The 132916-nt window shown below is 40.0% G+C and overlaps 2 protein-coding genes across 4 annotated transcripts in view; both read left to right on the plus strand.

Moving 5' to 3' along the window:
- The first annotated feature begins 58189 nt into the window (after window positions 1-58189).
- Window positions 58190-102848, plus strand: TFAP2D (transcription factor AP-2 delta). Its single transcript, XM_070956599.1, has 8 exons — window positions 58190-58228; window positions 59225-59722; window positions 62982-63042; window positions 80810-80975; window positions 81228-81346; window positions 89986-90127; window positions 95361-95474; window positions 102629-102848. Exons 1-8 carry the CDS (start codon window positions 58190-58192, stop codon window positions 102846-102848), a joined length of 1359 nt encoding a protein of 452 aa, XP_070812700.1.
- A 24727-nt stretch (window positions 102849-127575) lies between these two features.
- The window catches only part of TFAP2B (transcription factor AP-2 beta), a 51653-nt gene continuing 46312 nt past the window's right edge, over window positions 127576-132916 (plus strand). The window contains exons 1-2 of one of the 3 annotated variants that reach the window (XM_070956607.1): window positions 127576-127656; window positions 132049-132507. In XM_070956607.1, coding sequence (XP_070812708.1) covers window positions 127576-127656; window positions 132049-132507 — 540 coding nt within the window. Of the gene's footprint in view, window positions 127657-130790; window positions 130818-132048; window positions 132508-132916 lie in introns of those variants that run through there. The other 2 variants (XM_070956608.1, XM_070956609.1) reach the window with 2 other exon arrangements.

Raw genomic sequence — 132916 nt, forward strand, 5'->3', positions numbered from 1 at the left:
ATTCTTAAAAGGAAATAAGCAACTTACAATGTTTTTCTTTTTCTTCTCCATTTCTGTATCAAGGACATAAGATACTGGTTCAAACTCATACCCTTTTATAATTGCAATTTTAAACTACTCAGAAAGACTTACTTCTGTAAATCTTTCTTCCTGCTAAATTAATTAAGGATAACAAATCTACCTTGATCCTACTTGATTTTATTATCCTATTTGTTTCAGTAAATGATGTTGACCTCATGACCTATCCAGACCTAATATGCTCTGAATATGCCAGTCTAGGGCATCTAGAAGTCCATTTAGAGATTCTGGGGATCAGTAGTCCAGCAGATTTGAAAGGTGCCAGGGCTATGTTAAATCAGCACTGTAGACAAGACTTTGGTAGGCATTAGCTGGAACTAACACAGCCAGTAGCAAAAGAGTATGGGCAGCAGGGGTGGGTTCTACTTACCTTTACTACCGGTTCACAACGGGAGCGCACACGCAGATCGTCCTATATGGCAAATGGGCGGGTAGGCAGAGCCTCCCGCCGCTTTTACTACCGGTTCACAAGAACCAGGCAGAACCGGGAGCAGCCCACCACTGATGGGCAGTATACTGTTGTCCAAAATTATTGGCACGTATCACCTTCATACACATAGAATAATGTGTTATATTACTCTCCCATGCCTAAACAATTTTCCAGAGGAGTAGATAGATAGATAGATAGATTTCTGAATTAGAAAAAAGTCAGCCTCTCCAATCATTTTGGTTTGCTTAATATTTTTTAACTTAAAATGTTTCTGAAGGCAATGGTAGTTAACCAATCAGCCAAGGCAAAATCATTTAAATTCTCATTTCAATAAGCAATAATGAACAATATTTCTTCTTAGATTTCCAAAAAAAAATTTTTTCTTAGAAATATCCCTTAGGTTTTTTTTTTTAAATCATTCAATGTTCAGCTCTTTGATGTGTGTATAGTTTTATGCCTGTTCAGTTGCTGATGGACCTATTTGCTATTGATGTCTAAAAGTTATTCATATTGAGGTAGTTTTTAAACAAAAAAATTAAGTAATATTAAAAACGAAGTGTCGATATTTAAATTTTATTGTGAATAAATATACTACTCAGTCTTTAACTCAGTTGTGAACAACTTTTTTATTTGTCAGCATTAAGGACCTTCAACTCCTATTATAAATTAAAATATAGTACTTGGAAGTTTAGGATTAATTCATAAATACAGATACCATATTTCATTCCCCTGAGCCTATTTATTAATGGCTGACAGCTGTAATTGCAAATATTCCATAATTGTGTGCAAGAAAATTCAACGTGATAATCAAAATTCCAGTTACAGTGGACATAATTGAGAAAACTTGAGCATCAAGTTCTTGTATGAGTTAACAGGTTACCAACTGTGAATAGCCATCCATGAATTGGCTCTTTAAAATGACAAAAAAAAAAAATAAACCTGAAATTGAAAATTCTAATATTTAAATGAAATGTTTTGTTTCCTCTGAAATAAAGATTGAAAATAGTACATTTCAAACCAAAAAAAGAAAAGTCCAGTTGCCATGACTCAGTTTACAAACAACTCTACCTGGATGTCAGCATATTGATTCAAGTAGTTAATGAAACATCCTTATTGACTAAATTTTTTTAGCAACTGAACTAAGGTTTACTGAGACTAAGTAATCTAAGTAAAATTTAGCCTGTGTCCCTGTGCTTTTATTTATTATTTATGATGCATTTCACTTTATGTTACACTAACATAACTTTTCTTTCTTTATGGAAAGAAAAAATAGATATACATTCAACATAAATAAATCACATTATTCAAATCAAGCAGAAAAATGTTCAAGAATAATCATGAACAAAGGGACAAAAGATAGCTTCCAAAGTAAAAGAGTTGAATTAGTCATAATCAAGAGTGTCTTCTATATTGTATAGGAACATTGGTTTTAGTTTTTAATCATGGAAAATGCATTTTGCATTTTGCATCCATTTGCTGTATTATCACAGAATAATAGTTTTGTGAATGTGCTTTGCAAATAAGATTATTATTTTCATTTTCTTCCAACTTAAGTGTTTGCAGTCTCCTATTTAACCATGGGTGGAATCCAAGTTATATCTATAACACATCCTTTGAACCTCCAAATTCAGCTTTGACCTCATGTAAGTCTATCTGATGCCAAATAGGAATACTGCTACAGTCCTGCATCAGAAACGTAATCTGAATGGTCAACAGTCATGCTACATTTTCTTCAGGAAACACAATCTTCTCTTGAACAAAAACATTTATTTTCTTATATTCGTTCTACGGAATTTATGGCAAATGAATAAGTGGAAACAATTCTCTAGCGAGGAATTGTCAATTGAAAGAAATGAACTGCTCGGATTGATTGCTCTTTTATCTGAAGTTGTAAAGAAGTTTATATTCTTTTATAACTAGGGAGAAATCAGGGAGGTTTAATTTTGTTCTTCTCTTGAATGTCCTTTTTCATGTCTAATTATTTTTGCGCATTACCATGTGGTGGTAAAAAAACATACATTCAGTATACTTCCAATGGAGGGGGAGGCAGGAATTGGGGAGATAAGCATGGAATACATGGAAAAGAGAGAGGGGGGAAGTGCAAATATCTTATTTGGCCCTGAGAGTGTAGTGTCTTGTGTTTTGGAATACCCAACAGTCATATAGTTGTGATGACATGATTGACAATTCTTTACTACAAACTGTTGTGGGCTGGTGAGGAGTAAATAAGCTATCAATACAGAGCTGCATGGCAGGCTGGCATTCCAGTGGAACACGTCTTCTTGCAGTAGGTTCCACCTGATGACAGCTACAATCACGAGTGGCTCCAGGCTGCTGCTTTGCTGCAGGCCACATTCAATTATGTTGGACTGCATTATTCCCTGGTGAAGCTGTCACCTTCCAGCCTGTGAAGTGATAGCATGAAGAGGATCCTGAAATCTTGGCAGTTCTTGCTTGCAGTTATGGGAAACAGGGGAAGCAATGTCACAAAGCAGCAACCGCCAGGCCTCAGCTTCTTCACATGCTGTTGGGCCTGTGGAGGAGAAATATTAGAAGGCAAAACAATTCAATGAACTGAGGCAGACTTCAGAAAAAGTAAAGGATCCTCATATGGGTATTTCAGCTAAACCCATGTTAAGAAAAAGAAGATGTGGGAAGATGCCCCTTTCTTTTCAGTGTTTGTATAGATGTTCCTCACCAGCCTTTTGGGGAGAGGACTTTACATGCAACCATTGTCTACACATATGAAACTGAAACTGAAGATGGTGCAGCATGATGGTTGTTTTCCCAAGATAGTTACAGTGAACATTTTCAAAGGTAGTTAAGCCCTGGAGGTATGTCAGATTGAGGATAGCTTATTGGTGGGTATGATGTGATTTGGTATGAATCCCACTCTGTGTCTTGACTGTATATCCTTTGGGGTTGAGGCTAGATGACAACCCTGGGGGCTTAGTAACAGGACACAGGCTTTTGGTGCAAAAAAGCCTGGATTGGCTTGTATCTGTCCTAGGGCTGTAGCAGCTGAAATATGGCTGTTCAATGACCTGTGTAAAATCTGCCTGAAAGCTGCCTTTACTCCTCCGTGATAGAATCTTAGGTGCATACAATGGAACAAGGGAGTTCTTAGTTGAGAGAGCTCTCCTAAAGAAGCAGAAAGATCTGTCTCCTAATGCCATCTTCTCCACTTCCTGAGGTTGGGAATTTTTTTTCTTTTAATTTGATTTATATGCCGCCCTTCTCCGGAGACTCAGGGCGGTTTACAGTATGCTCAGCAATAGCCTTCATCCTTTTGTATATTTATACAAAGTCAGCTTATTGCCCCCACAACTGGGTCCTCAATTTACCTACCTTAGAAAGGATGGAAGGCTGAGTCAACCTTGAGCCTTGGCGAGATTCGAACCTGCAGTAATTGCAGGCAGCTGGTCTTAATAACCAGCTTAATAACAGGGTGCCTTAGACCACTGTACTACCAAGGCTCTTGATGGACACAACCTAGGCATACAGTAGAGGCTGTGCTGACCATGTCCGTAATCAGTTATTATGGGCTGGGAAGAAACCTGGGGTGTGTGAGAGAGAATAAAACATTTTCACAGACATTTCCATGAGTTAAATAGAGCATACTGAAGTAACCGATGTTTTCTTTCCAGAAAAGAAAACTCATATATTTGGAGCATATGTTTTGAAATTAAATATACTTTTTAATGGGCAATAGGTTCCAATATAATTTATCTCTCAATAGCTTATTCCAAACAAATACATACGTATACACCTCTACAAGCTGAGTTTTGTTAAAACATAACTCAAGATAGCAAAATGTGATTGTGTTTAGGTTGATTCTTGTGTATTTAATAACTTCCCTTCTTCACAATTTGTTAGCACCATTTGTTGACTTGAGGGGTTATGTTTAAGACTTTCTGGGGCTGCCTGGTTGTTGAGGGCTCAGGTTGTGCTCCTCTGGTTAGTACATTTGCTCTGAAGACTTTTCAGTCAGCTGTTTTTCCAAGCTGTACCCTCTGAAAGTATTTGGTGCTTGTTGAAGCAGAGAGAGAGAGAGCGAGACAGAGAGAGAGAGAAAGAAAGAAAGAAAGAAAGAGAGAGAGAGAGAGAGAGAGAGAGGAAGGAAGGAAGGAAGGAAGGAAGGAAGGAAGGAAGGAAGGAAGGAAGGAAGGAAGGAAGGAAGGAAAGCTTCATCTTTATCTTAGCAAAGCTAGTAATTATCCTACCCTTGTGTTAATTAACTGCTAGTGCACAAATTACCACACTTTTCATTTATGTCTTCTTTGTACCTTACACGTGAACTATGTAAGTCTAAGCAAAACTGAAGGTCTGCTTGTTTATTTTCAAGGGAACGATAGAGGTATCTATGTCCATCTTAATTGCTTCTGCTACAGCCTTCAGTTAGCTGTATGCTAACTACATCTAGCTAGTGCTTCCTGTTCTCTGTAAGACTCTTAGAAGTTGTAGATTGTTAGGCTTTTCCATCCTACCCACCAGCAGGTCGTTGTTGTTTTTTACCTTTTCCATCTTTCCTTTTTCCATGTTTTTGATGCTATATCTTACCAAATGACCAGGCATGGTGAATTTGAAAACTTGCCCTTAACATTGAGATCTGGTTGTTCCTAATAAAAGGCATTTCTGTTGAATTTGGTACTATTGCTACTACACTGAGTTGGATACCCAGACATAGATGGAAGAAATCCATTAAAATCCAGGGTTAAATAAGTTATAAATAATTTAAGTTTCACTGAATGAATTGTGCTGTTCTATGTTTTGCTAAATCTGTATTCAACATCATTTTTTATATGATGGGCATTATATCATATTATTAAGGGCATTATCTTTATCTATACTGATACAGTCATCAGTGCAGCAAAAAGTAGCATACAGTCTTCTGATTGGCATACACATAATGCAATCTACTGAGCCATCATCATGAACAGTTAACTGTATCAATTCTAGAATCTGAGGCAGGATTCCCTAAATAATATGTGTTTGAAAGTTAATGACCCTCATGCCTGGCATGACTGCTTTAAAAAAATATCCAGTTGGCCATTTCTATAACATGTGGTGCTTTTCTTCTTCTTCTTTTTAAAACCCTGTTGTTCCTTAATTCAGGGGAGAGTCAGGGCAACTGAATGGAGCTGAACATTTACTGGCCAGATGCCCTTCCTGATGCCTATGTGGAGTTCACAGCAGATAGTTATTCTTTGTGCCCTGAGAGAGAAACAACTGCCACTACCTAGAATTAAAGTCTCAGCCTTCCGAGTGGGAGCAAGCATCTTCACCACTAGGCCACCATGATGCACCAGTGTTGAACTAGATGAATCTTTGGCCTGATCAGCAGGGCTATTTTATATCTTTAGTTTATTTCTCACATGTTCTGTTCTTCTAGTCAGTAGAATGCAACTTTACGTAGATTCAGAGCTTCAGATGCCTTTGAGATATTCTCTTACTCCTATAGGAAAGTTTACAGTAGCACATTTAAGTGATTCAAATACTTAGAAGTGTTTCCAATGGAATTTGCACTGGCTAGGTACTGCTAAGTAACTTTTTGAATAACTAGAATTTCTAAATAATCTTCCATCAAGTAAAGCAACAGTTAATCAGTGGGACTGTGAATTACAGGCAGTTTATTTTGTAATGAAATATTTATGGTGATGTACTATTTTAAGAGAACACGAGGAGAAGTATATATTAAATGTGGGTTTTTTTCCATTAATGAATTTAGTTATTTAAATGTTTCTAATGTTTTAGGATATCACATTCCCTTTAAGAGTGTCAACAAAAGCACATATAGGGGACATATATGAGGACCCGGTTTGTGTGGGCAATAAGTATAAAATAGAACACCGCTTAGGGGGGACCAAAAAAGCCCTACTAAGCAGGTATATACAAAAGTATGAGGGCTATTGTTTAATGCATTGTAAGCCACCCTGAGTCTCCGGAGAAGGGTAGCATATAAATCAAACTAATAAATAAATAAATAAATAAATAAATAAATAAATAAATAAATAAATAAATAAATGCTGAGGCTTTTGTAATATGCAAAATTATGTAGGTATAGTTGTTTAATTGATGAATGAGCTGGCTAAATAATTTTTTAAAGTCAGTTGGAATAATGGTATTATGTATATGGAGCAACCTAGACCTGGGTAGCAAAAATGAGTATGTTCTATGAGAACCTTTAGAATAAACTTTTGTTAGTAATAATAACAACTTACTTTTACAGTTAATAGTTGTGCTTAAGATAAACACAACTGGTGCATAACATTAAAACAGATGTTAAAAATGTGAAAGGTGCAATATTTCAGGATAACGATCAGATAGTATAAATTTAAAAATATGTAGCCATATTTTAAATGTACATATGAATATTTATTTCCTTTATGTATTTTTATGTAATCAAAGCACTTCTATTGTCTGTCTTTCTTTTTTCTCTTTCTTTCTCTCCCTCTCTCTCTCTCTTTCTTTTTCTCTTTCTTCTGTAGCCTCAAAGTAGCAACACTACTACAAACTTTACTGTAGTAACAAACAGCAATAAAACTATACTATAATTATGATGGGACTATTTGATGAAAATGGCTTTTTTCCATGGAAACCGCATTTTTTAAAACCAGAATGAAAAGCTCCATTTTTGCCTCTTGTTTAACCAGTGGTCCCTCTAGTGGTATATTAGCAGCAATACTGGGGAGAAAAAAAAAATGTTAAAAACTTAAATTCTGACAGATGCTTTCTTCTAATACTAATCTTCACAATATTTTTCACAGCAAAATTTCTTCTTTAAAATACACTGAACAATATCTATAGAAATAGACAAAATGATAAAATGGCCATTCAAAACAGTGCTCAGAGTTATAGAACAAGTAATGGAAAGAATGGCAGATGGGAAATTACCTTAAATTCATAACTTTTTATTTGCAAATGTTGCATTTGCTCACAACAGATTTTCAACAGAAGATTCTCAACAGAAGATTTCTAAAGAATGTATTCCTACAGCTGAAAATGTTTCATAGTCTCTTGTCCCTGAACACTCGCTTCTGGTTCATTTCCCTAATCTGTAGTGTTGATTTTACGGTGTCCTCCAACTTTTCCTCTTGCTCCATCCTTGCCAGCCACACAAATAAATCTAGTTGTTTCTTTCTTTTAAATTTTAATTTATTGTTCCATACTTACCATTTTCAGGCTATTTCCAAAAGAGTTCTATGTTGCCACATCATTGATTGATTTATTTTTTTACTTCTTTTGTTTGGCTTAATTGTGTTTGTGCTTGCAGAGAATATGGGGTAGGAATCTAACTCCAGAATAGCCATTCAGGATTCTAGCATCCCCCCTCCCACCCTTTTAGAGAAGTTTTATTTGAGTAGATGGAGCTTGTTCTACAGGGATCTCTGTCAACTTCTCTTTTTATGCATTTAATGCTCTTCCCTAGTTATAGCCTAAGGGTGCTTTTGCTAAACAATTAATGTAAGGCATCTCCTGGGAATCTAATGGGTTAGCAATAAGTTCACTTCCACTGAATTGGATAATATGATCTTTTAACAATGGATACGTTTTTTTAAAGTTGAATAGTTTTACCTTATCACCATCTTCATTTCTCTACCTTCCTTCCAACACAATATTATAGAATGAAACGGAATTTAAAAAGGGACAGAATAACATTTCATGTCTTCCCAAAATACTAACCACTTCCATAATAAAATGCGGAAATTCCACTCAATTAGAAAGTAAATTCTATTATCACATTTGATTTGAACGTCCCTAGGAAAGAAAATTATAGAACTGCTACTGATATTTGTATAAAGCTAATGTTTAATGCTATTAACATATGAAATTGTCATCAAGCAATAGAAAAGAAAAAATCAAATGCAATGGCTCATGGAAAAGTAAAATAATAAAGCTTTTGTTACTTAATTTTTTTCCTTTTTCCCTTTCTGTCCTTCTCTGTTGTATTTCATGGTTTCATCTTTACAATTTGTAAAATGTTAATCATTTAGTAGTATAAATCACATGAATGCAAATTTTCCTATGTTCACATGAAGAAACTGTCTTTAACTGAAGTCTTATTATGTTTGTTTGCTTAACTTGCTTGCTTTTGACAGTATTGTGAAAAGCAGTATCCTTTTCATTGGACTGTATATTTATTCATTTGTTTGGTTTAAGATTACTTAATCATGAAATTAAATAATTAGTTACCAGAAATACTTCCATGTAGTTGCATCATGCTCTTTCCAGAATGGCATTTTTTCAGATGTACAGTAATACTGTATATTATTTTCAACTTGCTTCTAATTTTGTTTACTCGGAAATGATGCTTGTTTATTTCAATTGAATTGTGCCTAAATAAGAGGGTTTAAGATCTTCACCTTTGTCTTCTTTATGTCTTTGGTGATGGAATGGGTATATTTGTACTAATTTGCATTTTTAATGAAAATTAGTACAAATATATATTTGTTTGCAAATGAAGGAAAAGTAATGTATTTATATATCTTATGAATGCAATATATTGAACTTGCTATGCAAATTCCACTGTGCTTTGCAAAGAAAATTAGAGAGTCAGCATAGATAAATTCTAAGAAACATTTCAGTAAAGATTCTCCCAAGTTTTCTTCTTTAGTGTCTTTGATAATATGTATAGCTAAGGAGCAAATAATATCCTCTTCCATAAGAAATCTTAGCAAGGAGCTTTAGTGAAAGACAGCACACAAACAAGTTTTCCCCTCTAATTATGGAACAAGATGGTAGAATTAGAAAATGCTTCTGTTTTTAAAAACAGCTTCCCATGTATCCTTAATTGTGTAAAAGGAGAAAAGTTGTTCAGCAAAAGGTCTGGAAAGATCCTCTTTGTATATACCCTTTTAGAAGCCTTCCCCAAAAGGGCAGCTTCTTTTATGCATTCTGGATATAGATGGAAGGGAAAGTCAGAAAATGCCTTTTTGTTTTGGAGCTTTTCTTTCGGAAGACAGTAGCAGTCCAGATGAAAGAAACAAACAGCATTTAAGAAACAATCTTATCAAGATATTTGGAACTAAATCCCATCCAATTAAATTCAGTGAGACAGCTATTAATATTCCAGGGCTTTCATTTGGACTTATTCCCAAGTATTCCTAGAATTGTGTTCTGATGAGAACACAGAAGGGTTTTATATAGTAGAGTGTGCTAATTTCAGAAAGATAAAAGTGTACCAAAAGATTATTTAAATAACAGTTTTCAGTTTATAGGCTAATAAATGGGGTGCTGCCAGTCTAAATACATTGTTTATATGTTTGTCCATTTCAGTGAGAAGGATTGAAATATCTATAAGAAAATGTGAAAACTAAACTTGCTTAATTTTAATATTTTGCTATCTATCCTAAATTCACATCTGGCCGCCTTACTGCTATTTCAATCATGGAGTATTTTCACAAAATAATATCATTTTGATTAAACAAAATGGGACAATACACATAGAAATCTATGCGGTGCTACAAGATAATACCAGTAGCTGCAGAAATCTAGATAAATTTAATGGTTAAAGGCAGGAAGCCAGCCTGGTCTGGTGGCTAAGGCATCAGGTATGTCGGCTATTGCTATAATGCATTGCTATAATTATATAGGCTATGTAGGCTATGTGGGCTATTGCTATAGCAATGCTATAATGCATTGTAAGCATTACAATGAGTCCCTGAGTCTACGGAGAAGGGCGGCATATAAATTGGACTAATAAATAATAAATAAATAAATTAGGCTAGAAATCAGGAGATTGTGAGTTTTAGTCTGGTGTTAGGCACGAAGCCATCTTTATGCCAGTCATTTTCTCTGACTCCTAGGAAGGGGGCAATGGCAAACCACTTCTGAAAAAATTTGCCAAGAAAACTGCAGAGACTTGTCTATGAGGTCTCAAAGAATTGGATATGACTGAAAGAAAATGGTTGAAGGCATAAAACAGAAACTAAACATCTGTGGAAATTAAATTATAACAAGATCTCAAATTGCAGCCTTCTACAAAATGAAGTAAAATTTTACCCTTCCTTTTGACTCTTAGCTCTTTGTCCATCTGCACAGATACAAACCTAGATTTGTCACTCAAAATACATCTAATGGGAGCTGCAGCAGTGCTGAAATCCAAATTTGTTTACTACTGGCTCTGTGGACGTGGCTTGGTGGGTGTGGTGTGGTGTGGTGTGGCTTGGTGGGCGTGGCTTGGTGGGTGTGGTGTGGTGTGGTGTGGCTTGGTGGGCGTGGCTTGGTGGGTGTGGCAGGGGAAGGATACTTCAAAATCCATAACCCTAGCCCACCCCACTCTGGGGCCAGCCAGAGGTTGTATTTGCCGGTTCTCCAAACTACTCAAAATTTCCGCTACCGGTTCTCCAGAACCTGTCAGAACCTGCTGGATTTCACCCCTGAGCTGCAGCTATTCACATTTATGCACATTTATTTCACTAATATCTGCTACATCTGTATTTTTATATTTGACTGTGTTTAAAAAACAAGTAGACTTTTAAAGATTTCATGTTGTGAAGAAACCTTAAGATTGTTAGTTTTCCGTGATTCGCTTTAGAGGCTGTGGTGGCACAGAGATTAGAATGCAGTACTGCAGGCTACTTCTGCTGACTGCCGACTGCCAGCAGTTTGGCAGTTCGATTCTCACCAGCTCAAGTTAACTCAGCCTTCCAGCCTTCTGAAGTCATGAAGTCAAAATGAGGACCCAGATTGTTGGGGCAATATGCCAATCTGTAAACCACTTAGAGAGGGCTGTAAAGCACTGTGAAGTGGTATATACGTCTAAGTACTATTCCTATTTAGACAAGCAGTTCTTGATTGGGAAGCCACATTTATACAAATTTTTCATTTTCTGGTGTCAATAAAGCATGCACAGCATAGATATGTATAGTGAATATTAGTATGATGGCCATTGGTTCCTATGTGATATTTGTAACAGTAACAGAGTTGGAAGGGACCTTGGAGGTCATTTAGTCCAACCCCCTGCTCACGCAGAAGACCTGTACTAGGGATTTGAACCGCTGAACTGCTGACCTTTCTGAGTGACAAGCTCAGTGTCTTAGCCTCTGAGCCACTTAGTCAGGCTCGACTTGTGTTCAATAGAAGATTATGTTCAATATTCAGCAGAAATAGATAAGTGAAAGTAGAAGCATATATTTTGTTCTAAGGGCCAGTGCAACTTCAAGCGTAAATACACATTCCAAGCTATATTTAGTTTAACAAATTTGTACATAAATCACACTTAGGACATCTATATGTGTTACTTATAAAATAACTACTAGGGCAAAAAGGAATTGGATCATACACAATACAAGTGTGGGAGTCACATTTAACTTTTTAACCTCTGCATGCCCACAAACTTGTATTAAATGTGACCACCCTGCCACTACTGGTAGTGGTGCAAAAAAAGTATCAAAATATCTTTCTTTTCTGCACTAAAGCTAATAGTAATTGAATGGCACCCTTATCAATTTCTGTATTCGGGGTTGACTGAGATAATTAGTTACAGCACAGACTTTTGTGAAAAGCCTGTTTTTTGAGATGATATTGATGGCCAATTGAGCAATAATAGAAGAATCTTGACAAATCCCATCAAGGATGCATAATAACTCACCTTCTTATCTACTCTGTGATAGTGATTGCATTTTTCCACCACCATATTGTTGCAACAACAGGCAGCATTCCAAACAGTTAGTGGCATATCATTCTAGTCTAGAGCAAGAAGACGTGTCACTCCCAGATGTTATACTGTACTCAAGCTGCATTGGCCCTCTGCATAAAACTCCTTGTCTCCCCAAATCTTAGTCACATCTACACCAAAGTCTGACCATATAGAGATAGATAAACAGCACAGAATTGACAGGTCTCCTGCTTCTTTTGGTTGTCTGTTCATCTGTTGGGGAAGCTTTTCAGTTGGTGCTACCCAGTGGTGGTATTGACTTACTTTTGCTACCGGCTCGCAAATGTGAGGGCACACGGGTGCTTGTTTTGCTTGTGCACGACACCTCTGCACATGCGCAGAGTGTCAAAAATGGGACATGATGATGTCTGGGTAGGTGGGCGGAGCCTCCCGCAGCCACCGCTACCGTTTCACCCGAACCGGATAGAACCGGCTGAATACCACCACTGGTGCTACCCCAGAAAGTAAAAACCCTCACAGGAGAGATGTTGCTTTTTAAGGTATTCTGCTATTAGCAGGAAGCAGGCAGAAAAGAAGGTAAGTTAATGGGGTGATATTTTGAGTAAAAGAATGGTATAGAGCAGGGGTCAGCAACCTGTGGCTCCGGAGCTGCATACGGCTCTTTGGGCCTCTGCTGTGGCTCCGTCAGATGATCCCACCACTGGCTGGCCCCGCCCCTCGCCCTCCCCTCCCAGTCACTCCTCGACTGGTCTGAGAAGGTAAGGGCAATGGCAGGGGATGGAGAAGCGGCCAGGGCAAAGACAGAGAGATACAGAGAGAGGGGGAGAGAAAGGGGGGGAGAGAGAGAGGGAGGGAGGGGAGAGAGAGATATGTCAAAAGGACTTTGTGATTCCCATTGTTTTTTAACAACTGGTTCTCTGCCCTAATGACCGGCTGGGTAAGTGTGGCTAGGGGGGATATTGTGACTGGTGGAAGTGAGTGACATTGAGTTGGCCATGCCCACTCAGGTTTTGTGGCTCCCGGTGTTTTCTTTTCTGTGGGAAATGGGTCCAAATGTCTCTTTGAGTATTTAAGGTTGCAGACCCCTGGTATAGAGGGAGAAATGAACAACTTTCTCTTAGTGCAAAGACTGCATTTAAGCCTTAAAAAGAACACAAAATTGGCTTTCTCCTTCAAATTATAATGTGAGGCTATAAAAAGTATGTGTTAGAATGGGTATGTTGACACTGAAAATTTCTTCTTAAGTGCTGTCCTAACACACCATTGATGGAACTGATTTAGAGAGTAAATTTCTGAATGATCTCTCAGATTATTTTTTTCTTTCCCACTACCACCACCATCATCATCACATTCCAGATTCCTGCAAATATATGGAGCCTTTGCCACTATAATAAAAACTTTGCCTCCAACTTAGCAAGTGGTCTTTTTCATTCCACTACTGCTTTCTTCAATATGCTTTGTGAGTTTTATTTCTGTTTTTATGAGTGCTAGAAAATAAGAGGCTCCCTAACTCCCTAACTGTGGTTGTATATAATCCAGAGTGCCTAGATTTTACAGTTTTTAAACTGTGAAAAGATGGATATACTAACTTCCTGGGATGGAGTCTCTATGGACTTGGATTGGTTGAAGTTTTTTAATGAATAGTTTACTGGGCAATTGTCATGAAAATATGAAGGCAGCTGCAGGATTTACTATGTTTATGGGCCATCAAAGTTGTTTTGGGAGTAAGAAGGAGAAGAAAATCTGTCAAGCATTCACTTGTATATAACAGAAAAATGCTCACAGCAGTTGTGTACATGTGTATGCCTAAAATCAAACACACAGAAAGCTAAAAAAAAAAAAAAAAAGCCTCCACAAAGACAACACAAGGACGTTCCATTGGTATACATTATGTACAGACTATAATTCCTGTGGAAAAAATTGATTCTCTTTGGACTCTGGAAAACACTATTGCCCTGATTTATATTGCCATTCCTTTGAAAGATTAACTTTTAGAATCAAAATTCACCGCAAGGAATAGATTTAATTCAAGAGCTAATAGGACTGAGCATATTGTTTTTGGAAGCTTGTAACTACTTTGTCAATATCCGTGCTATCCATCTCTCAAAATGAAACTATCAGCCATTTTTTTCCTTGTTGTTTAATGCCCAGTTATCATATTCTTTCAGTTTGTGATGTCAAGAAGTTTAAAAAAAAATACTGAGAAGGATTGTGGCAAGTCATTTACCTCAGTATACCTTAACACATAGTGCTGTGACATTTCTGTCTTGGAGTGAAGATACCACAGAACCCTAGATATTAACGAGAAGTTGCTTGGCTTCCACACTTAGACAGGACTGAAGAAAAGGAATAAAGGTACAATGATTTTACAGTTATCATTGTGACAGAAAAGGAGGATACTTCAGTCTTCAAAATATTGTTCTATTCTATATGAAATGAAACTTTTCAGATTTAGGTTGGTTTTTTTTTTTTTTTAAATCTAACTTGAAAGCCCATTCTGTCTAAGTGTGAAGTATTATCCAATTTCTGCTGTATAATTTAATAGCTCAATAATGATGTAATTAATATACTAAATATTTCACAGAAGCCGACCAATAAGTAAAAAAAAAAAGTGCGTTCAGTTACTTTTGTAGTAAAGTAATTAAACAATTTAATCAATTAAATATTCTATTCTCTGTTAGGAGCCTATCTCAGGAAAAAAGTAAAGTGACATTTTAAAATTAATACATGAGGGCTTTCCCAATTTATATGAATCCTTATCAAATTTAGATGTTTATGATATATTTGAAAACATTTGTTTTCTTGTCAATATAAGATAAAAACAACTAATGAGCCCTTTTGTAATTATAATTTAAATTAATTTGAGTGGTAATTTTGTTCTACTATGGCCTGAGAAGGTAAGAACAACTAATAAGCCCTTTTGTAATTATTATTTGTTGATCTAAGAATGTTTTAAACTATAGCCTTTCAAAGCAATGCTGATATGAGAAACATGGCAGAAATTATAGGATGATTTCATCAGAACAATTGTCCATCAACTGCTTCTAAATAATTAATTTATTCTATGTAAGAGCGTTGTCTTATATAGAAGTCTTATTTACAGTAGACAAAAAGAGTTGTTTCAAATCTCTCCCTATTTTATGAATTAAAGGGTCAAGATGTAAATTGGATTGGAAGAAAATCCAATGAATTGGAACCATTGCTGACAAGCACATACAGAATTATACAATCAGACAGTGAGTGTTGACTTTTGTTTCAATAAATAATAATCTGTAGTTGTCCTATGGGAATGGTAGATTTATTTGAAATGACTAATTTTGATATTAGCCTAGGATATTGGGAAAGTAGTCTTCTTTTGAAGCTAGTTTCTGTATCATTTGCAATTACAGTAGAGGAGCTATGAGATACCTCCCAAACGATAACTAAAATATGTAGATTTTGGTGTCATGATCCTACTTTGTAGAATTTTGATTTTGAAAGCTGTTACGAAGTACCATGTGTAGACTGAGCACTGCAGGATAAAAATAAGCACCTCTGTGCATTAAGAAAGTAGTCCTTAAAAGGTAAACATTCCCCTCACACATATGTGCTAGTCGTTCCTGACTTTAGGGGATGGTACTCATCTCTGTTTCAAAGCCAAAGACGTCTCCGTGGTCATGTGGCTGGCATGACTAAATGCCAGAGGCGCACGGAACGCTGTTACTTTCCTACCAAAGGTGATCCCTATTTTTCTACTTGTATTTTTTTTGTGCTTTCGAACTGCTAGGTTGGCAGAAGTTGGGACAAGTAACGGGAGCTTACCCCATTACGCGGCACTAGGGATTCGAATCGCTGAACTGCTGATCTTTCGATCAACAAGCTCAGGATCTTAATCACTGAGCCACCGCATCCCTTTAAACTACACAATTGAGATTAGTGATTAGTCATGATATGATTTGTTGTGGCTATTAATGTGAAAGCAGCATTGTTTATTATTTGAAGCCAAACAATGTCATGAGAAATAATATAGAATGGAGCAAAACAGTGAATCTGAAGCTAATTATTTGTGTTGATTTCTTTTATGTTTTACTCTCAAAAATCCAGTAGATGTGAGGAATACTTCATTCTTATCTAAGTGGGTGGTTCCAATCAGTGGTCTGGGAGGAAAGGGAGAGAAGCCCCTGAGTCCACGGGAACTACAATGCGGGGTTCCACAGAACTCAAAGCTCTTCCAACATGGAGTTCCTAGTTGCTACTAACCTTAGCTTCCAGTAATTATTTGTGTTGGGATTGTGCTCCCCTTAAAAGCAATAGTTCATGGCATGAACAACCTTCTGCACTTTTAACTCCTACTGGTTTCCATTTGCAATCTTATCTGCAATCTGCATCTGCAATCTATCTCAGATGTTTATTTTTATTTATTTATTATTTATTATTTAAATTTTTATACCACCCTTCTCCCGAGGGACTCAGGGCGGTGCACAGCCACAATAAAATACATAAATCCATAAAATTTAAAAACAATTTAAAACATATTAAATAATTTAGCCCTATATTTAAAAACTAAAACACCCATTAAAATTCGTTATTAAGCCAGCCCAGCCTGTTGAAACAGTAAAGTCTTAAGGGCACGGTGAAAGGTACGTAGGTCAGGGATCATACGAATCTCTGCGGGCAATTCATTCCAGAGGGCAGGTGCCCCCACAGAGAAGGCTCTCCCTCTGGGGGTCGCCAGTCAACATTGTTTGACTGACGGCACCCTGAGGAGTCCCTCTCTGTGGGAGTGTATTGGCCGGTGGGAGGCTATTGGTGGCAGAAGGCAATCTCGTAAGTACCCAGGGTGTCCTAGGGTGTCCTAATATCATACCCTGATAACCACTCAGCCAGACTACTGCAATATGCTATACAAGGGACAGCCTTTTGAAGTGACCAGGAAGTTGCACCTGGTACTGTACAACATATAGTGACTAGATAACTAGTAGAACAACCCATCCATAAGGATAACGTATGTGTTAAGGTCATTGAAATAGTTATGGATTCAGTTGAAATTGTTGGTCATTGCCTTTAAAACCCTACATATCATAGCACTAGATATATTGTACCAGGCAATGCCTTGATGAAAGTGAATATGGCTGCCCAATTCAATTACCCAGAAAAGTCAGTTGAGAGTGCTCCTTTTCTCTAGGTACATGGGATATTGACAAGACCACACAACTTTTCTGTGGCAGTTGCCATTTGGTGGAACATTGTGGTCCAGAATTGTTGACATTCTGCAAGGAAGTTAAATCTATATTGTTTTAATGAAATTTCACCCCAGATGACTGATGGATGGCATTATCTTTTTTTTAATTGAGGTTCTTTTGTTATGGAAAGTTTTATTTGCTTTGCTATTGTATTCCCAAATCCTTCAGGATTGAGGCAGATTACAAGCACTGTTAAGAAATGAATAAATTATTGGAAGAAAACAAGAATGGAATATGTTTATGTTTATGTTTATGTTTATGTTTATGTTTATTAGATTTCTATATCGCCCTTCTCCCGGAGGACGCAGGGCGGTGTACAGCCATATTAAAACACATATAAATTTACAAAATTTAAAACAATTTAAAATCGAATATATAAAAAATTTGGCCCATAGATTAAAACAAATATACACCCATTCTAAAATTCGTATTATGCCAGGCCGGCTTGTTGAAACAAAAGGGTCTTCAAGGCGCGGCGAAAGGTACGCAGGTCGGGGATGAGACGAATCTCAAGGGGCAGCTTATTTCAGAGGGCTGGTGCCCCCCCAGAGAAGGCTCTCCCCCTGGGTGTCGCCAGTCGGCATTGTTTGGCCGATGGCACCCTGAGAAGCCCCTCTCTGTGGGAGCGTATTGGCCGGTGGGAGGCTGTTGCTGGCAGAAGGCGGTCTTGTATATACCCCGGTCCTAAGCCATGGAGCACTTTAAAGGTGGTGACCAACACCTTGAATCGCACTCAGAAGACCACCGGGAGCCAGTGCAGCTCGCGCAGGAGGGGTGTTACGTGGGTGCACCAAGTCGCCCCCATAACCACCTGCACGGCCGCATTCTGGACCAGTTGGAGCCTCTGAGCACTCTTCAAGGGGAGCCCCATGTAGAGAGTGTTACAGTAGTCCAGACGGGATGTGACGAAGGCATGAGTGACCGTGCACAGGGCATCCCGGTCCAGAAAGGGACGCAACTGGTGTATCAGGCGAACCTGATAAAAAGCTCCCCTGGCCACGGCCATCATATGATCTTCCAAGGACAGCCGTGCATCCAGGAGAACACCCAAGTTGTGAACCCCCTCTGAGGGGGACAAGATCTCGCCCCCAATAGTCAGTATATACCATACTTTTCGCTCCATAAGACACACTTTCCCCCCCCAAAAAATGGGTGGAAATGTCTGTGTGTCTTATAGAGCGGCACTGCCGGGCCGCAGCGGTGGGGTCCTTATACAGTGCTGAACCCTGCCGGTGTGCAGGAGTCAATAGGCAGAGCTGACATATGAGAGGACACCTATCTGTGGTCCTCTCAGGCTCCGCCTCCTGCCCTCACTACACTTCTGCTCCATATTCGGCGCTCCATATGCACAGTGAGACAGCACTCTAGATTCATAATTTTTTTCTTTGTTTCCTCCTCGAAACCTAGATGCATCTTATGGAGATGTGTGTCTTATGGAGTGAAAAATACGGTAATTAATTAGTGCACAATTAAACATTTCACAGATTCTAGGTGTTGCATACTATCTTGCATGGATGCATGACTTAATTCACTTATAAAAGAATAAATCAAGACCTTTCCTGGTTTTGTTTTGTTTTTTGTTTTTGGAAGAAAGGCACCATAGGATAAGATGTGATTTTTTCTCTCATTTTACTTCTTTAGAGGATGTACTTCAGCTCTCCACATACATTCTGAAGAAATATTTTTGTTTTACTGGTTGGCACTAATTAGATCTGCTAGTCCCTCCATCATACTGCAACTCCCTAGATGCTCACACACTTTATCTGAATACAGCACTCAGAGTGCATCCACATATAAGGCTTTACAATCAAAGTAAAGCGTTCAATTTTTCCATCTAGATTTTTTTGTTTGTAGACAGAAAAAAGAGGGAAGAAATATAGTAGTAGAAAACCCCAAAAGGATAATAAATGATATATATATATATATATTTGGACCACTATCGTGTAAATTTCTTTGCATGGGATAAAATAAACCCTGGAATACCTCATAATAGCAAATTTGAAGACTAGTATCCCATAACAACAAATAAAAATGAGGCTCATGGTAAGTTCTGTGTAGTCTCCTGGGCAGTATATTCCCCCTAAAAATTAATTTTTTAAAGCTTCAGCCCATGTATGGCATCCATCCAGGGATATACAGTACATCAGCACTTATGTGGGATGGCTGGCAGAAAAGTCTAGCCTCAATGCAGGAAAATCTTACCTACCCCCAGAACCACAAGGCATCCCACATAACCCTGCAACTGTGCTATTTATTCATAGTCATTCCCTTCAGAGTGCTAAGCAGCATCCTTTGTAGCCAAGACTTTCCAGGCACTGGAAAAAAGGGTTGCTATTCCAATAGGATCTTGGAGATTATTGGAAAAAGATTGATGCACTCTCCTGATCATGGCACTTTGAAATAGTCCAGACAGAACACCAAATCATGACTACTAGTGCTACCTCCTTCACTGTAAGGTTACAGGAGTAACAAGGTTCTTGCAAGTCTGAAAGCACTTTCTCTCCCCTGATTTTATGCTCAAGCAAACTAGAGAAGGTCAATTCTGAGATGCTTTCACCCCATCTGGCTCTTCCTCCAGTCTCCCAAGGTTAATCTTATAGCCCATGATACTTTTTGGCTTAGAAACTCCTAATAAAAGGGTAAGACTGGGTAGCAGAGTCATTGGGGGAGGGAAGGGGCAAACGATGAGACGCATAATAGTGTGATGTACATAACTGTGTGCTGTATTTCAAAATGCAAGTGCATAATTTACATGATTCACAAAAGTTCAGATCAAGGGCTTTAAGGGGTAGAAGCTTGTCTACACTGTTCCAAACAAAATTAAGCAAAAACTCTAAGAAGGAATGATGAAGTCATATATTTATAGCACTTCTAATTGCCTAAGTTGCCACATAAGTGTTAAAATAGTGAGATGATGGGGATGATCAGATTTCCAATGAGGATATGATCTGTTCTCAACAACAGCATGGAACTCTCCATCCATAGTTCTGAGAAATTTACTCATCATGAGTTAAATATCTAGGTATATATTCTGCTACTCCTTTGTCTTTGCATTTCTTTTCCAACTTTAACAAGGTTGTTTGCATGCCAGGTGCTTGACTTAACAATTTACATGGCATGTGCTAGAAGTTGGTAGGGAAATGGAGCAGAAGGGATGTGAAATTTAACAGCTTGTAAAGTTTTAAAAGTGAAATGTTTAGGGGTGGGGGAGAGAGCACATTTTGTTTATTAAGAATGAATGAAGAATGCAGTGTCACTTTGTAAAGAATTTATAAGGCTAGGTGTTGCCTTGAAATTTGGCTAAAGACAAATGTAAAATAAAGTACAAGGTCAGCCAATTATGAGTGAGAAATTTTCTAAATGGTCAAAAATTCCAGTTTCAACTTTAGTCTCAGCATAAGAAATCAAAATATGCATATTATATACAGCTTAATACCCTTGTTTCCTTAAAGGGAACCTGGGTTTTTTAATATTGTGAAAATTAAAATTCAGATTATCCTCAGATTGCAAAATTCTTGGGAGAAGCAAAAAAGCTTTAAAAGACAAGTTAAATCTTGTATTATAATTGTGTCCTGTGAGCATTTCAAAATTATACAATATTCACACGAATGTACAACTCAATCTTCATCTGCTCCTTTTCAGTTTGCATACAATGAATCACCAATCCCCTCTATCATTTTTATTTGCATCATTCTTCTTTTTTTTTAAAAAAAAAAAAACAAGATAATTGTCACCGAATCTGTCTATAACATTTCTTAATAAATGCATTTTATGTGCATCTTTCCCTGAATATAAATATTTTTATCTGCAGCTTATTATATGCAACCAACTCTATAGTGTTCCAGCTTGCATTGGTTATCTAGGGTATTTAGATCATCTTCCTTTCAGAAGCCAATTTTTCAGTGAAATCAATCCACATACTGAGCTGGCAATCATTGAGCATAGAGAAATTTGGTGATATGTGTATATGTACGCTCATGGGTACATGTAGAAACCAATCTGTGAGGAAATGAATAATATAAATAACATAAGAATAAATAGGTGAAACCACCACAGAATAAATACAGGTAATATGTGTCCAAAACCAAATGTCCTTTTTATTTGATAAAAAGTATCCTTTCGTTAGTCTTCTTTCTGATAGATAATTACCATAAAATACTAAATGATTAGGTATAAAAACTACATTGTTTGTTTGTTTGAAGTTAGATGCCACCCTACTACAAAACAATGTCTAAGTTTTCATTAATTCTAAATAGAATCATGTTTAAAGCTGGACTGGTTCTAAAGATTCCAAATAAAGCTACAGGTAATTGGATAGACTGTCTGGGTGCCTATGTGAGCAAGCATGTCTCTGATTTTAATATGCGGGAAATAAAAGCCACCATTCATCATGCTGTGATATTTTTAAAGACACCTCTCCCGGCATGAAGACACTCTGAAACAAAGGTGAAAATGATTGCACACCACCACACTGAAATATTCACACTTCTGTGTGGAGCCAAATGGGGACAGTAATCTGTAAATGATTGAGCCACTGTGGAACACCATCTGTAAGAGAATTCTGAACAGTAACAAATGACATTTACAGTCTGACAGGTTTTTTTAAAGGTTTTTTGGGAACTGGGATTAAGGGAGAGCTGCTACAATTTGAGTAACAAAGAAGTGTCTACTAGTGTTTATATACAGTACCAAAGAGTATTATTAAAGGCAGATAACAGAAAGTCTTTATGAGACTTTGGATTTCCTCCTCATTTAATCTGAATTTTGCAGGATCAGACAAGATCAAATATTATATGTATGAATTCTTGACAATGCTTGTATCTTTTTAAAACACTTTTTAAAACATCTTTTTAAAGTTTACTTCATTGTAAAGTTTACTTCATTGTTAGGCTGATTGTTACGATTTTATTTTAAGGATTAAGAGGACTCTTAATAGGCTGACTTTTGGAAAGCATATGGAGGGATTAATTTCTGAAAAAATAGAATTAGTGAAAGAATTGCTCTGAAATGACCAGAACAAGTTATCTCAGGTGTGTACAATAGAAAGAAAATAGTGTTTTTCTAAAATGTTTCCCGGCACATCACTCTGTTGGAAATGTAAAGCGCATAAAGGGACATACTATCATATATGGTGGTCATGTCCCAAAGCTAAAAAATTCTGGAACAATATAAAAATGCAACTGGAACAAATAATATCTCAAAAGGTGCCATTAAAGCCAGAAACTTATTTATTAGGAATACCTACAAGCAAATATGAAAAAGAAATAATATATTTAATAACACACATTTTGACTGCAGCAAGAATTATATACGCACAAAATTGGAAACAAGAAGAGGTCCCGACTCAAGAGAAATTAATATCCAAAATTATGGAATGCGCTGAGATGGATAAACTTACCAAGGAGATCCAAGGAAAAGAAGAATCTGATTATTATCTGGTCTGGCAAAAATGGTATAAATGGTTAGAGGGAAATGGAAAAAAAAGAGAAGAAGAAAGAAAGAAAAATTAAATAAAAGAAAAGATATCAATAGAGTAAAATAAATTTTTACATCAAATGAAATTTAAGAAAGAGACACGAGATATCAATAAAATAATATCATTATATAAGGTGAGAGAAATATTGTATATTGAAAAATATAGGATATTGATATTGTAACAATTCAGATATTATAGGTAGATGTAGATATAGGTAGATGTTATAAAGATGATGTTTGTTGTAAATTGTTTTACTTGCATTTATAAATGTATTATGTGGTTTCTTAAATTAATAAAAATTTTAAAAATTAAAAAAAAAAGAAAGAAAGAAAATAGTGTTCTAATGTAAGTTCCATCTTTCATGGTCTTGTTCTGACAACATTACATGCTAGATGAATAGTTTGGAATGTGTAAAGTAGGAGAAAATATTTGTAATAGAGACACTGTGGGAAGGAGAACAGTTAGAGAAGACTGTTTAAGGGACCTTCCATTGTTCATAATAAGAACAAGGCATCTGAAAAGCTGATGGCCTGCCTTCTTCTTTTCTTCCAGAGTCTTGCTGACTTCACATTCACTAAACAGATCCTGATTAAGAGTAAATCTTTTTTTTTTAATGAAACATTAAAAATAACACCATCAAAGAACAAGGAAACCAGAGGAAATAATGGGAGGCAAGAACAAAAACTCTTGAGGGAGGTTTCTGGAGATATTAATGGTAAATGGCTACTGATAGTATTCACGGTTTTTATTCTTGGAGAAATATATAATCCTCACTGGTAATGGAAGGGATATGTTTTTGGCATACTCTTAAATGTTACCAAGGTAACATGGAACTCACTTCCAAAGTAAAACAAGATCAGCCTTGGATTTGGCTTAGCTGGTTTCCCCTCCCCCTCCAAATAGTATATTTTTTTAAAAAAGAGATCACAGTAATACAGACAGACAAGAGTTTTTTTTCTAATGTTCTGATTTTCTAATTAGAAAATTTCTTATTTTCTTTTTTAGAGGTAGATCATCTTAAATTCAAAGTGTATTTGTTGTGTTATAATTCAGCTTGAGATATGTATCATGTGCTCGGTGTAAATGATTAAACTATGATAGAGGGTGATTACATCAGAAATGGGGTATAATCAATGGTGAAATCCAATTTTTTTTACTACTGATTCTGTGGGCGTGGCTTGGTGGGCGTGGCTTGGCTTGGTGGGTGTGGCAGGGGAAGGATACTGCAAAATCCCCATTCCCTTCCCATTCCTGGGGGAAGGATACTGCAAAATCCCCATTCCCTTCCCATTCCTGGGGGAAGGATATTGCAAAATCTCCATTCCCACCACACTCTGGGGCCAGCCAGAGGTGATATTTGCTGGTTCTCCGAACTACTCAAAATTTCCGCTACCAGTTCTCCAGAACCTGTCAGAACCTGCTGGATTTCACCCATGAAATGTGTGATAATTGTGATAATTGTGATAATTCATGAATCAATGTGCTCCACTCTGAGGATTGCTCTAAATTTTTGATGGATACAATTGGATCTTCTTTGAGTTGGGCTTGAGCTGGACAGATCTTTCTGAGTGTATTGACCAGAGTCATCTTCTGTTAGCTGTGGAGAATTTGAGCCTATAAATCTCTAAAGCAATGTCCCTGAGGCTGGGGATCTACTGTATTTTTTAGGTACATGACTTTCCTGCTGGTCAAGGCCCTCTGGGATAAGGTGTGTGGTTGGGTCCAAGAAATAATGAATTCATCTTTGAGTGAAGAAATGATCTTGCTTGTCTTGGATAAAGTGATGTTAGATCTCCTCCTCAACCCAACAATGCTAGTCTCCAACTTCTCTTTTTAGGGAAGATTGAAAAAAAAAAATCTAATAGTCACTCAAGTGAAATGGATGGTATAGAAATTTAATAAATAATAAAAAATAAATCCTGGTAAATTTGGAAGGCTCTGGATCACATCAATTCCATGCTATTTTATATGATTTAAGAGTTATGTTTTCTTGGTTGCTGTGCCTGCCCTATAGAGCTCCTTTTGGTCCTACTCTAGTGACCTTCAGGAAGGAACTCGTAACCTGGCTTTTCCTACAAGTTTTAATTTAATTTAATTTAATTTTTATTTTCCATTTTTCCAATTTACATAGCAATAAGCATTTTTAACAGTACTGTGTCATGTGTCTCTTACAGTTATTTACATTTATTTCTATACATTTTTGTTTCTCTGTTCTAACCACTTATACTACTTATCCCAAACCTCGTAAAATTCTGTTTCTTCCTTGCCTTTTATTTCTAATGTGAGCTTATACATCTCGGCACATTCTAATATTTTATGAATAATCCTCTCATTGGCTGGTATATTTTCCAGTTTCCAACATTGGGCATAAACAATTCATGCTGCTGTTACTATATGTAAAATGATATGTTGGAGTTGCTTCTTTATCTTTTGATTAATTATTCCTAATAAAAATAATTCAGGTTTAAATTCAATTTGTTCTCCTATTATCTCCCGTAAACATTTCCTTATCTGTTCCCAATATTTCTTTGCTTTGGGGCATTGCCACCACATGTGACAAGTCTTAATTTTAGGTGTGATCCTAAATTAGGTGTGATCTTATTAAGCATTACTAATGGTTGTAATACATCTGATACATTCCTCCCTAGCATGGTTGTTTGTTAAAGCTTAGTTTTATTGCTTTAAACCACTTTTTAGTTTTATTGCTGTAAGCCACTGTCAGTTGTTGACAAGGTATTGAAGAATGCAGCTAGTAAAATGAAATATTATTAAAATACTCTATGTATTACAATTAATACATTTAATAAGAATTGATTTAGCAAGTCTCATATGCAATATCTATTCCCGCATATGCTATAATGGATTTTTGAAAATACCATTGATAATAGTAAGGGAAGAAGAAAAAGGAGAAGGAGAAGGAGGGGAGGGGGAGATGGAAGCAAATATGGTTCACACAATACCCTGATAATTTCTTTTGATTGATCAGAAATTGAAATGAAAAATCATAGGTTGCAATCCTATTATTTTGCAATCATAAATGCAAGCCATTCCAAGTTCATACAATATACTAAATATTAGATAAGCTGTAAACAATTCCAAAAATATTGAGTGGGATATGGGTAAGATGACTGCATAATATTAAACCTTGGGATGGTTTAATATTACACAAATTTGGGGATTCAGATGAAAGAAAAGATGGATTTCAGCACCATCAATTTACTGTAGCAAACAACCAAAATTCAAATCCTTAAAAAATAATGTTTATACTTTGTATAAATATACAAAAGTATGAAGGCTATTGCTTAACGCATTGTAAGCTGCCCTGAGTCTCCGGAGAAGGGCGGCATATAAATCAGATTTTTTTAAAAAAATGTTGCTGTTCCATAGTTAAGAAAGTTTTTATAACTCATGGGTATGAAATTTCCACTACACCTCCACAAATCATAATTCTTATTAGAGTGATTCATCTAAAAATGGAATTGATAATAAAAGGATGTAAAATGGTAATACCTATAATTATTTAATTGTAAAACCAGATTTTCTTTAAATAAAACTTCAACAAATTTGGAAAAGTTGAACTATAAAAATGTAGTGACTTCCAATAAAGTTGAAAATAATATTACCCTAAGAATTAATTTAATGCCCCAAATTGCAAGCATCTAATAAAAAATGTATTTACCTGGAAGGAAGATGACCTTGGATTTTAGACAATCCTGCTTGCCAAAAGGACGATTAGACGGGTGGGGGGGAGCCTCATCTCTCTCCATTTTCACATTCTCAGACAATCTAAAATGTTTCTCCTATTTTAAAGATAAATTATTGGGAGGGGGAGTAGCATTCCTTTCAAGTCAATGCATTACCTTGGGAGATAGAGGTGGAGAGAAGTCCTCCTTTAGAGCTTTCTCACCTTTCAGGTTTCAGAAACCAAAAAGTCATATGACAGACAACTGCCTATTAGGATTTCCCATTAGGTTTGAGTGTGTGTGTGTGTGTGTGTGTGTGTGTGTGTGTGTGTGACATACAAAAACCTATTTCATATTTTTTAATAAACACAGTCACACGATAACTGAAGAAATCCATTATCCTTTCAAAATAAAGTATGTGCGATCCCCTTAATGGTGCCATTTTAAAAGCCTTATGCATTAAACATTATGGAAGGGAGTAGAACAGCTCCAGTTCAATCTATGACTTGTGAGCTATCACAGGGCCTCTGACTCAGGATGGTGAAGAAATGTTCACTGACTGTCACAGCAAAGGTAGGAGAGGGAGACTCTCTAAGGACCAATTAATGGGAATGGAAGAAAATTCTGGTGGATGGGATGCCAGTCGGGAAAGGCAAGGGAAGAATGCTGAGGAGTAGCTATGTTTGTGGTTTACTTATTAGTTCCAGATACTGAAAGAAGAAAAAGTAGTGGATGCCAAATGAGAGATAACGAAAGATCCTTTGTAAAGACCACTTTCATTATTTAAAGAATGTGTGAATAGACTGTCATAATCATTCAGCTTTCCTCCCTCCCTTGCTCTCTTCCCACTCACCCACACACAATAAGGACTTTATTGCTAATGAACTCCAAGGTCTTGCTGTGTATCACAAATTAGTAGAATTCTGCTACAAAGGAAGTTTATCACTACAGTTTCTTACCACTTGTAGCCTTTAATCACTGCTGAAATCATGGCAGCGTCAGACAGAGGGTACTTGTGATGATTATTTGACTGTTTTCTCTTTTTAATTTTTTTTAAACTGCTGTTGTAGCATTTTTCTCTAGCTGAAGGTCTTAGAACGCCTAACACTAAATTAATTACATTACCTGACACTTTGCAGGGCGCTCACCAAGTGCAACTCACTGAATGAAAGGATATTATGTCGGAATCTGACAGAAGACAATTTTGTACAAAATGAGCATTCTGTTGTTTTGTGTTCATCTGGTTGTTTATGCACATTTTGACCCCAACTTTTCCTTGATGCAATTTAGTGGGGTTCTTTGTCTCAGTGCCAGAAATGGTTTAGCATATGTCCTTCACTGATGTTCTCAGTCGAGCTGAAAAAGAGTTCTTTACTTAACTCAATCTAACCTCAAATTAGAAATCTCCAGGTTCTGGGTTTGGTTTCTTTAATCCTTTGAGTGCCTTCCTCGCACACAAGTCATTAACATCTGGTTCTCTTGTTCTCTTAAGTGTGCCAATGAGAGTAGGGTGGAGCCATCTGCATCTGGAAGGCAGGGCTGAGGAATTTGGACAATATCTGCATGACAAAATCGCTCAGATTCGGGGGGATTTGGACTCTAACTGGGTAGATTCAGGCAGGGTGGAGAGGAATAGTCTTGAGAATGTTATCTGGGAAGAGTTTGACTCTGTGACCCCTGATGACATGGACAGGATTTTGGGGAGACTTAGTGCGGCCACATGTTTATTGGACCCGTGTCCCTCCTGGTTAGTACTGGCTTCCCGGGAGGTTACACAAGGCTGGTTCCAGGGAATTATCAACGCTTCACTGAGTGAGGGTTACCTCCCCGCAGCCTTGAAAGAGGCAGTGGTGAGGCCTCTCCTCAAGAAGCCTTCCCTGGACCTGGCAGTGTTAGCTAACTATCGTCCTGTCTCCAATCTTCACTTTGTTGTGAAGGTTGTTGAGAGTGTGGTCGCACGACAGTTTCCATAATACTTGGAGGAAACGTCTTATCTAGATCCATTCCAGTCGGGCTTCAGGCCCGGATACAGCACGGCATTGGTCGCATTGGTAGATGATCTCTGGAGGGCTCAGGACAGGGTTTGCTCCTCTGTTCTGGTCCTGTTAGACCTCTCAGCGGCTTTTGATACCATTGACCATGGTATCATGCTGCACCGGTTGAAAGAGTTGGGGATTGGGGGCACCGTATTACGGTGGTTCTCCTCCTTTCTCTCGGACCGGTCGCAGTTCGTGTTGGCAGGGGGCAGAGGTCGACCTCGAGATGCCTCATATGTGGGGTGCCTCAGGGGTCGGTTCTCTCGCGCCTTTTATTCAACATTTATGTGAAGCCACTGGGTGAGATCATCTGTGGCTTCGGGGTGAAGTACCACCAGTATGCTGATGACACCCAGCTGTACATCTCCACCCTGGGCCACCCCAATGATGCCCTTGAAGTGATGTCCCGGTGCCTGGAGGCCGTGTGGATCTGGATGGGGAGGAACAGGCTCAGGCTCAACCCATCCAAGACTGAGTGGCTGTGGTTCCCGGCATCCCGATATAGTCAGTTGACTCCATCACTGACTATTGGAGGTGAGTCATTGGCCCCCACGGAGAGGGTGCGCAACTTGGGCATCCTCCTGGATACACAGCTGTCCTTGGAGGAACATCTGATGGCTGTGGCCAGGGGGACTTTTTATCAGGTTCGCCTGATCCTCCAGTTGCGGCCCTTCCTAGATCGGGATTCCTTGTGCACAGTCACTCATGCCCTTGTCACCTCTCGCCTGGACTACGGCAACGCTCTCTACATGGGGCTCCCCTTGAAGAGCACCCGGAGACTTCAGCTGGTCCAGAATGCGGCTGCGCGGGTAGTGACGGGAGCTGCATGGCACTCCCACATAACACCCCTCCTGCGTGAGCTGCACTGGCTCCCAGTGGTCTTTCGGGTGCCCTTCAAGGTGTTGGTCATCACCTTTAAAGCGGTCCATGGCATAGGACCTGGATACCTTCGAGACCGTCTGCTGCCACCAACGACTTCCCACTGACCAGTGCGCTCCCACAGAGAGGGCTCCTCAGGGTGCCATCGGCCAAGCAATGTAGACTGGTGGCCCCCAGGGGGAGGGCCTTCTCTGTGGGGGCACCTGCCCTCTGGAATCAACTGCCCCCAGAGATACAAAGAATTCAAGACCTTGGTGCCTTCTGCCGTGCCATGAAGACCTTCCTTTTTCAGCAAGCCGGGCTGGCTTAATGCTTTTTAAATGTTTTTAATATGTTTTGTTATTGTTTTTTAACTTTGGGGCTAAATTTATATATATCTTTTTAAATTGTTTTTAATGTTTGTATTTATGTTTTTTATTTTGGCTGTACACCACCCTGAGTCCTTTGGGAGAAGGGCAGTCTATAAATTTAATAATAAATAAAAATAAATAAATAAATCTATTGTAGAAATCAGTTGGGAAGAGACAGGAGTTAAAATACAAGAATGTGAGAACTCGGAAGAACTTTGATTCAAGCTGTATCCCACGCCCTATATCTATGAAGGCTAGGATTCTTATAGCATGTCTGGGTTTACAGAATGAACCTGAGTCATTTAAAGATCCCATGTGTTGCATAAACAATGCACTCAACTAGTACTGGGGCAAGAGAGGATCCATTTCAACCTTAAACTGTAGCGGATCAATTAGGGGTCAAATTATGCTCCTTCCCTTGTTGTGCTTACTCAAATCCCAGACAACACTGAGAGTATCCAAGGTTCACTGAATCATTCTTCTTAGAAAATGAGACAGGAGTATACAGCAGCCACAGGGCATATGTCAGCCTAGCCAGGTTCTCCAGACAAGACGCATGACCAGATGGACTAATTCTACTACATTTTATTTATTTATTTATTTATTTATTAAATTTATATACCGCCCTATTCCTGAGGGACTCAGGGCGGTGAACAGCGAATGATAAAAATACATGTAATACAAACATTAAAAAAACCAATTAAAATATACTAAACACTCTGGTCCTAGATAATTCAAGACATCCCAGTTTAAAATAAAATCAAAAGCAATATAAAGGGAAAGTTAGGCCAGGCCGGCCTGCTGAAACAGGAATGTTTTGAGGGCACGGCGGAAAGTGCGCAGATCCGGAATCCTCTGTATCTCTGGGGGGAGCTCGTTCCAGATGGTCGGTGCCCTCACAGAAAAGGCTCTCCCCCTGGGGGCTGCCAGTCAACACTGTTTAGCTGACGGCACCCTGAGAAGCCCCTCTCTATGGGAGCATACTGGACGGTGAGAGGCTATTGGTGGCAGAAGGCGGTCTCGTAAGTACCCCGGTCTTAAGCCATGGAGCGCTCTAAAGGTGGTAACTAAGACCTTGAAGCGTACCCGGAAGACCACAGGGAGCCAGTGCAGCTCGCACAGGAGGGGCGCCACATGGGAGCGCCATGCTGCTCCCATAACTACCCGCGTGGCCGCATTCTGGACCAGCTGGAGCCTCTGGGTGCTCCTCAAGGGGAGCCCCATGTAGAGAGCATTACAGTAGTCCAGGCGTGAAGTGACGAGGGCATGAGTGACCGTATTTAACGAGTCCCGATCCAGAAAGGGACGCAAATGGCGAATCAGGCAAACCTGATAAAAAGACCTCCCGGCCACAGCCGTCAAGTGTTCTTCTAAAGACAGCCGTGAGTCCAAGAGGACGCCTAAGTTGTGAACCCTTTCCGTGGGGGGCAATGACTCATCCCCAATAGTCAGTGATGGCACCAACTGACTATATCGGGACATCGGAAACCACAGCCACTCGGTCTTGGATGGGTTGAGCCTGAGTCTGTTCCTCCCCATCCAGATCCGTACAGCCTCCAGGCACCGGGACATCACTTTAAGGGCATCATTGGGGTGGTCCGGGGTGGAGATGTATAGCTGAGTATCATCAGCATACTGATGATATTTCACCCCAAAACCATGGATGATCTCACCCAGTGGCTTCACATAAATGTTGAACAGAAGGGGTGAGAGAACCGACCCCTGTGGCACCCCACATACAAGGAGCCTCGGGGTCGACCTCTGCCCCCCTGTCAACACAGACTGCGACCGATCAGAGAGAAAGGAGGAGAACCACCGCAACACGGTGCCCCCCACCCCTAACTCTTCCAATCGGTGCAGCATGATACCATGGTCGATGGTATCAAAAGCTGCTGAGAGGTCTAATAGGACCAGGACAGAGGAGCAACCCCTGTCCCGGGCCCTCCAGAGATCATCTACCAATGCGACCAATGCCGTTTCCATGCTGTATCCAGGCCTGAAGCCCGACTGGAACGGATCTAGATAAGCCGATTAATCCAAGTACTGAGGAAGCTGTTGCGTGACCACACTCTCAACAACCTTCACAACGAAGTGAAGGTTGGAGACTGGACGGTAATTAGCCAACACTGCTGGGTCCAGGGAAGGCTTCTTGAGGAGAGGCTTCACCACCGCCTCTTTCAAGGTGGCGGGGAAGGCACCCTCTCTCAAGGAAGCATTTATAATCCCCTGGAGCCAGCCTCGTGTAACCTCCCGAGAGGCCAGCACCAGCCAGGAGGGACATGGGTCCAATAAACATGACTTGCCTCCATCCTCCCTCCTGAATCTACCCAGTCAGAGTCCAAATTTTCCCGAATCTGAGCGATTTTGTCATACAGATATTGTACAAAGTCCTGGGCTCTACCCTCCAAGGGGTCCTCCCGCGCTTCCTGGTGGAGCAGGGAGTGGGTCACCCTAAACAGGGCGGCCAGGCGATTATCTGATGATGCAATAAGAGCGGAAAAATAGTTACACTTTGCCGCTTTTATTGCCACCAGGTAGGTCTTAATATGAGACCTTACCAGTGTTTGGTCAGATTCAGAACGGCTGGCCCTCCAACTGCTCTCCAGGTGTCTTTTCCAGCGTTTCATCTCCCTCAGCTCCTCGGTGAACCAGGGAGCCAGGTGAGATTGACGCCGGGTTAGAGGCCGCAAAGGCACAACCCGGTCCAAAGCTCCAGCGGCCACCCTATCCCAGGCAGCCACTAGGTCTTCAGTCTAGCCATGTGCCAGAGCCTCAGGAAATGGCCCAAGCTCCGTCTGGAACCTATCCGGGTCCATCAGGCACCTGGGGCGGAACCACCATCAGGCAAGGCTACTGCCACGTGGCAGGGAGCCAGGTACGTAACCAGCAGGCCCATCTGCACCCCATGACCCCACTTCACAAGGAGGGACTCACATCCGGCCGTCTGAGGAACAGTGGCCTCTCTCGGACCAAGACCCTCTTTAATGATAACTGCCACCCCCCCGCCCCTTCCCTGTGACCTTGGCTGATGAAATGCCCGGAAACTGGGTGGGCACATCTCTACGAGAGGGACTCCCCCCTCCTGGCCCAACTAGGTCTCCGTAATACCCACCAGGTCCGCTCCCCCCTCCTGAACAAGATCACAAATGAGGGGGGCTTTATTTACCACGGACCTGGCATTGCATAGCATCAGCCGAAGGCCCAGGGCCTGAGAGTCTGTGCCACCTGGGGAACGAGAAGAGCATTGGGGGCCGGAGCGTGCTACCGCTTGAAGACAGCGAGCGCACACTCCCGCAACTTGATGTGGCCCCCTACTCCCGCCATATCTGCCCCTCCCACCTACAGTACTGATGTAATGTCTATCAACAGCACAAGCTCTAACCCTCTCCTTCGCCCCGGATTCTGCATCTCCTCCGCCGTGCTCTTCAGATGGACTAGATCCCGTCCCTCGTGGGTTAATCCCTGAACCCATACAACCCACCCCCCTCCCGGGAGGCCCCCCAGCCTCATTATTTACATTGGAAACCACCCTCCTCCCAGATCCCCTTAAAATAGAGTTTGAAAAACTATCTAAAAAACCCCAAAGCTTCCGGTTCTTAGCATACCACCTCTCGGGGTTCCAAAACCCGTCCTCAAGGGCGGCCCTAGATAACTGGGAGGGCCAAACTTGTGAGAGGGGGGAATCTCGCAGTGCTAGGAGCTGTGTTATTGAATTCATCAGAGGTGAGATAGAATTGGAGGCGATGAAAGGCCATTTTCTTCTTAAGGTGTTAAAGATGGTTTAAAACAGATGGTTAAGACAAAAAGGGTAAAGTAGATAATTGTACAAGGAAGCTAATATAATAGAACATCGGAATACCATCTCCCTCTTACAGTGATGGGAAAGTCTTGTGATTAAAATAAGTTAGTCAAAAAGGGGGATGAGAGTCTCAATGACCGCCCTCTCATGGCGACCAGTCCAGAGTTACAGAGACAAAGGAGAAGAAGTCCCATCCACTTGTATAAATATTACAAATAAATTGTTCAAGACTCTCAATGTCTATGCTTCCTCCCTTTCTGATACCAGCAAAAATCCGAAGATAAGGTCGAAAAAAGCAAGGTGGAGCATCCAGGCAGAAGAGATGAAATCAAATAATCAGGATAACTAGGATAGTCAAGGAGGAAAAGATATTTAAAATAAAGGCTATAAGTTGATCGAACAGCTGCAAGTTTTTCGCTGAATGGCCAAACTAGGCCTAGGTCTAGTAAGGGTGGGGGGGAGAAACAGTCAGGGGAAGATAAAAAAAAATCATGTCTTCAGTTCTCAGCCCCCACCACTACCATGCTCTTTCAGATAGGGCCATTTTAAGGTTACTTTAACAGAATCTTGCAAGTCTGACGGTAGGTTTCTCCCCTTTCATCTCTACAGCACAAGTAACTAGGAAGGGTCCTGCTGAGATATTTGCCTCACCCGCATTCGTTAAGCTTCCTCTTGTCCAACTGTTCATGGCCATGACTGTTCCTCATGTCTCCCAAGGTCATTCCACATACAATTACACCACTTCTTTATAAGGCCTAGCAATCACAGAACATACTGCCTAAGCACTGCTTAGAGGAGCACACCCCCTGTTTCCTGTTTGGCCAAGGGGGAGCGGGGCATTAGTGCAATAAAGTCATGTGATACCAGATAGACAATAGGAAATAAGTAGGGATTTTTGTTGCTCAAACTGCAGAGTCTTGACTTTGTTAAGATTCTTCCAAAGAGGTCACCTTGACCTTCTGGAAGGCTGTTAAAATGAGAAGCAACTTAGAACTAAGGAGAAATTTCCTGACAGAACAATTAATCAGTGGAAAAACTTGCCTGCAGAAGTTGCAAATGCTCCAACATTGGAAATTTTTAAGATGATGTTCGATAATCATTTGCCTGAAGTGGTATAGAGTTTCCTGCCTGGGCAGGGGTTGGACTAGAAGACCTTCAAGGTCCCTTCCAACTCTGTTATTCTATTCTATTCTAATTAGGACATCCATCAGAACACTGACACTGGCTTTCCCCCCAAGTATTAAGGTTAGGATGTTAGTGGAACCTAATATACATGTATCTGTTTTTGTGAAATTGCTATGCACAGCCTCAGGTTTCCTCTTTTGCATAGGATTGTTTTGGTTTTTTTTAAATTTGATTTATATGCCGCCCTTCTCCGGAGACTCAGGGCGGCTCACAATGCGTTAAGCAATAGCTTTCATACTTTTGTATATTTTATACAAAGTCAGTTTATTGCCGCCACAAACTGGGTCCTCAATTTACCTACCTTAGAAAGGATGGAAGGCTGAGTCAACCTTGAGCCTGGTTTTAATTTGTTGTGGATGGATAGAGGGAGGGAAGGAGGGATGTATGTTTTTTGTAAGGATTGTTTATCACCCAGAGTTACATATTTAAGATGGGAGCTGTTTCATAAATTAAAGTAAATAAATAAGGTTGTTATCAGATTTAAGGGAATAATCACATGACTATGGGAGTGCTGGTACAGTCAGAACTTTGAGGACTCATCATAACAGCTCATACAGTTTCAGTTCCTGAATGAATGATCCTAAACTGAGCATTACCTGTATGAATGTACTTTTAATTCTATCAAAGTCAGGCAATGGTTCTGCACATAAACAAAAAACTAGCTTGTGAGAGTAAGGTTCAGAGGTGACATTTAGCCGGTATGGACCGGTTCGCCCGAACTGGTAGCTGAAATCGTGGATGGGCCCACCCACCCTCCCTGGCTCTATGCCATCCTATTTAGCAGTAGCAATAGCACTTAGATTTATATACTGCTTCACAGTGTTTTTACAGCCTTCTCTAAATGGTTTACAGAATCAGCATATTGCCCCCAACTAAATGGGTCCTCATTTTACTGACCTCGGAAGGATGGAAGGCTGAGTTAACCTTGAGCCTGGGGAGATTCGATCTGCCAAATTGCTGGCAGCCGGTGATCAGCAGAAGTAGCCTGCAGTACTGCGCTCTAACCACTGCGCCACCGTGGCTCTATTTAGGCATATTTTTGAGGCCGGGTGCATGCACAGAAGGTGCGCACTCACACAAAGCATGTGCACGGAAGACTGGGTGCATGTGCGGAAGCCAGGCATGTGCATGAACCAGGCGCGCACATGCACGAAGCTAGCGTGCACACACTGGGCGAACTGGTAGTAACATAATCTGAAACCCACTGCTGGTAAGGTTATGTCCAGAGTGCTATTTTGTATCATTGTACCACTGACAATATAGTGTAAGACATGGAAATAAACTGACAAAGCACGTATCCCTCAACAGGTGTGTAAACCAGTTTCTTGGAACCATTCTGGATCAGGAGAAGACAACGTGTGCTCCAGATGGCTGCTTCTCAGGGGAAGACTGCAGAACAGTGGTTTTCTGTGCATTGTAGCACTGGGAAATGATGAGATTAGCCATCTTGTTCACAACCACAGCAGACATTTAAAGGACATTAAGTTTGCAAGCCTCACTTTCTAATCACTTTCACAAATTGCTCATTAAATACTTGTAAGCTATTGAGATCTTTGTAATGGCAAGTTTGAAAATGCCAGGTGAGTCTGCTTTCAGTCCTGAATGAAACTTTAAATTTTAAGTTTAAAAATTTAAAAAATCTGAAATAAACAGCAAAAAAAAAAAAGTACAGATTTTGATCTTGTAAATGAACTAAGGTCCCAGATAAAATTGGAAAATTGAAGCTTTTACAACATGATTTTGGATTATTTTTTTAAAAAAGTGTATGGCACCTGTAAGCCAGGGATCATCGAGGTGGCTGGCTACCTCTGTGAAAAGATTTTTTTCAGGCGGTGTTATCTTTACCTGTGGGATGCCTGAAAGCCAGTAGGCAATCGGGGGAGGCTCCTATCTTGTTCCTATGCTGTTTATTCACTCACGGGAATTGAGCCACCAACCTCAGGGGTGCGCAGGCCCAGCGTCTTACCACTTGAGCCACCGCACCTGCCCTGATTTTGGAACTAATTATAAAGAACAAAAAACTTTGTGTGGGAAATAGATTCCATTTTGACGTAAGAAAGATAAGCAATTTCATGATTTCAAAAACTGGACACTAAAGGGGACTAAAGATTTTATATAGATACACAGACCCGCAAGTGCAAACCATTATAACAATAAAAATACTAAAGAAAACTTTTGAAAAGTGGAATCAGAAAATAGTAGCCAGAATATCGACAATGCTAGTACTAATATCTGCTTCTATGGATAAGAGTTAGACATAGATGTTCAACTGTGAGATATTCAACTAAGAGGATATTGAAGAAATGACAGATGTAGTACAAATTTTATCTGACAAGATAGAGATGGTATTAAATGAGTATTTACAACTAACTGGCCAAGAGAATTACCTAGAAAAGTATGTTTCACTGGATCTACAAAATAAGCTGGCTAAGGTTTCAAAATTTAAAAGGGAAATGCAATAATAAACCAAGAGACTGACCTTGATAATTTTTCCTGTTGGATTTATAAAAGAATTTGTAACGCCTGAAGAACTGTGTGTGATGGCACAAAGAAAAACTCAAGAGAAATCAAATCCTATAACAATATTTGAATAAAGTTTAAGACTGTTACAAAGAAGGAAAAGTTCAGTTATTTGATCAAGTTTAAAACAAACTATGTTGTTACCTCTGCCAATCCTTTATGGACTTTCCAACTGATTCAAGGATTTAAAAGATTGTTTTATGATAAGAGATGAGATATGATTCCTTGGGTGCAAAAAAAACGCAAATGTTTAAAGCTGGCCTAATAATATTTCATATTATACTATCCCTAAAACACAAAATTAAAGCATAAGGAAATCTGACTTAAAAGATTCATCAGATGCTTCCAGAAGTATAATAAACAGATGAAATATAATTTTAAAAAACATATTTCATTAAAATAGAAGTTCCCACGTGGAACTGAATATTTGTTTACTGAAATAAGAAGCCAAAGCTCTATGTTTCTTAAGAATTTTGATGATCAGTATGACAAAACTCTGATGAGTCACAAATCATAAAATTTTATTTCACCCAAGCAATTATTTTAATTAAACTCCAAACACCAAAGTTAAGTAAAATATACTTAGCTTTTATTTAGCTTTTGATTTAGCTTTTGATTTAGTATCCTTTCTCATACTGGGCAATGCTATTTATTTTAGACTGAACTTTTTGTTCGGAATCCAGAGCATTGATTTTCAAGATATTAAAAGAGGCTTATCTATCCCCGATAGCAGATTTTAGTAGTTAAAATACTAATCCTAATCTCTGATAATGTGAATAAATTTATTTGTTAGATTCCTTATTAATGGTTGGATTGCTAATTATACACTATAAATGGGTTATTCTAGGAACATCTAAGAGTTCTCCTTGGAAATACTGACTCCAAAGCCTAGGAAGTGTCAGGATTAGGCCCATTACTGTGGACAGCCTGATACTGGTGTAAATATTTCTCTTTTCAACATTAAGGAACTGAAGACAGGACTTTGAACATGAAGACATCTTCTGTTCCTTTTCTCATCTCCACTTAAGATTGTTCTGTATAATGGTGTTCCATCCCTTATCATCATTATCTGCATCATCATTTGGTTAACAAAACAATTTGTAAAATTATTCACTTCCCATCATATGTAATTAATAATTTCAAATTTAATTAGCCTAAACAATTTCTTGATAATAGGGGAGGCATTTATTTAATGATAAATTATCAAATAAAAAATAAACCCAAATCTGCAGTTCAGTAATTTTACTCAACAAGTATAATATACACATAAAAATACTCTCAACCCTCCTCTAAATCTCAGTGGTTAAGTTATATAGAGTAATAACTGGAAAATAATTAGCTAATTCATTACTGCCCAAGAATCTAGTAGGGACCAATAGCTTTTCTGTGCTCATCTCACTATCCCCCATCAAAATGCATGTTTATGTTATTTTGATTGAAACTTAAAGAACTGGAAATAATTGTAATAGAGTTGGGTTACAATCTAATGCAAGCCGAGAAGTAAGCAAATTCTACTAAGTTTATTAGGTTATGGCAGTGAGTGCTTTTAAAGCTGTCACAAAGAAGCAGCCTACAGAAAGCAGAAATACTGCAATGGTCATTCACTTTTCTAACAAATTTCAATTATATCTTAATTCATTCCTGCCCATTCATCCTTGCTTCACCCTTACAACAACCTCCTGTTGGCCAAAAGAGCCATCTGGAACATGTTCATGAATGGAATATTGACTGTTGGGAACAGTGCTTATTGCTCCCTGCCTTGTGCACAAGCTTTCAAAAAGCTTCAGATTGCCACGATTAGAAACAGTGTACTATTCAATGTCAATTTGCTTGCTAAGGCCACAAACCACCTAAAAAACAGGTGATATGGTGGCTTGGCAAGGAACCCCAAGCTGATCTTGATCTCACATTTGCTGACCGTTTGACAGACTATGCTAATTGATGCTAATAACATATCCAAGCAAGCAGACTGAAAACTAAGAAGATGCAGAATCCAAGTCCCATCGATCAGATCAGATTTCTCTCCACTCCCCTTCATATAGCATCTGAATTTCACATATCCAGGAGTAGGAACAATTTCTATTTTATGAATCAATTTACCATGTCAGATGAATAGCACTAACAGTGCTTGCTTTTAAGAATTGAGGCAACCACTTAAACCTGACCTTAAAGACTTGGCCTTAAAGACAGTACACAACAAATAAGATTTCCAATACTGAGGTATCACTGCAAAACTCCATCCTTAAGAAGAAGAAGAAAAAACCTCTTTCCTTTAGTACCAATCAACCAACTTCTGAATCTGAGATAAATCAGAGAAGAATCTCAACTTTAATGAGGTTAATGAGTGGTAGGCTCATATCAAAATCATTAGAATCATTTACAGCTTTAAAAATAGGGAGCTTAAACTTCTGTGGCTGTATTTTCTTGTTTCCATTTTTCTGAAAAGAGTTTTTCAGTGTTGTTGGAACACAAGGGGATGTTTATAATGTTGTATGTTCAATCACACTGGTTGCTCAACAACACTCTTGCTTCTCTTACTAAAGAATTTTCTTGATCTATATAACCCATTTAACCATATAAATGAAGCTTGCTATTATCATTTGGCTGACACATTTATTTTGACAACATTACTGCATTTCCTGCATTTTTCCTTTCCTTCCTAGAACTCTGGTTATTTTTCCCCAGCCCTCTTCTGAAACAATAATGTGTTCCTGCAGATGCTGCAAAAGATCAAAAGCTGTTCAGATCATATTTACAATGCTAAAGGCACAATGTGTGTCCCTGTAAATGACATGTAAATTATGGGATGATGATTTAACTTCATTCAGGTTCTGAGGATGAACTGAAATTCTATTTTAGCTGGGAGATATGGTTATTCTGCTGCTTGTACAAAATCAGCTTTATTTCCCTTTAAATGTCATTCAACAGGTTCTTGCTGTTGAAAAGATTCAGATGATTTGTCCTTAATATTTTTTTTCTGCTTCATTTTTCTTCCAGAGAACAGTCTTAGGAATAAATTAGTTGTGGAATAGCCAAGCATTAAACAGGTTAAAAGAGATTGTGGGAAATTGTTCTATTGGCATTTTAGACACTTCGGATCAGCTCATATTTGATTAATTCTTTTGTGTTCCTTTTCTTGATGGGACATCTAAGCATGTTGGAGTCAATAACCAGACTCTGTGAACAATGATTTCCATCAAACTGGAATTGAACAACATTGAAACATTTAATTATTTTTAGTATCTACATTGAAATGGAGCACTTCTGGTATATCACACAGCTTTCTCTAACTTAGTATCTTCCAGAAGATGAGAATAACAGTTCTTAAAATTTATAGGCACACTAGCTGAGAAATTTATCTCAACATATCTGGTAGACATTAAGTTGGAGAATGAAAGTTCAGGATATGTTTCAAGAACTCAGCTTTTTCTTTCTTTCTTTCTTTCTTTCTTTCTTTCTTTCTTTCTTTCTTTCTTTCTTTCTTTTTTTTTTTTTACTTAAGCATGTCCATCTTTTAGCTGATGAAGCATACCATAGCTGAGTTGACCTAATTGCCTTATAAGCACTGAAACTGCACTTGAAAATTCACCTGAAGGAATGTTCCACCAAACAAATGGAACAATATCATTCATAATGAATTTGGTCTAGATGATTATTTCTCTTTTGCAAATCAGCTTTCTCTATATGATTATATGAAATTTCCATGTGTTACTATCAGAAAGTAACAGACTATTCTTTTACAGAATACTGGAAGTAAATGAAAATAATAAAACAATAGCTTTCTAAACCATGGCACAGAAATTAAAACATGCTTTTCAAAACTGTATCCATTCTTCATGCTTTATTTTGTTTACTTACACATTTCAAGGCAAATCTTAACATGCAGAACATCCTAATCTTACTAGGAAACCCATCTTTGGCCTGATACTTTCATTTTGATATGATGTGACCTGGGTTTCTGTCCTAATGTAACTCTCTTATCTAGTCCATAAGTCTTCCATGGGGAACTCTGAATGTGAGAAGCATTTCTGGGTTTTAAGAGGGAAAGAAAAGCACAATAGTGGGATTGAAAAAGCTTCAGGGCAGGTGCAGAGTTTATTTCTGCATACTCAAAGTTGAATTCCTTTCTCCCTCCATCTCTCTCCCAGATATTTGGAAACAAATCTAGTACATTAAAACCAGAAGCCAAGGTTTATAAAGGAAGACCTGCATTCCAGTAAATCAGGGACTTTTCACCTCCATCAAAGTCTACTACCCCCAAACCAGTACTTGTGGCAGGATAAGTGGGCAACAGACAAATGAGCCTTGAAAAAGGAGCAAAGCCCCAAGGCTGTCCCAACCATTGTAGAGGGTGAATGGACATGCCCGAGGCAGTAGACTTTGAAATATCTTTAAATGCCAGCAAATTGTCATTGATTTAATGCTCCAATGACATAAAGCAGGGGTGTCAAACTCAAGACCCATGAGGTGTTTAGATCTGACCTGTGGGGCTGCCCTGGAAATAGCAAAGGACTGGCCCGTGGTGACTCTGTCAGTGAAAATGTAGCTTGGGAGGGCCACGCTCAGCCCTCCCAGGCTCCGTTTTCGGTTGTGATGGCCTCCTGCAGCCCTCTGCCAGTGAAAACAGAGCTTGGGGTGGCCATGTGGGCTCCATTTTTGGCTGCTATGGCCTCCTGAAACCCTCTATCAGTAAAGATGGAGCTCAGGGGGCTGCACATGGCCCTCCCAAGCTCCATTTTTGCTGGCAGGGGGTTGCAGGAGGCTGTTGCAGCCAAAAACGGAGCTTGGGAGCCCGTTTTCACCTGACAAGAGTGACATTAAGCTGCCACACCCACCCTGGCCATGCCCACCCCATCCCCCTGAGGTCAAACACAATCCTAATGCAGCCCTCAATGAAATCGAGTTTGACACCCCTGACATAAAGCATCTAAAAAGCTGAAAGGCAGGGAAAAGAGCTTGACACATGAGATGGTCTCCTGAAACCTCATGGTTTCATCTAACCATGGTATTCTCTTGCTCCCTGTATTCTGTCCCTCTTTACAACTACTGGAGTCATCATGAACTATCTCATCCAGCAGTTTTGAGTTTGGCAGTTTTCAGAGAAGTCCCTTTCAGTGGTAGTTTATTCTAAAGTACTTTTTTTTTTTTGCAGGGGCTTAGAACTAACCTACATGAATGAAAAATGTGACTCAAAATATGCAGGATAATGCTTTGTGCTAGACAGCATTGTGCACTGATCTGAGGAAAAGAAACATTTGGATCTGTCTGGATACTGTTCATTTCTGTTTTCATTTGTCCCACAATGAATGTAGATAGAAAGGAATGAAATGGCATAAGGGCAGGGGTGTCAAACTCGTGTTGTCATGTCATCATCACGTGACGTATTGTGACTTTTTTCCCCTTCACTAAAACAGTGGTGGTTGTGGCCAGTGCATGACACCCCTGCATTAGGGAAATATTAATGCTCCTTATACAGTGCTGTCTTTTTTTTTCTGATCCACACTAATAAAATTAGATACTGTATATAGCCAGGTGATATTTCCTTGAGCTGCTTGTCAATGCTATTTTTCCACACCTGGTTCTGCTTCACTTGAAGGTGAGATGGTAGCAAAGTAGAATGCTTGTGATAGGAAATCTTCTCCCAGATGTTCTCTCTGACCTGTCAGATACTCTTTCTGCTGTTGCTTCAGAGGTCTATAGCAGTGTCTCTCACCCTTGGTCATTTGAAGACGTATAGAGTTTCCCAGCCAGCATTTCCCAACCTCTGCCTGTAGATATAGGAAAACTAAAGCTAGTATAAAAGGCTATAAAACCACTACATCATGGTCATCCCTTGCTACCAATGATCAGTGAATGGATTATTTTTAGAAAATTGTCTTAAGTAGCATTGGGCATCCTGCAACCAGGCATCCTGACTATAATTAGACACAATTATTGCAAATAGAAGATAAATCCTATTTGGTGACTGTGTCAGTTTAAGATGTGAATATAGATGAGATTACATTAATGCTCGGTATCTTGCTAAAATCCAGTGCATTAAACAACTGAATATCCTTTATATGAAATTTGGGAAGGTGAGGCAAAGAGGAGATACTAACTCTGATGTGGTAAGATGGTGGAGCAACAGTCAAATCTCCTAACACTCCAAAACCGTTCTAGCCACTGAACTCTACTGCCTCCTTAGGCAACTTTTACGGATCCCTATAATAATCAGTCAGAGTCAGTCTGCTGTAGGGAACAGAGGATTCCCACTAACATCTTTTGTTTTACTTGAAAAGGCCCTTTGATATTTCTATGCCATCCGGCTCATTTTTTTTTTTTTTTTTAAAAAAAAGCCTCTTCTCTCTGGATACATGGGATATATTAATATGATCCTTGTAACAAGCAGCAGAAGAAATAAAACATCTAGGTAAATACAGCAAATGAGATTAAAACCCTTAGCTTTCTGATCAAACTCTGTGACACAGAATTTCGAACAAATTAAACTAAATGTGCCAGTATTTAATGACTAATCCTTTTAAGTAGTTTAATGCCCAAATGAAGATTTCTTGGGGGTGGATGGGTGAGGGGAGAGAGAAAGCATATGTGGTTTCCGTTAGAGCTTGCCTCCAGGCGTAGAATTGAACAGATTGCTCCTCTCTTTCTTTAGCTCTCTTAATTAATATTTCACTGCTTTTGTTTTTTCGCGGGCAAGCACCACGTGGTTGTCTGGTTCTGAATGGACAGCTCCCTCCTGAAGTGGGGCTGACAAACAAGAGGCCGTGTGCTGCAGGGCTAGGAGGTTCAATAAAGGAATTGCTCCTGCAGAAGCCCAATGGGGAAGTAGCCTTGTGAGAGGGAGGCGACAAAGGCGTCTTCCAACCACAAGATTTAAAGGCAAATACACCAAGCGGATTTCCATCTATCTGCCTACCAACCAATTTACTTCTCCATAATCCTCAACCAGGTGTTTTTTTGGAGACAATAAAAGGGGGCAATACTTTCCACACTTTTTGAAATGTTCTCCAAGAAATGAAGTGACTTGATAGTGTCTCAAAAGAAGGCAAGGATGAGCAGATTGAAAAACAAAACAAAACAAAACAAAACAACAGGGGGGAAAAACCCAGAGGGTTTTGCACACTGACCGTTTGTTTTGCACTAGTAAATTAGAAGTAAAGTTACTTTTCCCTAACCATACCTAATCAACAAAGCAGGAGAAAGTAAAGGGATTGGAGGAAGCTGGTTGTCAAATTAAATTATCCACAGCTTGACTGTTGCAGCATGCTCTGTCTGGGGCTTCTCTTGAAAAGTGCCTGAAAGTTGCAATTGGGGGGAAAGTGCCATATGGCAGTTTGGCTGCTAATTTCTGCAAGGTAAATTGTCTCATGAAGTCTGTTCCAAAAGATACACACTAGTTATCAAAGGTTTGTCAGGCACAATTTAAGGTTATTCATTGGGAAAGTGGGATAGAAATCCAATTCATAATAACAGTTTATTCTCCTGGGAGTTCCTTTTCTCCTTCTCTCTTTGCCCTCTTCCCTTCCTTTCCACAATTCTTTTCTCAAGCTTTGTATTGTTATACAATTCAGCTAGCGGTTTTGTCTTAATTTAGTGTGTGGGTGTGTATTTGATAGTTCCTTTGAGCAGCTGCAAGAGCAGAATTGTGGTTTATGAATTAAATACATAAATAAAGGAAAATATGGACAATTTTAAATAGTATAAATCTGATTTTTGCCAGGTACAAGATGAATACATACACTCTCTCTCTCACACACACACACACACATAACAGAAGCATGTGGTTTCATCACTTATCTCTCAGTTCATTAAGTAAACCAAATTTTATATTTGCAAGTACACAAACTTATGAGCAGGTTTATACTTGCTCTGAATAATTCACAATGACTTACTCCTGAGGAAAGTGTCACAACATTTCCATGGAATGAATGTAGACAAAAATAACACCTGGGTTTCAAGTGCTATGCTGTTGTTTTTGTTTCAAAGTGGGAAACTATGAACAATTTGCATAAGAAAACATTTGTGTTGGTTGAAATATGAATTGAAACAATCATCTTGAAAATGATTGTGGAGCTTTCTTTAATTTTCATCAATTAGCATAAGCTATTTTTAAAAAATATTTCCTTCATTCTAATTCTGAGCTGTAAGACCACATTCCCATGCACATTGCACACACCATGTAAATAAAACATAGTCATCTGAATAGATACTCCATGCTTATGATAATTTTAGGACTGCACATGTTTATCTAAATTTCCAAGCTTTATTAAAAAGCTGGAGTTATTATTTTAGTGATAAAGCTACAGATTTCCAAATCTGTATTAGATATAGAAATTATTAAAACTGCATGTTACTTTTGTTCTTAAGATATGATCTGAAAGTAATTCTATTGAACCTTAGAATCAAATTGACTTTCCAAAGCAGATCAGTGAATCAAATTGAACACACTCAGATCAATATAATGATTCAGAGTGGTTTTGTGCATATGCAAAAGATCCTTGTTAAAATCTATTTGGAAAATCAAATCACTGCTTCAAATTGACTCAATTTCTAAATCAATCCAAATCAAGTCAACAGTTATGACTAATCAACACATCCTTAAAATTATAAAATCTTCCAAAATATTTACCCAAACTGATTCTTTTTTCCCCTTGGTGGTCACTTCAAGAGGTAGATGAATTGGAATGTCCAAACACTACTGTAAAGTATTTTCTTTTCCAGTTTTGCAAAAAATCTATATAGGAGGCTGGTAAAAACTTTAATGCTGATTATTTGGGTAGGAACTATAGCTGTCTCTAGTTTATAGCTCAGGATTGTAATATATGCAAAATAGATACCCATTTTCCATTTGCCTTCTTTTTTAATTACAAGAAAAGCAGAAAAGAGGAATGTATTATTTTTTGACATTTACATTTCTTAATGTCCTATTTCTCTGCGAAATTCCATCTCTATCAGTAATGTAATTTTTTCTCCTATGAAAATATTATACTATATTCCAGGCAAACTACTTCTCTAAGATGGAAGGATGCATCTGCATTCTCAGTTGCCATCTCAAGAGATACCTTTTTAAATGTACCTATAGCAAAGGAATTGGAGATCAAATATTTCTGTTTGTGCGTACGATGTAGCCTGTTGTCACCAGATGGCATGTCCAAGTTTAACTGTCATGTAAAATTACTTCCAAATGATGTGCCTGATCTCCTTAAAAATCAATTCTCAGATATTTATTTTCTATTTCTTCCTTCATTCTAGCACAGAATCTCAAAGTCATGTTTGGGACCTCATCTTGACCCCATCTCAAATCAATGGAAAGAATTCTATTTAATACGAGCTTTGGCCAAATCCTTCAAGACTGAGATTTCTAAAGTTTTAAGGTTTTGATCATTCAGCCTTCATTCATGAGAATCCACCAACTGTCAACAAGACAATTGGCTTAAGGTTATGTACTGATGTTACCTAACTGACTCCATAGTTTGTATTGTCAGCACACCCAATGAGATATTAGTTATTACCAAAGAAAAGTTATTTTTGAAATCCCTCCTTTCTTCCTGTTAAAACAAAAACTCACATTCAGTAATGATCACTCACTGATTAAAAATGAAATTTCACTACCTATTTTATTGCTGGGTTGCTGAAGATGTGGTTTTTTCCATATCATATTTAATTCTTAATTTTAAGTGGTAATTCTCAGGGAATATCTTGATTTTATTCATGAGTTATGATCAATGGGGAAATTAAAATATGTTTTAAAAACATAAATACATATCCCCTGATGAATTCCACTATCTCTGAAGTAGCTGGTTTCAGTCTGGGGAATGCAGCATATGCATTTTAATAGCAAAAACTCAAGGAAAATATGTGCAATATATCTTGAATTCTTGAGTCAATAAAAGCCTCATGTTTCAAACCATGAATAAATATGTATTCAAATTTTGACAAAAACACCACCTTAATCATAGATTTATTCAAGCTGCTCATACCCTTGGGAGAATAATAGCTTAAAAATATTAATAGCATTGCCCTTCATGTAGTGAGCATTTACTGACAAATCCTAGATGTAGAGCAAAGCTACAAAAATATGGCAAAATATTGTATGAAATATTGCAAATGAGTCATATCAAAATGCAACTATTTATCTGAAAGGAAGACAACCCTGAATTTAAGGTGATCCTCCAAATAAAAGATTGGATAAGAAACATTATAAATACAGACAAACGTTTTATACAATGCCTATCAACTTTATCAACTTAGCTTGGCCAATTTATGTCATACTTGTGTGATCATGTGTCTATTGGACCTATCTACTGTATATACTGTACTTGTTAGAAACCACAGTCCAAAGAGAAGTGAGATGAGGAAGGAGAAGGGAAAGAAGGGAGGGAGGGAAGGAGGGAGGGAGGGAGGGAGGAAAAATTGACTTTAAAATAAAACAGCTAATTGATAAAATAATTGATCCCCATCTGCATTTGCCAATCAGTCTCTTTCACAAATCAGATTACTCTTACATATAGAAATACACCAAGACATTATATTCCTTTCTTCCAAGAGAAACAGGAAAAACTACAAAAAAGTGGGAGGAGGGTGGGAACCCAGAGGGAAGGAAGGAGCAGCTGCAATGAGAAAGAAAATAAAGAGAAAGGGGAGAGCAAAACTGGATGGAAATGAGGAGAGAGGAAAAGGTAGTGAGATGGAAAAGGAAAGACAAGAGAGAGAAGCCCTCTCTTTAGGGATTACAAAAAGGGTTAAAATTCACTAGGAAAGCAACCCTTCCCAAGCAAGGGCTAATCTTCAAGCTAATCTTCAAAGGCATCTAGGCTTTTCATCATCTTTGCACTTACAGCCCAATCCTTTATTTTAAATAGTTTATCTCTTCTTATCAAGTAATGTAAGATGAGCCCTCCCCCCAAATCCAATTTACAGGTGATTGGGAGGAAAAAAATTATTTATATCAGTTAATATGGCAATATCAAAATGTTCCACATTTATGGGTGACTGTTAATCTCAGACAAATTTGGAAATCATAGCATTCTTTCACCTGTGTACTCCTTCCCTAACTGGATCTTAGCTAATAGGTTTATATTTAGGTGAATCTCATTATTCACTGAGGTTCCTTTGACTCCTACCTGCAGTTGCCAACATTTGTGAGTGCCAATGCTGAGCCTTGTCTTCAAATGAATTATTTTAAAGTGATGCCATAATTTTGATGGTGTATAGGCATACCATAGTGCTATGAATTTAATAGGTATAAGGTTTGTTATTACTGGTAGGCATAATTCTCAATAATCTAAAGAATCTGATGTTAATCACAGTTCACAAATGTTTTCTTTCTCAACTACCACAGAGAAATGTAAAAAATGGATCCTTAAAATGCATCTGGAAAATGATATAAGTCTAGATTTTTTTTAATGGAACAACAGCTTGTCATCTGGTCTGATATTTTTTAACAGATAAATTTATTATGAAAAGTATGACCAGGTTCTACCTGAGAACTTGGAAGAGTCTGTGTGGAATCTTTTGTTATGACCCTAAGTCAGTTTTTCATTTTTGAGTAATTGGGACATTCTTTCTTTCTTTCTTAGTGAATATTAAATAAGTCAAGATAAAAGCAGGTTCTCCCAAAGGAATTGAAGACCTTTCTAGATGAAGGTCTTTGAGAATTTAAGGACAATGAATCAGCACATCAGCATTCATAGATCAGTTTCCTCTGCTCTTTTTTTTCCTAGGTATGGATAATGTCAAATTCTTTTATTAGTTGATAATCTTGAGTGACACTTTCTCTTCTATAATTGCTTGGTATAATGGATGAAACAGTCATCCATTACTGTGCTTCTCAGAGCATGCCTATGTGATAATTCTGAAAAAGGCTTCCACATTTGATGTATATGGACCAGGGGTGGGTTCTATTTACCTTTACTACCAGTTCACAACGGGAAGTTTCTGCATATGCGCAGATCACTGATGATGACATCAGGGGCGGTGGGCGGGGCATCCTGCCAGTTTTACTATCAGTTCTTGTGAACCGGTCCGAACTGGGGGCAACCCACCACTGATATGGACCTTCACAAACCTATCTTAAGCAGATCCTTTGCCATTCTTCACTATTCCAAGCCTCAGCTACTGGATATCATCAATCTGTTATCCAAACTGGGCAATGTCAAACTCTTTTATGACTTGATAATTTTGAGTGACACTTCCTTTTCTACAATTGCTTATGGCTTGGCATAATGGCTTTGCTATTCCAAGTCTCATCTTGCAAATTCTGGACTAACCAGAACATTTAACACTGTCATAGAAAAGGCTATATTATGAATTCAAAGGAGTATGATTTAGATTCTGTGAACAGATTATCAGTAGTTTCTTAGAACTGACAATTTAGAATCTTAGGAAAGATTTGGATATTTTTTTAAAAAATCTTATGCTGAAGAAATGGAGTCCTTGGACAACCTAGGCAAAAGATGCCAAGAATCACATGTAAGATGAACCATGAAGATATGTGCACCAATATTTGCTGCAGAAGAAAACAGTTCAGGACCATTAAAAGTGAAGTAATTTGTCGGTAGTTCTAATTGGCTGAAGGAAGGACCTTAAATAATACAGGTTAAGCAAAGCAGTGACATAAGCAAGCAAGTTAAACCAACAATTGCTGTAGATGGAAAGATGAACAAATGCAGTTTTTCCCCCTGGAGCATCAATGTAGCTGCTGTAAAAACATGACAACAGTCCTAACACACTGAGAAGGCAAGGGAAGGAAGATTTTTGTTTACTTTTCTAACATTATTATACCTGAAAACTATTTCCGTCAATCCAATCTGCTATTGCTTTAATGTTGATTCATATTCAGGAATAGAGTTGTACTTTAATTGCTATCAATGAACTTTGCTTATGTCAAACCTGCAAGGTAGAGAAGATGCTAACCAGCATCAGGCCATACATTCTGGATCGCTCAATATTCCTAAGAACAGCTTTGCTGAGGAGCACTCTAGAAATTCCAGAAGAAGAAGAAGAACTATAACCAGCAGAGTAACAGATGGAGAGATACAGGTTAACTGTTTATTTTTTCACTGATATATTCAGTGTTTTAGAAGCTTAAAATGTATCTTCTTTGACTCATTGCAGTTCCATTCCTCTCAACTATTTTCTTTTTTTCTATATTGCATGGATCTTCTCTGTACACCATGCATAGTCCAGTGCAAAAGGTTCACCTGACAGTGTTCTGCCCCAGCTATGGACCCCAAAGAATACAGCACACACAGTTTGTACAAAACTTAATTTACTAAAATAACTCAGTCTTTATCAAAACAAAGGCTGTTAATAAACTTTCTTAACAGCCTACAAGAAACCAAAGATAAAGTAATCACAATCTTACTAAAGTTGGCAGAAAGCCCAGAAGCAATTTTGCAGAGAATCCAGATGCGAAGTACAGTGAACTAAAGTTGTTCCCTACAAATTGCTTCAGTTGGCGTTCCTCCTTAAATAGGCTAAGGGAGTGGCCAATTAGCCCCAAGCCTTACTCTCGAGGAGACCTCCTCAGGAGCCACTCCTGCCTTTTGGCCGCTCTGCGCGCCCATGCATCAAGAAGTGGCTCCTCCTCTTCGTCCTCTTCACTTAAAGGAGCTTCTGGAGGTTCTGAAGGCCCTGGCTGAATCCCTGCCTCTGGCACCACATCTTCTCCAGCCTCCTCATTGTCTGACTCGAGTGCCAACATCACAGGCTGCTGGTGCAACATCACACCAGCCTCCTCGCTGTCAGAGTCAGCTACAATCTGCACAGGCCGCTGACGGGCCACAACAGATAGTGGATGTTTTCATTTCTATGATGGCTCTAGTTTGATTTTATATGCTGCATTGTTTTGATCTTTTTATGGTCTTACCTTGGCTTTATTGTGCACTATTGTGTAATATTTTTAAAAATATTTTCTCCAGTTATTGACTAGAGTAAGTAAGCCACAAATAGATAAATAAATACTGCCTCAATTGATGATTTGTGTTATTTTTCCCCCATTGAGCGAACTCGTGGGTTCTGTGCATTTTATTTAATTGAAGCAAGATCTGCAGAGTAATTTCATTGTAAAACCTATAAAGTAAATTCCAGATGTGAATAATCATCAATCTCAGCATCATATTCTCCACATCACATTCTCAAAAGAATTTTAATTTTACTGCGCATCATAAGTCATGCATGTCTTTCAGTGAAGTACTGTAATTCATACATTATTCCATTTGTTCATCATACAGCATATGATGTGACATCCCTTTGTGAACAGTCTGTGGAATACTTGACATAGGGCAAAGATGGCAATAGGTGAACCTAAAGAAAAATACTGATTTTTTTCACACACCCATCCAAAGAAGAACAAATGTTATTGCATAGCTATATCATAAGTTACAACTATTACTCCTAAATAAGATATTACTGATAGTAAGAATTAGGAGAGAAAATCTCCTTTGCTTTCTTGGAAAAAGGGAGGGGAACAGTCAGCTGGGCAGGAAGAATGATTCAATTGTAAAATATAAAGTTATTTTTCTAGAGTTACAATTAATTTTATTTCTTTTCTCTACTAAACAAACCCCACTTTTTAATATAACTACAAATACATATATTTTCCCTTCCATTCAATTGTATCCTGCCTGGAAAGGATCCTGCAGTTTTCTTGGCAACAATTTTCTGAAGTGGCTTGCCATTGCTTCCTTCCTAGGGCTGAGAGAAAATGACTGGCCCAAAGACGCCCAGCTGGATTTATGTCTAAGGTGGGACTAGAACTCATGGTCTCTCAATTTTTAGCTTGATACCTTAACCACTACACCAAACTTGCTCTCCAAGTGCATTTAATGGGACACATATTTCATCGAAGATATTTGCTTAAAGAGAGTGCTCATATGTGACAATATTATTGAAATGGTGAAATCTAGAAGGGCCTTAGCACTAGATGGAATAAGTATAGTGCAGAAAATTCAAGGAGAGAGTATATCCCTTCTAGTGCTGGAGATACATCAGGTGTCTTTTCAAAATGAAATCCTGCCAGTTTCATATTATGAAATTCATAACTTGTAATTTTGAAATAGATTGTTTAGTAGATTATCAACAGCCTTGATAAGAAAATTGCAGAACGTATTACCTAAATAATACATCCGGCATAATCTTGTTTTATGAAAGGGCATCATCAAAACTCATATAATATAAGACTCTTGGGCTTTATAATACCTTTGCTGCTAAACATGAATCAGCAGTTCCAGCATCACAGAAAACAGGAAAAAAACTGTCATGTGGTGACAATTAACTTTTTGGATCAAAGGATGTTGGAGTTTAAATTTCCTATGTAATTTATTTCTTGGATAATAACTCCTCCAATCCCTCTACCTGAGGATTTCCTATCAAGAATATACAACTGTTAATCAAAATGCATTATGAAATGAATCAACCATACCCTTTGTCTCCTTTAATTTTCAGTTTGGTGTCAAAAACTTTGGCGTACCTAATAAAGCCAGTTGGTGGTATCTGGAAAATAAAGGTACCTGAATTTAAACATAATTTGCTGACATACGCAGGCCACATTTTAGGTCCTCTATATCTCTGCATAAGATCTTCCAAAGATCTTTACATAACTTTATAATTCCTGTTTTTAAATGGCTGGTTTTACTTTTTCAAAGCATTGGTATTTGTCAGCAGATTGATGACGCCATTAAAAAAATATAATAGGGGGAAGTCAGTGCACTTGTTTGCCTTCTTTTATTGGAGTTATTTTCTCTTGAGCAGGGTGCTTCGATGTGCTTAGGCCATCACCCTTAGACCTAGCTTTCTTTTCCTAGATCAGGGGTCAGCAACCCGCGGCTCTGGAGCCGCATGTGGCTCTTTCATCCCTCTGCTGTGGCTCCTTGTCGCTGGTTGGCTCCACAATTGATAGGGCTTTTGGTTAGAACAGGTAGAGGAAAAAGGATGCTGCGCTAGGAGGAGACTCTATGGTGGGGGAACTGGATTTCCGGTCGGCTCCAGAATTGAACGGGGGACTTCCGGTTAGGACCTTTGTGGCTCTTTGAGTGTTTAAGGTTGCCGACCCCTGTCCTAAATATTGGTCAGGAGGGCTCCCTTGAGGGAGGCCTCATATTTGATTTTTTAATGCCTCCTTCAATCAAGGGAGGGCGCTAGGTTCTCTGTTGAAGGGCATCCTTGGATCCCTCCCCTCTTGACAATTAAAAAGTGGTTTCAGTTTTATTAATCTTGGTCAAGCAGATGGTGGCTGCACTGCTCCAGGTAATTCTGGATGAAATGTCTGGAATCATATTTTAATATCCTGATTTCTGGTCAAGATATGGTATGGAGCAACATTGATCAGGTGGACATTTTTGTTCAGAGAGTATGAAAGTGGTAGTGTTTTTCTGGCTTGTACTTCTTGATCTTTGGACAGCTTTGATACCATTGAGTATAATGTTCTCCTGAACTGTCTTGTGGAATTGGGGGATGGAGGTGTGATTTTGTAATGGTTCAGCTTCTTCCATGAGGATAGGCTTTTTGATGGAGAGGATCACTGCTCCACAGTCCCTGAACCACAGAACCATAAGATTCCATCCTGTCCCCCATGCTTTTTAATAACTCAGTGAAGCTACTGGAAGTTGTTAGTGTGGATATAGAGTTGTGTGCCATCTGTATGTAGATGACTCTTATATCTACTTCTCTATTCCATCTGAATTACAATAAGTATGGCAATTGTTAAGTGGGTCAGCATGTGACTATGCCTGGTTTTCTATAGCAGTCATTAAATGAACACAGTAGTCATTAAATGAATCCATTTTATCTATGATAAAATGCTATGCTATGATCATTAAGGAAATGCTGCAGTCATTAAATGAATCCATTTTATCCAATGGCCATTTTTGGCTGGAAACGGGAAGTAAACACTGGAAACTGGCAAAAGCACAGAAATCATTTTTAAGAATGTTCATCTAATACATTTAAGTTTGAAGCGATTCAGTGTATTGTTTGATACTGCTATTATTTATGGATGGTATAATGTAGTTTGGGGTTGTAATATATTTTTGTAATTTCTGAACTTTTATAAACGTTTTTGATTTATGTTGCTAATCTTCTCAAGGAGTCCAGTGGTTATAAATTTGATGAAGAAACATAATAATCAGAAATGAAGCAATAGTAATATTTTCCCCACTTAGAATGACTACTTAGATCTTCCTTTGATTTCATGTTGATGTTTATTTATTTTATCCTATTTTTATTACTTTATAAATAATTGAAGGTGATGAATATACCTAATATGCCTTCTTCTTCCTATTTTCCACACAACAACAACCCTGTGAGGTGGATTGGGACTGAAAAAGTGATTCAAAGTCACCCAGTGAGCTTCCATGGCTAAGGTGGGGCTTGAACTCATAGTCTGCTGATTTCTGGGCCAGCACCTCCACCACTACATCAAACTGGTTCTCACATGTTGTTCTGATAAGAAAAAACACACCAATTTCCTTTCCCTCACCAACAACCAACACCTTGCCAAGGTAGCACAAGATTCATACTGACCCTGCTGCTTCCCTCCTCATTCCTTTGAAATCCTTTCTCAGAGGCTGCCCTGATGAAAGCTGTGAAAACTTTGGGAGAGGTTGCTCTAAAGTAGGCCATTCATTTATTACCACCAATCATGTCCCAGCTTTACAGAACTGCTCCTGTAGCCAGGATAGCACAGAAGGGAATCAATTAGCTAAGTGAAAACTGTGATTCATTTCTTTAGAAAGATGGCTTTGGGGTAGCAAGTGAGAAGCCATTCTACAGTTTTTATTAATTACACTTGGATGTGGACAATTTTTGCACGGGGTGGGGGGGTGGGGGAGGAGTGTATGGGTAATTTGGATGATTTCCTTGAAAGGCTACCACCAAGCACATTCAAAGCATGGCGAATGCAGCTGGCATAACAGAATCTTCCTATCCTCCTCAAGAGCCCAGATTATTTGATTCAACCCCTGGTTTCCCGGATTATGGAAAGAGGCCCCTGTTGCTGCTGTTGCTCTGCTGGACCAGAGGAGTTACATTCTCCTCTGGAGGAATCTCTCTTTTGCCAAGGAAGCAGAGGAGGAGATTGGCAAGGTCTGTGCACCTCCTGTGCCTTGTTTTGGCTGCAGGGAAGTGAAAACTGCTAACCAGCCTAAACGAAAACAAGGAAAATTAAAATGTAGCACTTTCTTACTTCCTTTCCAGTTGGCCCTTTCTTCTCCCAGCTCCCTCCACCCTCGTTTTTCTGGGGGGACAAAGGAAAACTTTCTGTGACAGCAACGATTATTATGGGAATCAAATTGAGAGAAAGCTCAATTGCAGGTTGAGGAGCTGATTCTTTTTAGAGCTGCAGGGCACTGAAGACTTTGGGGCACCAGATTTAGAACTCTTTGGTTTCATTTGGTCCAACTCCCAAACCTTTGATCTTAAGGCCATCTTTGGGTTGATCTGGCATATTTCCTTTTCAGTCTAGTTGAGAAGGAAATCGGAGTATGTCCACCTGATCCTAAGCGTTATTTTCACATTTCCATTGGGGAAAAAAGGAAGGAAGTTCCATTGAAATAGACGGGGCTTCTTTCCAAAGGGGAACAGCGAGGCGTCTGGGATTTAAATCCATATACGACAGCACCTCTATTTAGCCAAGGAAGGGTTTAGAAAACTCTATGCAAAGTTCGGAGTTTCGATGAATTCCTACTCAGAGAAAATGCTTAAAAATCCAGACTGTACAGGGACGGGGCTGGAGGAGAGGAGTCATAGGACGCTGCGGTTTGAGTTGGGACCCCTTCAGGTTTCCGAATTGGGCTGTTGAATCATTGTCATTATCCTAAGAGGCAGATAGCTTCTTTAAACGTCTGGGCCACCCAGATGTTTAAAAGAGGAGATAATTCGAAACGAGTCAGCGCCAGGTAAAGAGGAGGCCGGGCTGCCGTTTGGGACGGGGAGGGAGAGAGAGCGAAGGATCTTTACTCGGGAGCAAGCGGACAGAGGGATTGTCCGCTGGAGAAATGTGCAGAAGAAGGTGGCTCTGCTCGGAGAACACACAACTAGAAGCGTCCTAAAGTAATTGCACGGCAGCCTGGTCGATGCACCGATTTCTTCACCCATCTTTATTAGGCGAAACTCGAACAGCGCCCGAAGGCTGAGAAAACGATCATCGGAGTCTCATTAATAAATAGCTTTTCAAGATCAAAATGTGAGGCGGTCTCATTGTCTCATTTTCTTTCTTACGAACGACTTAAGCGAGAACTCCTTTCGCCAGGATCTTTCTTCGGAGAAGTCTGGCGAAGCTAAAGGGTTTGCTACTGAGTCCTGGAAAGGGCCCGTATGGTAACTCGCCTTGCCCGTTTCCCAACAACGCATTGCCATTCTGGTCGTGTGCCCGGGTCCATTTGTAGAAAGAAAAGCGGGTTGACTGACAGCTCCTGTTAGCCGACGCAAACAGATAGCAAGAAACCCTCCCCTACCTCGGACCTTCAAACAGAGCCCACCTGTCTCTTCGCCCGCGGCTTCTTCCGAAAAACCCTTCGCGGTTTAAATACTTAAAAGCCAAGCAAATTAAATGGCAATTAAAAACCAGTACCACCCGCTCCTTATCGCCACTGCTGGCAGTATCAGCTCGCCGGCAGCAGAAGGGAGATGCCAGGTGCCTTCACCCAGGCGCGACGACAGCGCTCAGCGCAGGACCAGGCTGGCAGGCGCCTCGGCGCAGGCAGCGGGGCTGGGGTGCTTCTGCCGGGCCACCTCCCGAAAGGAACTGGGCCGATTGTAGTGAATCAATAAGGGGATTTGGAGGGGGGGCAGCTTTGATTAGCGTTCCACCAAACAATATAAAGTCTGTGGTACTGCCGGTATATTTATCCAGTGGAAAATGATCACCTTTCTCTTACAGATGTTCCACGTTCAATGTTATTTCCACTATATGTGTGAGACTGCATGTGCAGTACATAAATAAAACGCATCGCAACAGCACCCAGGTTTCAGATGTGTTCTTCCTTTGAAACGCTTTCTTAAACAAACAAAATGTGATTTCATTTAGGATGTCCCACATTAAAGAGTTATCCTGTGGTGGGGGCCTCATTTCGATTCTGTTCTTTAAAACTAAAACAGCTCGGCTAATTGGTTTTCTCTAATTTGGGGTGGAGGGGAGAAATTCAATTACATACAAAACAAATTTCCGCCCTGGTCAAAAGTGTGTGTGTGGGGGGGGAAGCAAATACAAAGCAAATACAGTGCGCTAAAAAAAGCAACTTACCCATTGAAAAGGATAGTTTAGCTTAAATTCATCTATATTGTTTGATGTAACATCTAGATCTTCCCAATAATATGAATTTTAAAAGGTCGGCGTGGAAGTGCTGAATGTGGGGATCCCACATTTGCCTAAGTACGGGTGAGAAAAAAGCGTTCTGAAAGAGCGAAGGGGAAAATGTATAAAAACGTTGAAAGAACCTCCAGTTCCTTATTAGGCGAAGATACAATATTTATTCCTTGTCTCCTGGGATGAAGCTGCTCTATCTATTGTCCTCCCAGTTCTCAGTGCTGATGCTTAATTTTCAAAACTTCTATATTACCAAGGGACCTACGACATCAGCCAAAGAAATACCCAGCAAGTACAAAATCTGATCCGGGGAGCCGCTTTTGTGCAGAGGGGAAAATTGTTCCTACAGGTTTTTAAAAGGCTTGTATGGCGGAAAAAGGGCTGGCGATCTCGACAAGCAGATTGGGGAACACTTTTGCATTTAGACAGAATATATATGTGTCTCTATTTTTTTCCACATTTGGGGGGAAACGGGAGACGACGGCAATTTTTCTAATTTTTTTTTTTAAAAAAGAAATTATTCTTGGTTTGATGGTGGCTTTGGTTCTTTTCTTTCCTTTTAAATTTGGAGAAGGGATTTAATTTTACGCCTCGTTCGAAGAACGCAAAATGTCAACTACCTTTCCAGGACTCGTCCACGATGCGGAGGTATTTGGTGTGTGTGGGCGCGCGTGTGTGTGCGCGTGTGAGTGTGTGTGAGCGTGTATGCTTATGCATGTGTGTGTTCGAATGAGCCTCTATGTGCGCGCGTGTGTACGGCTGGGTTTTCTTCTCTTTCTCTCGCGCACGCTTTCTTTTTTGTGTATGTATGTTAATCCACATTGGACCGTTACATTTAATTATAATCCGGCTTCAGAAAGAACTTGGGGAAGTAAAGGGCGAAAATTCGTTATGACATCTGTCGCCGGGAACAGGCAAGGGGCAAACCGCTGCCGCATTCAAACGGCTGCCCGGACCAAAACAGACTGAGCGGCACGAGAATGTGCTCTGAAATGTTGGCAACGCTGGAAAAAGTAGTCCGAGAGACAGCTGGGAACTTGGGAGCCCAGCAACCCACAACTCCCCTTCAGATTGTCGAAAGGGGAGATTTGGGTATGGGCTTGTTACGGGACGGGACGGAGATCTTTTTAAACCAGACAGGGTAAAGGCGTGTCGAGAGCCTCGATACGGAGCAGTGGAACCTGCGCTCCAAAGTAAGGGGGCCTGCGCCTTTAGCCGAGGACTCAGGATCCGAAAAGGCGCCGGTTTCCGCCTGACACCAGCGGGGAACGGAGCGGCTTTTGTGTTGGGCGATTTCGCCAAAGCAACTGCGGCGAACACGGGGAAAGAGCGACTTTTTGGCCAGTCGGTGTTGATTCTCGCTTTCAGGCGCAGGTTTTACTCCCCTCCACCCCCCCCCCAAAAAAAAAACATATTCACGCTTTGATTTTGTCTCTCTCCTTTAAAAAAACGAAACCAAAGCAAATGGTAGCTCAGAGCTGCCCAGCATCAGCCCAAGGTGTAGGCGAGGGCCAAGGCTAAGAAAACCGGGCTGGGGGCGGGGAGAGCGTTAGACAGGACGGGGTAGTTCGGGCCTCCCCGCTTTTTCCCCATGCCCGGCCTGCCATCCCTGGGTTACCTTTTTCCACCATTCTGCCTTTACAGATACGTCACGATGGATCAAACAGTTACCGTTTGATGCAGCTGGGATGCTTGGAGTCTGTGGCCAACTCCACCGTCGCCTACTCTTCCTCGTCGCCGCTCACCTATTCCGGCACCGGCACTGAATTCGCCACCCCCTATTTCTCTGCCAACCACCAATACGCTCCCCTACACCACCAGTCCTTCCACTACGAGTTCCAACACAGCCACCCGGCGGTTAACCCCGACGCCTACTCCTTGAATTCGCTCCACCACTCTCAGCAATACTACCAGCAGATCCACCATGGAGAACCCGCCGACTTCATCAATTTACACAACGCCCGGGCGCTCAAATCCTCCTGCTTGGACGAGCAGAGGCGCGAACTTGGGTGTTTAGACGCTTACCGCCGGCACGACCTCTCTCTTATGGGCCATGGCACCCAATATGGGATGCATCCAGATCAAAGGCTCCTGCCGGGACCAAGCCTTGGGCTGTCGGCCACGGGAGCGGACGATTTGCAGGTAAACGGCATGCGCTTCCTGGGCGCGCGGAATCGCCCCGATTCTTCTTCACTAACTCTCCCCGACACCTCGCCTTTCCTGCCCTGGATATTCTAGCCCTTGCCCTGCCCACCCAGACTACTACTCCCTCGTCCGCAGCCCTCGGCCCTACAGAGAACCCAGTATAAGAGTCAGACAGGACTCGACCGAATGGCAGCCTTTCCCAGAAAGGGGGGGAAAAAATCCGCCCTCCTCCAGGGAACGTTAAACACAGGAAAGGTGAATTTCCTACTAAGTCCCGAAATAAGGAAACCGCCAAAGGATACAGAATAAGACTAGAGGTGTTAGTAGGTGAGGTAGCTCTGAAAGTAGTACCGGGTGTGTGACTAGATCTGAACTTCCATCCACTCACGAATCCAGCCAATTTCTTTTGCTTAATCTCTTCCTGGCCTTACGGCGACGGAAATTTGTTTCTATGGGCGCCTTAGACATGTAAGCAATAAAGACCTCCCTACGTTTCGGTTTACCTCTCAGCTGTAACTATCTCGAAACACTCGATTATTTTTGCTTACACAAACCTATTTTTCCGTCGTAAAATGTTATTTCAGTAGAGAGAGAGGGAGAGAGAGGGGGGGGAGGGAGAGAGAGGGGGGGAGGGAGGGAGGGGGAGAGGGGAGAGAGAATGAATAATTGTCCCGGCTACATCTGATAAAGTGGATTCTAGTTACCGGGCTTGACACCGTGATCGTTTAAAGTCCTACTTTTCTTGTCACTATTTCCTCCCTCAAACTATACAGATTATACTACTTTAATATTAAATTATTCCTTCTAAAAATGTTTAAAAGTGGTTTTCTATTTTCAGTGAAAAACAGAAAAGAGTTTTTAAGCCGAAAGTGGAAACCGACGGGTTAACTAAATGCTAACTAAATGAGAGCCTCTCACACTCATACACGGCGGAATCTCCAGAAGAATAAAATCCTCAGGGGCCGTAAACTCCTTTAAAACCTGACTTTCTGCGTTGAAACTCACTCAATAATTTTCTACGCGTCTGTTGCCCCCTTCCCACCCACCCCCGTTCCGTTTTCAACAAGAGCTTCCCTTATGTTCCTCCTTCTCCCAAATCTGCCATTCACTGTTTAGCTTCACTAAGACCTATTTACTCCCCTTTTTTATAACCACGTCTGCTGCTGATTTTTTAGCTGTACATTTTTTTTTCTATGCCAAAGCACAAAGCCTTGTATCTTTTTTCAAAAGAAGGGATTAGCGTCGTTTGCAAGGAAACCCACAATGCGTAAATCCTGGGCGAGAAAGCACCATAGTTTATCCAATTTTCGACTTAGTGCCATTCAACTGGTCACTTGTGCAATGTCATCCGACCAAACAACGTTCCCCCCCCCCCCCAGCCCTTGACCCTCCCTCTCCCGGCTGGAGACAGCAGATTCATTTGGAAGAATCATTTCCATTTTTAAAAAAGTTTTTTTTAATTGTTTCTAGCTAAGAAAGGAGGAAATAAGACCAATCTTCTCTCCTTTAAATAGGTATACTTTGTGTGTGTGTGTGTGTGTGTGTGTGTGTGTGTGTGTGTGTATACTCATTGGGTATTTGACCTATGCAAGATTGTTAAAAAGCTCAGTTCAACAAAACGTTTCTCTGATTCTTCAATTATACTTGCAGCCTGGCCAACTTTCTAATCAGGATACAGAAATGCTGGTTTCTTTTGATCATGTCATCATGACTACTTTCTTAGTTGCAAATCAGGAATAGAAGTATATAAAGAGAGACAGGACTCCTGTACCTTATTTCTGTAGCTTATAAGCTTATTGGTGCTTTGTTCATTTCACTTCCAGGATTTATAGGAGCAAATAATCAGATTTATGACCTAAAGTGAAAGGACCACTCTAGAAGAGTGTTACTCTCAAGTCTTTCAGTCTCTTTTTCTTTTTTCATCTCCTTCCCCCCCTTCTTTTTCACTTTCCTCATCAACATATGTCTCATTTCTAATGCAACAAATGTAAATATACTTTCCCCTGCTCAGAATGTTAAGTGAAAGTCCAATAGTTTGGAAGGCTGTTTAAGTCAGCCTAACAGATGCAAGGATTCTTGAAACCACAGTGGACATCTTTCAGTCCCCTAAAAAGATTTTCCATGGGCAACAAAAGAAACTGTCACACCTTTTCCCGTCATTGCTTTAATTTATGCTCAGTTGCCCAGTTTTGTCCATATTGATTTCATAATCACTTTAAGGCAGAACATTTAAACTCAAAAGAGGCCTTGGAAAAGGAGGGGTTTTTAGGCCAGCATCAAGATGGTGAAAGGGGGCGGGGGTGAAGAAGGACCATAAAGATTGCTTTTGTAAAAGGGTTTTACGGGGAGTGGTATTACGATTATTATGTACCAACTCTTTCTCCACATGAACTTAATTCATCACAGACTGCTCTGTAGGTGAAACACCTTTAAAGGCTTACTCCATACTTAAAACCTAATTTGTTTGTGAAGGGAAGTGTGTGTTTTTGTTGAAATTTGCAGTACTGAAAAAGAATTGGGAGATGTAGCTGGACAGAGAATATAAGAACACGCCATGCACACACATAAGGAAAGATTTTGTTTCGGGGTTTTTTTAAAAAAAAAAATCAGAGTTCTCCCTTGAATCTTAAGACAGGCAGTGATGCTCATTTTATGTACTTCTGTGGGCAGTACCTAACCTTTCTTGGTCATTTTCCTGTTCAGCTTAGACTAGAACTATATTGTTTAGTTAGAAGCATCCGTTTTTATATGGGTACATCCCTCCAACGTAACTCCATCCTTAGATCTGTCCATTGTCTTTCTCTAATTTGATTCACTGGTGGCAATTTTGTGACACAGAGATGCTACATTTCCAGAGGCCGTGCATATTTTATATGCACAAATAGGCAGAGAGTCACTTTCATTTTTATTGTTTCTTTTTTTCCCCCATGTGCCAAATATCCCTTTGGCAAGTTCTGTCTGTGTCCATGCTACTCGTTTCCTCTTTGTCTGCCTGCCAATCAATCAGTCCGTCAAAGAACTGTCATATTTGAGAACAGAAAAAAGAAGAAGAAAAAGACAGGGCTTATTTGTTTTGGGCACAAGCTGTGCTTTTCTAAGGTTTCTCCTTCCCATCTCACAATTCCAAAGGAGAGTTATTATAGCCTTTGCAAAGACTGCAGCCTCTACTAAAATCCCAACCATTTCAGCCTTGCAGCTACTTATACATTTTACCTGTGTGGATTTTTGAATCTGGTTTTTCTCTTCTTTATTCAAGGGTTCGGTGGAGGCCCAGTGTGGGCTAGTATTGAATGGACAAGGTGGGGTGATAAGGAGAGGTAAGCACTTTTTAATAAATATATATATATAGGCATATATCTCCTCTTCCCCTCCCACTAAAAAAAAAATAATCAAGTTGTTTGCCTATCACCTGAAATTTGGGGCAAGTTTTGTGGGACAAGCCATGTGTCCAAAATTTAGTTTTAAAAAGCATTTGGGGATCTCAACTGCCTTTTGTATTCCTGTAACACTCTCTCCCCCTCCGCTCCCCATCGGTGGAATCTTGTAAGAAACCTCAGAAATCATACTGAGGGAAGAAGCAGGTTTAAGTGATATGTGCTGTTTGGAGGAATTTTGAATTCAGACATGGCCATACTGAAGTGGAAAATTCAAGAACGAAAGACATGCTCTGTTTGCGACTTAATGGTGATGTTGTTTGAACGTTTTCTCGCCTGCTGGCTCCATTTCACTGTTTGGTAAGTGTCTTGTAGCCTTCCAGTCGTGCTTCTGGCTGGAACAATTTGCACCAGAAAACAGAAAGCCGGGGAAGGAACATGATGACTGTTAGCAATTCAATCAATTCTATTTAAAATCGAAGGCAGTGTTTGCAAATGAAAATACTGGCAGGTGCAGGAAAAGTGCAGCAACTGTAACCAGTTGGGGAGGTTTCACAGTCCAAATTCTATATTCCTCTCATAATGATTTAAGTGTATGGAGGTGTATTTGTTTGAATAGGAGGTGCCAGTATATGCTCTTATGTCACCATTATTTTAATAGGCACAAGAGTTACTTTGTCAGGATCGGAATGAAGGTGAAGGAAAATATCACAGCAGAACCTTATTCAACCTCATCATGCTGTGAAATATAATAAATTAATGAATAGACTAAAATGAAAGTAAATGAACAGAAATATATATGTTGCTTTATCGTGTTCTCCATTTGGTTCATGTATACAAATAAGCAAATTCCAGATTTGCTTTTGTACTCTATATGTTATACATTCAGTTTAATGTCATTGTGGAAGAAATTAGTGGATTGAATTTTAATTTCTAGGAAGAGTGGGCCACAATGAACAAGGGGAATATTCATTTAATGTCTAGATATAGATCTACGAAATCATGATTGTTCATAAAAATAGTATGAACTATGTTATTCTAAAAGAAGCACAAGCTGAGGCTGGCAATGAAATCTCCTTTAAAACCGTCAAACTTCCAGCCTTAATTGGGGAAAGATAAGGGGATAGCTTTTTGGTGCTGAAATGGACAGCGCCTTGATGAGACATTCTCTATCGAAGACAATTCGTTCGACGGCTTTGGTAACTACGCCTTCAAAGTCGAGGTTGTATGGATCTCTCAGGTCTCTCGGCTTTAGTCCTTGGAACAGTGGGAATCTACAAGGCTTATTCCTGTTATGGCTTTGCATGTTGTATTTCCCTAACTGCAGGCCAATGGAACTATCCATTCTAAATCACAATCTCAATTGTAAATTCCTTCCTTCTTTCCGGCTTTTGATCCTCTGCATCCAAGGTTTTTGTTTTTGTGTTTGGAGTTCCACAAATAATTTTATTTGTGGCGTCCTGCAGTTAAACTACATGAACATTGGAAATCAATAGGAAAAGGGAGTGGCTTAAGAATAAAATACTTTTTCCAAGGGTTAGTTGCAGTTTAGATATGAAAGAAAGGGTCATTTATCTGGCATAAGCCACTTGAAGTAATTAAAAACGACTTCTTCATTCTCAGTGAAATAACTATTTCCCACCACAGGAGGGAGGGATTTTGAGTTTCTAGGAATTCAATATATCAGAGATAAACAAATACTTTTGTCTTTTGGGCTAGATCATTACTGCCAAATGATAAAGAAGTTGTGTTGCCTTCAACTGAGGTGCTGCGCTTGTATCGCCTGACTGCACTCTAATCTCCCATCTGAAGGAGATTTTTCACGTTGAGTCCTTCGGATACTACAGATGCAATTTCTTTAAACTCTTTCCTGGTAATTACTAGAACTACTGATTGCAGGAAAGAAAAACTGTACTCCCTCTTTCTTTCCCTCTCTATTCCCTCTTCCTTTTAAAATGTAACTGAATTATTCAATGATATAAAGAATGATAATGAAGAAATCCTATCTGAAAATAGAAAGCTGTTTCTTGACTAATCTTAAAAAAACTCATGCTCTGGCTCCATGAGCCACCCATCTGCCTTCCTAAGGAAGACAGTGCTGTATGTTTTAAATGTGTGCCTAAAATGCATAATAAATACTGTATATTTTTTAAAAAAACATGATAGAAATAATCATAACATTTAGACTGATCATGAAATTTTTAGTATGGAATCATCCAGATTGTCAGCCACTCTGGCCACTAATACTTTAAAACATATAGCTAGGGGGCCATCTTATATTTTGAACTCTTTGTTAGAACTCTCAAAGGCAGGTTAGGATTATTTGAAAGAAGGAAGGTACTGTAGCTTTTAGAAGGCATATGGTAGGAAAGAAAGAAAAGAAGATAACGCTTTCACTTAGAAACCAACAGGAGGAAAAGAGAGGGAGAGAAAAATCTTGTTTGGTTTAAGAAAAACAAGTAATTTGAATTCCCAATTTGGGGGGGGAGAAGGATACAAAGACTTGGCTTTAGAAACGAATAATTATTAAACAGATGGGGGAACTGACAAGAGTGAAGCATAAGCTACTCATGCGAAATAAAATGGTGGGATATGATAGTGGAGACGATTTTACTCCGGATTTATCTTGGCTCTGGGCTGCTGCACATAGGATTTTCCTGTGTTCTTGGAAACCCACTTTCCAGGGGCCCCAGCACCTCCATCCCACCCAAGAAGCTGCCTCCTGCCCGTCTCTTCCTGTGACTTGACTGGTCCCGACCCCGTAATTCCTGGGTTTTTTGGCTTGGCCAGTTTGTTGCTTTCATGAGAGTCGGGACTGGAGGACGTTTTGTTTTTGGAGATTGCAGTGGGGGAGGGGCGATTGGGACGGCAGGGCTTCAATGTTGGCGAGCTAATTACCAGCCAGCGCCAACAGTAGCCACTGATTAGGTGGCCCAGCTCCCACCGCTATCACTTCTAGTTAATGACGTGCAGGATTTCGCCTGGAGCTCAGCTCCTTGCACCATCGCAACCAATAATCTTTACTTTACCTGCTGCGGGCCTATCGATAGCTTCTCTAGCCGCAGGCATCAAGCTTTGATATGGTAATCTTTCTGAGGACCCAAATTCTGCAGAGATCATATTAATGTTGTACATACAGACTGGCACAGCTTTGCTTTAAAAGTTGAATATTCAGATCGGTTGTTTCAAAAGGAATCACTTGCAAAGATACGAATTTCCTATTTACAGAAGATGCCTGAGATTTTTAATCACAGTGGAGGTGTGAAGTGTGTGTGTGTTTGTGTGTGTGTCCGTGTGTGTCCGTGTGTGTCCCCTCCAGCCATTCCCCCCTTTCTCTTCTCTTCTCTTATTTAAAAAACAAACAAACACAAAAAGTAGTCTCAAGAAAGAAAGAGAGGGGGGGGGAGAAAGAAGAAAGAAAGAAAGAAAGAAAGAAAGAAAGAAAGAAAGAAAGAAAGAAAGAAAGAAAGAAAGAAAGAGGGGGAGAAAGAAAGAAAGAAAGAAAGGGGGAAAGAGAGAGAGAGAGAGAGAGGGAGAGAGAGAGAGAGAGAGAGAGAGAGAGAGAGAGAGAGAGAGAGAGAGAGAGAGAAGAAAGAAAGAAAAGAAAGAGGGAGGAGGGGAGGGGAAGACAGGCCAATGGTGATACTTAGCCCTCCTATGTCGTTTTATGAAATGGCAATCTCCCTCCCCACCCCCTTCCTCCCCAAAAAAAGAAAGGGAAAAAAAAACCCTGCCTCTTGTTTCACTTTGTGATCGTCTATCTTTCCCTGCCCCAGGCTAATTTCAGCAGCTTAAATACTGCTATCGCCTCTGGGCCAAAAAGAAAAAGAAAAAGGGGACCCGGGCTATCCACACTGTCTCTTTCCCCGATTGCCCTTGGCAACGTGAAATACAAACTACTTTGAATCAAAACATTTTGGAGAAATTAATATGATCTGAACTCTTCCCGTTTTAAGAGATCTTGAGTTTGTCAAATCGCTTAGAGGTGACTGACATGAAAAAGCGGAGGTATTAATGCAGAGTTAGGAACATTGTCAGATCTTATTTGATTAAAAAATATCTTTTAAAAAAAGGCGTAGAAAAGGGCTGCGCATCAGTCACCACAATGCAGTCTATCCAATAAAGCACCTCTTTGGACAGCCCCTTTTCCTGCCTTTGATGTGTTTACTTAAGGCGCAGCCTATTCGGTTTTGATTGTATACCTTTGATCTACAATTTTAATTTGAGGCACTTAATTATGAAAACTAAGCCTAATGGTTATTCGGGATGGCGGGGAGAGGGTGGAAGAGGGGGAGAGGAAAGGGAATTAAGGGATTTTTTTTTTCAGCATGAGGTGGACTACAGCTCCAGGGGGCAATATCTCAGACCAAGCATTTTATCAACATTTTTTTTTTTTTTTTGGCTTATGCGTTCATTCTGATAGGATATAGCGCGACGACGCATCGCATATGCCGTATTGGGGAAAACTCAGCTTTTCCTCTCCGCCGCCCCCTCGGGCGTGTAGAAGAAAGGGTTAAGAAAAGGGCGCAAATTGGGCAGGAAGGGGCAGCAGTTCGTGGGTTTTCACTTAAAAGAAATTTGGGCGCAGTTTTCCCTCCAAATCAGGGCTGGAAAGAGAGAGAACAGCTGATGGCAGAGTTGAGGTTCGAAGTGATCCTGCGCCTGTTTTCTCGAAAGTCTATGCCTAGTTCCTCGCGAGTAAGGCTGGCAGGGCCAATTCGCGCAGGTACACCAACGCCGTCCCTATTGCTTTGTGCTTTTGTTTCTTTCCCCAGATTTCGGAGCCCTTTTACTCTCAAGATACTACACACAAGCTGTGCAGGCCGCCCTTTTATTGCCCGTTTTGTAAAGAATGCTCGCTCTCTCTCGCTCTCCCCTCTCTCCCTCCCTCTCTTCCTATCTCTCCCTTCCTCTCCCTCCCTCTCTCCCTCTCCCTCTCTCTCGTTGGGTTGCGCGCTTTCTCTTCTTGCCCCATCGCGATCCTTCTTTCCTCCCCTCCCAATTTAGCGCTACACTCAGCAGTTAATCTAAAAGCCACGCGGGAAACAGGTCCGATTCATGGCTGGACTTCCACTGAGGAAGCCTCCGCCACCTTTACTGACGGGGTCCGGAACTCTCTCCTCTCTTGCCGTAGGATCCAGGGCTCAAGGAGGATCGCCGCCCATCTTTTGCTGCGCTACCTGGAAGGTTTAGTTACGACTGGAGCTCGGCGCGAGGCCAGGAGAAAAACAACGCCACGCTTAAACTGTAGCCTTTGTGCCTGTCATCCCAATTCCCTCCCCTCTTTTCAGCTCTTGGCTGCCCGCATCTTGATAATCCCATAATACGTATAATTTGCCCGTACTGTATTGTCCTTAACGCGGCTGCCTCTTTTTCAAGAAGCTATTAATCTGCGTCCCATGAAAAAGCCTAATGCGCTAGGTTAATTAATAGCTCCAGTCGAGCAGATTTCAAATGGACTCACAACAAGGCAGGCGGGAAGGGGGGGGCAGAAAAAGAGGAGCGTGCTGGGGAACTGACCGGCTGGTCGGGGGAAGGACGAGGGAAGCCCCTTGCGGAGGGAACGGGTGGCCGGCCGCGACGCCGCTGCTGGGGTTTCCGAGGTGGTTGGGCTGGCAGATCAGGTCGGGTTGGTGGGCCACGGGAGCCTTCTGAGTGGAGGCGGCTGTGACTAGTATTAATACATTCGATCCCTTGGTAAACAGCGTTTTGAGAGAGGTCTTTCACTTTCGAGCCCAAGGGTACATGCAGCTCTCAGCTCTGAAACACCTTATGCATGCAAGTCCATCGGTGGAGGATGGCATCCTGAAGCGAACACAAACGTCTATCAGAATTATAGCCAAAGTGCTTTGATAAATGGCTTTCTGAACAGAAAGGAACCACTTCATTCACATTTGGTGTGAGCTGGTCAGGGAGGATGCATACTGTATAGTGTGTGTGTGTGTGTGTGTGTGTGTGTGTGTGTGTGTGTGTGTGGTTATAGGTTCCATAGAAAAAATGGAAAGTAAGATGGATGTTTGTTATCTACAGTATATTCTCTTGTCTGGGAGGAATTCAGAGGAAATGTCCAGGTAAATTTCTGTTAAAATCAGTAAAATAAAATACAGAGGGGGGTGGGGGGAAACATATTCAGGGAGTTCACCATGCTCTCTACTTCCACCCCAAAGTACAGGAAACTGTAATTCTAAGAGTGATTGATTTCCATAGGATTGAACCTTCTCTAAATATCGCTCAATAAAGTCTTCGAAGTCAATAGAATTTAATTAATGGGAAGACTGCATTTAAAATGGAGGGGTTACAAACTTTATCAAGAGGCAAGGTATGAAGTAATTGATGACACATTCAACCTAATTTGAAGCAGGTGGGATTCACTTTAAAAAAGAAATACACAACATTAAGATAGGCAACATTAAGGTTTAAGTCTATGCACTGTTATTCTGATCCAAAGTGCAACTGAGGTGGATGACCCTCTCTGTAGATCAGGTCATATTAGGTAGCAGCAAATACCTGCATATATAAATTTGTATTGTATCGTACTGAAGAGGCACGCTTCTGAAATTCTCATCTGTTTTTTTTCCCCCTTCAGACGTAAAAGTTTGGAATTAGATGGAATACCTCTTGTATTTGAGAAAGCTTTTGCTTATTCAAAAGAGCGTTCCACAATTTTTAACAGGTTCCCAGTCCTTCAGTCCCCACATATCTTTATCTTGGTATGCATTTTCATTGCACGTGTGCATATTGATGAAGCACTGCAAGAAATAATATTCATGGCATTCAACTATGTATGATGTGTACCAGCAGGTCACAGCATAAAAAGAACCTCTGTGCCATCACAAAAAGATCGTATCAAGGCTATTCCAGACAGCATTTCATTCCTGTTTGCCAGTATATAGCTGGAAGGGATATATGATATTACACCCCACAGGCTAAGTCCATTTAAGGTGATCTTTACTTTAAAAAAAAAGAAAGAATAGGGATATCACAGGCAGAGAACGAGTCAGAAGGAGACAATTCTTTACTGATCAGAGCACTGAGTTCTTTCTTATAAAGGAAAATCAAGAGGGCAATCCTTTTTATTTAGAATAGAGATGAGGATTTGTGACCTTCCAGACATTGTTGAATTTGACATTGTTGAATGTTGAGTTTCCAATATCCTTCAGTATTGCCAGAGTTGGTTGAGACTGATGGGAGTTAGAGTTCATCCACCCTTCTCCCTCCCTCTCCCCCCCCTCTCTCTCTCTCTCACACACACACACACACACACACACACACACACACACGAATGATCTCAGTCTTTATTGAACTGTTTTGTTATTACACTGATAACCACAATGCTCTTTTTCCTTCTTCTGTCTCTCTGTCCCCTGGACCAAAGGGAGATAACAAAGTGAGAGCAAACATTTTGCTCCTGCAAATCCTGATAACTGGGATAATGCAGGATGCATCTTTGTGCCTGATCAAGGTGATCTGGCATTGAATGGCATCTTTCCATTTCTTGGCAGCCTCCAAGAAGAAGAAACTTTTGCTGATGCTAGAGAAAATTTCAAGGGCCAGAAAATTGCGTGGATTTGAAAGTAATGCTGCTACTGCTGCCCCATCTATGAATAAAGTTTTATAATGTCTGTTTATCTGTTTCTGGGCATCCTTATTGGCAGAAAAGAAAGTCTGGCACACACAATGGTGAATGTAGAAAGCAACGATATCGGAGTAACTTTAATTATAGTAATTCATTTCAAGAATTCCTTAATTACATTTATTTATTAGATTTGTATGGTTGCCCAGAATTGTAATCTTAAATGGGTGGCCTTACAAATCTGTTAATTAAAATAAATTAAATGACTGTAATCACTAGGTGAGATTATGTAATTTACATAGCTTAATTTATTCATTGTTTAAGCTAATGTGAATGTGTGTCTTAGAGTCAGCGTTGATCCCTGAAACTGCCTGGACAAATCCATGCAATTTTCTTAGAAATAGTTTGCCGCTGCTTCCTTCTTAGGCATGAAAGAGAGGATCTGATCCAAGATCACCCAGTTGGTTTTGTGCCTTAGGTGGGATTAAAACTCATGGACTCCTGGTTTCTAGCCTGGTGTCTTAACCACTACATCAAACTGACTCCTTCCTTTAAACTAGTGCACTAGCAATAGTAGTATCTGACTTTGTTTGCATGAAGAAGTTACCTTTTTCTTTACTTCTCCTCTCTACATATCTATGAACTGGATATAGAGCAGAAGGTAACTCTTGATAACAGAGGACTGGATCTGGGGCTGGACACTGCCTTTCCATCATTGGGACCAAGCAGTATCCAGCAGGGATTAATTCTGTCTTGTGGAAGGGTGAGCTGCTCCATTGGGCAGGAGATGATGGCAAATGGTCTCAAAGGGAAAGTTGCTTCTGTCACATTAGTTGCTTAGAAGCTTCCTGCTTAATTTAGACACCTGAGAGCAGACATAATGGACTTTTGATCAAAATGTATGAAAGGGCAGAAGTGTTAGGCAATGGAGAAGGTTGTTGTTGGCTGTTAGGCATTGGTGGAGGTGTTGTGTGAATCCAATCATAGCTGGTGGAGGAATCTGTAGCTGAGCCTACTGCACAATCAAGCAGGGTTTGAAAGTGTTCCACAGAGTGGACTGCAGGATTTGGAAAGGATAAATCAGATGTCATTGAGGCAAAAGTCCTGGAATTCTAAGAAACTCAAGAAAGAATTCTTGTTCCTTCTTTCATTCTTCTCTATAGACTCAAGGCAAGGCCAAGAAGTGAAAGTGATGAAGCTGCCTAATGGAGTGAGCATATCAAAACTGTGATAAGGAACCCCTATGTGAATCAGGGAAGTAGGGAGGAAAACAATTAAGAAGCTGTAAAAAAAACTCCCCATTGAAATATCCTTATAGAAAAGTCTGTATGTTTTTAAAATAAGGCCACTGTATATATTAGTATTATTAAGAAACTATCATTTACTGGATCTCAAAACACTGTAAGAAGTACCGTAAATGGAATTGTAATTTAGAGAACAATAAAACTATATGTCCCATTCCTTTTTCTGTTTCCTTCCCTCCAACACTTCACAATTCTTCTTAGGAATGTAAGGCTACAAGATTTGATTAAATATGTGTAAATTTAGTTTTATTTTTGTCTTCCTCCACTGCTTTTTTTAGCATAATCTACTTTGATGAAGGTTTCTAGAGAATTCAAAAATACTACCGGCATTTGGTGATACTATAGTCGATTATAATAAAGAATTGAATGACCTGGAACCCATGTTAATAGGAAACATCATTAGGAATTTAGAAAATTGAGTTTGGCTATTTAAGAATAGGGAATGAAACAAAAAATGTATTGCAATATAATAAACAAAAGTAGATGCATTAGGGGAAAAAATCCAAAATATTTTAGTAAACAAACAGAAAATTTACAAAATAGCTATAACCTTTTGAATTTCCAAATGGTAGTGGTTACAATTAATTGTCTTTGTCACAATTAAAATCCAGAAGGAGATCAAGAGTTTGGGGAAAAGTTTATGATGAGAATTACTCCATAGGATTGAAAGCACAACTGAATGTTTTTTTCTTTCTTTTTTTTTTTTTCAGTTTCTTCCTTGCATGTCTATTTCTTATTTTCTATCTTTGTTCTTTATTTTGTATATTGTCATTTTGTATATTTATTTTGTATATTGTGTTATGTTCAAAATTTCTAATAAAAAAATAAAAAATGCCAAAGGGAAAAATGTGGCAGAAAAAAAATACAGCTAGAGTTCAAGCCATGAGTCAGATATGCAAAATGCGCTTATCAGGTACAAAAGTACCCTTAGGATCATCAAAGGGGTTTTTTTTTTTTTTGTATGTAATATCATAAATTAATAAAATTGCTATTAACAGAAAAAGATCAAAGTTTTCAGGAAAGAAAGAACAAACAAATAATTGGTTTTCCTATTTTTGAATATATAAAAAATCATATTTTAATTGGGTGACATATTAAATCCCCATTAGACTGAAAACTATTCAGCTAGGTATTCATTATAGCAACTGCTACTTTAAGATGTGGAACTGAATAAGGCTAAAGAAAATATTAGAGCTAAATGTGAATGTTTTTAAAATGTTATCTAATTTTAGGTTCTATTTAATTGGGACAAACTATGTTATAATAATAATTTTAATTAGCAATTTTATGATGTTTGTGTATCTATATTTTTCTTGACTGTACACCACCTTGAATCCTATGGGAGAAAGGCGGTATAGAAATATAATAAATAAATAAATAAATAAATAAATAAATAAATAAATAAATAAATACATAAATAAATTAGAGTTGTTTGGCAGACAGCTTGAGCTAGTAAGATTATGATGTAAGTTAGTATTTTTCACTCGTCATCAGTTGTTGCAAATAGATTGGGCACTGTTGTAGTATTTCAAACACTATAAAATTTGCTCACTCTGCTTAGTCAGACAGGAATATAGGACAAAAAAAATGACATGCCCACCTGGGGCAGTTGTGCTTTTGCTGTTAAGGGGGAAAAAGCCGGGGGAGAGACAGGGAAATGGTGCACTGTCAATTTTGTAGGGCTAGAACTGCACTTGGAAGCATCTCTGCTCATAACTGCAAAACAGGCCAATGCCAACATCTTCTATATCTTGACATGGAACACATGGTAGTCAAATAAAAAATGTCTGGTTAAGGAAAACGAAAGAAGAGAAACTGAGAACTGGGACTATATACAGAGGGAAAAAGCAATATTCTGAAGGCCATTATGGTAGGCGTGCTCGAAAACTTCTGGTTTTTCCTTCCAGAAGCATTCCACCCCCCTTCCCCTTCATTCAGTGTCTGAGCCCTTCAGATGGAACTCTGGTTGCTGAATAACAGCTGCATGGTACCAGCAATCAAAAAGGCTGCTTAGAACTTCAGATTCCAGTTTACCAACTTAACTGGAGAACTGCCTAAATGGAGAATATTTCCCCTCTATTTCAAGATGTGTCTTTATTCTCACTGGCTGAGATCCAAGGAAATGCACAGCTAGTTCTTCATGCCCAAGGCAGATTTGGCCTTGAGCTTGTCAAATAATAGCAGTAGTGGACATTCCATCAGGGAACTGATGGCTTTCAAAAGAAGTTTGGATCCTACAGCTGGGGGCTGGGGGATGTGTGTGAGAGAGAAAGAGAGAAGTGCAGAATAAGTCATGTGATAGGACAGTCCAAAAGACGACCCATAAGCCCACTAAATTCTGGAAGCGTACCTAGTACAACCTTTGCGATTTCAGCCCTTTATTTTCTTTTTAATCTTCACTACTTGTACCATTTCAAATGATACCGCTTTATAAGCCAGTTCTGTTTTAAAACTTTGTGCAATTGGCTGTGTTTATGCCAAATAATGAAGCTTTCAATGAAAAAGGTTGGAACAGAATGTTGTTAATAAATGGTACAATTATGAATTCAGTACACATTTGTACAAATAAGGCTGGACTATAGAGAAGAAATATTAATATTTCATTGATTCGTTTCTACCTTGTCTGTAAAATCTGACTTTGTTTGTCTTTGACATTGCAGTATAAAGAACCATACTGCAGGTAATATTCTACTTGCACACAAGTATACAAATAAATTGTATTGTGCCTTCAATTAAGTTCATTCAATACTTTTTGACTGAATGAAATCTAGTGTAGGCACAATATAACACTTAAATATTTATTTATTTTGTTTATTTATTAAATTTACATGCCACCTGTATCGCTGTCAAGCGAGCCTAGTTTTCTCTGAAATGCCAATTTCTATTGCAGGTGAATCAAACACACATTGGCGAGATATGTTTGTTGCATTTACTATTTTAAAGTCATTGGAATGCTATGTTTTATTAACTTGTTGGTTTTACTGGGATATACATTCAACTAACTAGGTCTGGAATTAACATTTGTATCCCTTTGTAAATTCTTACATTTATTAAGAAAACTGGATTTCAGAAATCATTGTTTTTATTTATCACATAATGCAAGAAGTGTTCTGTTTTAGGAAATATCTTTTTGATCATTCTGTGTGGTTGTTTAAGTATCTCTTGAAAGTATATAAGAAGTTTTCTTATGCTGCTTCTCATTATAGAAATTCCTGGAATATTTACAATGACCATGAAGTGATTCTAGAGTAAAACAGGGTAGAAGTAAGTAGAAACTACATATGTATAGACTAAATACTTGAAAACAATCATTTAAGTGGAAATGATAGGGAAAATTAAGTTGGGAAAGGCCAATTCAGGGATTTTCAGGTGTAACTCCTGAAATTTGTCAAATTTGTCCTTTGGGAAAGACATTCCCAAACAAAGAAGTCCCATCTCTTTGTCATGGGCAAGTATAATAGAGAACATAATCCTTTCCCCTAAAAAAAGACTATATCTGATTGGGAGTCTGTTCTTTAAGGTCCTTCACACTCACTATTATATCTGTTAGAGAGTGTAGCGCCATTATTGTGATAAAGCAAGTTAGGTGAGACCTATATACTAAGGACCAGAGGAGTCCTCCTAGGTATGGCCATTGCTTGGCCTAAAATAATGTCCATGCAATTTTTCAGTGGCAACTCCTATAAAAAAGAAGAGTTAAAACAGCTTCGCCCAGCATGGCCAAAAGCATGAGGAGTGTTGGGATTTGTAGTTTAGCAACATCTGGAGGCCACCAATTCCCCACTCCTATGATACTGGCTTGTTGTAGTGCAATAATTGAATGCCTGCTTTGTGTGGGAAAGTGTTTGGTTCCATTCCTTGCATCTTCAGGTAGATCCGAGAACAATTAGAGAATTGCTATCTTCCAGAAGTTAAAATATTGTCGTCAATAAATCAGTGAATATGCTCAGTATAAAATAATAAAAATAATTGATAGTTGATCCTAAAAGCCATCCACCACTGCAATATCTTCACAGTTAGTTTTAAGGCTGCTGGTTTGAAGTATGCCTTGAATTCTGGAGAGTGTGCGAGCACAGCAGAGCTGAGTATGCAGAGCAGATTTTTGCTCTTCACTAAGGTTTTTGTTTTTTAAAAAATTTGATTTATATGCCACCCTTCTCCGGAGACTCAGGGCGGCTTACAATGCGTTAAGCAATAGCCTTCATACTTTTGTATATTTATACAAAGTCAGTTTATTGCCCCCATAATCTGGGTCCTCATTTTATCTACCTTAGAAAGGATGGAAGGCTGAGTCAAGTTACATGTAGTTCTCAACTTGTGAATGTAATTGGGCTCTGAATTATGGTCTTATTATGTTGGGGTTGTGAAATGAGTCAACATGTGATCGGACCCAATTTTATGACATTTTTGTGGCAGTTAAGTGACAGCCACAGTCATCAACTAAATCCATTTTATCCAATGGATAGGGTGTTCGTTTGCCAGAAACCAGAAGTAACTGCCAGAAAACAACACAACAAATCATAGTCACATGACCGTGGGATGCTGCAAATGGCTGTAAAGATGAATCAGAGGCCAAGAATCCAAAATGCAATCATGTGACTCTGGCGGTATGACTGTCATAACTTCAAAATCGGATCATAAGGGGCTTTTCGGGATCTGTCATATCTTTAAACAATTGCTAAGCGATTGGTCGTAAGTCAAAAACTACCTATATTGAAAATGTGTGAATGAGAGAAAGTTTAGTTTAGATTATTTTTTTTTTACGTAAAGTGTGGGAAATAAATAATATCTTACCCTTTCCTTATGTTTCTGAAGTATATATTAACAGAATAGATGGACTGAAACAGGCAGGTGACTCTGGTGAGGAAGAAGACTGATAACAGAAACTGGATTTTTGCCTTTTTTCCTGATATAAAAAAGATATTATATGGGTACAATAAAGGACATTGTACATGTTAGAAGGTGCTAATATCAGTAAAAGCAGATGGGCTTGGAACTTTTTTAAAGGCATCGGGTCAGACCATAAATCTAGCTACAAAGGTCATAGAATAATTTACATGGTTTTCTTTATTCCTGTGGAATAATGCTGAAGTATATAACCAATTACATTGGTTAGTTGGGGATTGTTTTGCATTCTATGGGCCAGGAGTTCAGTAATCATTATAGTTTTTATGCCATGTATCTCCAAACACTTTGGTTCCTTTTTTTAAAGTGAGCATTTTCCCATAACGTAATTGAATAGCTTGAATTATAAAATATTCCATTTGAATATGGAGTTGAAGGTTGGTTGCCATATGTAAAAAGAGCAGCATGTATTGGAAATATAGCATTTGTAAGAATAAGTGGAATCTTATGAAGCAGGGAGGGTGCTATGAAAGTACTATACCTCTTCGTTTGTTGAACCTATTTATGAATAAAGTATAAGGAATGTTTGTGGCGATATTAGAGGTGTGTTGTTTTGAGATATGAAGGTACATGTCACTTTGGATGGAGATGATGCCCTTTGCAGCAAACGTTAGATAGGCAGTATGATGCAATAAGACATATGGATCTGGAAGGTAATATATTGACGCCCAATATAGTTGTGTTGACAGAGAAAAAAAGTGTGCATTTGAAAGATATAGCAAAAACTAGAAAAATAGATAAAATAACTAAAGTCATACTTCTTGATAAAATGTTTATTGGAAGAATGAAGAAATTTGAAGAAGTGACTATGTTGATAGGCAGACAGTAGAATCAATGTTTGTCAAGAGAAGCAAAAAGATCGTTTGTATAATTGTGCTTCTGCTCACTTTACTATATAACCTGGAGAACTAGACAGGGCGGTAGAAACATTGCTACTGTGTCTTATATTTTTTGAACCCCGAAATAAGCACTTGGCCTTATTTTTGGGGAGGTCTTATTATTTTGGGGCACGTGGAACAAGATGGGGCTCCTCTTGCCGTCTTACCTGATTTCCAGCTCTGCGTTTAAATATTTTTGGGGAGGGCTTATTTTCAGGGGGAGGCTTATTTTAGCACATGCACTCAAAAGCCCGATTGGGCTTATTATCAGGGTATGTCTTATTTTCGGGTAAATGTAAATTGAGTACAGTGGTAATGAATTGCTTAAGTATGAATGATACAAAAAGAAGAGATAGGTTGGGAATAAATGTGTGTGAATGAATGTGGTCCAGATAAAATAAATAAATAAATAAAATTATGCTTTAGTGATTCGATCATATAGTGAAAATAAATGAGGATTTTCTCGCAAATAATGAAGGAAGAGTGGATTTATTTATTCAATTTGTATAACTGCTCCTCTCAACAAATGGCGATGTATTAAATATAAATCAAGTATAAAAATAATTATAACAATAATGAATGAAAATAAATAGCAGCTAAGAAAACATCATACTCCATAATTACAAATACAATGAAAAACTTGCACATACTCGGGGGCTCAGACTCAGTCATAAAGCCAGATCTTTAGGGCCTCATGAAAGGCCTGTAGAATTCTGATCCCAATCTCCAGAGAGAAGATCCAGAGAGAGGATTCAATAAGATCCCAATCTCCAGAGAGAGGATCCAGAGAGAAGATTCAATAAGATCCCAATCTCCAGAGAGAGGATTTCAATAAGATAGGTTCTGTGGCAGGCAAGAGTCACTTTCAAGTCCTGCCATCCAAAGTTCCTTAGTTGATGGGACCCAAGGAATGCCCATCCTGATGGATTGGATTGGACAAGAAGGAACAACTGGGGAAAGACGGTCCCTCAAATGACCCAGTTCCAACCCAAGAGGGGCTTTAAAGGTGACAAATTACACTTTGAATTGCACCTGGAAGCACACCAACAAACACTGTGCCTCATGTGCTATTCAGTGCTATTTTTTATTTGTGCTGCTGCATTCTGCACCAGTTGAATTGTCAAGAGGAAGGGAAGACTGGGAAAGCCAAGAGTGGATGTTGAAGGAATTAAAAAAAAAAAAGAATTAAGAAAACAAAAGACACTGTATGAATTGATCAGTTGAATGGAAAAATGTCTTACAGGAATAGAAAGCGATAGAGAGTTATGGTTATATATGGAGAGGTATGATGAGTGGTGTTCATCTAGATTGGATTTAGGTAAATTTTATTTTCTCTTCTCTTTCGCCTTTAACTTTTTTATCTTATTACTTGTAACACTTTTTCTCTGATTTGCATAATATTGCTTATTCCAAAAGGGAATAGCATTATGAATTTATATGAAGCAGTTCAATATCACCTCCTATTTTAAAAAAAATCTCAGATCAGGCTACAATTAAAACATTAGGTTAAAGGAATTAAGATATATATTAAAAAATTTTAAAGGACACAAAAGAAAATAAAGAAAATATATAAGGGGAGTGACATATAACAAGGCCCTTTCTGTGGTGATGTCCCAAATGTGGAACTCTTTTTGTGAAGAAATACATAAGTTATTGGTTCCATTAATATGGTGCTGAACCAATCTTTGATTCAACTTTCATGATTAATTAAAAACTATGATAGCAAATGTGGTTTTGGTTTCACTGGTGCTCATTTTATTACTTTTTTTTTTTACTATCCTTCATGGTATTTTTAGTTTTTAATTTGTTTTGTTACCTTTTAATGGAGGAGGTTACCAAATGAAATGAACAAATAAAATAATAATATAATTGCTTCTCTTCTTTTAAATCCGTGATAAGAAACATCCATCAATTGTGTGTTTCTGTGATTTTTCTCATCATATTGGTATTTTAGTATATAACTATTATTATTTACACTTAAGAATTGGGGCAAATATCTGAAGTTAATGATAACAAATTGTATTTCTTTATTTATTCGTTTTATACCCATCACAGTAAAAAAAGACTCTTAGCAGCAATGAGACAGCCCATATAATACATCAAAATAAAATAAAAAAGATAAAATTGATCTGAACAACACCACACACTTCCAAACCAATAAAAAGTGGAGTCACTTCATATCTCAAAGGTTTCCTGAAATAAGACAGTTTATTAAAAATGTCAGAATGCCAACAACACTGATTGAATTTTTAAAAGGAGGCTATTCCTGAGTGCAAAGGCATGATAGATAGAGATGGCATAAATAAAGATGGACCTTTAAGCCAGTTTTGACTCCTGGCAATTTCCTGGACAAGATTTTTAGAAGTTGTTTGCCTTTGCCTTCTTCCTAGGGCTGAAAGGGAGAGGTCCCAAGGTCACGCAGGCCCAAGGTCACACAGCTGGCTAAGGCAGAACTGGGATGGATATATAGATTGGTTGTCTGTTTTTAATCTAAAGGGCCATGGATTTGTGTGCCACAACCTTTAAACAGGCATATGGAAATTTAGATCCACGGCTTATGGATCCACACGGGAAGTAAGGGGGAAACAAATAACACAATGTAGTGACAACATCCCACAGTTCAGGGGCTTGCACCAGACACTGGGACACAAGAATTATAATGGAATTATAATTATAATTTGGATTATGGCATTATTGTGCATATGACATTATGCAATTTATTGTGGCTATTTCAGTGTGCTAGGCATTTCTTCCCACCCAGCATTTCTACCTTCTTCTGATACCAGCAGTTGTTTTAAATGGAAGCCACATGTGTGGTTTTCCTTTGCAGGAACTCACTGTAAAAGAAATAAAGATCTCCACCACAAATCTAAATTGTATCTCTATTTATGAATTATTTTTGTACTTTTAAAACATTTCAATTCTTCTGCTTATTGAGATGTGCTTTTGAAAGTGATAAAACTGGCAAAGATTTCAGTGTCACCAGTACCATTTCAGCTGACAAACTCTTGGGCTGAACCTTTTACAATGTACTTTAATCTACATTTCAGGTGGTACATGTGTCGTTAATCCCACGGATCTCTTTTGCTCAGTTCCCGGTCGCTTATCGTTACTCAGCTCCACTTCCAAATACAAAGTGACCATTGCAGAAGTGAAAAGGCGATTGTCTCCACCAGAATGTCTCAATGCCTCTCTTTTGGGAGGGATTTTGAGAAGGTAAGAAACAAAAAACTAAGTGCATGAGGGCATATAAAGATCAGAAGAGGGAAGAAGAGCATCCATATCCTTGCTTATTGTTTCATTTTATTTATTCTTGTAGAAGTAAAGTTGTTAACTTGCAAACTAAGAACAGGCAACTCTTAAGCAGAGATTGTGGATATTTGTAAATAATCAAATAATCGAAAACAAATGCCAGCAAAGCTAAAGAGAAGATTGTCTTCACCTTCCTCCACATTTCTTTCCTGATAGAGCAAAATCCAAAAATGGAGGGCGGTGTTTAAGAGAGAAACTGGACAGGCTGGGCCTCAATCTGCCTGCTGGAAGGAGAAAAGCAGCCAATGTCACCCTCTTGACATCCTTGGTGGAAGGTAAGATTTGTTCTAACTGTGATGTTAGACTTTTTGGCTTCTGCTCCTGGGCTACACTTACATTTCTGAGTAAAAAAGGTAAAGGTTCCCCTTGCACATATGTGCTAGTTGTTCCCAACTCTAGGGTGCGGTGCTCATCTCCGTTTCAAAGCCAAAGAGCCAGCGCTGTCCAAAGACGTCTCCATGGTCATGTGGCCAAAGGCGCACAGAATGCTGTTACCTTCCCACCAAAGTGGTCCCTATTTTTCTACTTGCATTTTTTACATGCTTTCGACTAGATATTCAAACCACTGAACTGCCGGTCTTTTGATCGACAAGCTCAGCATCTTAGCCACTGAGCCACCGCATCCCCTACATTTCGGAGTACTCGGAAACAAATGAGAAGATCTTAAAAATAGTTAGACAAAGACTGTAAAATCAGGAAATTAATATAAGTGGCATGATTCCTGAAGATTCCCATGGTAATTCACTTCTAAATTTTATATGAGGTGGAAAAATAATTGGAGAGAGAATGGAGCAGGGGGGGATAGAAAGGGAAATTTTAAAAAAATAATAGAGTCATGCTAATATTTATTGTAAATCCTTAGCAGGATGCACTCAATTACAAAAGTTAATTGACAAAATAGTTACTGTGGCACATAAATGTTTTTGTTGACACGTCTACATTTATGGTATTAAGAAATATGTAGGAATAAACCAATGATCAGCCTCCAAAATAGGTCTTAAAACACACACAAAATTAACTCTCAGATTATGTTTTAGCAGTTTAAAGAATATTATCCACTTTTATTAGTGGGATTATCAGTTAACCTATGTATGAGAGAGACTGTTTAGGCACCAATGTGTTGTTCTTACATGAGCAATTGAGAAATAAAAAATTCAAAAATGATGTTTTGTCCTAACAGTATGGCTAGCTTTTCTTTCAGTAAAATAGCATACATTTTTTTTCAGTCCCTCACCATAGCCTCAGTTGGGTAAACTGATAAGAAATAAAGTGTTTGTAAACTAGAAATAATGTATAGCATTGTTGCAGCTTTAGTTTTGCAGGAGGATGAGTAAAGAGTAGAAAAGGGAGTCTTGTATTTCTCCATCATTGTTTACATTTTCCTCATAGAGGACAGGAGAATATGAAATACATCTATGGCTTAGGAGAAAGTGTTTTAATATTTCAGCCTTCTCCATAAATCAGATTATGGCTGATGTGGGCTTTTAGGATTTGATTTTTTAAAAAATTCAGTCCACAACTCCAGAATATTTGTAGGCAACAACAGTCTTTTTCTCTTAGCCTCACTTGATAAACTTAACTAAGTACACTGGGGTTCCATTGTGAATTTCTCCTTCCTCTCAATTCTTGATAATACAGAGATGCTATTTGTATTTTATACTGCAAAGCAAGATAATTTTTCAGGTTATTAACTGGCTTTTCTTGGGGTGATAAAATAGTTTGACTTTTATCCTTTATCTTTATCCATCTGCACAGAATAGATCATATATTGCCATCATCATCCTCTGTAGAACGCTAGCATTTTTCTCCATATCAACTGTCTTCAGCAAACTTCTTCAGTTTTTCCTTGGTGTAACAAACCTTCAGCACATTGTTTTTATAACTTTAACTATAAATCAATAGCTACATTCATCTGGGTTGCCAGCCACTACTTCCATTCTGGCACAAAGTGATATGGTGGCTATGCCACGGACAAGTTTTTTGTTTTTTTAATTTGATTTATATGCCGCCCTTCTCTGGAGACTCAGGGCGGCTTACAATGTGTTAAGTAATAGCCTTCATACTTTTGTATATTTATACAAAGTCAGCTTATTGCCCCCACAATCTGGGTCCTCATTTTACCTACCTTAGAAAGGATGGAAGGCTGAGTCAACCTTGAGCCTGGTGAGATTTGAACTTACAGTAATTGCAGACAGCTTGATGTTAATAACAGTGCTTTAGTCTGCTGCGCCACCAGGCTCAGTACGATGAGCCAGCAAATAGTCATAGCAGCTAGAGGCACATCATATTACTTCCTCCTGGGGAAGATTTATTTTTCTGAGGCCTTCACAATGGTTCATTTGTAGTTCTGCTATAGATAACAATCTCTAGGTCAGTTCCCTATCTAGGCAGGAAATGAGCAATGTGGTGCTGTTTTCCTGAACAACACAAAAGAACAAATTGGTATGATTACAGTGTCAAATACCAGTTTGCCACTCCTCTATTAGGAATATTTCATTCTTTCTAACCAAAGTTGAAATTTGTGAACTGTGATTGCTGTGAATTTTTGATCCCACATATCCCTTTTCCCTTGGTAAGAACTTTTTGAAAGATAAAAGGTTCAATATACCTCATTTTAAAATTATTGCATTAACACTGCTCTCACCCTCACATCAGAAGCATCAATGCACAGAACAAAAGAAAGGTTCCCTCTTAACACAGGATGCCTACACAAAGCTCTCTTTTAAATCTAGAAATGCCTGTTTACACTTGGGAATTTAGTGAACTTTATTGAGCTGCCTCCTGGTTACACGTAGAGAGGTTTTGCATTGCAGCAGGGATATCCAGCATCAAAATGGTGGATGCAACTGAGTGGTTGATGACCCCCCCCTCCTTTTATGGTGAATCATATGCATTATGGACACAAACATAAAAGAGGCAGGGGTTTGATCACCTAGCTGTATTCACCATTTTGATGCCATTGACTCTATATACAGAACTGAAAATATCCCTGCTTCGATTAAAAATAAGGTACTAATCAGCCATAGAATCTCACGGCTCTGGGGAAGATCTTACTTCCATCTTGGATATTGGAGGTTGTAAGACATCAGGCTAATGGTGTAACCTAAATAAGACATAGACCATCAACAGATACATACCATGTTTTCCTGAAAATAAGACCCTGTCTTATATTTTTTTGAACCTCGAAATAAGCGCTTGGCCTTATTTTTGGGGAGGTCTTATTATTTGGGGGCGCATGGTGCAAGATGGGGCTCCTCTTGCCGCCTTACCTGATTTCCAGCTCTGCGTTTAAATATTATTGGGGAGGGCTTATTTTGGGGGGGAAGCTTATTTTAGCACATGCGTCCAAAAGCCAATTGGGCTTATTATCAGGGGATGTCTTATTTTTGGGGAAACAGAGTAGAAATAAACCATATTTGTATAGTTTCAAAAGAGGCAATCTAAAACGCTAAGAAGAAGAAAAAAGACCAGAACACATCTTTTCTAGCAACCGACATACAGATAAACAGGGATTAATATTACAAACAGAAAACAATACCCTAATCAAGGAATTGCCAAAGAGAAAACAACACTCCCATCAAAACTACTAGGGCAAGCTATTGTATATCAAGGGGAAGCAAACCCCACATTCATTCATACCGACTATCCCAGGGGTGTCAAACTCAAGGCCCGCGAGCCGGATTCGGCCCACAGGGTGCTTAGATCTGGCCCATTGGGCCAGCCTGGAAATAGCAAAAGACCAACCCATGGTGTTTTTGCTAGCAAAAATGGTGAGGGGAGCCATGCACAGCCCTCCCATTGCCCCTTTTTCAGCCTGGACAGCCTCCTGCAGCACCCTGCTGGCCAAAATGGGCCATGGGGAGCACAGGCATCTCCCCATGCCCCACTTTAGCTGGCAGGGTGCTGCAGGAGGCCTTCCAGGGTGCAGAGTGGCTGGCAGAGTGCTGCAGGAGGCATCCGTCCCATCTGCCGTCCGTCCCATCTCCCTCCCTCCCTTTCCTGGCCAGCCCGCAGAGGACAACTACAATTCTGATCTGGCCCTTGAAGAAATCCAGTTTGACACCCCTGGACTATCTCAAATAATTAGGTAAAGAAACATCTGCAAGCAAGCAAGCTACCAAACAAGTTCAGAAAACACCAAGGAGTCCCAAGTAATACAGTTCAGAAAAGCGCAATTGAAATTCATCTAGATTAATAGTTACAGTAAATTGGCTACTTTAAGACTGGAAAAGACTGGAACAATCTTCAATTGTTCCTCATGCTCTTCTACAGTAAATAACAATATCATCCAAATATGGTTCGTAGCATTTTCCCTGGCCCACAAATATTTGGTCTCTGGAGAGTATGTGAAATACAGATACGGTAGTCCTTGTATAGCAAATTCCTCAAACAGCAACAGTTTGCAATTACAATACACTGGTGATGAAAATATACCTTTGCACCAAATCCTCACATATGTAAGCTTTGCTGCTCTGTAAAGCAAAGGAAAGCTGAAGTTCATATGTGCAGTCATGGATTCACATAGTAACCATTTTGCTTAATGACTGAGTTGTGGCTCCCAGTTGTGATTCCTAAATGAGGACTGCCTGTACAGAAGAAGCTTTCACTTTGGGAGAGTCAATGGAAGTTCCCAGTCATCTAGGTTATGGTTGTCCCAAAGGTGTTTTTTTCAAGAGGCAACTGGACTTTCTGGTAGAAAGTCTCTTGACAACCAGAAAGTCCAGTTGCCCCTTGAAAAAAGCATCTTTGATTTTACTTTGGGAGTTTCCTTGAAAGAAATTTGTCAATATCCCTTACTTAAATCCAAAGTAAATAAGTATTTTCCATATATGTTTATTAGATTTTCTATTCTTAGGCCAGGCTAACTATCAAACAGTTGCTTGCTTAAGAAGTCTTAGGTCTACACAAAATTTAACTTCTTTTTTGTCTTAGGAACTAAAACTATGTGTGAAGACCATTTTACTAGTCAAGAACAGATTTTTTTCCCCCTTCTTTCTTCAGGGCATCTGTGTAATATGATATGTAATATGATCTCTGTTTCTGTGCTCTACTAATGTAGTAGTGCCTGGCTTATTTGTAAAAATATCAATGAAGACTTCTTAGATCTGCTTTTTGTTGAGAAGATAAGCTGAATTTTACCTATGTCTCAATGCATTCGGTATGAGTGTATGTGACAATTGCTCTGCTGAATAATCCAACCTAGGAGCTCACAATTCTAGACTTAGCTGTTTTCTTTCAATCCACTGGTTGACATGACAGGCTGTGGTTTCTTCACCCTCAAGTCTATTTTGCGGTTGGCAGGTTCTGCTTTGTGGATTGCATCTTGCATTCCTGGCAGGCAGCAGAAGCTACACTCTATCTGTCCCTTTCTAGTGATTTGTTTCTGGCTTTTATATCATACCTGCATTTTGCATATTTGGCAGTAGTTTTGGGTGTTCCTTGCCTTGTCACCTAGTTTCTGCAGTTTTTCTCCTTGACTGAGAACTTTATTAGGAACTTTACTAGTCCAACTGTCCTTCACCCCATCTATGACATTTCTTGATTATCTTCCACACAGCATAACTTAAAAGGGCTGCTTCCTGTGGAAAGCCTGTGACTCTTCTCTATATAAGGAAGGCACGCGTTCCAGTGTTTGAATCATCCTGGGCAGGTTTCTTTTACATGTTTTTCAGAGTCTGATTTAATCATTCAGTTAATCCATCTGTCTGTGGGTTCTCCTGCCAGATATCCCCAGTGCTATATATAAATGCCTTAGCAAAACAGATTGGAAGTTTGGGGCTTGATCTGTGAAAATCTCATTAGGTACACCCACTCTACTGAACAGTTTAAGCAACTCATTGGCAATGACTTTTGTGGTAACTGCAGAAGGGAATTGCCGCAGGGCATCTCATAGCATAATCAGAAATTACAAGGCTAGGCTGATTTCCTTTGGCTGACTTTGGCAAGGGACCAGCAATGTCCATAGCAATTCTAGAAAATAGAAAGGGGGACAAAAGGATTTTTTTTCCATGGGTGTCTTGTTTTGCCCTTCCTTGGGGGTCTTCCCTAACTCTATAAGAAAAACCCAATTATTCTCTGCAAATCAGAATGTGCTACTCGCTCATCACCATTTTCAACCACTGCCCTCCTACAACTTATCAAAGTAGGGTCCCTTTTCTTGGAGAGGTCTAATATCTACCTCCTATTTGTACTTTAAAGACTAGATTTTGTGCCTGTTCACCTATCAGTCTTTCTTTATGTGGCTGCTTCTCTGGATCAAAGATGTGGCTAGGCTAGCAATACATCGGAAGAGAATTCTGCTCCTCATTGTTTTTCTTGTTCTTGTAATTATTTATTATAAAACTTCTTTCCAGGCATTATAGCCAACATTTATTCTTCTAGTACTTTGGGCTGAATGCACCCTATATCATTCTTTTCTCAAGTAAGATTGCAGGCTATTGAAAACAGAATGAGTTTCATGATACATCAGAGGTGTTTCTGATTAAGATATTGAACGAGGAAATAAGTCCGCTACGTTCACCCATGTATTCATGCATACATACAAAGCTCATATTTACTCACAGACCTATAACAAAAGAGAAGAAGGGATGATTGTGAACTGGCACTTTCCCAAGATTACCATCATTTTATCAAATAAACCCAATCTGGCAAGCATTAAAAATAGCAAATGTTGTTTAAGTGTTCTGTCAGCAGTTTTTTTTTCTTGAATAAAGTTCTATCATATGTTCTGAAGAGCCTTGGTGGCGCAGCAGACTAAAGTGCTGTTAAGTAGCACCAGCTGCCTGCAATTACTGCAAGTTCAAATCTCACCAGGCTCAAGGTTGACTCAGCCTTCCATCCTTTCGAGGTAGGTAAAATGAGGACCCGGATTGTGGGGGCAATAAGATGACTTTGTATAAAAAAGAACTTGGTGGGGGGCAAAAGCCCTACTAAGCAGGTATATTCAAAAGTATGAAGGCTATTGCTTAATGCATTGTAAGCCACCCTGAGTCTCTGGAGAAGGGTGGCATATAAATCGAACCAATAAATAAATAAATAAATAAATTTGTCAATGGATCACAAGATCACACCTCTGACTGTGTTAAAAGAATATCAAAATGTGTTTGTCTTGTATTCAGATACAGAGTTTTCTACTTTCACCTTTATGACTAAATTCCTGAGCTATATTAGACTTAAAAATTTCTGTGAAATTTTCTAGTTAAAAACGTAGGTAAGATAGAAATCAAATATATCAAGTTATCAACACATATACACAGTGGTAGAAAATATTTTAGAAGAATTGGGTATATTAGGTAAAATGCTAATTCAGGTTGGGCAAAATGCTAATATTAGGCTGGGCATGCTGTGTCCCATCAGCCAAGGAATGTCAGATGGTGGAGACAAGGTGATGTGCCTTCTCTGCCACAGTCCCTGCCTTCTGGAACATTCTCCATTCAGAGTTGAGGATGGCCCCAACCCTGTTGGCCTTTTATAAGAAGACTTGGTTTTGTGCCCAAGCCTAAGGCCCCAAATGTGTTAAGAGTCCTGTTTCCTGGCTGTATTGACATCTATGATGACATATTTTTTCTTGGCTGCCGTGTATGTGTGTGTATCTATATCTATCTATATATAGATAGATATCTAGAGAGAGAGAGAGATAGGTATAGAGATAGATAAATAGATAGATAGATAGATAGATAGATAGATAGATAGATAGATAGATAGATAGATAGATAGATAGATGATAGACAGACAGACAGACAGACAGACAGACAGACAGACAGATACATACATACATACATACATACATATAAATTTTGTAATGGTTTTTAATTGTTTTATGATTGTTTGCTGCCCAGGCTCAATTCTTTGAGGTGGGCAGCTATAGAAATCAAACAAATAAATCATTATGCAAAGAAAAGTGCATTGTTTGGAGAGCTATGCATTAAAACAAATGCAAGTGCTTAAACAAATCTTCACTACGGTGAACTGAATTTGAGTCACACAGATGAAATGTTGAGGAAAAATTGAATTCATCCAATTTATATTAGTAAGAAATTAGTAAGACAAGCTAATATTGGCATGTAGTTGCTTCACCCACTCCAGTTGTTCACATGGTATCCCTCTAGCATGCATTGGCTTCTTCAAAATTGGATTTCAATTCTCAAGAAAGACTATCAAGGCACGGAGCACATGCCTGATATCTGGATGATGGGATGAACAAAACATGTAGCTCAAGGTTGGCTTCAGAGGTGAGGATTTATTTTTGGTCAAGCCACAGGCACAACCTTGAGCAAACCATCCAGCATCTCAGTCCCATTGGCCTTTGGCGCAGTGTAAAGACCCTTCAAATGAATAATACATGAAAGATCCAAAGGAAACAAAACAGTGACAAAGTACACAGACTCACAAAGTGCTTGTAAGTGCTGAAAAGTAATAGAAATAGTAGGAAAATCCCGTAAAAATATGGTAACACCTGGGGAGGAAGTAATTGTTTCTACTTCTCTAGTTGGAGGGTACAAAACTTGCATTATAAATCATATTCTCTTTGGGAGGTGATTGAGGGAGGTTCACTCCCTTCTTTCGGCAACTTCCATTAGATCCTTCTCTTAGCTTTTAGCTAGCAGCTTTCATTCCATCCAACTCCAGCACCGGAAGAGCTGAAATGGCAGCAATATTTCAGCTGAGAAGTTAACTCCATTTCTTTCTATTCAGGTGAAACCTCCTAATGTTAAGAACTGCTGCTGATTTTCCTCCTTGCTGTTTATGAATTTTAAAAGGATAAGGAGATGCTGTCTTCTCATGGGCGGTGATATTCTCGAGTGATTCATCTCAGGCAAAAACCAAGAGTCTTTTTAACTAACCAAGGTTTTAAAAGAGCCTACTTATAAAACATGCTGCTTGTATAATTCACTGGTATTTTGTCTGGTCGCAGGAGAAGCTTTGCATTTGGCCAGGGACTTTGGCTATACGTGTGAAACTGAATTCCCAGCCAAGGCAGTTGGAGAACATCTTGCCAGGCAACACATGGAACAGAAGGAACAGACAGCAAGGAAAAAAATGATCCTAGCGACAAAGTAAGTTATTTAAATGCTACCTTGTTCACATGTGACTCTAGAAGCTAACTGCTTATTTTAACCCTATACTAGGCTTCCAAGGCAAATGGTTTTGAAGTTAGGTGGATTTAACAAGTCAAATACATAAATAATAAAACAATAAAAGCATAGAAGATAATATTTATTTATATTTTGGTACTTTAAGGTATGCACAGACCAGGGGTGAGTCTACTTGCCTTTACTACCAGTTCGCAGTGGGGCCGTGTGCATGTGCTCGCTTTGCTCGTGTGCACGTGCGCTCTTCTGCGCAAGCACAGAAGCTTCTGCGCATGTGCAGAAGTGTTTTGATGACATCGGGGTCGGGTGGAGCCTCCCGCTGGTTTTACTACTGGTTCTATAGAACCGGTGCAAACCGGGGGCAACCCACCACTGGCACAGACCCAGAGGGGATGCTGAGGCCCACAGACATGCACAAAGTAACATTCCTTCATATATATCTTAATATAGTCAAATATGCACCTGTGGTAACTATTCTGACCATAGTTACTAATAAATCCATTTACATTGAACTGATTGAGATTTATTTAGAAAGAACAAGGGATACGCTCTATAAATCATTTCTAATAATATATTGGCAGTCAAAAGAAAACTTTTTGAAAGGTCTATGCGACATTGTCAAATATAGGATGCCAAATCACTTGGCGGGGTACTTTTCCTTATCTTTAAATTGTAGAAATTATTTCCTTTTCTTTCTCTTGATTTTATTTTCATAGGAAAAAAAATACAGTTTCATCCAGCATCATACCTCTACTGCAGTAGTGGTTTCCACTTACCTTTGCTACTGGTTCGGAACTGGGAGTGTGCATGCGTGGGGCGCTTCTGCGCATGCGCAGAGTGTCCATGATGACATCCGGGTAGGTGGGCAGAGCCTCCCACCGCCGCCACTACCGGTTTGCCCGAACTGGGGCGAACCGGTAGAAACCCACCACTACTCTACTATTTTGCTAGGCTAATTGGGTGGCAAAGGACAGTTGAGAGAGATTAGACTTTTTTTTCTCACAAACTTGCTGATAATGCCTAGAAGCATCGACCATCCGATGATTCATAGTCAAGTTATTATTGCTTAATGCACTGTAAGCCGCCCTGAGTCTCCGGAGAAGGGCGGCATATAAATCAAATTAAAAAAAAAAAAAAGTGATGAATGGATGGTTTTGTGCTCTTATATCATCATTACCCTCTTACAGTTAATTAGAACTTAACCAGAAAGAGTCATTTTTCTTTCTTTCTTTCTTTCTTTCTTTCTTTCTTTCTTTCTTTCTTTCTTTCTTTCTTTTTTTCTTTCTTTCTTTCTTTCTTTCTTTCTTTCTTGGAAAGCTTTATTTAGAAAAAAAAATCTGTAAGTGATGTAAGAATACAGCTTCAGAAAGTTCCCCATAGATATGTCAATTAGGGACTCAAAGCCTATATAATACAAAAGTTTCAAGTTCAAAAATGGGTTGTGCCACCTTTATCATCCTTCTACTAATACTTATTGATCATTCCAAATGTTTTCTGAGCTTGAGCCTTCTTTTTATTCAGAATATTTCTGGAATACTTGAAACAGTTCCAGTAAAATTGGAGAAGTTGGTTTGAACTTTGAGCAAAGTTTTTTGGGATTCTAACATCATTAATATCAGCATGTTAGATGAACAGATTGTAGATTCTGCAGTTAACAAGAACAGTGAGGGACAAACCAGAGAGTTGAGCTGCTGCCACAGTGATTTGCTCTTGCAATGAAACATAGAAATTAAGTATTCTTTATCTATGGAATTCTTATCTTATTATGTAAATTAAGCATTTATCAAACAGTTTAAGAAATACTGGTAAACTGTGCACAGGTATTCTGGATTTAAGAAGGTATTCTTGGGGGAAAAAACTTTCATACTTACTTTCTGTGGTAATATAATAGCAATAGCAATAGCAATAGCACTTAGATTTATATACCACTTCACAGTGCTTTACAGCCCTATCTAAGCAGTTTACAGTCAGCATATTGCCCCCAACAATCTGGGTCCTCATTTTACCAACCTCAGAAGAGTGGAAGGCTGAGTCAATCTTGAGCAGGTGAGATTCGAACTGCCAAACTGTTGGCAGCTGGCAGTCAGCAGAAGTAGCCTGCAGTATTGCATTCTAACCACTGCACCACCATGGCTCTTTTAATCAATAATAATCAATCAAATCACCTTAATCATAGATTTGAATCTAGTCTGATTCACAAGTAAATTCTACTGATAATTCTCAGGCCAATTCTAGAGATTATGAAATTGTTCAGTGAGGATTTACTCAAACAAATATGCCCAGGTCTGCTTCATTCCCTCCCCCCCCCCCGCCCCAAATTTGTACCAAGTCATGGAACATAGTAAGATGTATTTGATCTCCTAATTCATCATTTTTGTTGCAATATTTTCAGGATCAGACTCAATAATGATAATAAGAGTTAGAGGTTTAAATATATTTCTCTTTAATTATAACAGGCATTCTATATTCACTGAATATTCACAGATAGAAGCAAGGAAAATGGTGAAGGTGGCTCCTTATATATACAAGGGGTGGAGCCAAGAATGGGAGTGGTGAATTATGAATACATTAGGAACCAAAGAATAAGTTAACCCCCGATGTCCCATATATACATTATTTACACATTAGGGAATAAGGCATTTACATCTCACAATTTTTTATAGTACAGTGGACAAAATACATTGGTTGCATTGAATGAAGTCATGCTGTTGGCATACAAACAGAAGACCCAGATAGTTCCATTGACTGCAACAGGACTTTAAGTGGTTTCTTCACAACTCTGTAGTTCATTGTAGAATTATAATCTGATCCACAAACCATTCAAGGTATATGACATAATTCAGATTTAAGTGGTTTTATGGGACTGTGTAGGGTTTAATTTATAAGAATCCAGTCCAATGTGTTTATCAATCAGGCTGCCTACATTATATTGCACTAGTTCTAAGCATGTGATTATAGGCAAGGACAGCCACGTCCACTAAGGCGTGTCTTTGTATTTCTCCGTGGCCACGACTTGAAACCTGGTGACAAGAAGGAGGTTACTGAAAAGAATACATACAGTATCAAAGGGTTTCATAAAAGTAGCAAGCTTTCTGTTTCCTTTGAAAGGGAAACCTCTTTCCTACTTGATGTGTAACCCCTCTTCAAAGAATCCCCTTTGGCTATATCAGCATGCCACGATCCAAAAAAATCACCAAACTGACTTAAAGTGGCAGAAAACAAGCCTCCCCTTCTATTAGGCCACACGCAGACATTACAATCAGAAGTTCTAAAATGCACAAACATACCAGAGGCAAGCTGGCCTTATTATAAAGGGCTCTGTGGCTTCCCAAAGGAACCATAAAAAAACAATTACGCTGCTGTGACCAAACAGAATCTTAAAACATTTACTAAGACAAAAGCAAGCCAATGGGTGCATCTGCATATGTGGCAGTGTACCCTTTCAAAGTGAGCCTTTCTGCCAAGAGGTACATAGCTTTGCTTAATCTGCTTCCTCTGAAAGAAGGTTGACCCACTCTAGTGGTTTTCATTGCAGCTTTTCAGGCTGTACAGTTCGAATAATACAACCTATGTGCATTCTACTTTCATTTTTAAGGTAGTACCGGGCCTATCTAGTTTGAATTTTTTAATATATAGCTTAAGAGGTAGTAATGAAAAAGGCAAGGAAAGCCCTTTGCCAGGCATCTATGGGATGCCATCCAAATGTGTCCAGGAGAAGCGGTCCAAGAGGTCTTTGTGGCTTCTGACTGAATAATGTTTCAATTTGATGGTGTGGGTGGTGCATTGTGATAGTTTTTATTTTATTTTTTTATTTTATTTTTGGATTTATATACCGCCCTATTCCCGAAGGACTCCGGGCGGTGAACAGCCAAAAAGATAAAACACACAAATTACAAAATTTAAAAGACAATATAAAAAACCCATTAAATAATTTGGCCCAAAACAAATTAAAACACCTCTAATCTTTTAAAACAAATTTAAAATTTACAATTAAAAGGGAAGTTAGGCCAGGCCAGCCTGTTGAAATAAAAAGGTCTTGAGGGCACGGCGGAAGGTGCGTAAATCCAGGATCCTCCGTACCTCCGGGGGGAGCTCATTCCAGATGGCCCCCACAGAGAAGTCTCTCCCCCTGGGGGCTGCCAGTCAACACTGTTTGGCCGACGGCACCCTGAGGAGCCCCTCTCTATGTGAGCGTACTGGCCGGTGAGAGGCTACTGGTGGCAGAAGGTGGTCCTGTAAGTACCCAGGTCCTAAGCCATGGAGCGCTCTAAAAGTGGTAACCAAAACCTTGAAGTGCACCTGGAAGACCACCAGGAGCCAGTGCAGCTCGCGCAGGAGAGGTGTCACATGGGAACACCATGTCACTCCCATAACCAGTTGGTTATGGGAACGGCTGCATTCTGAACCAGTTGGAGCCTCCGGGTGCTCCTCAAGGGGAGCCCCATGTAGAGAGCATTACAGTAGTCCAGGTGGGAGGTGACGAGGGCATGAGTGACCCTGCGTAAGGAGTCCTGATCCAGAAAGGGACGCAACTGGCGGATCAGGTGGACCTGATAGAATAGATGTTAGATGATCTTTTCTGGTGTACCCTACCCAGTAATGTACAATGTATGAATGAAGCTTCTCAAGCCATGAGTCCAACTTGGCTTTTATGTAGCAGGTTCAGGAGCAGGGAGTGCGGGGATTGGAGAGGAGGCGAGAAAATGAATGCCTACCGAAAAGTGAATGGAGCCAGGATCATGAATGAGCAATGCCATGACCAGAATTAACTTTTTCTTTTAAATTTACACAATTGATATGATTCCTTCCCGCCTCTTTCATAATGTCTGCCTTCTGGCACATTTTTTTAAAAAATGACAAAACTCAGTGGCCACTTTTGGAAAGGTTCAGAGGGATCTGCCAAAAATTTTAAGGATACAAACTCTTTCTTGATAATCTTAACAAAAATCATCCAGGATTTTTTTTTTCTATTGATCACTGACAAAGGAAGAAAGTCAGCTATTCTGCTATGTAAAGAGCATTCATTTGCCTCTAGTGCAATCCATTCTTCTAGTAGAAATTTACATAAAGTGGTAGTAGTTATATATTATATTTGTATAATTGTGCTGAGGGAAGCATATGTAGTATGAAACTTAAAGCATTTATTAAATGAATATGGTAAGTAACCTTAATGAGTATGCATCTATTTTGATTCTAGGCAAATATGTAAAGAATTCCAGGATCTCCTAAGCCAAGACAGGTCTCCTTTGGGTTCCTCAAGACCTACTCCAATATTAGATCTGGATATTCAGAGACATTTAACACATTTCAGGTATGACCATCAAAATCTATTGAATGGAATAACTTTATTTAAAAAACAGTTCTGAAGTGTTAAGAGTACTTTCTCTGTGCAGAAGTATTAAAAGTGTTGTATATATGGAGATCTTGCCCAAAACCGACGTTTTGGCCCTTCTTGCACATGTCCTCTTCCAAGACAAAGATGAGGAAATGTCAGAATACTCCAGAGACTAGCAATCCAGGAGAAAGCTACATCTTATTGCAAATCTTTTGGTTTACAATGGTTGGGACCAAGAATGCTTTTCAAGCTCCTCTGGTGATCTGCTGTTACTGCTGGAAGATACTCTTTCGGTTTAATAATAAGGTTGTGTTTATGTGTCAAGTCATTCTATTATATTTCTCTTAAATCAGTATTGTCAGTCTTCTTGGTGTTTTTTTTTAAAAAGTAATTGATTCTTCATTTATCTCAACTGATTAATCAATATGTATTTTTATATAATTTGCATGGATTTTTGATGAAAAATTGTCTAGTTGAGTACACAGGGGTTTTGTTTGTCAGAGAACACAAAGCCCACATCCAGGGAACTTTGCACTCAACTCACACAGGCTAGGATTCCATAGAGAAGCTTTCCTCAATTTGATACACTCAAAGATGAAGCATCCAAAAAATGCATGGGATTATGGCACATATGAAGACCACACAACTGAGGAAAGCTACAGTAACAAAATAGATTGCTCAAATTATTCATTTAATCCCAGACTGCAGTTATGCTATAAATAAGAGGTCAGGTGCCCTCTAGTGATCCTTGAAAGAACTAAATGTTTCTTGTTCAAAGGAAGTAGAGTTAGTGTCACATCCTAAGGATACATGAAGGGAAAGAATATTAATATTACACTTTCACTGTTGCCTCTAAAAGAGCATTTTATTTCAAATACAATTCCACTTTGATCTAAGTAGAACAATGTGAGGAAAATTGCTTAGTTTTTCCCCCCAGATATCAGTTATATAAATATGATGGAACAGTACCATGGTTGGAACAAATACAAATGAAACATTATCTTATATCTATAATGGAAAGATGGGCTTGATTTTTCTAACAATTATTTTATAAATTCTAGAAGTTGTACAATTTTTAATTTAGTCCACATAGATAGTCTCCCTATCCTATAATAGCATGTACATTTTCCCCCAATTATTATGTTCTATGTTGTCTTCAAAACAAATAGTAATATAAGCACTACTCTTAGAACACCCATATTTTTTCTTGATTTAATTGAATTTCATGTGTTCATGTGCCAATATAATTTTGGACTAAGATCAAGTATAGAACTATAAGAATAATTATGAGCTCCAGTTGCCAAATCTCCCTAGTAATCTCTTCATCCTCCTAATATCTTCTTTATAATAATGACACTATTAAAATGCATAATGTTTATAACTTTTGTGGATCATGTCAACATCCATATAACCCCCAGAACTGCATTTGGGATTAATTTGTGTCTTCAGAGCTGGTTTTGTCTAATGGTTAAGACATTTGAGTTCTAGTCCTACCTTCAGCACAAAGTTTGCCGGGTGACCTTGGGCCAGTCACTCTCTCAGCCTAGGAGTGGGGCACTGGTAAATTTCTTCCAAAAATGCTGCTGAGAAATTTCATAGACTAGTCCATGTAGTTGCAAGAGTCAAGACTGACACAAAAGCACTAAATAAAAAATTAATTAAATAATTTTATATGACTACTGCCAAAGAGAATGTCAAGAGGAAAGGATTCCCATTAGTAGCCACATGTTTACTATGTCTTTACTTCCAACATCAGGGTAAATGCCTGAAAAAAATATGTCTAACCTTTGTTCTCTAAACAAGTAGGCTTTCACAATAACTATTTTTTTTTGCAAAGATCTATGTCGCCTGCTATAAACATGAGACTATCTAACCTAAAAACCAAAGTAGAGCCCAACTGGATCAAGTCATTGGCCATTCTGCATCACGCCATGGCCCATTAAATGTTTTCAAGGAGCTGATAAGCATTGATAAAGGGATGATAGCCCTTCTCTGCTTTGGTTTCCTAGCAGCTAATATTTAAGGTATGCTCTCTGTAATTCCTCCATTATATTTTCTAGTTCCCCCTTTTGAAGCCATCCTAATTAGTAGCCATTACCAGGGATTGGCATCAGTTTTCATATTTCTAAATCATATTGTTTATATGCTGATTTCCTTTTTTCAATATTGAAATCGTCTGCCTTTAATCTCAGTGGAAAACCCTAAATCTTGCGGGATTAAAACTTAATTCCATCTATATTGCATTATTTTTCTTACCTTTAGCCCTGGATAATTCATTCATGATTTCATGCACCTGTATCATCTCTCTTTTTACCCATCATTTGTCTAAGCTAAAAGGTACAAGCGCGAGGATGAGCCGTTCCAGCCGCCTCATCATTTAGGTTGCCCCTTTTTTTGTATCTATGCTGTATCTATCCACTAGATACAGTAAGTTTTATGTTGGTTTAATTGTAATTAATCATAAGCAGGGGTGAAATCCAGCAGGTTCTGACAGGTTTTGGAGAACCAGTAGCGGAAATTTTGAGTAGTTTGGAGAACTGGCAAATACCACCTCTGGCTGGCCCCAGAGTGTGGTGGGAATGAAGATTTTGCAATATCTTTCCCCCAGGAGTGGGGAGGGAATGGGGATTTTGCAGTATCTTTCTCCCGGAGTGGGGTGGGAATGGAGATTTTGTAATATCCTTCCCCTGCCACACCCACCAAGCCACACCCACAGAACTGGTAGTAAAAAAAAATTGGATTTCACCACTGATCATAAGGACTAATTTGAGGACTATTATGTGATGAGTGAAACAATGATGGCCATCCATAAGCATGGCTGGTTAAAAAGGCATTTCTATTTTTTAAAAAAAATCTGAAGGTGTGGATTACTGTAAAGAATGGAGTGGTTTACTGCAGGTCACCATTTTATCAACTCCATGGAATGCTGGTAGTTTCTCTGAAGTTGAAGCCTGAGATGAAACACAACAATTATCTTTTAAGATATTCTATGGTGTGCAGGTAGACTCTGTTGAAATCACATGGTCCATCCCAGGGGCCAGATGTTTTTCACATGAGCAAGGCATAGCAAAAAAAAAGAAGTGAGTCTCTTTGAGTATCAGCCACCAGCCACAGTATGTTGTAAATATTTGATAGCAACTTCTGCTGCTAACGATACCCAGACTTGGCCATTGTTGGAAACTGGAGATATACAGATGGCATCCTCCTCTTCTTCTCCCCCTTCTTGGTGGAAAATGAAAGTATTTCCTTTGCAGAAAGACTAAATTGTGTCAGCCTTGAGGGGTAGGGGTGGAAGGGTCGGGTAGGATGTGAGGTACCTTGTGGATGCTGTCAAAGAAGAGTCCAAGTCCTGAGGGCAGTTTGGCTGCTTTGACATACAATGAAAGAATATCATTAAAACATAACAGAGGCCTCCCTTCCATCAAGCTCTGAGAAAACTACATAATGACTAGAAAAGACTAGCAGTAAAGTTCCCTTTCTCTTTTAAGATCTCTGAAGATTCTTGGCAAATGTGAACAAACTGATGTTCAGGACTTTCTCTATAATTAATCTCAGTTTTATCCAAGAGGAAGAGTAGACTTCTAACCTATGCTGAGAACTTGCTAGACTCATTGAACCCTTTCAGTATAACCAAACTATTGAAATTAAAAAAAAAAAAATTTAATGGCAGTGTGAGGATGAGACACTTACTCTGCCCAGGAGGTGATGATCAGTTTGCTATTTCTATAAAAGGAATGATACTGGCCCAGTATGGATCTGGGCATACTGGATCATACAGTATATCAGCCAATATGGCCCATCAACACGGACAATTTCAAAAAATCCTGTCAGCAATTTCCAAAACAATTCTGAATGGAGAAAGTTTAGGGCTCCTAGATTTTGGTTACACAAATCTGGATCATCATTAGAGAGGTGGGAAACACAAATTCTTACTAAGTGTAAATGGTCACCTGCAGTGGTGGGTTTCAAAATTTTTTACTACTGGTTTACTACTGGCAAGGGAAGGATACTGTAAAATCTCCATTCCCACTCCACTCCGGGGGAAGGGTACTGCAAAATCTCCATTCCCTCCCCAATCCAAGGGAAGGTTATTGCAAAATCCCCATTACTTCCCAATCAGCTGGGACTTGGGAGGCAGAGAATAGATAGGGGCAGGGCCAGTCAGAATTTTTACTACCGGTTCTCTGAACTACTCAAAGTTTCCACTACCAGTTCTCCAGAACTGATCAGAACCTGCTGAAACGCACCTCTGGTTACCTGGCAGTTTGTAGCTCTGATCTAGTAGCCTTAAGAATTCCAGTCTAGGAAGTTTTTCCTAGATTCCTCCACAAAGGACTGGCTGCAATGCAGAGTCATGAATTGTTGAATACCATAGGCTTTTTGTTGGCTTGTCAGCTGATTTCCTAAAAAAGAGGCCACAAATCTTTAAGGGAATAGCCATTGGATTCTACAAAAATGTTCCATATATTCTCCCTGCAACAATTTATTATTTAACATATTTCTATTCCACCACAATTGAAAAGACTCTTGGGAAACTGAAACATTTGAAGTACCTTCAATCCATTCCCTGGAGATGGCAATGCAGACATCTAGGCAGGGATGCAGCCAATAGGATTGTCAGCTCTTTTTCAGGGAGAAATAAATAGGCAGATATCTCACCTGGCCATTATGACCATTTTGTGCATCACTGTGATGCATTGTGTGCCTCACTTGTAGAGTACCAAAACATTTACTCTTTTCATCCTATTGTTTAACATCTACATAAAACCAATGAGGGAAGTCATCCATCAGTTCAATATTATCACTGCACTAATAGCCAGTTGTGCATCACCACTCTGGGCCTTATGGATGATGCTATGGAAAGTTTGCCTGGAGGCTGTAACAGTTCTGTCTAGGACAAAATTGACTGACATTGGGCCCAGGTAAGATGGAGCTACTGTTTGTTCATCAAGATTTTCAATTAGCTGGTGTTCAGCTAGCACTGAGGGATTAGATCAATTACTTTAGGTCCTCTTGGAATCAGACCTACTACTGGATAGAAAGGTAGAGGCTATGGCCAGGTGCCAGTTTGTGTCAATAGTCATACCTGAGGCAAAAAGATCTCACAAAAGACCTCTTTTATTTATTCATTTATTTGATTGATTGATTGATTGATTGATTGATTGATTTGATGCCCATCTTGTCTAGAGGTGACTCTGAATGGCTTACAAACATTACTCTATGGTTAATGTCAGCGTTCCAGAAAAAACACCAACTCCAAGTAAAAACTCTGAAGCAAGCATTTTTCAAAGTTCTATTTAGGTAAATTGGCACATCTGGGAAAACCCGAATCTGAGAGGTCCAGGTTTTCCCTCAGTAAATCAAAACCCCAAAACCATCCCCTCAGTCTTCAGTCGATCACATCCTCCAATCACCATCTGTCCCATCTCGAGGCAGCACTCTGACCACTCCTTCTCCAGATGCAGGATCAGCCTGACCTTGACTGACTGGAAGAATGCTATTATGTCTAAAGACAACCCCTCTACTAAATCCCCCCTCCTACTTTCCCACACATGAGAAGGTGGCAGCATGGAAACTTTCGACTTAATATGGCTTCCAAAGCTGACAGGAGAAACTTCATTACTACATGGCTGGACTACTGCAGTGCATTCTGCATGAAGCAGTCTTAAAAGCAGCCCATTTGTTGGTAGGTGCTCCCTGCAAAGAGCCTATGATGCTATGGGCTTTCCATTGTTTACACTAAATTTCTGGTGCAATCTAACAAGCTCATTTTGATATATGAAACCGTAGATGGTGTGATGCCTATGTATCTGCTGGATGTCATTCTCTAAGCAGTCTGTCCAGTGTGATTCTTCTGGAAGAAGCTCTTAATTGTACCACATTCTCTGTTGCACCACTTTATGGAATAACTTCCGCTTGGAAGTGAGGTTTGCCCCTTCTCTTACAACATTCAGAACTTAGTAAAGATGAAGATTAGTTGGTTTGTTTCTTCATTTAATTATTTATTGCTTTGGTTGCTCCTCCAATGCTATTATTATAATCTGTTTCATTACATTAATTTTAGATCATGGTTACTATCAATTGATTAGTTACTTTGTTTTACAAGCTGTTTCAAAGGCAGTCAGGGACCTCGTGGTGGTGGTCGGTTTATGATGAGCTCAATCATTTGCTTAGAATCAAATATCATCACTATGCTGATGATAGTTAAATGTACATCTCACTATCTGACCATCTAAGTGCTCCTGTGAATATGCTTTCCCAGTACCTGGAGGCTGAATGGGGAAGAAGAAGCTTTGGTGGAAAGAAAATTGCCACCCTCTCACAAGATTGGTTGGCTGTGGGTCCTAGGAGCCCCACCTCTAACCCCTGCATCTAGTGCTTTGCCATCTTTAACTCTGGCTGAGGTTACACTCCCCCAAATCGGAGATGGTGCACAGCTGGGGGTTCTTTTGGACTCACAGCTCCTGCCTGAAGACTGTGCGGCTTCTGTGGCCAATACACATTTCACAAATACTTACCCCTTGTGCCCTTTATGAGGAAAATAGAATAGAATAGAATTCTTTGTTGGCCAAGTGTGATTGGACACACAAGGAATTTGTCTTGGTGCATACACTCTCGGTGTACATAAAAGAAAAGATACATTCATCAAGAATCATAAGGTACAACACTTAATGATAGTCATAGGGAAACAGTCAATATAAATCTTAAGGATACCAGCAACAAGGTTACAGTCATATAAATAAATGAAACACATTCACTTTGAGGATGGGGATTATTTATTTCATGGAAACGTACCCTTTATCACCTGAGGAGGCAAGTCCAATTGGTAACCATATGCAATTTAGGCTGAATTTCTTAGAGAGCATGCATTTATGCAGACTTGCGTCCATGGGAGTTCACTGCACCTTCATTTAGAAAAAAACATCTTTGGCATCATATCTGCCTGGATGTGTTAATTGGGGGGGGGATGTCAATCTTCTTTTTATCAAGAGTAATAAATATTTATAAATAGTAAGTAAATATAATAAATATTTTGGTAGCAAGTATATATAGATATAGATATAAATATGCGCACACACACATATATAGTAAACTCTTCAATATTTCTCTCTTTTTTGCCTGCGTTACAGTTTGATTACTCATGGCTTTGGAACTCCTGCGATTTGTGCTGCCCTCAGCACTTTCCAAACTGTTCTAAGTGAAATGCTGAACTACTTGGAAAAACACACAGCGCACAAAAATGGTGGAGCAGCAGAATCCGGCCAAGGACACAGCAACTCAGAGAAAGTCCCACTGAGGAAAACGTCAGAGGCAGCAGTGAAAGAGGGCAAAACAGAAAAGACAGACTAGCAACATCAGACAGAATCTATTTCCAGAGAACTTTGCTGCTGTTATTTTTTTTAAAAAAAAACATATATCTATCTAACTATATCTATACATGCCTGTATATCTCATCGAAGGTGATCTCGCTCCTGTGGACCAAACTGAAGGGGGGAAAAGAAAAAAGTTGTAAAAAAATCTACCAATCGGAACAACTCTACGGATATCAACCATGTGATGAGACTATCCATTTTTAAGTGTTGCTCTTGAAACTGCTGTGTGTGTGTCTTTATGTATGTGGGTGTGTACGCGCGTGCGTGCACACACATTCATTCAATCAATCATTCCAAACATTACATCAATACACATTTTCTTGGCATTTCCAGACTCGAAAATGCCATTCAGGATCACGAAAATACATGATCATGGGATACACTTGTACTAGTGGGGAAAATTGTATCGCACCACCCATCTGATGGATGAAACACGAAAGAACGCCTCTTTTCACTTCTGACATCATATGAAAGACCCCTGACTGAAAGATGAAAAACCTCAGAGCTCTTAAGAGTACAACCATCACGTTGCCAGGACTGATGATTTGAGCCCTGGGAATTTATAAATAATCCTCATCAGAGCTATGTCAAAGTCCACCAAGATCGAGTCCTTCTCATTCAAGGATCAGCCTCAGGATGACATCACAGATTAGAATGAATGAGCCTGGACTTTAATCTATCACCTTTTTATTTCTGTTTAGTAGAAGTCAAATGATACATTCAATGAATATCTTTCTTATTTGCGTTTCCACTTATTAGCCCATTTTCATCTCAGCAAGAAATGATATACAGTCACGTATTCTGCTGGTTCAAAAGAAGGAAGTGGAGAGGACTATTGTATTATTTTGATATTTCTGGGGAGTTTTGCCTTCTTTTTCATAAGAGCTCTGATTCAACACCATATGTTCTCCAGGTGGTGGTGGTAGAGAACAGGCCCAGGTTAGTCTTCCTTGCTCTAGTTCTCTGAGGCATATCTCCAGGAACGCTTGAAAAAATAACAGTATATGCTGAGTGGTTGAAAGTAGGTAGGGTCTGGGCATCGTTGAATAGACAAGATTTTCCTAGCACAATCTGCATAAAGAGTGCCCATTGCTGCAGATGTTGTCTTATCATAGACAAACTAAGGATGTAAAAATAAACTAAGATGACCATCCTTAGAAGACATACTCATGTATGGGTTCCTGGCTCTCATACTGCCATGGTGATATGAGTGATATGCTTACAGAAGCAGTGAAGAGTTCTTTTTAATCCAGGGGGAAAGTAAAACTTCAAAAAGTAAAATCTGCCCATTCAAGTCACCCATGAAATTTATATGATAATAATATAGAACTTGGTTGCCATTGCCATTTTTCAAGTTTTTTTAAAAAAATATTATATTTATCAGGAAATTAATGCCCAGCTTCCTGTTTGTGGCAGCTTATAACTATCTAATTTAGTCTAGTCTAAATGCCTGGGGTTTCCTACCTAAGTACTAACCTAACCTTCTCCCATTAACTTTTTGAGATCAGCCAAGTTTGGTTAGATTTACTTGTCAGGACTGAGTCACAAATTAGCAGTATAGGTAATCCTCATTTAGCAGACACAATTGGGATCAGCAACTCAATAATTAAGCAAAGCAGTCACTATGTGAAACTGCTATTGTGCTTAAGATCTTACTTCAGTTTTCCTTTGCTTTATAGATCTGTGAAGGTCACAAATGCAAGGACTGGTTGTAAAGTTACTTTTTCATCACTGTCATAACTATGGTTGCTGAACAAGGCAGCAATTAAACAAGGACTACCTGCATTGAAATTTCATCTAGTATCCTGGCATAGTTCATTCAAAGCCTTTGATCTGCCTAAGCATATTACTGCCCTATTATATAAAGCAATTATGGGGCCAATATGCTGCCATATAGTGAGCATATCATTTCAATAGGAGACATTTGTCCTCCCCCTCCCCAAAAAAGCAAACACACAATCAAAATTAAAAAGATACAAAGGTAGTTCCATCAAAGTCAATGATGCTATAGTAGAATCTACACACTAAGCAATAATTTACTAAAATATGACTAAACATATGATTGTTTAAATATTATAGTCATGTCCGGTAGGCCATATGAATATATTATTTGTACCTTTGGATTCAAAAGTGAGTTTAATAAGCTTATCTTTATTAGGTAGAATTTCATGTCTCTGGTATGGGTAAGAGGCACAAGTCTCCAGTCTGATCTGTCACTTGTTAGTTTCTGACAGCAACCAACAAACAATGATAATAAGATCTGTCAATGACTGCTTTTACTGAGATATGTTATTCTACATTCAAGAATGGGAAGATGTTTTCAGTCAGGATGGTTAGGTCTCCTGAGAGTGTATATTCAACATTCAGAGGTCTACTTGTTAAATGATTGCCTATTATTTTAGATGGTAACAATCAAGGCCCTTTCTCTAATTGTGAAATCCTGGTAAAAACTTTATTGCAACTTTTCAGTCCTTTCCTTGTTCAATCCATATTTAAATAGCTCAGTTGATCTTTAATGACCAATTTGGCTCTTTTTGTTGTTGTTGATTAGTAAGTAAGCTCAGTATCCAAAGATCTCTTTTCTCTGTTTGACATGCAACCATACTTAGGATGTCCCTCACATATTACATGTTTATAAAATGCATATCTAAAAACTAAATAGTGTGGAAACCACTTGTCTGAGACTAGGAGGTAAGCTGCAGCTGAATATAATATAGCCTGAGGTTTCATATCAAAGAAAAAAATATTCGTTGCTGTCTGATGTGTAGTATGACTGTTTCACCTATAACTTGATGATCTATCAAACACAAAGGGATCTAGTGAATGATCTCGCTCAAACCTCTGTGTAAATATGGCATCCTGTTCATACCTTGCTTTCAAGATTTCCTCACAAGCATGATTGTTTTGAAGAAGCACTAATCTGATGGCACCCTGTTTTTTGTTTTTTTTTTACTTGTATTCTTCTCTACTCTTGGTGATTTTAATAAAAGAAAAGGGGAAAAACCCTCTTTGCTCTGGACACTAATCCACCAGAAAGGGATGAGGATTCTTCTCCATCAATTGATCTTCAAAGAGATCATGCCCCAACAGTTGACTTATAAAAGGGCAAGAGAAACTGGCAGCAAGAGATTTCAGGCCAATAGCAATGCTCTGAGAAGTGATTTCCAAATCAATTTTCTCCTGACTGGATTGCAGATCAGGAGGCTCAGAAGAACAGGTGGTCTTCCCACATCAGATAAAGCTCCGATTTCAGTTCCAGTTTAAAATGATTGTAATTTAAACCCACGGCTTTCCTTTTGTATGATGGACTCTGTATAGCAATCATTGTACTTGTATTTAAATGTGAGTGAGCACATGGACACAAGCAAGACTTTGTGATTTCCTCTCCCATTTTGATGGGATCCTTTATAATTTGGCAATGAAATGCATAGTTCTTTTTCTGTTTCTTATATGACTTGTCTATTAGACATGACCCTAAGAAAATATGCCCACATTTAAGTGAACATTTCACAGCAATAAAATTAATGCTGATTTATGTACTTGGAAATAATTTCTAAGCAGCAATAACATGGGAATGGCAGAGGTGCTGCCTTTACCACTATCTTTCTGGATAAGAGAAATGCAGGTAGAATTGTGTTGTCTATCAATCAATCTTCCTGCCAGGTTACATTGCTACGTTTTATATAATGGCTGTGTTCACACAACATATGAAACCAGGGTTTGTGAAATCATCTTAGCAGAATTTGCCAAATGCTGTAAATTAGTGTTTTACTAATTTACTAATTCCCTGGGGGGGGGCATTTTGGTTGGTTTAGCAAGTTATGAGAATCCAAGCAACATAAGGACACGCAGTTCATATTTATTAAGCTGGTATGTGATTTATTTCAATATAACTTAGCAAAACATGTGAATTCAATTATTGTGACTTAGTGAGCAAACACTGCTTCAAAGTAATCAGTGGGATGTGTTAATCTAGCTAGAAAGACTTGCACAACGGTATCAAGTAGAATAATGAGAAGTTCTCATCTTATTCTTTTGTATTCGAGAGTTCCACTAGTGAGTGTTACTTCCAAGTAACTATAAAGGTAAAGGTAAAGGTTCCCCTCGCACATATGTGCTAGTCGATCCTGACTCTAGGGGGCGGTGCTCATCTCCGTTTAAAGCCGAAGAGCCAGCGCTGTCCAAAGACGTCTCTGTGGTTATGTGGCCAGCATGACTAAACGCCAAAGGCGCATGGAACACTGTTACCTTCCCACCAAAGGTGGTCCCTATTTTTCTACTTGCATTTTTTACGTGCTTTCAAACTGCTAGGTTGGCAGAAGCTGGGACAAATAATGGGAGCTCACCCCATTATGCGGCACTAGGGATTCGAACCGCTGAACTGCCAACCTTTCGATTGACAAGCTCAGCATCTTAGCCACTAAGCCACCGTGTCTAAGTCTAAGTAACTGTACTTAGTAACTGTACTTAGGCATAAAGGCAAAAGGTCTCTTGACTACTCCCAGCCCTGAAGTCCCTGTTACAGATACCAAAAATAGTAGTCCTGGGAAGACTTGAAAGCTTTCTAAGACATAATATTCCACCTATTGGGTCTGATAACTTTCATGATCAGGAAACCAAGAAGACAAAATAATGAAATTACTTGGGAAGGGGGGGAATATGTGTATTTACAGTACAATTTGAAGCTATACCTGCAGGCACAACAATAAATTTAACCTCATCACTTAATGGTTGTGTTAACACAACCTACCACATATTGATGCTCAAATTTCATCTTCTTTTCTTTTCAGTAGTTCAGTCCATCTCTATAAATTACCACTCAGGAAGGTTAACATCCACCCAAAAACAAAAGGTCCATTTGATTCCAGAGTATAACTGGGTCAAAAAGGTCTTTGTGCCCTATGTAGATACATAGCATCGCAAACTAGTTATGGAAATGATTTGTGGAGGGAGAGAAAAGTACTTTAGAGATATTTCAGATAGAAGCAAGGAGGGGTGCAGAATCATTTCATGTTCCCTTTTATCCCCTATGCCACTGTCTTTAAGCAAAATACCATGTCATGGATATAATTTGGCCCGTTTGCTATTAGTACTGGTGGAACTTTAGCAAAAACGTTATTCTCTTAGTACAAAATTGGCTGCAGGAAAATAGCAGAGGAAAGGACAGTTTTTTTTTCCTACTTAGTGCTTTCTAGCTATATTGGAATAAAAATCCGTAAAATTTTCAGTTTTGAGTTTGGTTTTCAGACCAACTAGGTTGGTCTGATTATATCTCAGCAATATGCAAAAGGACAAAGGTTTTTCACTTTGCTAGGTGACATCACATACACTATTCCCTCTAGTGATTCATGCAGTAAGAATGATTCAGGGATCTTTGCAGCAAACTGAGATTTGGGAAGGGTTCTGAAGAACAGGTAGTCTTACCTTTTATGAAGACAGTTGTCTATAAATCAAAACTGGATGCAGATAAGTTTAGTCTGAAAGGAATGAATGAATGAATGAATGAATGAATGAATGAATGAATGAATGAATGCCAAAATGAAACATTCCAGTACTGCTGGTGTAGTGGCTAAACATAACTGATAGTAATTAAATCCTGCTCTTCTTTCTATAAGAAATGAAGATTTCAATGAAGATTTCCTAAATTTTCGAATGGTCCTTTAGGATGCTCAATGGGCCAAGTTCCTTCATGGGTGCAGCTGACAAAGGGACATTCCCTTGTGCTTCCAGTCTACCATGGACCACAGAGTCACATTTTTTTGTGTAATTCCCATACAATTTAGCTGCCCTAAAGATTTAGTAGCCCTTATGAGAAATCTTTTCTGGATATAGTGATCAACTCCTGCACTTGTAAATGCTGACAGTGCAAAATGAAATAAAGAATAACATTTAACATGTATATATGCTTGGGGGTAGAGCATATCCCACTCTTGTCTGGAACCAGCCAGCATTCCAAGTGCACCCATTGACAAGAATGAGACAGATTTCTAGTTTTTATGATTGCCTTGTTGGCTGGCTGCCTTTCTTTATTCTGAGATGAACTTATGAATGGAATTACTCATACTGATAGCTGAATAGTGAGTGATATATCCCCAAACAGAATAACAGTGTTGGAAGGGACCTTGGAGGTCTTCTCATCCAATCCCCTGCTTAAGCAGGAGACCCTATACCATTCCAGACAGATGGCTGTCTAATCTCTTCTTAAAAACCTCCAGTGCCCCACAACTTCTGAAGGCAAGCCATTCCACTAGTTATTGTTCTCACCATCAGGAAATTTCTCCTTAGTTTTAGGTTGCTTCTCTCCTTGGATAGTTTCCATCCATTGCTTCTTGTTCTGCCTTCAGGTGCTTTGGAAAATAAGTTGACTCCCTTTTCTTTGTGGCAGCCCCTCAAATATTGGAAGACTGCTATCATGTCACCATAGTCCTTCTTTTCTTTAAACTAGACATACCCAATTCCTGCAACTGTTCCTCATATATTGTAGCCTCCAGTCCCCTAAACATCTTTGTTGCTATTCTCTGCACTTCTGCTAGAATCCCAACATCTTTTTTTATATCGTAGTGACCAAAACTGGATGCAATATTCCAAGTGTGGTCTTAACAAGGCATTATAAATTGGTACTATCACTTCCCATGTTCTTGATGCTAACTCTCTGTTGATGTAGCCTAGGGCAGCATTGACTTTTTTTTGGTGGCTGCAGCACACTGTTGGCTCATATTTAAGTGTGATCTGTCCCCGTACCCACACACACACCAACACAGCCAGTCGAGGGTTAAGGAAACACTTTGGAACGCACCCAGGTCTTATCTCCCACTTGGCAGCGATAGACACACCGTCTGCCAAGTGACTTTATTTTCAAAGTAAAACAGAAAGATAAATACTCAAGAGTCCAAATGTCCGACACTTTAAATCTTTCTCTCAGCAGTTCCGGACGAGGCTTTAGTGACTATCCAAGGTTTGCTTTGTTCGTCACAAGGATCCTTGACCACTACCCTCTATTATATAGTCTCTGGGGTGTGGTCCAGTGACTCAGTTCTAATCCCTAGCACGCCTCCTAAGCTGCTGCAAATGTTTATCATGCCTTCGGAGGCGTGCGTCCAGGAATGATGTTTCTTCATCACTCTGATTCGAATCAGCTGTCTCTTCTCCCTCGGCTGGCACTTGAGACAATGCCAGAGGGGAGGGGCCTGGAGAGGGAGGCCTGGCTGACTCCTCTTCCTCATGCTCGGAGCTTTCTTCCTCCGATGGGACAGGCTCAGAGGGCGGGGCCACAACAAAGTGGTTGTCCATTAGGACTTTAGATTTCATTTCACAGTTATTCACGCTGCTATTATTGCTATTGTAACTCAGCTTGTCTTTATAACAGGGATGCAATGTTATTTTATAATATGCCTCATAACATTGAAAGGGCTCCTCCTTCAACATTTCAAACGAACAGTTCTACTCTGGATAGGCGACAAGGGAGAAAAGCTGGAGGAACGAACATACTCCATTGAAATTTCAGAAAAGGAGTGATGTTCTCTTTCCAATCTTTGGTGGATTAGAAAACTTTCATAACTTTATTAACTTCCAGTGAATCCTCATCTCAGCAAGATCAAAATCAATTAATCCTAAAACTCCAATTGATGTTATTGATAGTAGATGATAAATTTACAGCATGTCTGGAAAGTGGCATATCTAGGATCCATGAAACCCAAAATCATGAAATCCCAAGCCTTTAAATTTGATAAAGATCTGGAAGCCTTGAAGAGCATTATTGCTATTTCTCTTGAAATTATAATTAAAACCTTAAAGGGGAAAAAAAAGAATCAATTCCCTGATAAACTCATTACAAATTTACAAACTGCATTACATACAGTGCAGGGGCAACTCACCAGAAATAATTTAAAAATAATTAACCAACCTTTAGACGCCAAGCAGCAGAAGCTGTTGTTAAATTACATAGAAGGATGCCTTCAGGAAATCTTCTCACTGCTGGCTGATTTTAAACTTGAAATAATGGATGCTTACAGATTAAGGGCAATAGGCAATCCCTCACAGAGACCTGCCCCTATAATTGTTAAATTTCTAACATCTAGTACTAGAGGTCAACTCTTAAAACTTTCAAGACAACCCACCAAACTGAAATACCATGGATGAAAAATTGTGATTTACCCAGATCTTTTTTTACAGTGTTCCAATTAAGTCCAAGACTTATATTTGGTGCTTATGTTTGCAAGAACTAAGAGAAATTTCTGCATCCATCAATCTTCTGTCTCTCTTGAGGATGAGATCCAAGTGGTCCAAACAAGTTCATAGGCTGCTGTGGAAGTTTTATATGCTCTGGATGATGAATAATAGTTTTGTTTCCCTTTCATCTCCTTCTTCTTTTACTCTGTGAAAGAATATGGTCTTTACTATGGTCACTCATGACCACTTGGCCAAAAGTGGCACTTGCAAACCATGTGCTAAGCTACATGCACCTTTTAGAGATTTCAGAGTGGTCTTTGATTTAATTTCCCAGCCCAAGCTCCTTCTTTTTATGTATAGATTATATGATAATTCAACTATACAATTCAACTTCAGCTCCAAGGGACATTATACTAAGCAGATTCCTGTCAATAGTGGAGTCTGGAAGGTATACATTCTGCCACCATCACTGTTTAATTATTATATCAATCCTTTAGTTGCTAGAATAATTGATCTCTCTCATCATCCCCAGAATTTGCACAGAAACAGTTCTCTTATATGCAGAGTTGCTCAGAGTTCATCAGGCCTAAAAAGAACATTGTATACCCTGGCTGTATATTATAATGCACTAGTAATTAATTATAATAAAGCCAGTGTGTTTGCCCTTTAATTTTATTCTATCATGCAAGTCAAGTGGTTTTAAGCATCTCAGTGTCATATACCATATCACAACCAAACATTGGATTCGATGCATAGAGAACATGCAGTTCCAAAAGCCTGAAGATCTGCCACAGCCAGGCAAACACTTTGTATCACATGTACTTGCACCGCTGTACTTGCACCACTGTACTTGCGGTACACATTCAGTTCCACTTCATGCACAATTAGAACATGGCCAATTAGCTCTATAAACCTCTTTTGACCCCTTGCAAAAGATCCAGGCTAAGTTTCTTAGGAACATTTTGGAAATTCCATGTTACACTTGTACATCTCAAGGCTGGCATTAGTAAGATGAATGTAATGCCTAGATGCTTATCTTTACATGCTGGGCCAAGTAATTTTTGTCCCAGCATATACAGTATAACTTCCTAGGTCTTTACTGATAAGTGTATTTTATCTTGGGCTAAGACAGTTCACAAGCAACAAAATTATTAGCTTTTTTTAATCTAGTATGTGTGTTAGGGCATGAGCATGTAACAGAGATAATCAAGCAAGGTCTTAAGAACATCCAAATTTAATCAAATATGATATTCCTCCCTAATTTTTAAAAGTAGCTTCTACAATGTTTCCAGACCTGGGAGATATCTAAGTCAAATTATTATCCCTAAACTCAGGAAGGCTCTAATCGTAGCATGGTTCAATGCATCCCCATGAGTGACTTTAGTGGGGAGAGATAAGGGCATTCTATTCAAAATATAAATTATAGCTCCCCCAGTACCTGGATGAAATGACGTATCTGGATTCATTCCAGTCGGGCTTCAGGCCTGGGTACAGCACGGAAACAGCATTGGTTGCTGTATCAATCAAACAACATTGGTTGATGATCTCTGGAGGGCTCGGGGCAGGGGTTGCTCCTCTGTCCTGGTCCTATTAGACCTCTCAGCGGCTTTTGATACCATCGACCATGGTATCATGCTGCATCGGTTGAAAGAGTTAGGGGTGGGGGGCACTGTATTACGGTGGTTCTCCTCCTTTCTCTCTGACCGGTTGCAGTCTGTGTTGGCAGGGGGGCAGAGGTCAACCCCAAGGCCCCTCATATGTGGGGTGCCACAAGAGTCGGTCCTCTCGCCCCTTTTGTTCAACATTTATGTAAAGCCGCTGGGCGAGATCATCCATGGTTTTGGGGTGAAGTACCACCAGTACGCTGATGACACCCAGCTGTACATATCCACCCCGAACCACCCCAATGATGCCCTTGAAGTGATGTCCCGGTGTCTGGAGGCCGTGCAGATCTGGATGGGGAGGAACAGGCTCAGGCTCAACCCATCCAAGACCAAGTGGCTGTGGTTTCCGATGTCCCGATATAGTCAGTTGACACCATCGCTGACTATTGGGGGCGAATTTCTGGCCCCCACGGAGAGGGTGCGCAACTTGGGTGTCCTCCTGGATTCACGGCTGTCTTTAGAAGAGCACTTGACAGCCGTGACCGGGAGGATTTTTCATCAAGTTCACCTGATTCGCCAGTTGTGTCCCTTTCTGGATTGGGACTCCCTACACACAGTCACTCATGCCCTCGTCACTTCCCACCTGGACTACTGTAACACTCTCTACATGGGGCTCCCCTTGAGGAGCACCCGGAGGCTCCAACTGGCGCAGAGTGCGGCCGCGCGGGTGGTTATGGGAGCAACATGGCGCTCCCGTGTGACACCTCTCCTGCGCGAGCTGCACTGTCTCCTGGTGGTCTTCCGGGTGCGCTTCAAGGTTTTGGTTACCACCTTTAGAGTGCTCCATGGCTTAGGACCTGGTTATTTACAGGACCGCCTAGTACCACAAGCAGTCTCCCACCGGCCGGTACGCTCTCATAGAGAGGGGCTCCTCCGGGTGCCGTCAGCTAAACAATGTTGACTGGCGGCCCCAGGGGGAGGGCCTTCTCTGTGGGGGCACCCACTATCTGGAATGAGCTCCCCCCAGAGATACGGAGGATCCCGGATCTGCGCACTTTCCGCCGTGCTCTTAAGACTCTCCTATTCCAGCAAGCCGGCCTGGCCTAATTTTCTCCCCTGTTTTAAAATTTTTTAAAATCAAAATTTTAATCTGTTTTAAATTATTGGGATTTTTAATTGTCTTGGGCTAAATTATTTAATCTGGTTTTAATTATGTTTTTTAACTTTTGTATCTATGTATTTTATTTTGTGCCTGTTCACCTCCCTGAGTCCTTCGGGAGTAGGGCGGTATATAAATCTAATAAAACAATCAAACATAAAACAAAACAAACACCAGGGGTGGGTTGCACCCGGTTTGGATCGGTTCGCAAGAACCAGTAGTAAAACAGGCAGGAGGCTCTGCCCACTGACTTGGACGTCATCATAGATGACCTGCGCGCGCAGGCACAATGCGAACTGGTAGTAAAGGTAAGTAGAACTCACCCCTGAACTACACCCATAGGGAGAATAGTTTTTATTTATTTATGTATTTAATTTGATTTATATGCCGCCCTTCTCCAGGGACTCAGGGTGGCGTACAGTGCGTTAAGCAATAGCCTTCATATTTTTGTATATTTTATATACAAAATTTATATTTATTTATATATATTTTTACAAGTCAGCTTATTGCCCCCACAAACTGGGTCCTCAATTTACCTACCTTAGAAAGGATGGAAGGCTGAGTCAACCTTGAGCCCGGCGAGATTCGATCTTACTTTAATTGCAGACAGCTGGTGTTAAATTACAGTGCCTTGTCTGCAGAGCTATCCAGGCTCTAATAGTGATATTGGAATTAATAGAGATTGGGGAGTAACCCAAATATGCATATGGCAAGGATTGAGTGTGGCAGAGCTGGGCCTGGCTGCTTTAGTGGCAAAGGATATGAGCGACTTACTGGAGCAACGTCCAACTTTCCTTGCCACCTTCCTCATTGACTTTGTTTGTGAAAAACTGGCAGAGAAGGTTGCAATTGGCAATTCTGTGACAGTGGGACACTGCAACTGTCATAAGTGCAAGTCGGTTGCCAAGCACTCATACTGCAGTCACATGACTCTGGGAGTGCTGGGAAGGCAGGAACTTCAAGGACCAGTCATAAATACCACTTATTCATTGCCAATGTAACTTTTAACAATTGCTGAACAAGTAGTCATTAAACATGGACTACCTATATCAGGGGTGTCAAACTGGCAGCCCGCATGCCAGATGCGTCACACGCAGGCCGCGTCCACCCCAATTCTGTAAATGGGAAAAATGTCATGAAATGTCACATTACAACAACGTGACACCATGAGTTTGACACCCATGACCGATATTATCATATGCGCATTAAAATGTTTCAGCCTTAAGATTTAGCTTTTTTATTATTATTTTGGTAAATCAAGTTATGGACTCTACAAAAGGCCCTATCATAATCTCAGTTCATGTTCCAGTGACTCTTAATACTAAAATTTAATAAATCAGTCAATTCCACATGGTACCAGAATATTTCCCTTCTAAGAGATTGTCGATTTGTGGAATATATTAAGAAGGAAATGTATTCTTTTTCTGAAAAATAAACCAGGCACAACCAACTTGTTAACTCTCTGGAATGCATTTAAGGGATCCCTGATGGAGGCACCAAGGGATCCATTATCACTTGTGCCTTAGCAAAGGAGAGACTCTGAGACTATAATCTTATACAGATGGAAAAAATGGTTAAAGATTCTGTTACATGCTAGAAACCCATCGACGAGCCATATCAAGCATTTATAATAGTAAAGTTTAAATTGGGTGTTCCAAAGTACTGAGCACTATATGTTGAATTAAATATTTCTAAAAGTATAAATGCAATTTCAGTAGCTATAACCCAATGGTAAAAAAATCCATCCTTTGGGGCAAATGTAATGTTATCAAAATGAACATTACATCAATCTAAAAAGAGGTTCTTATGTTACTTCCTATTCGATATCTTACACAGATAAGTAAGCTAATGAGAAAAATTTTATGACAAGCTAAATTCACTCAAATACCTTTGGCCAAATCCAGGTTATTTTATGATGATGGCAGCTTTAATCTTCCAGATTTTCAACTGTATTATAGGGATATTATTGTAATGTCTTTTTCCCCTTTGGAGTTAAACTTGTATTATTTTCTTCTTTGGGAATCATATGAAAAGCAAACATGTAACATTTTTCAAATTTTGGCAATTTTATCATCCAGGTATATTAAACAGGGATGATCATTTTTAGTTTTGAAACCTGACAGGCACTTTTCGTTTATTAATAAGTAGAGGTCACTTTTTGATCCAGAATCACAAAAGAAATTGACATTGTAGAACAAATAGTTGGAAGATGGATTTTATTTTTATTTTTATTTTTTTGTATGTTTGGACTAAACATCGATCAACATTTTACATTGATTTCTACTGGTTGTTTTAAAGGCTTCTGAGAGATTGCATGTTGAGTACCAATTAACTGCAATATTCATTTAGTAATGCATACAATTGAAACATATGCTAATTTAATTAATACGGTTCATCTACTCTAGCAGCCTCCAAATTTTTACCATTGGTAATTTATCGAACCCCTCAATTAATGTTTAAAAAGGAGTGGGCATTACATTTTTTTAAATGTTGGGACTGTAAGCAAGTTGCAGAAGTTTTTAAAACTTGTATGATTCAGTCTTGTTTGATTTTAAATAGCTACATACTGTACACCAGTACAATTTTTAAAATAAATATTATAGTAAAGAATCTCAAAGTGAGGTTGAACTATATTCACAAAACATGGAATTTACTGGGAAAAGAACTTACTTCCCTGATTTTGAGGAATGGATCTAGGATATGAGTTCATTACCTATTTGTGAAAAGTTTCTATGTTCTGAAAAGGAGCTGAAAAAAGGTGAAATATCTTTCTATATCTTTCTAGATTTAATCATAACTTTCAGGACTGAATTGACTTTATATTGCGATCTGTAGTTATTACATGGATCCTATATTGGTGTTTTTTTTATTTTAGCTTATTTTAATCATTAGATACATTCAGATTTCTTTTCTTTTTGTGAAATGACTTTTTCTTTTGTGTGTGTGTGTGTGTGTGTGTGTGTTTATTTTTTTTTAAAAAAGGTAGGAATAAGAGACAGGGGACATCAAGGTCATTTCTAAGAGGATGTCTGCTTTGATAAATGTAGCCTTACATCTTTCATAGGGAAAAATCACATGCCTGGTATCATAAAGATCTCAGATTTCTATTCTAAAATATCATGGGAAGATGCTAACAGTTTGCAGCAGGGGGCAAGGGGAAATGCCTTCCTGGATCCTGATAAATTACTATCAAGTTTCTTCCACACACATACATGCAAATCAGTGGTGGGATTCAAAATATTTTACTACGGTTCTGTGGGTGTGGCTTGGTGGGCATGGCATGGCTTGGTGGGTGTGGCTTGGTAGGCATGGCAGGGGAAGGATACTGTAAAATCTCCATTCCCACCCCACTCCAGGGGAAGATTACTGCAAAATCCCCATTTTCTCCCAATCAGCTGGGACTAGGCAGGCAGAGAATAGACGGGGACAGGGCCAGTCAGAGGTGGTATTTACCGGTTCTCTGAACTACTCAAAATTTCCGCTACCGGTTCTCCAGAACTGGCCAGAACCTGCTGAATATCACCTCTGATGCAAATCATATATACATATATACACATATGTGTGTACAGTTAATATTTTGGGTTTCTTCCCGTGTAATTGTGAACATATCCCTTTTAGGGGATACCCGTGAAAACTTACATAGACAAATATATACATATACATATACATGTATCCATCCTCTTCAAGTCATATTACATTATCTACTTTTGCAGATAATGTACTTATCTAATTTCTCCTTCTATGATTTCATGTAATTTTTTTTTCTATTTCCTTAACCAAAACTGTGATAATATCTTTCCTTAACAACCTCCTTGCACTCAAAATATTATTTAGGAGATTTTCAGTGCCCCCTAGTGGTTAATGTATATTCATGAAATGAAAATACATTCCCATACAGAAGACAAGCATTGTACTACTGAGTCTATGAAAGCTATGAGAAGGCTACTTTTTTTAACCAAACAGCAGCAAGTGAGAAGCAGTTATTACATTATGCTACAAACAGGGTTGGATTCTTCAGGCGAGGCTGGAGATATTATGGAGATATTCCATATTATAACGTTTCATTGTGTAGATTAAAGCCTCCTTTCCCAGATGCATTGGATTAAATGGATTAAATGGGGCACTTCAGTTTACAATATAAAAAGAAGGCACTCTTTGAGTTGTCAAAAAAGGGTTTGTTTTTATTGCAGCTGAGGGACCAAACAAAGACAATCTAAGTACATTGCTTACTATTCAGTGACATATTGTACTATATTTCATTAACACTATACTATACAGTTTTCTGGCTGGTTTATTTAAAAATATTAAATGGAGTGGGGGATGATTCAGGAATACAACTGTGAATGTGTTTGATTGTGCATTTAATTTTAAATCATTCTAAACTTCAAAACAAAAACAAAAAACCACACAACCAGGGAAGATACTGTACATAACAGGATACAAATAGACAGATGGTTTGGAGTATTATTTGAAGGAGAATAAAATGACAAAACAAACAAGCAAAACTATGTCTTCTGTAAAATGGCATAACCTAAACAGTAAAGTTTAATGTTTTGTTCCAAACCATCAAGAGTCAAGCCATGGCACTAAGTACTCATTATCTGCATCCTAAAATCAATAATTGAGTTTGAAATTTATTTTATTTATTTATTTATTTAATTTGATTTATATGCCGCCCTTCTCTGGAGACTCAGGGCTGCTTACAATGTGTTAAGCAATAGCCTTCATACTTTTGTATATTTATACAAAGTCAGCTTATTGCCCCCACAATCTGGGCCCTCATTTAACCTACCTTAGAAAGGATGGAAGGCTGAGTCAACCTTGAGCCTGGTGAGATTTGAACTTACAGTAATTGCAGGCATCTGATGTTAATAACAGTGCTTTAGTCTGCTGAGCCACCAGTTGTATGAAATGTTTGTGGCTCCAGTTCCCATGCTCAAAAGATACAATCCCCTCTTCCCTAAGCAGATTAAAGGCATCCCCAAAATTTGACCACTTTGACACCAAATTTCAACCATGCAATTTTTGAGAACTTTGGGACAGTTGAGGAACAGCCTAAGTGGGGGAAAGAGCAAATTTCTTTCCACAAATTTCTCATGTCTGGCTTCCATTCCCACTATTAAACATCTGAATGCTGGTTACTTCTCTCCCCCCACCCCACCTCCAGTTGCCACCTTTGGCCTTCCAACTGTTTGAGGGTGGGGAGATGGCATGTTTCCCATCTCTGAATTAGTCTATAATGTGTAACCTCAGCAATGAAGTTTACTTTCAGCTGATTATGCACAGCATGAAGATAGCAGTAGGAGAAAATAATAGTTCTACCCTATGGATTGGATATTAATTGTGTGTGGTATGTTGTGTTCGTGTGTGTGTGTATGTGTGCAGGACATTCCTCCTGAAATCCACTGTTATTGAAATTTGGTTGTCTGTAGTTTATTTAGTTTAGTTTATTTATACTTATATGCCGCCCTTCTCCCGAAGGACTTGGGGCGGCTCACAAAGATAAAACAATAAAACAGTAAAATTACGACTAAAATACTCCATTAAAATCCCCCAAAAATTAGTTAAAACTCCCATCAGATCAGCAAGGTTGTTGGAAAAGCCATGTCTTCAGGTCAGCGCAGAAAGAGCGGAGGTCGGGGGCCATCCAGAGCCCAGTGGGTAAACCATTCCAGAGGGTCGGTGCGCCCACAGAGAACGCCCTCATCCTGGGTGCCATCAGCCGACATTGTCTGGCCGATGGGACCCAGAGGAGGGCAATCCTATGTGAGCGCACTGGGAGGTTGGAGGCAGGCAGAAGGTGATCCTGCAAGTACCCCTGGTAGTCTGCAAGTCTGTAGATGGAGAGAGTCCTTTCTACCATATAGCACAAATGTGATCACGTGTCCAGAGCTAGTTTGGTATAATGTTGAAGGTGCTGACCTAGAAACAGGAGATTGTGAGTTCTAGTCCCACTTTAGGTATGAAAACTGGATGAGTGACTTCGGGCCAGACTCTCTCTTTCTCTCTCTCCCTCCCCCCCTCTCTCCCTCCCCTCCCTCCCTCCCTCTCTCCCCAATCCACCTCATGGTGGTTGTGGGGAAAATAGGAGAAGGAATATTAAGTAGGTTTGCTGCCTTGAGTTAGTAGGTATGTTTGCTGCAATGAGTCATATACGCATTGCTGCCGTTCGCTGCAGCCCATTTACCGCCGCAGCCCATTCGCCACAGCCCATTCACCACCGTTGCCCATTTGCTGCCACTCATTTGCCACCACCACAGCAGCCCATTCTAGAACAGCTGATTGGTGCCGCACCAACCCCCTCCCCCCTGCTGCAATATTCGGAGTATAAGATGCACAGACATTTCCACCCACTTTTTGGGGGTAAGGAAGTGTGGCTTATACTCCGAAAAATACGGTAATTGGTCTGTAGTTGCCTGGTGCTGCCCCTTTTTGCTGGATCTTCCATTATCTGATATGTTTCACTAGATGTTAACCAATTTTCAGTTACATCTCCCTGCAGTATATTAAACTGCTTGACAATGAGTGTATGTAGACCAGTCAGATGTTTCAGCCAAAAACTATGCAGTTCATCTTCTGTGCCGTTTTCACCACCATTTCTGCTGTTATTACAAGTTCAGCTTCTTCTCTTTTTTTGTACTTTTTTCATCTCCTTTATCTAAGCTGCATTTTTGTTGTATTTCTTTGGGTTGTCCCATAGCTGTGCCCAGAATTACCTTGTTCCTTTGATTTTGCAGCCAAGGTACTCAACTATAACTGCAGCCATGGTTTGTTTCTGACAAAGTGCTTATTTTTTGATATTACAGCATTGGCCTCTTTTAAAAGTTGTCTAGCTTTGTCTTCGTGACACATTTCAATGCAGGCAACCTTATTCGGTTGTTTTGTGCTATTTTAGATGCTCAGTCATTGTTTGTTTCCATTTCTTTTGCTTATTTGGGTAGCTGGTGTTGTTCCTTCTGAGGAAAAGGTAGAGGAGAGGGTGCCTGGTTTAGAAATGAAAATGGTTCAACAACTATGCTGGCTTCCTCAATTCCCAACTCCCCGGTTTGCTTCCGAGTTACTTCAGTTTCTTAGCTCTGAATAGCTTGCTGCAGTTTTTCCATTTATATTTCTCTGAACACTTTTATTTTGTATTATAAATTGATGCTGATGTGCTGGTCGTTGTCCTGTTATTTTTTCTTTTGGGTGTTGTTTTTTAGAACACATATATACAAATCCAGAATTGATAGCAACTGCAAAAAAAGCCAAAGAAACAGTGAGGCACATACTTAGCTGCTGCAAGAAAATCATATAGTCCGACTACAAACAATAGCATGGCAAAATAACAGATAGGGTGCATTTTAATGGATGCAAGAAATACCACTTGCCTGCAAGCAAGAACTGGCAAGATCACAAAATAGAGAAAGTAATAGAATATGAAGAATCTAAAGTGCTCTGGGACTTTAGTATTCAAACAGACAAGCACCCGCCACATAACACCTCAGACTTAATTATTGATCAGAAAGACCAAGCAATATATCTGGATAGTGGACACTGCAGTACTTGGACACAGCAGAAGAAAAATGAAGTATTGGGGGGGGGAAGAAAACAAAGATAGATGTGCTTTGGGTGCAATGCCAAAATATCACCACTGTGAAACGTCACTTGAATAACATCGACAGTGATAAAATCATGAATTGATTGCAAAAGCAACTGTATTTGAAACAGTTTACATCATGTGACAATACCCTTACTATTATTAACAATACCTGCCTATCCTATATCCATAGGAAGATCTCAATGCCAGGTCTAGTCTAAGTATCTGGCTGACTGGGCACAATAATAACCATAATAATTAGGTGTGTTACTAGGGGTATACACACTAGCCCAAATTTGTTTCATTGCAGAGAATAGGACATTGCAGTTCTCAATATGGAAGCAAAGAAGAAACTTAATTTGCTTCCAAGGATGCTTGGCATAGCTTTCCAGTCTTGACTAGCATTTCCAACAGCTCATAGAGGCTTTGTGTCTTTGTACAGGAATTTCTTTGGCCATTACCAGTGCCAATCAAGATTGCTTTGAGAAGATAGCAAAAACTGATAAACTGAATCGGCTACAGTGTCTTATAACTCTATTGGGTATTTGGAGAAAACTTCAGGCTGATCTCCAAGTGGTGTCCTTTGCAGAGACAGCTCAGTGATTTAAAAGTTGATGAATTCCATAAACTCTTGTGCAAGAATGTTGACATGTTTGCTTTGGTGGTGGAAAGTTGTATGGACAGAAAATCTTGTTCTGGGTTTAGAAAGTGGGAGCAGAATAAGGCAATGCCTTGATTTATGACCTGACTTTCAAATATTGCCCATGGTATCTTCTGAATCAGCTTTTTGGAGGGATTGCTCAATTTTGTGATAGCTTTTTATGTGGTCCCTAGGGGTTGAAAGCCACTTGACGGGACATAATCAGGCAGAAATCTTTTCTTCTATAGAGATAAATATTAAAATGGTTCTAAGGGCTGCACAGCTAATCTTTGGCCTGTGCTTTTGGCCTCTTTTACTTTTCAATACCTGTTTAGATCTCCTGGGAGGGGGAAAGCTTCACCAGTGACAGGCACTGGATTTTCATTCTACTGAAAACTAATGCCACTGTGTTTGGTATTTCAATTCCATTGTATTCCATGGATGCTCTGAGTTAGCATTTGAAATGTGGTGGATACTTGGACAGGAGTAAACAAATTAAATTTTAATCCTGGTAAGAAGGGGGCATACTGAATAGGAAATTTACAAAGTGGGAATGTTTGCTGTTGTACTGGGGAGTGTACCCTCTTGAAGCGATCAGACTCATAGCTTGAAAGTTCATTTAGATGCTCAGTCATTGATTGGTATGAAGAGTTTGGGCTGGTGGCCCAGGTGCATCTGTTCTTGGTATACTTAAACCAGTCTGGTGCTTTAGTTATATCCACCTTGAATTATTTTCCTAGATTTACATGGGACAGCTCCTGAAAAAATAAGACATGACAAAATTTATTTTATACCAACATCAGACCCTGTTCTTAAGACATTTCTAATGCACCCTCTTCTCAATTATATACAATGAAGTGAGAATATATTCTTGTTCTAATGAATTGCTACCTGAAATAGAAAGAAAACATTCTGGAGTTTGAGGCTATATTTTATACAATCTCACACATATAATCATTCGCCTCAGTATCCCTTTAAAAAAAAAAATGTCTTCTGCTAAAATGATACTTTTTTACATTTTGTATCTGAAAATCAACTTCGCAGATGAATTTTATGCTTCTGTGAAAATCATATGACATATAAAAATATGAGATATAAAGAATATCTCTGAGCTGTTTAAGATTGAGGGACATACAAGTTTAATGAAATAATTGTAGGTGCATTATTCATTTCCATCCAGTGGCAGATTTTTACACTCCTCATATACATGTTCCTGAATAACAGCACGCTGAAATTTCAGTGTCGCTATTTCCTACATTTTCTGGAATTTTTAGTAGTTAAGACGTTCGAAATAAAAAACGTTATTTTGAAAATGGGACTGAGGTCCAGCACGAATTTAGAAATTTGGTTCTGTTCATTCGGATTAGCTCCAATAACGCTTGCGCCTGCTTCTGTAAAACCAAAATTGGACCATCGTGCTGAAAGGGAATATACCGTTTCTAGACAATAGAAGAATACAATTATCCTGAATCCTCTCGTTAATCTCTAAGAGATTAAAATCGAGTCGCACAGTTTTAAAGAGCAGCGCGGAAAAAAACGCCTACGACCTCCAGCAGAGGGCGCGAAAAGAAATCGTTTCAAAACCGAGGCCAAATTAAATGCCCGCTTCTCCGGTGACCTCGGCGTTCCCGGGCTGCGTTCGTCGACTCTAAAGGACCCTCTTACTCAAAAGAAAGAATAGAAAACTCCCAGCAGATCTTTGCTGGAACCAAACATCTCACTGCATTGGAAACGGCAAAGGGGGGGGGGTGAGGGAATCCGTCCGTCCCCCTCCCCCCCCAAAGTAGAAGGGACAGGACAGGAGGCGGAGGGACTAGCGTTAGAGACGCTTCTGAATTGCGGAGTGGCCACAGGTGTCTTGGGTTAATACAGCTGAATAACGAGCGAACCTTTTGCATACACGAATGTTCTTCAGCCACATCCATGGCTGCAGCTCGAATCATCGTAGCCTCACGTTCTTTCTTTGTCAGATTTCTGTTCCCCAGGAGCGCAAGTCCAACATGCACAGCGCTCCAGCTTCCAATTTCCTCCCCCGCGACCCCCACAACAAACCCCACACAAACAAACATTGGCTTCTTCTGTTGCTGAGGATGGGTTTGAATCTAAGCCTTCCCAACCTAGCCGAACACCTTACACCAAAACGTTGTTAAAATACCATGTTCGCTTTCATCTTTCTTCTCATAAAGGAGAGGACAGCTTCCTGTCATCCCTCCGCCCCCCCCTCCTCCACCCCGTGCGCGTTTAAAAAAAACTGAAAGGTTGATTTCAACTATTGGCAGCTTGCAAGAGCCCATAGAGGGCGCTGTTGTCCTGTTGAATTACAGGTCTCTTCCCCCCCCCCCCCCCCCAGCCGCCGCCGCCGCTCGTTTCACACTCAAGCTTCCCATTAATAGGAGTTCGAGGATCTGTTGTAGCCCGTAGAAAGCCAGGTCCCCCGACTGTAATTTTTCTGCCGCGCCAAGTTCTCTTGACATATTAAACCTACGCGGCTAAATTGCCTTCAACGGTGTGTTGGCGTTTCCCACATCTTACATCGCATTTTAGAGGCAGTGCATTAAAATATACAGTGCGGTAGGAGTCCCAAGGAACGTGACTCTACGGTCTTAATGTGTTTAAATCCCAGCTTTTATTCGCCTCCACCACCACCCCACGCCCCCAATACCTGGAGAAACATTTCACGGGGAGACGAATTTCTCTGGTGTCTTCACCTGAATCGGATCGTAGTGTTTTCGGGCCTGTCCAACAGCCAATTCAGCTGGAACACCTGGAGGCGAGTGAAATCACTACCTGTGTCCAGTAAAGCATTTCCTGAGCAATCTTCCCCACGCTCAGTCCGAAGGAAACCCCAATTCGTTCAAGGCATTTATTCCCAGGTTCGTGAGGTTGATCCGGGCAGATAAGGGAGAGGATTCAGAACGCATTCCTAAATTAAGACACTGCTTTTTCTATCCTGCCGTGCTGAAGCCTTAAACGCTCCTGTTTCCTTATTCGACCGCACTGCACGTCTGGTTGAGCTGCAGGGGAAGTTCGACCTAACTACTAACTGTCTGCTTCAGTGCAAATTGGGCCTTCTCTCCCCACCCCCGGGCTCTAGAGGAAGGCTGGAAGCCAGAAGCTCGCACGCTTAAGTTTAGCACCTCCGGGGCACAGTTTCGTGTAGGAAAGGCAATAATGTCTTTTGTTGGCCAACCAGCCAATAAGGTTACAAATCCGGTTTACCCTTTGTAGTATTTTTATGCACGTGGGTTTTCCCAACAGGACGAACCTGACCTCACCGCCGCGAGGACAACAGGGATCACTTCCACCTCAACACCCCAAAGGGATCGGCTCCCGTCGCAACCGGAGGAGAAACCGCGCTAACGATTCGGAACCGGGAGGAGGGAGGCAGGTGGAGTGGGAGGACCCAGGGTACACAAATCGTTTTCCAGTTTGTCCTCTGCCCGATGGCAAAGCCATGATCCTTAGCTCGAAAACTGGGGAGTCCGTTCCCGGTGCCAAGGGGCGAGTCACACTTATTTGGGTTGGCCCCATTGAAAGCGGCAGGACTAACTCCCCAGTAAGTAGGAGCTGAAGCGGCCAGAACCCAGACTTGGAGCTCGGGGTGAAGATTTTCACTTATTGTAATACTGCCAGTTTTGGGAAAATGCGCATTCCTACTTGTGTGTGAGGGTGTGAGGGAGGGAGGGGAGGGAGGGAGGGAGGGGAGGGAGGGAGGGAGGAGAGAGAGAGAGAGAGAGAGAGAGAGAGAGAGGAGAGAGAGAGAGAGAGAGAGAGAGAGAGAGAGAGAGAGAGAGAGAGAGAGAGAGAGAGAGAGAGAGAGAGAGAGAGAGTGTTACGTGCGTGCATTCTCTTCTTCCTCACCCCCATCCCTCACCAATTAATGCGCTCTGCTTGGAAGCCTGAAATCGTTTCGGCTCGCTCTCTCTCTCTCTCCCTCTGTCCCCAAAGCTGTGTACGGTGTGTTCAGGGCTGCGCCGCTCCCGTCCTAACGCCGCCGCCTCTTCTTCCTCCCACTCCTCCTCCTCCCGCCCAGACCCGCTTATAAGACGAGAAGCTTTGCTGCCGCGGCTCCCTCTTCCCAGCTTTCATCACTTCCGTGCAAAAGGCCAACCTGCCTTGCTCCTCTTATTCCAGCTACCTGCTGGCTGCGAGAGCGTCTGACCTGCTCCCTCCTCCTGCCCTTTCCGACAGCTCCTGCTGGAAAGGTGCATTCTGAGGTTACGGGCACCGGGAGGGGGGAGAGGGAGAGAGAGAGAGAAAGTTGGATTTCTCACTGTTATTGGGGGTGGGCAAGGACACCTGGACTTTTCGCTGAGCAGCTCAGCCCTTTCCCCTTCCTAGAAGGCGAAAACTCGATGGCTTGCCCACTCGTGTAAAGACCTCTAGAAAGGGTGCGTTTTAAGACAGCTGTTCTCCTCCTAAAGTCACTTTGGAGGCTTTGCGAAATTCGCAGACCTCTCGAAAAGTCCGAGCGGGAAAGGCCTGTTTCCGCACCCAGCCCAGGGTCGTTTTTTTTCCCTCCGCAAGGGGCGAAAGCTTACCAGCTTGTCTCGCTGAGAATGGGGCTCGTTTTAAAAACGTGCAGTTCGTTTAAACGTCCGCTCAAAAAAAAAAAAAAACCAGGCAAGTGTGGAAACAAAATAAAACAAAGAGAAACCGCTTCATGAGAGGGAATCTTTGAAATTAGCTTCCCTGGGTTAAATACGGCCGGAGTAGGATGGTCCTAGTCTTTGGACTGCCTTAGTTTTCAACCGAGGAAAGAGAGCAAATTGTCTGAAATTGAAAGGAACACGGGGTGTAAACTTGTGCAGCGTTTTCGCCTCTGTGGTCGTTGCTGCCCCTTGTCTTTCCATTTGTCAGTGAATCAGAATTTATAAAACTCTCTTGTTTCTCTCCCACCTCACCAAAAAGAGAGGAAAATGTCTATTTACATCACAAATCTCTGTGTTGTATGTGCCTAGGTGTGCGTGTGTGAGTTTTTTAGTTGTAAATTTCACACATGAAATACGTGTGTGGGTATTACAGATAATATAAACTTGTTTCTTTAAATTATTTGAAAGAGTGCCTGGATATACTGCACAAACAAATCGATCTGTAGAAGTAAATGTGTGCAATACACACTCCTTGTGGTCAGAAAGTTGAGGTCCACGTTTGCTCCTTTCCTTGAGTGTGTCCCTACATGTATGTATCTGTGTGCAAACATATGCACAAACCGGGATGTTTACCTACAGAAGTATCTCCGGCGTTCTTTTTCATAACTGTGTGTGCGCGCGCGTGTGTGTATGAACATATAGCCGTATCAAGGGTGGGTGAGTAATTATATGCATAATCTATGTGTGTTCAATATGTCTATGTGTTCTATATAAACTCCACAGATGGGAATGATTTTTCCTCTCTGTCTGAGGCTTCCTTCTCCAGCCTATTGTTTCAGACAACAGATATAAGTTGCGATGGGAGAGGAACGTCGGATTTGGTGTCTGTCCCCCATTTCCAATTATAGATGGATCATTACAGACAGAGAAGTCCTGAGAATCCAGACATCTGCTCTTCACATGAATGCACTCACCTCCTAGAGGACAGCCCGCCATCATGCTCTGGAAACTGGTGGAAAATGTGAAATACGAAGACATCTACGAGGTCAGTATGGAGAGAAGAGGCACCTTGGCGGGGCAAAGAAGATTTACAGAACCGGGCAAGAGTCTCGGGCAGGCGTGGAGATCTCGGGAAGGCAAACCAGAGAGGGGTCCGAGGCGAGCCGGGCGCTCGACTCCAGGAGTCCTGGCGCAGTTTGCCTGCCTCGTGGAGGGGAAAAGGAAAACGGGGCGGAGGGGGATCAAGCAGGAAGGGATTTCGGAGGCTTCCTTTAACCGTCGCCTTAGATCCAAAGAGGAACTTTCTTTTCTCATTTATATTTTTATTTTTTTTGCTTTCGTTTCCTTCTCCCTCTCAAGAAATGAAAGGGGCAGGCACGCCGCACTCAGCTGGCAGGTAAAGCAGGGATTCCCTGGCACGCCGCGCTCGCTTTAGATCTACCGGAATTCGATTAGACCGCAGCCACCCTTCCTTTTCTGTATATTTTCACAAAGGCGGCTTCCTGCGGAACCGAAGGGGGCTTGCTTTGCTCGACTCGCTTTTCTTTGTGAGGCAGCGCTAAGCAGGGCGGAAAGGCACAAGTCCAGACGTGCCCCGGAGATCCCCCCCGCCCGCCAGAAGAGCCCTCGCTATGATCTCGGCTCTTTTCCCTGGGCTTTTCAGGCATCTTCCGCGCCCGAGAGCCGGGCTCGCTTACATCCCACCATCGGCTCTCTTATCTCGAACCGCTCGTCTAAATTGCCAGGCGCTATCCGGCTTTCTCCGAACCGGGCAAGCGTTGCCATCCAGTTCCATTTGCCCTGCCTCGAAATAAATCCATTTGCCCCAAGCGATTAGGTTCCACACCTTAGGTTAGAGACTGTAACGTCTATTCCGGGCTGATGAAAAGAAGAGTTTTCTCTCTAATTTCCAACGTTTGGACTCCAGATAGTTTCGGGTTTTTTTTTTTTTCTTCCCCAGATCCTTTTCTTTCGGGTGGGCGACCAGCTGGCGCCCTTGGAGAAAGCATCGCGCCCGAGGCAACAGGAGGATTCCAGTCTCCTCCGGCCGGTTAAGTTGACTGTTTCTTTCTGAATGAATCCAAAGTCTGCCGCCGGCTTGCCCCTACCAGTTAATGTTTGAAAGCTTAAACTTGTAGGAGAAGTGAGACTGCCTCGCCACGTCTCCCTCCTCCAAGGCACTGGGCTGCGGTACTTCGTGTAGCTTGCCTTGCAGCTCCGGGACAGCTCTCCAGATTTCCAAAAGCGCCCTTCAGGACAGGGATCAACGGAGCGCCGGCAACGGTGCTCAGTTCTGTTCCATTTCCTCACTGCAGACTTCCCTCCCCTCCCCACCGCTCTCTGTGGTCTTCCCCCTCGGCATCCCACTTCCCAACGACTCCCTTAAATGCAAGGTTGAAAGTGAGCTGCGTCTCTACGGGAGGGAGGGAAGTTGAGCCAGCGAGGCAAAGATTCATTCTGCCTCTCAATTTCTGCCACCCTTCCAGATCAAATTATGGGTCTTCAGCCGGCTAGCGAAGGTTTCTAAGTACGCCGAAGGATTTCCTTTGGTCAACTTCTCGTTCTTTTTCCTCATCCAAATAGTGTTGAACTGTCTTTGGGTGGATCGAAAGATCCTTGCAAATTCTAGAAAGGGGACCGTAATACCAGAAGGACTCTAAAAACCGCTCTCTTTAGAGTGTTCTAACTATGCCATTAATTTACTCTTAAGACAGGTGTGCATGTGTGTGCACCCGCCCGGGCGTGTAAACGCACCCACCCACTCCACCCTCGTGTAGTAGGAATCCTTCCGCTTTCCTTGCCTACATGAAATCGGCCAAGCTTTCAAATGCAAGATTAAATAGTGGTAAAGTAATGATAATTTTTCGGAACTCAAACATCCAAGTTTCTCCTGAAACAGATTTGGGGCTTTGCCGACCGAGAAGGCGTTTAGGAAACAGTGCTCGGTTGAACTTTTAACCGGTTGGTGCGGTTACCAGGGTAGGGCAGCAGCTCTTGTAACGTGAGAAAGGTTTTCTGTCGCCTCTGGCTTTGCGAGAGAACTATAAGTTTGGTTTTTTCTTTGGAACCATTGCATACATGTTCTGTCCAGGTGACTGCTGGGCGCCTTTTTGGCACAGCAGCTGCCAGAGGCGAAGTAAATGTATCTTGGGCGGGCGCACACTCCGTCAGGTACCCTGGCTGGCTTTCGGCAGCCCGTTACAAAACCTGGCCAATCTATATAGCAGGGTTCGGTTGAGTTCCCTTTTTTTCTCTCTTTCTTTTCATAAGCTTAATTGCTTCTGTAAACAAATCGCTTTGGCTGCTTTTAAATGTTTTTTTTTTTTTTAAATGACAGGATTGGAGAAGCTCTTATTTGCTTTAAAAATCAGAACAAAAGCACCGAGGGCAATCGATTTTCCTTCGTATTTGGAATCTATAATTAAATGTAAAAAACCCGGGCGGGGGGGGGAGGGAGAGAAGGGAAATATGATTTTCTCCCTCCTTTCTTTTTGCCTCTAGCGTTGCTCCAGATCACTTCCTTGCTTCAGATCAGTAGTGCCTCGTTTACACGTCTTCCCCTGTTCAAATTAATAGAAGTTCTGCCTCTTGCCCGCTCAACTTTTTGTCCCTTCCCTCCCGCTCTCCCCCAGCTCTGCCTCCGCCAGCCCCCTCGTCTGATTACATCTAGTAATTCTCCACTGAATGAACGTCATTTACAATACGAGGGGAGCTCTCGAGCTGCCTGCAAAGCCTTCACGCTCCATTTGGTCTTGCATTCTCCCTTTAAAGTAGTCGTGTAATATTAATAGTCATGAATATCAATTATTATGAGGCGGCGTAGGGAAGGGAAAGGAAAAAGGGGCACTGGAGCAGTCTGAAGCTTGCCTTGGGTTGAAGAGGATTGCTTTTGGAAGCGCAACGGGCGGGGAGGGGGGGCTAACACGAGGACGCTCCTCGCCGACCGTAGACTCTCTCCATACATATTTTCCTCCAAATTTTGGTTTTGATGGATAGACTCGGAAATACCTCCAGCTGTTCTCCTGGGTGCACCAAGGTCCTTTGCAAATTTTCTTGATACCGCCCCTCTCCTTGTTTCTAGAATTATTAATATTAATTTATTATTATTAGTAGTAGTAGTAGTATTCTACTGCTATTTTATTTTTACCTGTTTGAAGATTTTTTAAAACAAATTTCCAGATGTTAGTCCACACCTATTCCGCTATGGTGAGTTGGGTCTGTGTTATGATTTAAAATTGCCCTATTCTCTTTGCCCCTCGGTGTCTTGCCTCGTCTAGACCCTCTCTCATTCCTTCTCTCTTAGCCTCCCTCTCTCTCTCTCTCTCTCTCCCTCTCTCTCAACGCCTTTGGCTTGGTAATTTAGCACAATAATTGGAAGACGCTTGCAGCTGCTTCTCCATTTTGCATTGTGTGTTCTTCATTCGAACTGGGGGGGGAGGGGGATCAGTGAGGGGAAACTTTTTCAGGGAAGGAAGGAGATATTGCTGTTAAGAAAAGGAGCTACATGTTCTGGTGTGTGTGTGTGTGTGTGTGTGTGTGTGTGTGTGTGTGTGTAGGTCTAAAAATGCAGCTTTGTTTCAGTTATAGTATGTATCAGTGTTATAAGAATATTCGTTGACATTTTAATTCTTTTTTTCAGGTTGTTGGGGTAATCATTAATATATACTCTTTTTATAGTCATTTATAATTTTCTTTCTGTCAGAGACAAATGTAATTTGGGGGAGAGTGTAAAGAGTCCAAGACCAATAAGTTTATTTAGGACCAGACTTATTTGTCCATGCGACCATTTTTTTTTCTTTTGAAGTTGAGTTTCTTTGAGAAAACGTTTTGGTTAATGCTATTATTATATCTTCCTTAGAATTATAGCCTCCTGGTCATATGTCCTGCCATCCAAAACCTGAGTGGATGGCCCCTTTGTTGATTTCTTACGTTTTAAAGATTGTTTTTCCCCCTGAAGCAATTGATGGTTTTATATAGTTCATATTTATTCATATGCTATCAGTATACTCAAGCAGCATTATATTGTTATTATTGTTGCCATCATTCTTCCTGATGCAATTTAAGCCTTTTGGTGAACTTTTTTTTTAATATATAATAATAATAATCAATTTTATCATCATCCTCAACCTCGTGCTCATTATCCCCCTTGAGCGTTGGGCTTTAAAAGACCATTTAGGTGTGGTACGATTATAGTTGAATGTATGGGGAGAAGATAACAACAAACGGTTATTAATCCCAGGGAAATATTTACATTGACTCGTATGGTGGCACATGGCGACCATCACCGTCACTACATTGGGAGAAACAGAAGCACTTTAGGATGGGCGGTTTTTTTAAAAAAAAAAAATCACACAGGATGACTTTTTAAAACGCCTCTCTCTTTCTCTCTGCTTCTTTTGTTTGTATCTCTGTCTGGGGCCTGAACTGCTCCCTCCAGGACCGGCACGATGGAGTCCCCAGCCACAGTTCCCGGCTGTCCCAGTTGGGCTCGGTCTCGCAAGGCCCTTACTCCAGCGCCCCTCCGCTCTCTCACACCCCCTCCTCGGACTTCCAGCCGCCCTACTTCCCGCCGCCCTACCAGCCTCTTCCTTACCACCAGAGCCAGGACCCTTACTCCCACGTCAATGACCCCTACGCCCTGAACCCGCTGCACCAGCCCCAGCAGCATCCCTGGGGGCAGCGACAGCGGCAAGAAGTGGGCTCCGAGGCCGGCTCGCTGCTGCCCCAGCCACGGGCTTCTTTGCCGCAGCTCTCGGGCCTCGACCCGCGACGGGACTACCACTCTGTCCGGCGGCCAGACGTCCTTCTCCATTCGGCTCATCATGGCCTGGACTCCGGCATGGGCGACGCGCTTTCCCTCCACGGCATCGGGCATCCCGGCATGGAGGATGTGCAGGTAAGTCCTCGCGGGAGAGCTGTGAGGCGTTGGGGATGGAGCTCTGGAACCGGTCAGAGTTTCTTGGAACCCCGGGAGCCTTTTGAGGTTAGAAAGCCGCCCTGATACCAGCACAGGCTAGGTTAGCTGCCACGATCCATCAGTCCGGCGAAGTGGCCTCAAAGGGCTCTTCTGTCCCAGGCAACTTTGACGGGCCAGGCTCCGGAGTAGGCCCGGCGTTTGCAAGAGTCGAGTCCGCCGGCCAGTTGCCGGAGGCGCGACTGGGTTCCACTGGAGCTGCTGCGCCGCCTTGTCAAAGACCCAGACCCAGACCCAGTGCAGCGGCAAAGTTTCTGCCCTAACCCTAGAAGGCCTGGCCCTGCCACATTTTCCCTAACCACAAAGAACTCATTTCCAAGTAGAAGCGGCT

This window comes from Pituophis catenifer, unplaced genomic scaffold, assembly GCF_029215685.1.
Source record: "Pituophis catenifer annectens isolate HBS135680 unplaced genomic scaffold, rPitCat1.0.hap2 SCAF_1, whole genome shotgun sequence".
Taxonomy (NCBI): Eukaryota; Metazoa; Chordata; class Lepidosauria; order Squamata; family Colubridae; genus Pituophis; species Pituophis catenifer.

Coding starts and splice junctions, on each gene's coding strand:
- TFAP2D (XM_070956599.1), top strand. CDS start 58,190: ATGTCAACTACCTTTCCAGGACTCGTCCACGATGCGGAG. Junction 58,229..59,224: donor GACTCGTCCACGATGCGGAG/GTATTTGGTGTG, acceptor CTGCCTTTACAG/ATACGTCACGATGGATCAAA. Junction 81,347..89,985: donor CTTGACATCCTTGGTGGAAG/GTAAGATTTGTT, acceptor GTCTGGTCGCAG/GAGAAGCTTTGCATTTGGCC.